The following is a 121,896-nucleotide window of genomic DNA, read 5'->3' on the forward strand; positions in this document are numbered from 1 at the left end:
GCTGACAGCGAGCATGTTCAGCGCGCTGGCTTTCTGCAGGCTGTTTTCTTCCGCTTTGCCTCGCATGAAATGTTATCTTTCAGCCTGCATTCCAAAAGAAGGGATCAAAGATTAAATTCGGGGTAGATTTGGGGAGTCGTTTGAAGAGTGAGCACACCAAAAGGAAAAGTGTGGGTTCAAAAAAGGTGAACTTTGAGGTAGAGATGCATTCAAGACATGCCTGGTAGACAGATTTCATCATTTGGCTTCAACTTTTGCAGACTTTGTTGTGATGACATGGGCATAACTTATTGCTGTCTCTGCGTTTCTCTGTCACACACATGCACATATCATGTTCCCCACCCACATACACTTTGAGACATCTTATCCCTCTCACACACACACACACATGCACACACAAACAAACACACAATCCCCCACGACTATACCTACCCATGCGCTCACACGTAGGCTTTTTGACAGAGTGAAGTTGTCAGGGAAATGGAGAGGAAATGACACAGGGCATATTTTCACAAATCTCCCCTGTTGGCATACTCCGCTCTGGCACAGGGCCTGTCAGCAGCCTGTCTCCTCAGTTTAGCCATCAGAGCACACTGGGACACGCTTGTCCTCACACAGGAGGGAAAACAGAGGGAAATGTCAACGGGGAGAGACAGAGAGGTGTGTGAATGTGTGTGCATGGAGATGTTTGAGAAAGAGACATCGAAGAAGTGACAGATGCAGAACCAGAGAAAGGAAACTGAGAAGGAGACAGAGGAAAAGAGAGGCATGGTCGAAGCATCGAGTCAGAATGAGTTAAACGTTTGGAGCGATTAAAAAATTTCACATCCATAGAAAGAGGTTAAGTCTAACTCTACCCTGCTGCCCTCACCGCTCCTCCCCCAAACAGAAATGTCAAATGCCAGGCCATTATCCCGTTTACTGGTACTGTAACATAAACCGAGGGGCTCGGGGCGCCGTGCGTCACCGCGACTTTGACGAGGTGGCAGCCGGCCAAAGCAGGCAGTCTGCACATCTACCTGCTTCACTGGAGGCACTGCATTGGCCCTGATGGCTGTCTCCCACAACCCCCTGCTCTGCTGCTGCTGCTGCTTCCCTAAACACACACACACTCCCCAGCTGTGTATGCCATCCTACAGCCGCAACAGACACTGTGCTGTTCTGCTGCACACCTCAGGGCTAACACAGCCTCCTGTCACACAGCCCAACTAATTATCTTGGCGTAAAGAGGAAAAACACTAACAGGAGATGTTGCACATATTTTAAACAAATGCTGAGACCATGTATCCTGGATGACAGGCATAGCAGAGGCCATGGAAGTTCAGGTTATTGCTCTAGTTATATTAAAGCAGGGGTCTCAAAACTACCAACCCCTGCTCAGACCACAAAACAATTTCATATGTCCCCCACATGTTTAGAATGTATTGTTTAATGTCGCCCACAAAATTCTTTTTTTTCTGTTTTTATTACACCCCAGCATTTATTTTTCTACTGTAGCAATGCTTCAAAATAGTATTGGAGCATAAAAATAGTTTTTTTGTTTCACATTTTTTAAAGCGAGTTGCATCCACACTTCGGTGCTGTTGGGTGTGATGCGGTACTCCCTGAAATATCTCTGTAAAACTAAGGTGCTGTTTAGGCCGACATTAGAGAAAAAGAAAAAAAAACATTATTCTATTAGCCATTTTGTATTTTTCGACGTTGATCGTATTTCATTGTCTCACCAGAACCTGTAGCAGCCTTGTGCACTGTTTTCATGCAGAACTGTTTTTTGTCTGAATGCCCACTAAAAAAAAGGTTAACTTAGAGCACAGACAGTTTCAAGAGACATAGACAATTGATTGTTTTGGGGTTTTTTTTGTGGAATTCAATGTGACTACTACCTGTCCCGTGCAAACTTTGGGTGATTTTTGGCATCCAGTAAATTTCACATTCACTCTCTGTATTGACAATGATAAGTGGGTTATAGTTGGAACACTTTTAAGGCTTTGATTGGCACAAAACTCTCCATGTTGAATCATCAGTACAAAAATGTAAGGAAATTTGGGAAGAACCATCTAATCACCGAGCTTAAAGTTCTGTTGCATGTGGTGCTAATAGTGAGCTCAAGCTAAAGCTGATAATACATTCACACCGCTCTATGAGCAGGGGAGGAATTATTTATATGAATTTATGTTTTTTGACATATATGTATATAAATATGTACTCATGATTTATTTTATTTTGTTCATATTTGTTGTGTGTGAAGTACACTTAGCTGACATTGTATGAAATGTGCTATATAAATACAATTGATTGATTGATTGATGAGCATCTCAGTATTTACTGCCATGTGGTTATACTAATCTGATGTTATGATTTCTCAAAAACAAAGTTGAAATAATTGAAACATGACTATAGAAGCTCCTTCCACTTTGAAACTACTGCTACTGACACTGACAGATCGAGACATTGTTACATTACAGTGATGTTTCCACACATCAAAGTTTTCAGAAGGTAGAAGCACAACAGTAGTTTGGTGACATTCATGTTGAAGGGTAAACAGCTAAAGGAGAATGGAGGTCAGCCTGCTGCTGTTGGGCTGCATGGAAGCCTCGTGGGAAAGACCCGGGGCCACAGCCACCTTTCACCAACACCCTGTCTGCAACAGGGACATTGCCAGCAGTATAAACAAGGACACGTATTTCTGCTGCTGTTTCCTGTGCATGAGTGTGTGTGTATGTGTGCTTCTACTGGCTTCTGCCAAGGGACTTTTGATTATCCTGTCCTGAGGGAGCTGCATCCCTGAGGAGCGTGGGTGATTAGCTTGTGGCTATTGCCTGTCACCGCTTCCCCCTACATCACTGCGCACATACACACACACAAAGTTACACCGCACATATTGCGTGCACTGGGAAGGGGAGATGCGGTTAACATGTACTCCCTAGGCGGTGTGAGGTCACCCAGTTCTCTATTTCAAAGGAGACAGGGTCGCCGTCGAGCCAGCCGAGGCCCTCTGGAAGCAACCAGTCATGTGTGATTTTCCAGTCCAGTGCTCTGTGATGAGCAGGTCTGGCCATGGTTCAGCCCCCAGGGCCTGGCCCGCAGAGAGACTGGCGGGCTTGGAGCTTGTCCACCTTCTGCTCCGGCCTTGTCGTATCATTGGGAATGAGGGCTCATCATCGCCTGCCAACCAGCACTGCAGTCATCATTCTCCTCCGCTCCCTCGGCCTCACTGGGGCCCCAGCTCTGGTAAATTATGCTTACCCACACCATTATTAGACTCATTATAGACCCATTTGAGTGGCTTTCAGCCTGTCACAGGCGCTCAACTATGTCTTCGGCTTGACTTGATTTCCTCTGACAGGCTTTTCTTAAACTAAAAGGCTGGGGAGGGGAGTTGGAGAGATGGGAGACTGCACAGAAAGAGGAAAATGTGTCTTGAAGGAGTCGAGCAAGGGGTTTGGAGGCTGATGTAGAACATTCATTTGCTTTTATGATGAGGCACATATTGCAGGTTTTGGCGTGGCTCACCATATCTAAAAAAATCATTTCTGCATTTCAGTTAGAGGTACACTAATGTAAATGGTTTGAGGGGCAAGAAAACTGGCAGGTTGAGTCCATCTTTCTGGTTGTTGACACATTTTTAAACACAGTTGAGAAATGACCCTCATTTCTGGAAACCTAAGGCCTTTCAATTTTACTGTGCTTGGCAAACCGATGCAGCTCACTTGGATTCCCAATTGCCTGTCAACTGCTGGGTCTGCCATCCATTCATTTCCCAAGTCCTGTCCCTGCTAAGCCCTCCGCTACATCTTTCATTCTGTCATCGCTAACATGATAGGGAATTCCCCAGGAGAAAGGGAAACTTCATTGGGAAAGGCTAGGAGAAGTGTGTACAAGCTCTCCATGGAGCTCCTCCTCCATGCTAAACGTAAACGGAGCCAAGATCTCTCAATCTGTGACGGCTCATTTGGAAATGTGGCCCTGGGCTCTTGTTCCCTCTCGCCCTTGCCAAATACAATAATTCTTTTTCATTTCTCCAGCTCAATTTTATAATTTTGTGATTTTTCAAAGTCAGCTACGGTCTTTTGAAGTATTTTATTGAATTTCCTGCTGGACTCAGCTCTAAAATTTTGCCCCAGCTTAGCTCCCTACTGCAGTTTCACTTTTCTGTCTCTGACAGTCTTTTGCAACATGGTCAGCCTCTAATGCTGGCATCAGACTACACATATTGAGCCCGACTTTGACACAATTTTGTTGTTGCTTACCAATTTCCAGCATCGGGCCCAATTATGAATGTTGGGAATAACAAACGGGCCTTATAGTGTGGCATCTGGGACATCCCCCAACACCCCAACGAAAAGTGTGGCATGTCAGAATTTTTTGTACTATCCTGCCTGGTTTGACATCACCTATGATGTGTTACTTGACGTTGACCAATAGGATGACATGAGTCTGCTCTCTGGTGCACATACGTATGTAAACACTGACACAGAAAGTCAGAGCTGTCCAGCAGCTGTCCGGCCAAGCTGAGTTGCATTTAGTGTCTCATCACCTCCACAGGAAAACCTGCCGTCAGTCATCAGTGACCATTTTCTTGATTTCAGTTATATATATCACTATATAGTTTTTCAGTTATAACTGAAATCAAGAAATCGCTGATGACTGATGGCAGTTCTTCCTGCCTAAATCAGCCTGTGGAGGAGGCAGAGATGAGCTGCTGTTCTCCCCGCTGTCTGGCACCCCGCGACTCAGTTCTGCTGGACAGCTTTGACTTTCTATATTGGTGTTTACATATGAGCACCAGAGAGCACTTCAGTTATAGTGATTGTGAAACCACCTGATATTAAAACATATCTTTGTATCTTCATTAACAGAGTATACAATTCTCAAAACCCAATCATTTTTCCTTCCAGGAGACCTTCTGTCTACATATAGTGAACCTGGTAGCTATCTACATTTATGTAATGTTCTTGACATGTTGACACATTCGTTATCTCAAGTTCTCTTTGAAGGATAGACAGCCCATACTGCCCTATTCATGACACCCAGGAAGGGTTTTTTTCTTCTTTTTTTTTTGGAACACAAGACCGCCAGTATCACACATAGCGCTTCTGTAGCCATGATTGACAATTTCTTGACCCTCCTCCCCAACGACCTATGAACTCGTGAACAATGATTGGTCAGGGTCATACTTGTAGTGTGGCCAGACACGGCAAGAACGATTGCCTAATCTGATATGGTGACCATCATGAAAGACAACAATATTGTGTAGTCTGATCACTGCATAAAACATTTCCAGTTCACCTTCCAGTCTTAAACACACTTTTTAAAAAGCCATCCTCCTACTGCATTAGTCGCAATCATTATTTCTTCATCTGGCTTTCTCATTATTTTCAGCGATATTTCTTTGCATTTCACCTCTCGACTCTGTCAAGAGTAGCTGTGGGTGATATCATTGTCATGTCACTCCTCATTTACATCACAAGGATTGACAGGAGGACCTGGGCCAGTTCTGCTTCTGATAATGGCTGATCTAATCCATACCACTGCATACTTTCTCCCACTCAGCTCCTCTGTTCTTGGCATCGATGCCTTTAAACCCAAAAAGCCTCCCTCTCTCACCCCCCTACATGTGTTTGCAATTCCCCTCCAGGGGGTTATGATTCAACAGCGGCATCATCTCAATTCGTCTCAAAGCATGAAGCATCGCAAGAGAAACTAAAGTGGGAGACAAGACGGCCCTCTCTGCCCCCCTTTTAGAGGCAAGAGCCTGAGTGTGTTTGGCGGAGTTGGACGTGAGGCTCGCTCTTTGGGATGTGGGAGTTTAAGAAGAGAGTGCCACGCTGGCCTAATCACATTACGGGTGCCATATTATGTGTCAAGCTGTCACTTTCAATTTGAGCCACCGCACTGCAGCAGCAGGCCTTGGCTTTTCTTCATATTTCTGTTTTGATTGGGGCTTGATAGTGACTAGGCTGGAACTCGGTGTACACAGCAAGCAGGGGAGACGCCATTGCACCGCACTGAAGAGTATTGGTCATATGTTTACAATTAGCATTGGTTGGGGTATGGATGGAGGGTGTGTGTGTGTGTCTATCGTTCCCAGTGACCTCTTCACACTGAATCACATGTCTAATCTTATTCTTGTCTCCTGTTTGAACTGATGTCATGTGTCTCATCGTCCAATCTGTCACACTGGTTGACGTGGAAACCGTGTCGAAAGGCTGGGGGGAGGGCACGGATTGTGCAGGAAAAGTCTGCGGAGTCGCTCAACTCCATGAGTGGGGTAAATTGAAGAGATACAGACTGACAAGAGGGAAAGAGAGGGTAGGCGGGGTTATGGGATGGTGGGAGCAGGGCGTGAGTTCAGTCAGAGCCAATTGTCCTCGAATTGAGTGGAATGACTCAGAGGAATTGGTAGAAGTTGGGTCTTTTGTGTGCAAGCGGCTGAAACGTTTGAGCGATCGAGTTGAAATCCCCCCTGTTTTTCTACTCCGGAGTCTGTTTTTATAGCTATTCAGATCCAGCCTCCACTGAGCAATCACTGTTCTCCCTTTTTCTCTCCCCCTTTCCCTCCTTTCATTTATCTATCTCTCGCTACATCTCTCCATCTGTCTATGTTCAATAGATCATCGGCTTGGTGATAAAGCCCAGCAACCTGTCAGGGCTGAGGGCTTTGAGCTGCTCTTTCAGACGAGGCTTCACTATCAGTTGACAAAAGAAGCAAAAATAAGTGGAGATGAGAAACAGAGGGAGAGGAGCAGGGGTGTGGAAGGAAGGTGAAGGAGAAAGCTGGGCCCTGGTAGCTATGCTGAAATCCTGAGACATCCAGCTGTGTATCTGTCATTTTGAATAGGTTTTCATCTCAATCTCCTCTGAATGCTAAATATCTCCCACGATCAGAGAGCTGTCTTGCTGCCAGTTGATGATCTATAGCCCAAATCCCATCTTCACCATAGCCATGTACGCATTTTTCCAAGTAGCTGGTGGCCTCAGAGGCAACAGTAGCTCCCCAGTAGAAATATAGCTCAGAACATTAGCAAGAAAGAGATGGAAATGTAAGGAATAAAGTAGAGATTATAAACTGATTCTTGTTAGCTACATGCCAGCCAACAGGTCTTTTAGTTTACCCATGTAAGCAACTAATTTAACTGGCTCCCAGTTGAGCAGGTTTCCCTCTAAAAGTAAATGATTCAAATCATTAGTTGAAGAGCCCCAGATTCGAACCTCATGTTGGCAAAGGAAGCATAATATTTTTGACCCTTCGTAAGACTGTCCAATAGTGATTCCACTTGCCATAAATTCAAGAAGGTTTATTGGCTCACTGACACTGTATCTCAGTAACTACTGCTGGTGGCTGCCAGTACATGAAAGATATAAGGGAGGTAGGTTAAAGGGGACCTATTATGCTCATTTCCAGATCTATATTTTTATTCTGGGACTACACTAGATAAGCTTTGCATGATTCACAGTTCAATAAATTCCTTATTTATTTTAAACTGGCCCTTTATGCAGCCCCTCAATTCAGCCCCATTCTCTAACAGGCAGTCTTAGTTCCTGTCTCTTTAAGGCCCCCCTCGTGATGAGCCCACTCTGTTCTGATTGGCCAGCAGTCCATAAGCCTGCTGAGGGGCAGCCATATCAGAATTATGTTAAGTTACTGCCGATGAAAACCCAACATTTCCCGCTTTACTGCTTCATATTAAAAGCTTTTAAATAACTAAATAATGAGAGACTTTTATTGTGAAGAATTTACAAGAAATGAAATGTCTTCCTCACCGAATTAGCAGAGCTTCATTAGCTGTGCTAAAAACTGGTCAAGACAACAACATATGGAGATATTTTGAGTTATTTGTACAGCGGATCAGTTAGAAAAAATGCAGGGAGGAATAGTCCAAGCAGAAACAGCCACAGTGATGTTGATGTTTCATGAAGACCAGATGAGAATGGGTGAAATTCAGGACAGGGGTGGGCGTGGTCACAGTGGGTGTGGCCTCCAGTGCTTTACATTCAGTGTCAACGAACATTAAACAGTGAAAGTCAAAACTCAACGCTAAAATTAATTATTTTTGTTCATGAAGTCAACTGTCATTAGGAAAAAGAAACACAATGACTGTGTTGTATGTAACAGTGTGTAAATCATTATCCATTACACAAAATAAATTTTATTTTATTAATTTCATCAGTGCGCTGCCTATCACATCTGTCTGCATGACGCGCATGTCAGATCATTCCTTCTCCATGGCTGCCTGCAGCTACACTCCCCTTGTCCTTGCAACTGCAACTTCTGTTTCATTTTAAAAAAGAATAAATCAGTCAATTCAGAACAGGATTACAAGTCATATATATTTCAAAAATAACTACATATTGTTTCTTGAGCAGCAATAGTAATGTTGACCTCAGAAAGTCACCATATAATCTCTGTAATACCTCACTGGAAATTAATGTAGTGTTCCTGAGTTCAGTTGACTCACTACACCTTTCTACTTACCACGGGCTGTAAGTAGAAAAAAATGTTGGAAACCAAGAGTTAAAAGTAGTCTGAAGCTGGTGCTTTTTGTTCACAGGGATTACTTCTACATATGTTTACCTCATTATTTGACACTTAAGCCACGTTTAATATGAACATCCGACACTGTATTCATATCAGTTCATATCAGTAAGTTCTCATCTGTGAACATGCTACCAGTACATAGTCTGTTCCTATCCAGACAATAAATGTCCATTATTCCTCAAAACAACGCTGAGGGGTTGCTTAACTAGGTGTACCTAGCTGAACTCAGTCCTAAGTTCTAAGTTTCACAAACCTAGTTTTGTCTCAAAATTACATATATGTAACCTAAATGTAATGGAAAAGGGTAATGGAATAGTTCATAGCAAGGAGTGCAGAGCTGTACGATGACAAAATATCTACAGTAGTAACCACCAGTAATTACACAAAATTAAGATGCTGTTTCATGTCGACATGTCGCATTAGCTCAAACTTGCGTAATAGATTCCACCTGGAAAATTCAGATTTGGGTACAGATGTAATTATTACCAGTGAAGCATAGAATGATGAGGTGTAGTTGCAGTTTAGAAAAATAATATCATGCACTTACCCAACAAGTCAAAGCAAAGTTGCTGTGACAGTTTGGTCTTAAACTACTCATTATATACACATCATAGACTTTCAATCCTATAGAGTAATGTGCTGCTCTGTATGTCAGTGCCTAGGTAAAGACACTGCAGTGCCAGAGGCAGGGCTTCCATTTTGTATGTAGCTCAGTGGTGTTAATGGAGCATAGCAGTCACATTGCAAAAGCTACGTGTTTTCTTCCTCATCTTTACCAAATGTCTCATGCTTCTGTAAGGCACTTTGAACAATTTATTTCTGTCACTTTGTTGTTAATGCAAGACTAATCCTTTGAAGGGCAATACATCCATCGGTCGTCAACATTATTCATGCTTATTTCCAGTATGATGCTGGCCAAATTACAAAGGACAAATGATACAGCACAAGGACCTGATTATCCAAATGCAGTTACCAAGACATCCATATGAGTGCAAGTAACTTGTCATGCTCTGAGTGTTTCATCTGACTTGATTTATTATGCCTCATTTACATTCCAGCTTCTCATAGAGCTAATGGTCCATAAATCCTGCGTAGATAATGTCCATAGATTAAAGTGAAATAACAGGCAGTATAAATCAATCCCAGAACAGAGTGATCTGTTGTTTCAATAATGTGCACCATTAGTTTGAATAGCAGACCCCTGACACACATGCATACACACCACTTTATTCTCTTCTCTCAGTCTCTTTTTCTCGCCATAACTCTTTTCAGACATGAAAGATGGTATATTGCTGGTTAAATGTCCATGTAAGCCAGTGGTTTTCAGCATTCACACTTTGGTCTCCCATATGGAACAATTCTATATTGACTCCTCATACATGGCATGACTGCTCTCGACAGGTTACTGTTTTTCCCTTCTCACAATGGTCACAGCACTACTGGAAAACAGGGGTGCATTGAAAAATAATGGCACCAAGGAGAAGTGTGTTCTCACTTTTCATACAGACTCTCCGTGATGAGCTAAAAATTTTATTTTGCAGTTGAATGACTGTATCCCTGTATCCCCCTGGCTTGACTGCCAATCCCCCTTTTGGTCACCCTGATAGTTGTTATTAGATTACTCTTACTCCATGTTCCAACTATTTCAAATTAAGTGCTGTCTGTGCACACCTGGTAGATAAGCCCATAGGAAAAATTTAATTATGCAAAAGACAGTTTGAATTCCCACATGCTTGATTTATTGAAAATTAAACATTTGGGCCACAGACTTTGTGCTGACAGTGTGCGAGAATTCAGACTTTCTCTTACCGTAGAGGTGTTCAGTACATGTACGAACAAATCTTTCGAATCTTTATAGTGTGCTGATGGAGAGCAGTGGAGCTCCCCTCTCTGGTGACTGAGAGCCATAACACAATACCTCCTCATTAAAAGCTTATTGAAAGACAGCAAATCCTACAGAAACATATTAGAAACATAACAGTATAATGATCATAAAATGATTTTACTATTGTAAATAAGTGGCTGCACATAACACCTTGAACTAGTAAACTGAAAATACTGCTGAACTGAAGACAACTGCAAACTCCATCCTGATAGTTCCTGGGCCTTTGGGAGGAACCACCTCTGGAGTACGGCCTTTTTTTTGGAACCAGGAACTACAGTATATCCTACAAGAACTAGTAGTTCCCGGTTACTCCGGTCAAAATGCAGGTGAAGTTCCCAAGTTTCTAAAAAGGGTCTTAGGAAAGTTCCTTTGGTGAAAACAGGAACCAGGAGAATCAGGAGCACAAGTTATAGCAGCCCGAGGTCTGTGTTACACAAATCATTCAGCAGTGCAAACTCTGCCCTTATAGTTCCTGGGCCTTTGGAAAGTACTATCCCCTGAGCAGGGACATTTTGGATGCCCAGAACTATGGCTGATGAATTAAATTTTGAACCTGCTTCCTCTGGTTGAAACACAGGTAATGCTCTGGCATTCCTGAAAAAGTTCCTATGCTCCGAGAAAAAATCCTATACATTCATGGTCACAGATGAAACAACAAACTCACTCATATAATCAAAAACACACACATACACACAAACAAGCCCACTCACAAACATATTTACTCCAGTTTCAAAATGGGGGGGCTGGGGGGTTGGAAAAACAACATGCTCGCTGCTTTATGAACACACTCAGCAGTTCCCAGCACAAGCAGGGGTTTAATATTTTACAAGGGAGCAAAAGTTATGGACTCTAATAAATATGCACACGTGCTGCTTGTGCAGAGTTATTGGCACTGGCAGGCCGCATTAATATGTCACATTAAAGTAGGCCGCCTGTTGACAAGCCCTGTGTGACCCTGTCAGTTTGCACGCTCCACACACACACACACACACATACACACACACACACACGTATTATCACATACTCAGTGCCATTCAGTGATCTGTATTTTAAAGAAATGTTATGCACTTGCATCCTAAAACTCGTAGCAGAATACATTATGTCTCCTAAGGTTCAAACCGCATAATGCAATACAGATCTTGATACATGTCAACCACCAATAAGAGGAAGCAGCAGCAGTGAGAGAAAATAAGAGTAAGAATGAAATTTAGAGAGAGAGGGAGAGAGACATCAAAGGCCAAGTGTTTTCCATACAAGAGGGCGAGCAGGGCTTTAGATCAGACAAGCTCCTCTGTAAACAGCCTCCTCAGATCCTGCCAGCAGGAGGTTCCCCTTCAGCACGCTGCTTTGTCTATCAAAGTGCTCGCATAGTATTGAAGGGGCACTGGAGCAGTACTCCTTGCCACTTCCCTCCCTCCTCATATAGAAAGCCGGGCCTCTACACCCCCCGACACTGAATCACAAAATAAAGGTGATTATCTCCTCCCACTCCCACCAGCACTTCCACTTCTTCTTCCCTTTTCCTCCCTCCAGCTCCTCACTCCTTCATGTGTTTCAAAGGTTCCTCTCTGAAAAACTTCCTCCTTCTCCTCCTCCTCTGCCACCCTTCAAACAGTTGTTTTGTTCTTGAGAAAACACTTTTTTACTAAAGGTATACTTTTACTAAATCTTGTCTTTTGACCTTGGCGTGTTTTTCAAGCAAGTACAGGAAAGCATTGGAGAGCAAGTGAAAGTCCCACAAAGGAAAAGTGTACCATGAAGGCCAAAAGAGAATAAAGTCCATGCTGCACTTATTAACGAGAACACTGTTTCTCCTCTGAGCCCGAGTGGAAAGTAATTGTGGGGCTGATTTTCTTCTTCTTCTCCACTCTTTTCAATGGGCTTCAGGAGTCAGCTTTACAAGCTCTTCCCTGCTCTCATCCTCCACTGATCAAAGCCTGCTCGCACAGATATATTTCCCCTCACAGACAATGCCTCTTCTCAAGGTGCTGTCAGGTTCCCTTCTTTGCTTTAATTTCATCTCTTAAACTTTTTTTTAATCCCCGTACCCCCTGCCTCCCTTCCCTCTCCTTCTTTTGTGAGGGCTGTCAGCCGTGACAGTTTGTTGCCAGGAGGGACTTGTGGGAAGAGAAGGTAGGTGCACTTTTACAAAGAGCCGCCGCCTGGCTGCACCTCACTCACACTGTCACTCAAAACAGCCCGACTTGCGCTCGCACACACACGTACATGAAGGCAAGGTGACATGCCCGGCTTTCATGCACAGCCACCAGTAACAATGGGACGCTCGTGCATTTACACTCAAACCCACACACTGAAACATGACAGACACCTTGACCTTGTGTTTGTTGTGTCACGGAAGGTATCAGCGCTGAAGAGAGGGGGCTGGTGGGGTGGTGAGTCGGGCTGTGAAGCCGGTTGCACTGTCTGGGTGTCTCAGATCATAAGCCAGAAGGAAACTCGGAGCGACAGAGCCGTGATGGAGCGCTGGCAGAGCCGGCGCTGACAGAGCCGGCGCTGACAGGGCTTAGATGACAGACAGAGGCTTGACGGACGCTGACATCTCCCTGTCGCCTCGGGGAGACACGCAGCCCTGAGTGAAACCTGAGGAGTCCTCCCTGCAGCCATAACTACCAGCCAGCCCTCACAAGCCTAATCCCTTAAAGTTCACACAAAGACACCCGGGTGACAGAAGGGCAGGAGCAAAAAGGAAGACAAGCAGAGAATCATTTAATTTTCTGAGAGAGAAAGATGACGAGGAGAGAGTTTGCCTTAAGGGAAAGGATTGAGTTTGTGAAACATTAATTAGACCTTTTCCCTCCCCCCTGCTCCCCTCACCCCCTGCCTATCCATCTTCATTTTGTCAGGGCTGGGGCACCTCAGAGCAGGTAAATAGTTTCATTTGTTCCTGTAAAGGCAGTTGCAGGCAAGTGTAAGAATTACTCTGATGTTTTGCCAAAAGTCAAAGTTCTGTCCTCTAGCTTCAGTCAATATCATATTACCAGAAGATGCCAATAGCCAATATTTTGTGGTAATATTCAGCATCTCAATGATGTCCTTGAATTCCAGTAAAACAGCCTCTTAATCAGTTATTGAAAGTTTGGACAACCTCCTCAAGCTAAATTCAGTAATATCTGATATCATTCTTTTTGGGTGGCCCGCAACAGCTGGGCCAGCCCTATAAACGCCAATGTCCACAACTGATTGAGTGAGTCACTGACTGAGTGATGAAGTTACACCATTGGTCAGCCAAAGGTGGCTGAAGCTTGGGACAGTCAAGTATCCCAGAATGCATTTCATCTCCAACCGGCAGTGACAGCGGAGATTTTGAGCCAGGCTAAAAGCTGTTGTAATTTTCACTGTGGGACTGTTAATATGTCACTTTATTAAGTCCATATAACGCCTATTTGTAAATTTGCTCTAATTTTTTCGGAGATGTTTTGGAGCTGCGGGATGGGTGAGACCAGCTGTCATGTCAGCTGCTGGCAGCCCGACTCCTGAGATGATCGGCCGGTCAACCTCCATCGTCATCCTGAGAACATGATCCGATGAACTGATCTGTGCAGCTCTTTGGTGATTTACCGCTGGCTCTAATGTCTCTGCAGCATTTTGATATATGATATAATTCCTTTTGGAAGATAAATGTTGGTCTCACAGATGAAATCTAACAATTGTAACTGCCACATTAGTTTGTCTGAATGTGGCAGGAGAGAACAACAGCGCTGCCTCTGGGGCTCTATATGTACAGATATCACCACATTGCAAAAACAACTGAAAATCGGCTGAATGTCCCCTGTTTCAGAGAGGCAGACAACAAGTTATTGTATTACAGGCATCATCTGGTAAAGTGTGACAGACACAGCCAAGCATGCTGCTGAGTTTAACCTTTCATTCTATGGCCTCTTCTCACTTATAATGTATTTTCAATACAGTTCTCATTGATATACTGTGTTTCTTATCTTTATGTTGTCAGAAAGCTGAAGGAGTATCAAAGATAGAGGGGCCTCATAAATGCTACTTAACCAAGGCAAAAAGCAAATCCTGCATGTCTGCACTGAGATGTCAATCAAATCTAACCTGTCTAACAACATAACAGAGTTTTCCTTTCATAAAGATATGTGTGGTGCACCGCAACAGTTTTACCACGCCCGCTACAGAATCCCCAATAATAAAACTTCCATCATGAAATGTTAAATGGATTCATAAACTTTGAGTGGAACCTGGTTTTCTTAACAGGATTTACGTTTTTTCTTTCAGGACTATGTGTCAGTTATGGGTTATTAAGACATGCGCCTGGTCAAGAACAACACTTAAGTACATTCTGAACCTGGCAACTGGCATTTAGAGGCCTTCTTGGTGCTAAGAAAACTCTCCCACACAATTATTGGGTCATTCACAGACCTATAACGAGACTAAATCACAAAATGCAGCCCCTTCATTGATTTCAATTATACTGTTATATTAGCACAGAGGATAAAATGACTTCTGCCATGAAAGTTTTCAAGGTCTAATAAACCACTGTGCAGTATTTGGCATCTGATAAGCTTTAAAAGTCATAGTTGCTCGAACTGGATTGTGTTTCATTCTCTCACCAGCACCTGAAGCAAGAGCCCTGATCAGCCCCGCTGTGTCTCTGCACAGTGCTATATTCAGTATAAAATAAAAGGACTTTAATGTAATAATCAGATCCTACTTAAGTGAGTCCATTGAGTCAAAGACAAATATACAGAGACAGCACAGTAAAAAAACGTTTTGCTTGTAAAAATAAACTATAAAAATATAGTTTCACCAATACAGTCATACATACACAATGTGCAAAGTTTGTTTATGCCCAAATGACCCTAAGAGGAGGATATATATTTCCCATATATTTGCCACCAGCCTTAGGTCATACACCCAAGGTCATTTAAGTCCCAAATAGATAATGCCTCTCAGAGATGTTCATGTGGATTTTTATATTATTTCTGAGCAGACAGATGATGAATATTAGAGGTTGGTGGCAATTTTATAGACAGTGAACAGTGAGCTGTTAGAGAAAATTGCTAGTATGGAAGGAAAACTGTCTACAGATAAATGACATTTGCAAATTTATCCGCATTAGTGAGGATGAATTTCCATTCCACATGAGGCCCCCCCATTGCTTCTTGTGGGGCTCCTCACCTCCTGGACCCCCTGTGTCAGTCCTGCTGAATAGGCAGCCAGCTGGGTGCTATAAAATCACCTCAAGCACTCAGTAACCTTCAGTGCTGAGTGTCATGGCTTAAGAGATGATTGTGCTGTCTTTGATGAGAGAAGGTGCCTCATCTCACACCTCCCTTTAAAACTTCAAGAGACAACCACTGAGCTCTCAGGAATGAGGATATTAGCTTGTCAGTGGGGTGACAAGTTTAGCACAATTGGGGCGTTTGGCTGAAGTAGATATATTGGGCGAGTCAAAGGGTCGGAGAGCACCAGTCACATGCTATTAGGCTCATGCTGGTTAATTTTACCGCAGAAAAGGAGGCGAAGATGTTCGTGTCCTCACCAAACTCACTTCTACTTTAGCCTTACTATCCGAAACGAAACAATTTGGAAACTGAAACACCACGCTGTGTCTGCACATCCAATTGGTTGTTTACAGTTCCAGTTTGAGTATTTCAAAGGCCTTGGCTTGCACACAGACAAAACTTTGACAATGAACAACAAACTGCGTCTACGTATGCGTATAGAAAGCCTGCATCAAGAGTTTTTTCAGCTTCCCGAAGGCAAGCAACACAGGTAAAAGTCGAGTTGCATTGTTTCAGATCATACGTGTGATGTTTGAGTCGTGGGAAGGCTTGTACACCCCTGCATCTATTTTGCCACCTTCAAAGTTTACTGTTTGTGATCTCAGGCGTGAATGTTGAGTGAGATCCTATAAGACATAATGTATTCTCCACAGTTATAACTCTCTCTTCTTTCCAATACCTTCATCTTTTTCCCAGTTCCTCCAGTGGCAAACAACACATTACTTTGACTGACAGCTCCAATCATTCTACTGTGTTTGCTTGGCAAGTTCAAAATGTGACTGACACTCAGCTCATTGGATAGAGGGGGTGACAGAGAGGGAGGGGAAGAGGGCAAGAAATTAAACAGAAAACAAAATCCTCCCAGCATGACAACTCCCCCCTCCCTCTGCCATCTTCAATCCCCCCGCCTATACTTCTCTTCCTCTTCTCCATCCTTTTCCATCATCTTTCCATTCCTGTCATTCCTTTTTTCCGCGAAATCCGCTTTGATAGCAGATCACCACGGGCCCGCCAAATGACAGATAATCCTTCACAGTTTTATCACTAAACCCTCTTCTTCCTATTTTGTCTCGCAGCATGTACAGTGCGTACAGCTGCCGTGTTTGCTGATACAATCTGCCAGCCAACGCGGGCCGTGGCGGATCACACAGAGGAATGGAGGAAGCTCGCCTCCACAGCCACAGATATATCATCGTAATATTCCTTATTTTTTTATTTACAAGAGAAGAAGCATTCACACATGTAAAAATTGATGTGAACATTTTTCCTGTTTTCTGCATTTATTCCACCTCCCACCTCATCCTGGTGATCCCCACTTAAATTAAATAGATACATAAATAGATTGATACAGGATATGCAAAATACTTACATTTGCATAAATTAATAAAGGTTATATAATTTTAATTGGATGCTGTAATTTGCCTCAGTATTCAAAAAATATTTCCTTCATTTTCTGTCATAAAACACTTAATTAAGAATCACAAAAATTAAGAATAATGATAATTAAAAATAAGACAGAAGGAAGTTGAACTGATTACATTCTATTCACTTTTGTGTAAGGATGTATAAATTAATATAGTATAACTGACTAGAGAACAACATACAGGATGGTTTACGAATGATGATAGTCTGTATTTTTCCTCCCTTTCTCAACAAGTCCACATAGCATTGTTGGCGATTTAAACTAGCCATCCTCTTACAGCATTCAACATCTGGGAGGACCCACTGCATAGTTAAGTTTGTGTACGACTCTGAAATTGGCTGCTAGCAAGCTAGGCTAACTAGCTTCCACTCCAAAAGTAGAAACTCCTCTCACAAAGTGGAAGCTAGTTAGCCTAGTTTGCTAACAATACCACTAAGTCCCACCAGATGTTACTTTTCTTCTGTTATTGCAACACCTGCTGAGTGCCATAGTCAAGCTCCTGCACACTGTGTTGTGTTTGTCACTCATAATAGATATATACACTTATATACTGCACTGCGTACTGCTAGTCATTGTATTGATGTGTCAATGCAGCCGCCCTATACATCAGACCGGCAATACGTCATCCAGAGTAGGCTCTAATCACCACACTCCTTTTTCGGGGAAAACAATCCGGCACCCTGCGTAGATGGCAATAACATAAACACAGGAAATTGAAACATGTCTCCAAACTTCTACTTTAAACAAACCAGTTTAAATTAATAACGCTTTGCCGAAGAGTGGCTGTGTAGTTGGTGTACCAAAAATAAATCCAAAAACGCTCTGGGACGATCTCTGATTTGTTTCCCTGCATTGTCCTAAAAATATGCATTTGCCAGTGTGTGAAATGAGTCACCTGTGTTATTTGACCCTGTAAGCTTAGCTTAGCTTATCTTAGGGGTGCAAACCTCAGAAAAAACATTTTTACTTCCATTAATTTAATAATGAATTAATTTAAATGTTAGTAGCACAGATGCTTGCCAGCCACAGCACATATTGCTAGGGCAGGACAGCTGCAGCTAGCCTGTGTGAACTCATCCGCTTTGCAGAAAAAAGGTAGCTAATAATTCTATAAAAGTTCATAGCCTCCTGTAACCTATATTATATAAAGAATAGGTTGTAATGGGGCCTGGGTTGTTCGTAGGTTAGGTCAGTTGTCAGAGCACAGTGCTATTGCTAGCTAGCATATTGTCGAGCAGGACAGAAAAGTGAAATATTTCATTGGTAATTTGCTTACCTGGAGACTCAATAAGGTAAAAATAGATGTCAGGGCAGGACACCTCTGGCCATTGAGGTTATTGTACCTGCTTGATGCTGAGAGACTGAAGGGACATGACTGAAGATCATATTTTTTGATATTCATATTTTAACACATTAGTGTTACACAACTATTAAAAATTAATGTACAAAAAAATATGTATATAGTGTAAAATGAAGATAAGCTGTGGGCCGCATGTTTGTGAGAAAGAGATGAAGAGGGTGCACTTATATCACAAATGGGACTAAGTTATTGTATTTATGAGTTGTAATTAGTGTTTACGTGAAAGCTCTGGTATGTATCTTTCTTTATGCCTTATAATATAGAAGTGCCTGAAAAATAACAACTCAGTCAGCCAAAGTCTTTCTGTATTCAATGTAGCCTAATTAAACCTGAATTTAAATGATACAGTATTGTATTGTCAATGCACAGTACTTTAAACTCTCACACAAACAACTCTGTAGTCATACAGCTGTCTTAAGTTATGCTATGACGTGAACACTTGCAAGTCATTGAGTATTTCCCATCTCTACCATCCATCCCATATGCCATGTATGAACCATAAGTGACAGCTAACAAAATTGACCCTGACTTTTTAACTGCCTATGTTTGGCAGATGGACTTGAAGTGATATTGAAAACAGTTTTTAGTGCCAGCCCAAACATATATTGTATCAGTCAGTCACATCATTGTCTGTTGAAATCAAAAATTCACACCTTCTGGACAAGACTGTAGGGAGTGCTGTCACAAGTTCAAATTTTAACTTCTTCTTTTTGGTTACTTACAATTTTGACCAAAATGGTACCCGAGAAAACAAACTCCAAGAATGTAATAAAATAATTTTGATTTCAATTAGACTTTGATTTTTCCTCAATTCAGTGAAACTTTCAAAGAAGTGAATTTCCTCCAACCTTCTTTCATGTTAAGAAAAGTAAGATTAATATACAGTATGTCTAAATAAAAGATTTAGTGACTTGTTAAAAGACGCTCTGAAATGACTCATGACAAAAACATAATAGCTACTGAGAAAACTGCCAAACAACCTCAAACAGGCACTGACAGCCGTGGCAGTATGTGAACTGCACCTACCTGTTACAAGTCAATTATCTCTATTAAAAATGAGGAACATGTTTTGTACTATATCTACATAATAACTGATCACAAGCAACTGTAATTTATTGTTGTCAGTCTCACAGCAAACGGCACGACATGTCGGCCTGGCTGGCTCATCAAAGAGAGAAATGCCTCAAAGCTACGGTGATGACAAATACGGGCGGTGAGAAAGTAAGGCGAGGATTTAAGCAGATGATTTACTCCGGAAAGGTCTGCCTTCAATAATGGGTTGGCCTGAGGGATGACTCTGATCCAGCAGAGAGAAAGAAAGAACGAGAATAAAGACAGTAGAGAGCATCGATTCCTCTTCATTGTTTAGAACATTTACCCTCCAATGTTAAAATCCTCATCTGATGAAGAGGTAAATCCTGCCAGCCTTTTATTCAGTACTCAATATAAAGGAGAGTGAGCCTGAGAAATCATTCATACACCTGCACAGGGTGTAATGCCCCCATCCTTCTCCCTTAGGGTCAAACAAGCAGTAAATCTCTTTGCAAAATAACTTCCTTTCAGCAGCCTCATAGCAGATCCATTTCTATACTTCTTATACAGATACAGATGATGTCCTCAGAGACGAGGGGGGATGTCAAGAAGCAGAAAACAATAAAGGGAGGCAAAGTGGAGGCACGGAGAGGATCGATGTGGAGAAATGAAAAGGCAGAGGAGGTTAGAAGCAAAGTTGAAAACGTGAAAAGAGGATTTTAGATATAGTTTGATGTTGGTATTACTTGGAGCGAAGTGAGAGGTTGTGTAATATGTAAAGTACATATGATGAAAAACAATTATAATGCTCTCATTTACTCGATTCTCAACATCATAGAGGAATTAAATAATGAGCTTATGGTTCTTTTCCCCCCAAACAGCGTTAGAGGGATATTTGCATGCACCTTTGTTTGATCTATGTGGCATTGTGAGCCAGTACAGTGTGTGTACCTACATTCCAGTGTGTGTGCACCACACGTGTGTGTTCATGCAGGTGTGTGCTACAGAGAGAAAGAGAGGGAGCGTTGTGTTGGATTTGCAGGGAAACCTGAGTTATGTTGTGGAACTTTGATCTTCTAAAAGGCTTTGGGATTTTACACAACAATAATTCTCCTTGGCATAATCTTAAATAAATGATGTGCTTGTGGCGGCTGTCCAGAATAGGTTTTAATAGACCAGTGTTCGACAGTGTTGGACACAGAGACAGAGGTGGGTGGTGGTGGGGGAAAAAGGCTGTGGCTACACTTGACATTTCTTCAGATTTCATGAGATCTAATCCCAAATGTTAAGAGATCATGTTACATTATGTCAAAACATGGCCTGTAAATGCAAGTTGTACTTCTCCCGAGGCTCCATTTATTGAAAGTAATAATGCATTTTTAGCACGTTTTCTACTAGAATCAACTGTTACAGTGCTTATGAAGGTTTTTACCTTCGTATAAGCAGCAACAGCCATGACCACATAGCACCAAAAATGGACAAACACATGAGGATCTATCTGTCTACGTGACCATATCCCACTGTCTCTCTTTCTCCCTCTCTTGTAATGTAATTAATGGTCAATACTCGCTGAGTAAACAAAATTAACAGTTATGAAGCCATTTTGAAAACATGGTAAAAAAGTGTTTTAAAAACTAAAATAATCTATAAATATATTGAACATAATGTACGTAATTGGTCACTGAAGGGAAATGTGTTTTTATTCTATTTGCTTGCCCCTCTATACTGATAAGGTCAGAGGTCACAGAGGCTACAGAGGCTACAGAGCAGCAGCCCTGCAGCCAGGAGAGACCTTTTGCTCAGGGGCACGTCAGCAGAACGTATGCCTGCCGACCCTGTGGCTTGACCTTGGATCTTCCTGTTGAAGGGCACATTCTCTCTGCTCACAACAGATAAACAGAAACAACACGCCGACCCACAACCATAAATCAGGAAACACAATGTGAAACCTTTTCCCTGTTGGACAAGGAAGAGTTTACAAAAAAAAATCTCAAACGGATTCCAGAGAAGTGGAGTTTGTGTTTGTGTGAAGGAACAAGTTCTGTGTTTCTCATTATGTTTTGTGTAATAAAAGCAGTGATGAAATCGTTGCTGACTGCTGTCCAGGTGTGTGTGCATGTACACACACACATACACGCACACACACTTTTACAGCTGTTTTATGGGATGAGGTCACCTAAAATGAGCAAACACTATCATAATGTACCTTATAAGGTCAAGACTACTGACAGAAAATAAAATCACTTAAAGTAAGATGACTTAAATGGAAGGGAATGAAGACATGGCATACAGGCAAAAACACAAAGACAAGGCAGACAGGTGTACTTACTTCCTGTCAAACTATACTGTTTCTCCTCCATGAGCTCTATCTCCTGTTTCACTCAATTTGTAGGCTATCATATAAAATAACACCACATTACTTTCTGGAACTATAACTATAAATCTGATCTTAAGACAGGCTGATATGTAGACACTTTAATTTTCTCCTGTCTGTCATTTTCCCCACTACTGAAGGGACAGGCAGTCCGTCAGGAGAGGAATTCCTCCCCGCAGGCCTTCTGAAATGAACGACCTTGGCTAGGCCACAGGTTTGGTTTTAATAGCAGCTTGCACAAACACTGTAAATTTACAGCTGGGAACCGCTCACTGAAAAGAACTTCAAATTTGCCAAAGCCATAAGTCCAGTCAGCAGTCTCTCACTCTCACTGTGTCTCCGTCCTGTTCTCTCACACTCCTTTACTAGACCAACGGCTCTGTCTCATTCTCTCTCTGTGTCTCTTGCTCTCTCGCAGAAGCATTCAACCTCTATATGCATACCAGATTACTGGTCTGGGGTGAGCTGAGGACCCGTGTGCATAACAAGACTCAGGAAAACTTTTTATATGGGGGTGTTTATTTGATCTCTTTATGAAATGTTCAAGCAAAAACTTGTATTCAACATTCTTGTTCCAGCAGGTTTGCGATTGAAGAGGCAGTAATTTAAAACTGTTTGAGACAAAAAAAAAACAAAACAAAAAGAGTCAAATTAGCCACTAATATCAGATAAAAGTAACAATCTTTGTGAAGCTTTAAAGGATATGGCTGGTTTCCTTATTGACAACAAATCTTATGTGCAGAGCCAAACCAACAATGATTTGACCTGCTAACAAGTATTAGTAGATTAGAATCTCATCAGAATGAATAACAAAGTCTGAGATAAATTCTCCAAATTCTTCTAAAAGCTGTGAATAAAGGCCAGGTGCCCAATAGAGTATCACAGTGTGGTATGAACAGAGTCTGTTCACGGCTGATGGAGATGGACTTAGAATAAGAGCCTCAAATGAGTTGAATTTAGTGTCAAGTTTGGAGGTTAAATTGAAAATAGATTTATATATTAAGGCAACATCTCGACCTGGTTTATTAGCCCGAGCAACACGAGCATAAGTATAGTCAGGTGGGGAAGCTTCATTTAAGGGAAGGAAAACATCTGGTTTAAGCCATGTTTCACATAACCCGATCATATCAAAACTATGCTCAAGAGTCAGATCATTTATCAGTAAGGCTTTAGACAGTGATCTGATTTTTATAAAACCAAATGTAAGAGTATTATTGCAATAATCAGTAACAGGCTAACCTGTAGAGTGACCAGTAGATGAAATATAATGGTTGCTTTTTAGTAAGTTTAGCTGTGTCGGATAATTTTCTCATTAAATTTGAAGCATCACTGGCCTATCCTGTTAATATTAGGACAGATGTATTTACCGCCCCACAATGGTCTGTCTACTGTAGCTGCACTTGTTTGGCGGTTGCCTGAGGTCTTGGCTCCTTTCACTATAGAGACAGACTCTCTTGAAAATTTCACCAACTACCAAAACTATGTGCTTAAATAGGTCTACAACCTGGTTTAGTGAAGAAACACTTGCTCTAAAGCAGGAGATGAGGAACGTAAATGGTGAAAATCAAAACTGGAAGTTTTTTACCTCTCTTGACATGAGTGTTTATTGCAATACAAGCGTGCTCTATCTGCTGCAACAGAAGCATATTTCTCTCCCTTAATAAGTAATAATAAACACAGTCCTAGATTTCTCTTTGACACTGTAGCTAAATTTACTAAAAGCTGCTCGCCTATCATGGCTCATAAATTTCTAGATTTTTTCTGCAATAAGGTTGATGAGATAAGATACAAAATTAGTTCTTTACCTTCGGCTACTCCTGCAGAGCATGTTGTTTCAAATTCACATTTATATGAAGTGTCACAGATAGTCCCTGTTCTTACAGATTTTGAGACTATCTCTCTTGAAACTCTAACCAAACTTGTGTCAGCTTCTAAATCAACTACCTGCCTACTTGATCCTTTACCAGCAAAACCGTCCAAAGACCTCTTGCCTTTTCTGGGAGCTACAATGCTAAATATTGTTAATTTATCACATGACTGGCACTGTCCCCAGAGGCTTTAAGATGGATGTGGTTAAACCTCTACTTCATCCAAGATCTCTTAATAACTTTTGACAAGTCTCTGACCTTCCATTCTTTTCTGAAGTACTAGAGAGAGTTGTGTCTCAACAACTTTCGACAAACTAGATCAAACTATTATTCATATGAACCTTTTCATTCGGCTTTCAGGGCCTGTCACTCCATTGAAACTGCTCTAACCAGAGTGGTAAATGATCTTCTACTTGCTATGGATTCAAATTCGACCCCTGTGCTTCTATTACTGGATCTTAGCCTTTGACACCAATGATCACTGTACACTATTAGAAAAAAAAACACTACTTGGACATGTTAACAAGTTTAAAATATTGATTTTCATCAGAGGGGGTCTTAAACTAAAACAAGAAAATTTGACCATATTATACCCACTCTAGCCTCCCTTCATTCGCCCCCTATCCTTGTTATATCAGACTTTAAGGTAGTACTAATGACTTATAAAATCCTAAATGGGCCTTCATACCTGTCTGATCTCATTAAGCCTTATATTCTATCTCAAACTCTCCACTCTCAAAATGCAGGGCTCCTGTGTGTCCCCAAAGTTATGTCTGTCCCTCTCCTGTGTGAAAGTTTATCTTATCTCATCTCATCTCATCTTATCTTATCTTATCTTATCTAATCTTATCTTTCTCTCTCTCCTGTGTCAGTGGTTTCTTGTCTCCCCTCCTCTGTGTATGTGAATTGTGTGATGTGAGTCTCCCCTGTGTTTGTGTAGTTTGTCCTCCTCCCAGGTCTCCATGGTGATGGAGGTTGCTATTCTGTTTTGGTGGCACCCGGAAGTTGCCTCCTGAGGCAAATTTGTGATTTGTGATACTGGGCTATACAGGTAAAATTGACTTGACTTGAATTGTTTATGTATCCAAAGTCTGATATATCTTATTCCTCTGTGCCATAGAGCTCTATTGTTGTCCAAAAAACTATTAAAAACACACCAATGAGCTACACCATTGCACTGGGTGACATGTTCCTTCACCACAAAGAGTTTGGATACGTTAGTTTGTTTAGAAATGGCTCTAAAGTGTAGTTTCGTGTAAGGAAGACACCACTGCACATGTGCTGAATGCTTTTCAGTTTGATTTAACGGCCTCTGTCAGAGCTCAGAATTTTCTTCTTATGTCTTTTTTCACTTGTTCTCCTACATTATGACCACCCATGGTAAGTAGAAAAAAACACCTAATCATTTGGAAACACTGGTTTTGTGATAACAGATTCAAATCAGATTTTTTTCCATATAAGAAACTAGCGTGTGAACCACAAAATCCTCAGTTTTACCCAGTGGAATCAGGCATCGTTGGGGGCTCCATGTGTTAAAGGAGTTTCTCTGTCTTTCCTCGTCTCTGGCAGCTGGAGGTACTCAGCTCTGACTCTAACGTGGAGCTTTGAAATAGCAATCAATGCCTTTATACTGCAGGGAGGGCTCGTAAAAGTGTCGTTGGGAGGAATATATGATGTCGTATTTCACCCTCCCCTCCCTATTTTTAAACACTGAGTTATGGCTGCAGAAATGTGTACCCATTAAAGGTGATATGATGTATTTTCTGCCTTGTTCAGAAACTCATTCATCACCATGGACCAAAAAGAAAACTGCACTTACTCTTTCACCCCCTCTCCTTCCTCTCCCGTCTTCCCTCCAGCCACCCCACCAGCCACCCCAGTTCTTGTATGTTGTCTTGAGTAATTTACGATATGCCGGTAGTGCAGCCTTCTGGCAGGAACTGCAAGAGCAGCTTGCTCTCTCTCCTGGCAACTAAGTAACCTTTTATAAAAGACCAAACTTGGCCAAGTCATCTGCTGCTGCACATTAAGAGAGGACAGAAGAGACTGGAGCAACATACAGGAAGAAGAAGAGAAGGGTGAAGATATTGTTGTTCTGACTGCATACAGTCCTCTTCTTCCTCTGTGTTACATACTGCGATATGGAAGTAAAGAAAGGCCACAATAAATTGAATTAGATACTATGCATATTTCATAACCATTTATTAAAATTCCTATATAGGTTTTCAATTGTTAATAACATGTAAAGTATTACAGCTTTTCTGAAATTTACATAAGATAAGTTTGAGTTTTGCGATTTTAAAAAACCCTTTTCACAAATTCAGATAGAAAATTCAAGTGTTTTGTTTACAGTCACTCATCTGAACTTCTCTTTCGTGGATCACATGACACACAGAACATAGAACATAACCTAATAGGACAGAGGTCTGATCAACTCATTCAGGCTTCATTGCTTACCCCTTGCTGCCCTAATGTTCATGTTAAAAGTTTTTATTTGGATTTCAGTGTATGAATTTTACCAATCCAGATAGGGCAACCAGATTTTTTTGACTTGATTTTTTAGGTCTGAAAACAACTAACTGAATTTGAATAACAAGAATACAGATTTTTCAGTAATGAACAAATTTCTGCCTGAATTGGCGAACCTCTAAAAATATCTGAAATCAGGTTTTGAAATTTCCAAATATTTCTAAAAAATATTTGATTTTAAGTATTTAAGAAACAACATAAATTCAAATGGATGGCTTTAAAGTAAATTATTTAAATGCTATAAAACTGTTCTTTATGTGTTGCTGCTGTAGTCCTGTACCATCTGCACCTTACTCATTTGGATGTGTGCACAATATTTGCTGTGTGAATGAGGTTCATAACCTTCATTGCATGCCATCTAACTCTCTTCCCACCTCTGCTGAAACTGGCACACTATCAAGTAAAGCTGAAATAAATCAACAGAAGCTGTAATTATTACTACCAGAACAGAGTTGTTGCTGGTGCTGTTGCTACTGCTATGTTTTGCAGTCACCAGAGGCAGTGTGTGTGCATGCGCATGTGTGTGTGTGTGTGTGTACGTGTGTGTGCTGCTGTTGCAGTCTGCTCCCAGTGTCTGCCGACAGAGGATTAATCTCTCCAGCTGAGGCAGTAGCTAAGGTCAGCAAGGGAAATATTTCATAAGTGTCAGCTTGGCCCATAGCCCTCAACGCAGAGTTCGAAATGAGAATGCACGGTCGCATAACAAACGGCCGTATGTGACTTTGCAAGGCTCACACGGAGCACATGGTGGAGGGGTGGGTGGGGGGTGATATATGGCAGTACTTCACTTTCATGTATTCATCCGAGCCGGTGAATTACTGCCAGGGACAAGCATGGTGCTTTGTCACCACAAGGACCCAGTTGAGAAAAATATTTTGGCCACACGAGGTCTGTGTCTGGAATGCGTTTTCCATTACTGCTGTTCTCAAAACTCCTGTTTTTCTAAAGAAGAAGAATTCATAAAAGTAAATCCCAACTTCTGCTATACCACATTTAGTTCAACTCAATGAAGCAGTATACTTTTAAAAAAATCCTCTTCATGTGTTGTTTTCCATTCAGGCTAAAAACAGTTTTGTATATTGACTGTGTCGTATTTCCTGTAGCTATTTACTAGTCTCAGTGTTGCAGGTTTTTCTGCTCCTGCGGTGACCCAAGGTTGGCAAGCACATGCAGAGAGATTAATGACATGAGCAGGCCGCTTCAATAACCGTTTGTTTGATGTGTCAAGCCTGAAAGGCGCTGATTTACTTACACATTGATAGGCTTTTAATTGAGCGATGCCATCCCTTGTCACATCAAAGTCGAGGCAGCTGACATGACTTGGTCTCACTGCGGGCTGTTGATGATTGACAAGTGCTGCTGAGCCCCACCCATCCCACCCCTCATCATCATCCCCGGTTATGTTTGGCAGGAACTCTGCAGCTACTGCAACCTCCAATAACTTAAACTGTTTGTTTATCTGGTCACAAATGTCAGAGTCATTCTCTTAAACGGTGTCCATGTTTCACAGCTGACAGATTGAGCAACTTTTTCTTTCAAAACACAACTTGATTTTACTGATGAGAAAATGTGTTGCAGTTTTGTTTTCATGATGTAAGAGAAGTGGTTTCAAGACAGAAAGAAAAACAAAATGCATGTTCCCAGCAGCCTCCTGCACAACAAAGGTTGGATGATGAAGACACAAAGGCGGTGACTCTGACCGTGAGTGGAGGAAGCAGCATTGACTTTAACAAGCGTGAGGAATGTGCTGGGGAGATTTTCTTTGCACGGCCTGTTGTTGTTCCGTCAACCAGACCTGTCATGGGTCTAGCTTGTGAATACCTTGATTGTGCTTCTATCAAAATGACCCCCCTCTGTCGTCAGACCAGTGGAAAAAAAAACATCTTTTGATGTCATCTGAAATTTCACACAACAATGTAGGACAATCTGATTTGAGGCAGACTCTGTCTGGCAGCACAGGCCGCTTCTCCCCTCGTCTCCTCCTCCTCCTCCTCTCTGTGCTCTTGATAACTTCTCCGTGTGGAGGACAATAGCGGGCTTTGTTTCCAAGTGTGGAGAGAGGACTTGAGGTTTGCACGGGTGTGGGCGGTGTGCAGCCTACGTGCCTGTCTGCGAATGCATTTCAGGTGTAGCGAGTACGACAAGGCGGAACCCTGCGCGGTGTAGGATTCGGAAATAAAAGTGCCAATCTGCGAACACAGAGGGAAGCCTATTATCCCGGTGTGATTATAATGCAGACAGATAGACGACAGGTAGGCAGAGTGGATAAGAGCGTTAGCTTGCGAGACGTGACGAGCTGACAAGAGAGACAATCTCCCTCCTAAACTGGAGAGATAAGGATGTCAGCCGCAGCTCTGGCTCTGACACACACACACACACACTATGTAGACAGTCAGATAGATGATACTGTATAAAAACTACAAAAACACACTTTTAAGATGGTATCATGCACCGTATGGCCTGTCTGTTTTTGTTTGTGTGCACAGGCTACATTTTCACGTGTGAGCTCATGCACATTCAACTGTGAAAGGATTAGTATGTGTATGTCAAAGACAGAGGGAGAGGCAACCACAGAAAGATAAACGAGGAAGTGTGAATACATTAAGTACACTGTGTAGATATTGTTTGTGGACCTTTCAGCTCAAGGAAATCCTTGTTTCAACATTCTGTCCTGGCTGGAATGTTGCCTGCGAGGCTCTTTTTAAGTGTTTGGGTCTAAATGCCATGTCTGCTACACCCCATGAAACTGTCTTAATCCACTTTTTTTCCCCCTTGGTTTTATTACTGCTGGAGAAAACACTAGGGGTAGAGCAGAGCCCCAGCCTCAGGCCTCTATTCCCATTCCACACACCCCATAAGTCAGTCACAGATAATTAAATAGGAGTTATTTACACTGGTTTTCCCTCCTCTGCCTCTCTGGCGCTTTTATCATTTCTTTCTCCTTCTCTTTGTACAGTACAACACGCAGCCAGACCTTGTCAGAGTCTGGCTGACACCAGTGAAGGCCTGTAGAAGTATAATAACTTGAAAAGAAGAAAGAAAAAAAAGAAAGAAACAAGACTCTTATGAGCTCACATCAATGTCAGCCCCTCATTAAACAATCACACCGAGCATCTACACAACGCTAATCCCCGTGTGTGCTACAAAAACGCCTCAGCACTTCTAAACACGGAGCAAAGACAAACGAGCAGATGAGGATTTGCTTGAGCCAGGTTTGAAGAATTCAGCTGCCTAATGTCAGCGTTATATATTTACTCTGGAGTCAGGCAAACAGCAGCTTTTCAACACGGGGATGAATTAGGCCCCACCACAGAGCTATGGCGTCCATTACAGGCCTCAGCGGCTCTATAAATCACAGGATCACAGGGGCATGTGGGGTCCGGCCCTCCTTACTCCTCTCCAGCCCCTTTCAGCCCCATCCTGGGGGTTTTGTTTGGCTGCTGCTCCAGCCAAACGCACTGCTTTGATACAGCCATGGAAGGGCATGGAAATGCCCTGAGGGCCGGCGGGACCTGGACATGCTGAGAAGCCTCTTTAACGGGAAAGCTGTCCCCTTAAAATATCCACAACAGGAAACAGCCATCAGTCATCAACACGCCAAAACAGCTGTTACCAGCCTACATCAAGGGGACACATGAAAGGAGTTGCTCCCTGTTGTTTGAGCCCTCCCTTGTTTCATTCTCTCGCTGCCTTTGTCTGGCTTTTCCCAATGCCCTCCTCTTTGGTCTCCTTTTAAACGCCCCGCTTTCCTTATGCAACCCCACCCACACTGCAACGACTCACCCACTCACCCTTTTAACAAGTGGGTGACTGCGTGAGTCGGAAACCTCACAATTTAACTGGCAGTCCGCGCTGTAAAAAAATGTTTGAAATCCCCTTGAAGCTCTCAGCCTTACCTTTAAATCTCACGGTGAGAAAGCAGTTGTTATGCGTCACCTGTTTATGTGTCTCGGCCCGAGGTGGCGACAGACAATTTTAAACAAACAGACGGATTTAAAAAAAAGACTGTACAACACTTATGCTTGGCATGGACGTCTGCATTCGCATATTCTTGGATCTGTGCAGGTCATTGAAGCGTGAGTGGCAGTGTGTGGGTGATGAGTGACGACTAAGCCTAATGATGACAGGTCAAACAGTGACGCTGTTGAGTGAGGCTGAAGTGACTTCATCCTCTCAAACTGCCTTTCAGATAAATGGCAGCAGCCATTATAATCAAAGAACCAGCTGATACACGGCAGTACACGTCGTGAAGGCCAGCCTGTGTTGTGAAATGTCAAACAAGTTTACCTATTAAACCTCAGAAGAAAGGTTTGCTCTAATTTAGTTTTGCCAGTAATCAATGATCCATGACACTACTTTCAACAGTCTGAATGCAGCAGTGTTGTAATATCTTGGATTATGGATTGCGTAGCTCAGGCCAAGGGATTTGATTAGTTGAAGAGGCATTCCAACCAGGATGGAAATCCCCATAAAGTTCAGCTTGTTGTTCTTTATGGAAAATGAAATTATGTTAGGCTTACTAAGTAGGTCGTCTGCTATTGTCTTTTTGTTCTTCTGTTTTATGCTTATGTAGATTCTGAAGGAAACTTTTAAAGTAGTATAGATACATCTCCTAACTTGTATTGAAAAACTGCATTTAGGTGTTTTTGAAGTGTGCAACTGTAAACACAAAAACTGAACATGTCATTCACTATCATAGCGAAAGACATGAAAATTGAATCATGTGAATTTAGTTGATGCTGGAAAAATTGAATTAAGCCCAGTAACAGTGGTAGTTTGGTTGCTATAATTCAATAAAGCCATTAACATACCAGAAATGTCCGTGGACAGTAGGTTATTATTTTGAATTAAATGCACTTATTTACAAGAACAGGCAGATACATTTCATAGAAAAGCTCACAGACACTTAATTCACCCTTGTTGACCCTTTCTGGGGATATTTGTCTCTTGTCAATCAGTGATCGTTTCTCTTCAGCTTTCCTGTTGTCATATTTGTGATGCAGTATTTATATGTTTCATGTCTAGTTTGCATGTGGCTTGTGGAGGTCACTGACAGATTTCCACCCATACATTACAGTCTGGGTATGAGGGTGAGGCCAGGAGACAAACCACGCCCCCTTCCATTGTCCCGCCCCGGTTATGAAAGCGGGCACTTGTGATTGGACGGCGGCTCACGGCTTTGAAATCCCTCCCCCCGCATCGTTAGTATGTGGAAGGAGTGAGGTACTGCGAGGCTGCTGCAGAGGGAGAGATACGCGCACCGGAGGACTGTCACATACTATCCTCTGCGGGATATTCCTTACACTTGTCCCGTATTCTGATGAGCAGTTATTATTCATGGTGCCTTGCTTTTGACTCGATTCTTCTTTTTTTCAACACTGGATAAAGGAATATTTAGGAATTAGCGGGTGATATTGAAGAGCCCGACAAAGGATGACATTTGGGCGATTTGTTCGTCTTTAGACACTGCCTGGGTCCGATACGGAGGACGCGCACTGCGCACATGCCCGTTTTGGATTACCGCACTCTCTTCTGTTGAATTTGTCACCATGAACCGTGCCAGTACATGAATTTCAACCCTCCGTCCCCTCGTTACATGCCGTCGTCCCTCCTCGCGACCCGATCCAGATGAGAGATCCCCCCGGTGGACTTGAACCGCTTTTACGCAGCCAGTCTCCGGAGCGCAGCGCCGCCGACGCCAGCGGTGATCCATACCGGATTGGAGCGAAGACACGGTCCGTTTCCACACCCACGTTTTGCTCTTCTCCCTCGGATCCTTCTCGACAGGCTAAAAGGCTACCCATCCGGATCGTAAAGATGTTGACGGCGCACAGCGGCCACTTGCTGCACCCGGAGTATCTCCAGCCCCTCACATCCGCGCCAGTCAGCATTGAAGTAAGTGTAAAAACAAAAATGACAGTATCTCAAGATTCCCACGTTGCTATCTAATGCTGCCGTTTGTCTGCCTATGTGACAATAAATCGACATACAAGGTTGCTGTTGTGTTATGCGTATTATGCGCCATTTTACGCACAGGGATTCAGTGGCAACTTTGACCCGAGTTAAAAAAAACTGGAAAATTACTGCGGATCACATACGGCTTTAAAACTAATATCGATATGTCTGATATGTTTATTTATTGTACGGATTGAAATTAGCCGTTCCATTTTATCTTTCCAGATATTTCTTGCGGCTCTTTCTTTCTTTCTTTTTTCTTTTTCTTTCTTTTTTTTTTTTTTTAACTTGGCTTCCTTTATTCATGTTAGATATATAAACACAACACAGGGCTGTTAGGTTATCTATTATACATTCAGTATATTCTACTTCCAGTAAAGTATAACAATAATGTAATTTATATTTGAGTAATTTATATTACAAATTACAATATTTATATTACAAGTATAATTTTAATAGAGTTGAATTATCTAATAATATAAAAAATAGATAAACATAAAAACATTTTGTTAACCTTCTTGCTCTCTTTTTTCCTAATCAGCTTGATGCCAAGAAGAGTCCTTTGGCTCTGCTGGCCCAGACCTGCTCTCAAATTGGCAAACCAGACCCTCCCTCCTCTTCCAAGCTGGCCTCCATATCCTCAGGCAGTCTGGGAGACAAGGAGTCCTCCAGTCGATCCTCCAAGCCTGGAGAGCAGCACCAATCCCTGGAGGACAAGTCCAGCTTCAAGCCTTACTCCAAATCATCAGGCGACTGTCGTAAGGACGTTCTAGTGACAAAGGGGCCTTCAGAGAAAGCTTTCAGAGTGCCAAATGGAAGCTCCAGCAGTGGCAGTGCTTCATGTCCTTCTTTTCCTCCCCATTCCCGGTCACCCAGCTCCAGCTCCCCTCCCCTGCACACTCAGAGCCAGCCCCACAGACAAAGCCATTCCCCCTCCACGCAGCCGCCGCCACACTCCCAGTCCCAACACATGGACAACAAACCAGCGAGCTCAGAGCAGGCCAGCTCGGACAGTAACAACAACAGTGCTGGTAAAAAAGACTCAGAGGTAGCTAAGTCAGGGATGGACGGGGCTCAGTTAGCCAACTCCAGCCACATACGGGCCAGCTCCAACTCCAGCAATGCCAGCTCTGCCAGCAGCCCACGGCCAGAGAGCAAGGCCGACCCGCAGGCCTCTTCACAGCCTGGTCTGGGCTCCGGGCACATCGCCCCCGTATCCCCTTTTAAACCAGGACATTCTGTCTTCCCCTTGCCTCCTGCTACTATGGGCTACCACGGTTCCATTGTGGGGGCCTATGCGGGCTACCCCTCTCAGTTTGTTCCTGGCTTGGACCATACCAAGTCTAGTTTGGGGTTAGGACTTGCAGGAAAGCACCCCAGTTCTAGCCCGCTCACTGGAGCCTCTCCTCCATCCCTGATGCAGGGCTTATGTCGGGACCCGTACTGTCTGACTTACCCCAATGCACCCCACCTAGGAGGTAGTAACTGCTCCACCTGTGTCCATGATCCCTCCAGCCTAAAGTCTGGTTTCCCCCTGGTTTACCCCTCACACCACCTCCACTCCCTGCACCCCAGCTCCCTGTCCTCCAGCACCACCCCCTCCCTCTCCCACCCCCTTTACACCTATGGTTTCATGCTCCCCAATGAACCGCTGCCACACGCCTGTAACTGGGTGTCTGTTGGAGGCCCGTGTGACAAGCGTTTTGCCACATCTGAGGAGCTGCTAGCTCACCTGCGTACCCACACAGCCCTTCCTGGGATGGTGGACAGTAAGCTGTTGTCAGCCTACCCATCATCGGTTTCATCAACAGCCTCTTGCCACCTCCACCTGCCCCCACCCAGCAGCCCAGGTACCCTGCCCAGCTCCTTCTCCCTAAGAGGCTCCCCTGGCTTAGGCCTGGCCCGCTACCACCCCTATGGCAAATCCCACCTGCATGGAGCCCCAGGGCTTCCCATGCCATCCTTACCCTCCTCCTCAGCCTATTACTCCCCCTACGCCCTCTACAGTCAGAGACTGGGCTCAGCCTCAGCCCTTGGATACCAGTGACATCTGAAATAGTGTTGACGCCCACAGACTGCAGGCACCAGCTTGGACTCTCCAGTGCAGCCCTGAAGATGGATTCTTCAGATTGGGGTCACCATCAGTACAGGGCATCATGCCTGCTCGCCTGCCTGCCAGGAATACCACCTGTTAGCCTCAGGATTGTGACTGGCGCTCCAAAGGCAAAAGACCCTGTGTTGGATTGTCTGCAGCACAGAACCAAGAGACTTAAAGACGCCAAGAAGCAGAGTTTGAAAATGATGAAATTGTGGGATTATTACAACAGTCTTGATTTTGTTTTTTGTTTTGTTTTTCTCTATATCTGTCTCCCAGAACTGAAAGTCTGTATTTATTTTTCACTCAAGCGCTTGGTATTCAACTCTGGGGGGAAATTTTGCTGTCCAAATAAATTGTTCTTAAGTATTCTAACTGAAAAAGAATGATTTAAGTATAGTACCATTATGCCTATCATACACTCTAAAAATAAAAATCTTGCACCACGATGAAGATGGACTATGAGGCTTTATTCTGAAGACCTCTTTTTATCTCCTTTCCTCTCTGCTGTTTTTTTGTCTTCATCTTTTACTGCTTATTCAGACTTGTTGGAGAATTGCATGTCCATGAAAATTATCTTGAACAATGCCATTATTTTTATTTGTAAATATGCAAAGATGTAATATTTTTTCAAGCTTACGTGGGTTAGCGAGTTGGGGTCACCGACGCAAATGGTACAAAGATAAGAAAAGATGACATAAATAAAAACAATTAATGATGGCTGTGCTATCCAACCAACAGGGAAATTATTATTTTGTTAAATAAATGACACATGATTGCATTTTAACTTGTTTTTTCCTCATTGATTAATATATATAGTACCATGCAGTAGTTTTTTGTCACAAGTGTCAGAAGATGAAGTAAATCTTGCCGGACTTTTGGCACTGCACTTATCTAGGTCTATCCGTCATTACGGCTGTTATAGCTGTGCTATATGTGGCTATGTGTAATATTTCATGGCTCATATCAGTTGACAGGGCTACCCAAGAAGGGCAGGCTGGGTCACATTAGCCCTGTTAGCTAGTCTCTGAGGACTTTCATACCCCTTCTCCCTCCATCACCCACATTGCTTTTGTTGTTACGAGTGCAGCTTTTAATTGCTGATTCTTGTTTGTGAGGCCAGAAAACAGCCTCCTCAGCAGAGTGGATGGCTGTGTAGAGTGGCCGCTGGGTCACTGGGACTTCAATAATGACCTTAGGGAGGTGTTGACCCAGGATCTCCTCACGGTCTGACGGATTGGCCTGCAACACAAAGGCCAGAGCTGACAATGGGAGGCGGTTAATAGAGAAATATTCATCAAAGTCCTGACACCTCCCCTGAGGAGAGCGGGTTCTCTTACAGGAACCACAAACATGGAGGCATCCGTTCTGAAGTGAAGAGTCATTTTCTTGCTGCTTACTGCTTTGCTGTGGTTTAACTGTAGTCAGCGATCTTGAGTCAGAGCTGTTAAATACTAATTTGAAGGGAAGGAGTTGGTCTATTTTATATCCGCACCACTGCCATTAGAGTGTTTCTTCCTTGATAATGTGCCTGTGTCTCCACTCTATTTGGCTGACAGGGTGTAGGTGGCACAGAGCGAAGAGGCTGTAGTCTCTGAGGCGGCTATTGACCCCGACTCCCAGACTCCTCTACTCTCTCGGTTCATTAGCACTCCAGACAAGGGAAAGGCGAGCACAGGTGTCACTTGACAGGACCATTAACAAAATGGATGACCCTCCCAAACCACATCCAGCCCCTGCCACACCAGCAAGGTCACGGCGCCCTGATCACCGCTCTGGGCAGCTCTTTGGGACGCTGCACTTATTTTTCTTCTTTAGAAACTGGAGCCATGCACTCCTGTGGAACAGGACAGTCTGTCTGCACACTTACTTTCTGGTTGCTGCCCCTTTTCTTTTTTGATTGAGTTTATAAAGTAGTCTAGACAAAATAGGTCAAGGATATTTTGCTTTTAATGTTGTACTGCACATATGCATTTAGTGCAACATATTTCTTTGTAACTTGCACAGAGTCGTGCCACTACAGATAAACTGGATTTTGTTGCCCCCTAAAGTTGTATTGATGAAGTACAGGTGCAATGTGTTTGAGTAGGGCAGGTTTTGGACATGTAGTGAAATATGCACCTACGTTATCTAGCTTTTCATATGGATTTTGCGATGCTGTTTTACAAACTGCAGATAGAGAATTGGTTACATTGGCTTGAATTTGAGGATGATTCAGAGCAGAGGTCATGCAGAGGGGAGAACTTTCAATCTTGTCGGGGAGGTGGAATTAATTTCACTGTTGCCAGTTTACACTCATTCATCAAATGCCTCACTATTCTCCCTATCCCCTCGCTCATCAATCTCCTCCATCTATCCCCCCCCCCCCCACATTCTCTCGCAGCTGAGTCAACACCCACACACTCCATTTATGTTGCCTATGTGAGACTGTGTGCATGTGTAAGTATGTGTATTCAGCCCCAATCCTTTGTCCATGGAGGGTGACAATATGTGAGGCTGAATTCTGTTAGTCTGAGTCCTGTCTAAGGAAGATTCAGGGGGGACATAAATATTAGTAAGTCCTGTTTGACACACTGCAAGAATACAAAATTTCCCATGTAATTTAATATTAAATGATTCTATTTTTTAAAATGATTCTGATGGTTTCCAGGGCTATTTCACCTTCTTAAGTGTTTTTTTTTTTTAAATGATTGACAATATCTTGAAACGCAGCAGAAAATGGTATACCACTTTAAAAAATAATACCATTTGTTTTTCTTTACTATTCAGGGAGCTACTATTAAGTACAAACACATTATTTAACCTCATAATGCTTTAAAGGAATAGTTTAACATCTTAGAAAATATGCATGTCCACTTTCTTCACAAGAGTTAGATGAAAAGCTTGATACCATTCTTGTGTTTGTCCAAAGAACATGTGTATTTCCCAAAATGTTGAACTATTCCTTTAAGGTGGCAGTAGTTGTAGAAGTGTGAATCATAGCAGTGGGGTAGAAGTCAGTTGCAGTAATGGTGGTTGCAGTAGTAACAGTAGAAGTGGTACTAGAATGATAGTAGTGATCAAAGTAGTAGTTGTAGTAGATGGTGATGGTGATGGAGGGGACTAATATTTTCCCCTCTGTGTGTCAGTGCCGAGACGGTGCAGAGTGCCACTGTGAGGTCCTGAGCAGCCAGTTGACAGGCCTGGTGATTAATGACGACAGGGTGTGGAGCTGCTCTTCAATTAGACGCCAGCTCTACCCCCGGCTCACCATCGCTGCTGACAGCTAGGACAGAGAGAGAGAAGAGAGAGAGAGGAGGGTACTCAGTCTTTCTCTCTCTCTCCCTTGCTCTCTGTGTCTCCGAAACAAAACATTAACCTCAACTCCATGACTACCACCTCTGTGTTTAACATCAGGACACAATACAGAGCTTTCGGCATCCAACAGTGACCGCAGTGTTAAAGCAACCCAGATGGCGTGAACACATCCCTCATCAGGGCCTGTCACACAATCTCTGCTTTATTTCTCCACATAAACCCTGTGACTGACTCTTTTACATGCCTGTTTCAACTCCCCTCTCATTCACGTCATGCTGTAATGCTAGTCATGAAAAACAATAACAGCCACATTAAAGACTTCCAGGTTGTTTAGCAGGTTGTGTGCTGGTTGGAGTAACTTCCCCCCATGATTCCAAGTAGAGTAATGTCCTCTTGAACAAGAAGACATCAGAACCTTACTTCCTTTTTGATAGTGTGCCAACTTGTTTCTGCAATAGTTTTTTTAAAACTTGAAAATGTTACTTATCAGAGGCAGAATTAAAGGATTGTGAACAAGAATAGCCTGGGCTGCTAGAGTGAAACTATTAGTGCCATGGTACGTAGATAAATTTCAGATTCAGTTAAAATTAATGTAGTATTTGTCTAACAAATTAACAAGACACTAGGTAGAGTTGATGTCAAACATTTTTTTCAATAGGAAACTTAATGGTTTGTTAATGTTTTGCTCTCTAGGTTTAATTGTCCTGGAAACAAACATGCAAATACAAAAACATCACACAGCCAAGTCACATCCAGATCCCAGGTTTCACATTTTCCCACCATTACCGAAATGCATCATAATAATTGAGTATGAATAACATAAACCACCTTTGAACCACATCAATTATCTTTTTGTGCTGTTGGTATTGCTGGTATTATGTGATTATGAGAAGTTACAGTAGTTTGGAGAGAGTGTTGTGGCAAGATTGGTGAGTATCCACACGCTGACAGAAACATTGATGACTATGAGCTCATAGCTTTGAGGGAAACCACAAAAGTGGAACACAGCTAATACACTGGCATGAACATCAGAGGTGTTGACATTTTTGAGTCACCTTAGCTCGATGTTAGTGGGGTTATGTTATCACTAAAAGTATAATTAACACTCACCAAATTTAATAGTCCTTTACTATAAACTGTGGGCAAGTGGGCTAGCTTAATTTTCTAGCCAGCATTATCAACATCTTCATGGCTGCATCTCTTCTAAACATACACATATAAACAATACTAAGATTCCTCCGCCAGCTAAATGCTAACAGCAACATGCTTATTTTTAGCAGGTCTAATATTTACTATGGTCACCATAGTTTAGTGTGTTAGCACGCTAACTTTTGCTAATTAACAAAAAGCACAGCTGAGGCTGGTGAGAAAGTCATTAGTTTTAGCAGGTATTTGGTCATAAAACAAAATATTTGACAAAATTCAAATTTTGACATGAATAAGATGCTAGATAATAAATTAAGGGGTCACCAAAGGTATTAAAAGTCATCATGAAGGGGACATGGTTGTTGAGACAATTCAATCAAAGCCACAAATGTCAACCTGACTGTGGTATTTCAGGAAAAGTCAGCAGACCAACAAAGGAAACGAGCACTAGCCAATCAGAGGCAGAGTAGGATGGGTCATGACTTTGCCATCCTGGGGGAAAAAAATTGACCTACTGTACCTATTGATACACCAACATTGCTAATAGTTGCTAATATGGCTAAAAGATGGTTCCAACCATGAGACATCATATTACACCAGCAGTTTTCGCTAGTTTTCATTTTCATTGTTTCCATGTCCTTCCACTTTTTTCTGAGGTTACTATTTTTTAGACCAACTTCAAATTGCTGATGTATTCATCCTCGCCTGTTGAAGTTAAGCTAATGCAAATTGTTCATACCAAAGCAGCATTGTAAACTGAGGACAGAGTAAAGGGCCGTTACATAATGTAAAATCCTGTGGACTCCTAAAACTCCTGTAGATAATTTATTGTTATTTTGTGCTGTGAATCAGTGAAAGTGTCTATAAAAATTAGTAAAAGTATCTCACACACTACACTTAAGTGCACATCTAATGTTTTAGTGTAGATGCTTGTAGTCTGAGTGATGTGATGCATTAAAACACATATCAAACACAATGTGATTAAAAATGAACTTAAACCCTAGATGCTCATATAATTCTTTGGGTTGACTCATTTATTGATTAATGACATAGAGGGCCTGTCAGCTCAGTTATTTTTTCAGACAGAGAAATAGTGCTTCTGATTTAATTTTCAGCCAGCTCTGACCTTGGCAAACCTCACTTGGCCTCAACATGGAAAGCTGCCCAGAGCTGCTGTGGTCCCTCCAAAGTTCCAGTGGTGTGAGTGAGCACCGTTAATAGACATACCCTCCCTAACCACTGGTGGAGAAATGAACGTTTCAATTACAGCACAGTGCACTGCTAATAGCGCTTGGACCGCGTGTCCAGCTGGATTCCATTTGTTGCCGTGCTGGGAGATCGCGGCGAAGATGTCACGAGCGCTTGGAAATGAACGTGCCTTGGCGGCGAACGAGTGGCAGCGCTGACGGTCGTGATTCATGCTCTGATTGACAACATCGCTTTTTCTTCCACTTTGGGACAGGCTGTGGTCATCATGTATTCACTGTAAGCATTATGGGTCTGATCTCTGTTTTATTTCTCCCCTTGATAGGCATCCAGACTCAGAGGCCGCCATAATGGTGATTACACTCATCTTATCCGTTGCACTACAGGCCAGGACACACAGTTTATACTCACTTTATATCAGCTGCTTAACATTTCTTGCAGCATCCTTGCAGCCAAGTTAATGTAGAGAAACAGAAAGATAAATGAGAAGAGAGTTGAAATGCAACAAAGGCACCCACATTAAATTAATATTTTCAGGTTGTATTATCGATCATCTACTAATGGTGGGTATATCATATGCAAACTCTGCCCAGCCGAGACTTTAAAGCAGATCTGCCTTTTGAGAAGGAATAAGCATGACACAGTTGCCTAATGGTGTCACATCAGCAGAAACTAAATTGTCCATAACTATGAATGTGAGTGTGACCGTGTAGTTGGTTATAATGTAAATTTAAGACCTTTAGCTAAGCGTTTAAAAATTACTTTATCTCTTCAGTCATTTACCACATGATGTTTGGTATGTGTATGACTTCAGCTGCCCGTGTCCCTGTATGCCTCCATCACTCAGCTGTATGCTACTCAGGAGTGGTTGTCTCACAACTGTTCAAACATATAGCCTACATTATTCCACATGTCAACACACTGTAGGAGCCCTGCCCATAAATACACACACACACACACACACACACACACACACACATTCACATTCTCTCAATAATATATGTGAACTCGCTGACAGCCTATAAGGTATGTTAAAGCTGTAATAAGGTATAATTTTATGCATTAAGTGTACATGAAAACAATAATGGTTACACTTGGGCTGCACAATGACTTGTGATTTTTTTTTTCAAATGAAACTGCTGCTAGCCGATACTTTGCACCAATGATCAGCTTGTACAAGCCAACTCCATCTCTTATAAATTATGTTCATATCCTACTAATTTGCAACAACAAATACATTGTTCTCACAGCACTTTGGGTATGGTTAAGGGAAGATAATATAATATATCAATATACTAATACACTTTTTAATGTTGAAAAGGTCAACAGTGACAAGATAGGATGTGTTTACTTTACTAACATTTAGTTAAAACCACAATCTTTCCCTAACCTTAATCAAAGTACTTTTGCCACTAACCACCAGATTGTAAAAAACAAATTAGTAGTAATTAAAATGTAATTTCTAGTAAAAAGCTAGTAAACACAAACATCTGAAACATTATCGAGACCATTATGGGCTCCTTAAACTCTCCACTAGAATCCACCATAGCTCCACATTAATATATTCCCAGAGCAAATGCAGCTAATAGGGCTTTTTCACAGCTGCTGAAAAAGCTGACAGTTTTACTTGTCATGGCAGAGAAAGCACAGATACAAATAAATAAATAAATGATGGCTCAGTTCCATGAAATGTCCCCACAAACCCTGCCAGTGAGCCAGTATGTGCAATACCAGGACCCTAGACCCTGGCTAATATATACTGTATATACAATATGTTTTCTTATCCCTTCCAAAATGGCACTCAAAGAAGAGGCTGTGTAAAATGAGCAGATTTTCAGTAGCCCCCTCTCTCTCTTTCAGCTCTACTTCGCATGTCTCCCTAAGGTGCTGCACTGACAGCTCCAGAGTCCCCGGACACTGTTGGTCCAGTGTGACACAGTGGCCTGATTCCTTCACAGTGAATGTAATTAGCTGTTCTCAGTTTCTGTCCTTCAGACAGCATAGGCAAACAGATAGGAAATCAGACAGAAGTTATTTACCCACCATGTTAAAAGTGTGTGATCTTTACAGCCTCTTCACTGAGAGTGAAGAGGTTGGAGTTGCAGTTCAGCTAGAAGTTGCTAAAATGTATCAATAAAGTATCACCAGTTGGGCAATGTCACCATTTTTAATGATTTCTTGGGAAAAAAAAAGAAAAATAAACACATTTTCTCGGAAATAGTGTTGTATCTTTGTATATATGGACGGGTTTGTTGATTGCTACATGCAGGAGCTCATGGTCAAATCAGCTATTATTCTCACATCACAAAATTGCATCACATTTTCACATCACTGGATGAGTTTATTGCGCCACATAATTCTACATTCCTGAAAACCTTTACACATTAAGACTTTGGTGGTTCATGTCAGTGATTCAGGGCCGTCCATGCGTTCTCTGTGTTTAAGTTAGCGGGACCATGAGAGTGAGAGTGTGTGCTCACATACACAAGTTTATATTAGCAGAGGCCTTGCGGTTTGTTGAGTGAGGGTGAAAAAAATTCTTTTTCCACAGGCAGCATGATTATTTTTACTTTTTCTGAGACTCTGAAAGACCCCTCCCTCACTTCTGCAGGCCCTCCTCCACCTTCTCCTCCCCTAATAGTGAGTTACCCACATGCCTATGACGGGGCTTGGGGCAAAAAAAGAAAATGGGGAGGGGAGAGGGCGGGAAGGGAAACAGAGCTGATTATCCAAATACAGTCATTAAAGGGGAAATGTGTTTTTCAAGCTGTCAAGATGATTAATGGGCGAGAGCAAATCCTCACAAATGCTCTTGTTTAGTCTAACTGGCAGACACGATCCTGCCCATTGATTTATGGCAGGCCTGCTGTGTGAGACCATAGTGAGGTTGGAGGGTGTGTGTGCGTGTTTGTGTGAGTGAGTTTGTGTGTGCATGCATTCATGCTTGATTGTATGCATGTGTAGGTGTGCATGCACGAGTGCATGTGTGTGTTCATGTTAAACGGTGGGTCTGTGTGCACACGCATGTAAGCATATGTGTGGTGGCAGGGCGGGTATGGAGGGCGGAAGGAGCGTGTTAGTGCACATGACCAGAGGAGTTGAGGAGGGATCAGGGAACAGAGGAGAGCAGTGAGTAAATTCTCCTCATCAGCTTTCACCCTGTGCTCTGACAAATCAGAAACACAAGCCAGAGAAGGTTAGCTGAGACTTTTTTTTTATTTTATGGCTCCATGATTGAACATCAACACTGGGATCGATGTTACATCCAGAATGAATCAAACAGCTGTCCAAAGGTACTTGGCTTTTCATCTGTCACTTGCCAATACCCCTCCTCACAGATGAGAATGGAACAGAAGAAACAATATTTCTTTCATTGCTCAACCATAACTGATGTTTCTCAGGCTGGCGTCATAGATTATATTACTTAACAAGACCTCTTTAAAGAACAAGGCGATAGTCAGTTATAATTTTATAAATAACACAGTGTTGTACCGTGTTTTTAATGAGCAGGAGATCTTAAAGGAATAGTTAAAACATTTTGAAAAATATGCATATTTGCTTTATTAGATACCACCCTCATGTCTGTACGCTAAATATGAACCTACAGCCAGCAGCTGCTTAGCTTAGTATAAAGACTGAAAACAGGGGGAAACAACTAGCCTAGCTCTGTACAAAGGGAATACCATCTACCAGCACGTCTAAAGCTCACTAATTAACACATTATATCCATAGACATATAAAGATGGACGTAGCAAGGTGTGACATCACACATTGGTTTGCATTGGAGCTGGTTTGAAGCCCAGAGTTGCAGCTTATGGTCTGCGCCATCTTTTCTGTTTGGAGCGAGGAGTTTCCAAATAAGGAGTGTGGGGTGTTGCCTTTCATGCTCTGGAAACGCACCCCACTTCCTTGGACCCAAGCTAACACTAGCTTACTGGGAACACCAAGCACTGCACACGCGGGCTGACATTAGCTACTTCAGCTAAATTGTGCTAACAGGGCAGGTATTGTAATTAAGTAATATTAAACTTTGTGAAAGATTACAACAATAGTCCGACTCAGTGCGAGTCCTGGAGCCGAGGAGAGCTGCAGGTGAGCTGACTGTCAAGCACAGCTATCAGTCACCGCCCACACAGCAGACATCAAAGCTACTATAAGTCTTCAAATCTTATTAACAGAGCAATAATTTCCATGGTTAATGGGTGTTAACCATGGAAATTACACAGAATTTAGTGATTGAAATCATAACGACTCACTGAAAACAATTATTGACTTGAGGCTATAATTAAAACTACCAGCATTTGATGCTGAGGCTTTTTGTATGGGAGTCAATTCCACGTTGGCTTCATTGGATCACGTGTTGGGTTAGGCTAAGGCCATTTTTAGTGTAAAGCTTTTGGGCTCAGGTTAGATTATTTTCAAATGTAATGAGAAAATTATGCCCACTAGAAAGCGGGAAGAGAGACCAAGTGTAGCCAAGCATTGCATTAGCCTGGCGAGCTAATGGACAGTAATACATGAAATAAATCAAAAACTTGCAATGCTATGGTGCTGGTAGTTGACTGCAATGTTTGTATTGTCACTAAACCTATGGCTAATTGGCTAGTATAAATTATTATTGTTTTGTGCTGGTGGGCCACCTTTCTCAATTGCCATTGTCAATTTAGTTATTTTTATTATATATATATATATATATATTATTATGTGTGAGAAAATCCTTCCTAAAGCAGGTATATAACATGAAATAACAAAAATATAGCCCCAAATTCAGAAGTACCAGGGGGGTTTAGTCAGGTCGGGCCTGAAAGACATGGGGTACAGGCCGGGTTTGTGCCTGTGCAGAATTTCCTGTAGTCCTGTCATACTGTGAGGTTGCCAGGAAGAAAATCAATTCCTTGAAATCGCAAATAACTTGCAAATGCAAACAGAAAGAAACAGGTAGTAGTTTGACATAAAAATAGCACCGTGGATGTTTGGGTGTGGAGGTGGAGGTTCCACCTCATATGAGCAAGACTGATTGAATTTTTAATTTCTGTGGAGGTTCCTGTTCTTTAATAACCACCAAACACATTCACTCTGACCTTAACAAAAGTTCTTTCATTTTCCCAAACGTGTTAGCAAACCTTTTTCATGTATCTAATTATTTCTGCTGTTACAAAATCCACTTTTCCACAACAAACTGTCTTATTGTCTTAGATGTAGTACTTGTTTTACATATCTGTGGGATGATGTTGCAGTATATCACAGACTGTTTGTTCCAGTAGATTTTTTTTTTTTTTTTGCACTGGAAGGTTCTCAGTGATTCACATACTCACATACATACTAGAATTTGTTTTTACAGTAATAATCCAGGATATTTTGATTTAAACATAAATATTTTGACACTCTTCAGCTGTGTGATTAGTCATGTCAAATATTTTACATTTACTGTTCTTAACTCTTATACATTTGCTTCTGGGAAAAATTCTTTGAAAAAAACAAATGAATACAATTCCCGTTCTTTCTTCACTTTTTGGGAAATATTAATTTAACAATGAGAACCACAGTTAAAGAAAGGAGCACCAGAAACTGAAACTCCATCAACTCTCTTTTAAAAGAACACCTTACTGGATTGCCCACACTGTTTTGTCCAACAGGTGATCTCAGAATAATGAGCACCAAAGATTGTACCACTTATAAAAAAATACTACAATGAATTAATTTTCCTGGTACTATTTTACACCATTTTATCACATAATGATGCAGAAATTGTCTAGTTGAATTCCATTTCAAATGCTCCATAGATGAAACTGATAGTTGTACATATTTACAGAACCCATATGACCTTGCTTGAAAGTTGCTGTATCCTCTTATTATTTGCTGCTGCAACAATCCAGATTCTCCACACTCATCATTGAAATTTCATATTATTGCATCTGAATAAACTGGGCCTTCAAGGGAGTTTAAAACAAACTCCATGAATTTATTGCAAATAATTCTTGACCCTGCTCTGATGGAAAGTCCCAGTGCACTCGTCCCCAGAAGGTGAATACGCTGTGGAGCGGTCCAGTCCAGCTCTCCAGGCTGGTCCAGATGGATGGCTAGCAGCTGTTGGCCCTACAACCTCTTCCCTCAGCACAACCATTAGGCCTATCTGTCTGCAATTTCCTCATTCTTCCTCAGTTCCCTCTGAAGTCCACTGTGATCGCTTTCCCACACCCCCACAGCTGAGCTCGGCACCGCACTGTACGTACACTGAAGCTTCGTTTGGCCTGAACAGTCCCGAGCACATTCACAGGACCAATTACCCTGTCCACCCACACATGCATGCACACAAAGGCATGCATGGACATAATCACACACACACGCACACACACACACAGACACATACACACAGACACATACACACACACACACACACACACGCACACGTCCTCTAATAAATTTCACTATAAAGCAAAAGCAGGCGGACACCCATGAGGAAGATGTTAAAGGGAGATTTCTGCAACCAGGAGAAGATTAATGTAGCGCTGCAGAGAGAGGACAGTTGTGTAACTTTTGTGCTGGAACCTCCTCTGGGACACGCAGCACCGTGAAGAGCAGGACATCCTAAACCCTTTAGTAATGGTAACAGATTATACTGAGAAGAGAAGACAAGAGCGGTGGATAGCAGTCAAGGCTTCCAAACATTTAAAGTGATGACCTGAGTTATTGGTGTCGTTAAATTCATCTTGGGACCCAGTAAAGTCAACAAGATGCAAGATATGATGAATTTCTCACTTTAAAGCTGCTATGATCAATATTTTTATCTGAACAATGAATCAAATGATTACTTGCAATGTGAAAGGGGTCGCTCGTAGTGACAAACCCACAGAGAATCACTCAATTCTTCTGTTAACCTTAGCTAGTTAGCCTAACCTAGCTTTTTAGCATCTTTCAGCTCATTGTTTTGGTTTGATTTGCAATTTTACTGTCTTGGGCCACTCACACCACTTTTGTAGTGGTGTTTTTGGCTGCGGCAGGCAGCTGTTTTCAGTGAAAAGTTTTATAAATACACTGTGCTCTACCTCCCCAGCACCAAATGGTAGACAGATAAAGTTAGCAACTGGCTGGTGAACATAGTGGAGCATTTAATAAGTAAATAGCCAGATATTTCCCTCAGGAGTTGATGTAGACAGACACAGAGCTAAAAGGAGAGAGAACATTGGACTTATTGGTCGACTCCAAATAAATGCTAATGTTGCTCCGTGTCTGTTGGATGTGTAACTAGGCAACTGCATGCTAACAAGTTTGCTATTTCAATTTAAAATGTGATAATATGTCAGTGTTGTATTCAAATCTTGTTTCCACTGTCCCCAAGTGGCCAAAACATCTGTTATTGTATGTTTAAATATATTGGTTTACAATTGCTTTTGGCAATTTATTAGGAATGGGGTTGGACTCATGAAAGCTTTTACCTTCCTGCTCTTTTTGGGCTAATGTTTTAATTTGTTCAGACTTTTGACCAAGAACCATAATCATGAGAAAGTTCTTTCATATTTCAGGTGTTCTCGTGGGGGGGAATACAGAATCCAACCTGAGCTGACCCCGAGTCTGTCAGATCCAGATGAGTCCTGTTGGGTTTGGGTACAAATATGCAGCTCTGGAACGGAGGAGGAAGAGTGTGGGAGCTTGGAGGGGGAGTCCTGCAAAATCCAAGGCATGTAGCCCAGCTGTGAGCTCATTCTCTCTGTATGTATATGTACACACATGCTGTATATATTCACTTTATGTGTGTATACATGTTCGGTTGGGTGTAATCCAGCTGCACGCTCAGCACCAATCCCACCCCAACCTTCATGGCTACATGTGCGTAGGGAATGTATGTGTTCATGTGTCAAAGACAAATGATTAATGACCCGCAGCCCTGCTTTCTTCAACTTCCTTCCCCTCCAGTCCAGTTGTGTCACACACATCATCATGCCTCACCATAATGGATGCTGACAGACGGCTTTAGCAGCTCCTGCTCGGCCTCATGGATACAAACAGACCATAACTTCCTCCACATGCAAATACACTCATACATTTACATTTAAAGCTGCATAGCGAGACTCTGCATGTCAGTGGCCCCTTAATGTGACATCAGTAAAGTGTTTCCCCCTCTGACCTGAAGCGGAGGTCGGCTTTGTGATGGGCCATGTTCCTCTGGAGTCACTGACTCCTGTTTAAGAAAGATCTTGATGTTCTACCTTGAAGTTTTGAGGTTAGTGTTCAACTTGTTTTGGTAACTTGTTTCATATTTCCTGTCTGTAAATTAGAAGATTTCTCTTGAAAATATACCATTATTTTACAAACTTGAGGTGGAAGAAACAAATTTAAACAAAGAGACTGAAACTACACCAGCAACTTAATGGAACAGTTTGACATTTTGTTAAATTCGCTTATTTGCTTTTATAACACCAAACTATTTTGCAATATTACTTTCAAGACAATTGTACACAGATAGCAGCAGGAATTTTATGGAACTTCATGTTATGTCTTCTTAACAGGTTAGCGGGAGCTCAACTCATTTATGATATAAGCTTATCTTCTACACTTACTTTTTTCCCTTCCTCATCAGTTCCTCAACTTGCTGCGTTATATGAGAAGTTTGATAACACACTCTGAGCACGGCATCAATCTTCTAATTCTTGATAAAAAAGTGTATAAACTTATTTCCCAAAATGTCAAACTATTCCTTTAATAAGAGAAGAAGCGGTGGTCCTCACCACTTTGATGATATGGAAAGAATATTTATGCATTCAAGATCTAAACCAGTCCAGCTTTAATAATTTAGTATTTTATTAGGCTTTTACAGTGCTGTCACCCACTGACAATTTCAATGGTTGCAACAGTAGAATACATTTTAATTCCCAGACCGCCAACATTCCAGTCCAGGAATATCAGACTGCCAGGGTTACAGCTACAGTGTCCAGACAATCAAAAATACAGTATGTCTATGCTAAAGAAATGTAAGACAAACCAAGAATAAGGAGGGAGAACAAACCAGACAAGATTTTTCTTACACACACAAGCACATGCACAGCAGTCCCACTGAACATATCTCATCCATCAAAGAATCAGACTTTCCAAACCCATCCTGTCAAACAGACTTATGTATGGGATACCAAAAAAGTGCTGCAAAAGGCAAGCGTGTGTTCGTGTGAGCACATGTGTCCGGGGCTGTCTGCTGACATGCTGCAATGTGCTATAAGTGTGTGTGAAAGAGAGACAGATAAAAAGAGATAAAGATAGGGAGTGGTACCAACAAAGAAAGAGTAGAAAGGGAGAGGGAACAGAAGATAAAGAGAGAAAAAGAAGGAGCAGTGGAAAAAGGAAAGGAGAGAAAAGAAAAGGGAACAGCAGAGAGACAGAAAGCAAGCAAGTCTTGCATGTGTGTTGGTTCCCAGCCCTGTCAGGGCCCTGTCAGCCTGTGATTTATGGCACCGAGACTGGGAGCAGTCTTCGCTGCCAGCTCAGTATTGTTACAACTGACAGCTAATGAGGCCGGACGGGCTTTCAAGCACAGCACTTAACAGAGGCCTCTATCTTCACGAGTCACGAGCTCTCCTCTTTCTTTTTTCCCCTCTCTTTCTCTCTTCCATTTATTTCTTCTTCCAGGGTGGCAGCAGTGTGGCGAGCTACCACGAGATTTCTGAGGGTGCAGGGAGAAAATAAGGCAGGCCGACAGAGATATATGGGCGACACTCTGTTACTGCCGCACTTCCACTCTCTTCCTCCTGCATGCTATTAAGCCAGAGGCTCAGCTCATATAAATGAGAGAGAGGGTGAAATACACAAAGAGAGAGATCCAGCCTCCACACTGTGCTATAGGCTACTTCTCCTCTCAAACTAAAATATTCCACTCTTTCTAGAGTTATCTGTCTGTCAGTCGCTCTCTGATTATGTGAGTGTGATCTAAAGGTACCTGAACTTCATAGCCTTGGCTGTGGTGTGCTTTACCTTCAACACCCCTGGTCCGGACTGCTTGGACCCAGCTCTATAATCACTACCAGAGTCTCTGGCAGAGCGGCCCTCCCTCCCTCCACCTCCTCCCTCGGCCCCTGGTTTCTTGTCAGTCGTGATTAATGGCACTAGGGCCCCGGCGCGGCTTACGCTGCCAGTTCCAGCGATGTTCCCTTGATACTTAATGAACTCTGACAAACTTCTTTTCCCTTGCTCTGTTGTCCCCACCCCCCAACCCTCCACCCGCCCCCCTCTGTTTAAAATGCACGGCACAGAGCTGCCACTGCAGCACCTAGGGGTTAGTTCTGGTCCTTTGTAAATTTCTCAAGAGGCCAACGTCTAAAAATAAAGCGCCACAGCCATTTTAGTGTCAAGACCTTCAGGGTTGTAGATCACTGACGATGAAATAAAATTGACATTTTGAGCTTTGCAGTGATTCCCTTTTTGATTGGTAGACTGGTCATTTTCTTTATTAAATGCAAAACTTTCTTTTTGTTGTTTTAACTAACAACCTACAGTCAGCCTTATCCACTGCAAATTATTGGAGGATTAAAATAAGCTCTTGGTGCCAGATAGCAGTGAACCCCTGGAAAAATCTGAAATGGTGAAATGATGGCAGACTGAAACAGAGGGATTCTGCAGCCACCTCCAAAAAATTCTCATGGAAATGAAGCAGCGCCTGTCATCTGGTCTCTGTCACCATCTGCTGTTCATGTCAGGAAAGTGGATGAAACACTTTTCTTTAAATCAACTTAACATCTTAACTGAAAGGTAGGAGAGATATTAATGACATTAGGGTCAAGAACATGCATGAGACTTTCCAATACAACTAAAATTAGATCATTATTATAATGAGAAAAAAGTGAAAAATGACAACATTAAGTATTCAAAAACACTTGAGACCTTTGTTGCCACAGTTATTCAGTGGTAGGTTAGGGTTAGGATTAGGGGGATTATTGATCAGATTTTTCTGGTAGGTAGAGAAACAGTTAGCAGGTATCATTAATATTACTAGTAATATAAAACCCAGTGAACCACTGTCTAGTTTTGCATTTATAACACCTGAAGTGGAGGTTGTTGATTAAAAAAAATAAAAAATCTAGCAGCGCACATGAAATATTCTACTTTAATGGCATTACTATGATTGGAAGACACTAAAGTAAATTGTTTTGCTCCAACTTCTGTTATCAAAAGTGAAGAATTCCTTTCATACCACGCAAGGCTAGACACAGGGTGATACCAGTAATGCAAATGCTATGTAGGCTCATTAACACGAGACTTGCAGCTCATTTTTTATGGGTTCCAGCTCATAAATAGCTAAAGGGAAATGATGTATATAGTCAAGGAGGTGGGCTGTGAACAGCTGCAAGGTGTGTTGGAAATCAAGAAGATATGAATCCTATCTGGGAGGGAAATTCTGGATTTTGAGTTGCTATTTGGTGAAATAAATCAATGAGCATATCCCTAACCTAGTACAAAATATGAGGCACAAAAACAGTGTAATATATTACAATATTACTTGAATAAGTACTTAAATTATGAAATAAATAAAGGTGGACAGCAGGCATTTTGGCTGTGTGGGGGACCCTTGCTGGCTGAAGGACCCCAGTCTGCTGTTTAGTTTGCCTATAACTTGGGTCAGTGCTAATGGGGTTTACAGTTTCTTGATAATTATTTTTTATTTATTTATTTATTTATTTATTTATTTATTTTTATTAGTACCCTCACAGCAAAAAGCCCCAAATTGACTGGGACCTCTTCTCTGTGTGGAGTTTGCACATCCCCCCATGTTAGTACATGTTTCCTCCAGGTACTCTGGTTTGTTCCCACACTCCAAATTGTTAGTTAGTTATTTTTATTGACACAAACAGATAACACATTTGGGTCTAAACAATATACAAAAAAAATCATATATACTATAAACCTATTAATATTAAAAGTTAATACAATTAACAACACAAAATCCCATCAGACAAACTATAGCAACTTGCTGGTGCTCCAATAGCGCAAGACAAGCATGGCACTAACTAAAATAATGACTAAATAACTAAAATTCTTTTATCAGCGTCCACAAAGAGTGAGCTCAGTTCAGTGGAGTCATGTCCATATTTCACACAGATATCTTCTGTGTGAGGGCACACAAGTATGTGTTCTTCATTTTGTATGCCAGTCTTACAGCAATACACACGTTGTGCAGGTGGTGTTCGGCTCCACCTTCCCATTTCCTCTTGCAGTCTATGAGAGGTCAGGAATAAAGTGAATGGACGGATATATCTGAGTTGATGGCTTGGTAGGTCTTTTATCTTGTTCCCTTTTTAGGTCATAATTTCTCATCTCCCTATGGTCACTCTCAATATGATCTTGTTACTCCATTATCCCAGATAAATGTGAGTTCATAACTTGGTTCTCCTTTCTTGTTATGTCAAGAACACACCACAAGGGGTCATCAAGCATGCCATGACGCTGCTTCATCTTAGTCAGAAACCTGGCTTGCTTTACTCTCACTAAGGCTTGTACTGAAGGGAGTCCTGCCTCCAATAGGCAGATTAGGTAAGATGTAGTTGACCTAACCCCAAGAAGGAATTTCACTCCAGTCATGTAGAGAGATTCAACAGACTTTAAGAGCACTTTTAACTAAGCATACCCATACAAGATAGCTGATGAAAAAGCAGCCTCAAAAATCTTTAGTTAGTTGACACAAAATGGAGCATCATAGTTAGTGGATAAGAAGACAATTAATTTGTTTAAATGTTTTGTCTTCTCTTTTACATGTAGGGTGAGTGAGGTTGGGGCACTTCCGTTGCCAGTGAAGATGGCTCCAAGATATGTATAACTGTCACAAAGCCTCACTATAAATGAACCAAGCTGAACAGGCTGCCTGTCTTCATCAGATCCCAAAATAGCCATAAACTTTGTTTTATCCTCATTAACAAACATACCATATTCATCACAGTATTCCTCAAAATATTTCAGTTTCTCAGTCAGCCTTTCTCTTCATGTTGCCAGGATAACAGTGTGGGTCAAAGACTGGGTGAATTTTAAATTAAATTGTCTCTCCTATGTTGTAAATATTGTTAAGCCTAATAGTTCATTCAAATTTAAATAAACAAATGACAAATATCTGCCTCTGGCTGTGACCCAAACAAGTATATTGTATAAAATCTGGTCAATACACTATTAACACGGTACATGTGAAAGACAGAGGCTGTTTGTTGGCCTCCAGCAGAGGGCGCTAATGCGACAATATGGTTGCCGAGTAGTAACACTGTCGGAGAAGAAGACAGCAGGTGCCTGAGGTGCCGCTGCTACTTTACTGTGTGTTGGTTTCATTTCGGACTAAATTACAGGTAAGAGCTTCCAAGCCTGACGAGCGTGTGTTGTTGTCTAACTACACGAAGTATCTGGTGTCTCCAGTCTCATTGAATACGACAGTAACATGCCAAAAGGAGATGTGACGTGCTGAGACTGTGTTGCTAACTTGTAACGTTAGCAGAGGTTAATCAGTATCTGGCCTTGTGTTGTGCTTAAACGCTGACACTAAAGTGAAGGTTGTGACATCTAACTAACTGATAGTATATCTAAACAGGTCTGCCAGTGGGAGAGGGACCTCTCTTTGAGGCAGTAATAACACAGCAGCTCACATCCTGCTATCATAGCTAGCTCCGAAGCAATCGAAACCAAATTCCGTTCAAATGTTTGCATTTTTAAAGTTGCCTTTCCAACAAGTTATACGTTCCCATCATAATCCTAGTACTTTATTACTGAGTAGAAATCTTTAGATTCATTCCTCCTATTCGGCATACACGTTCATGCTAAAGTTGCTCTTAATTTGATGAAGTCTCCTCTCCGAACTTTGATCTGCAGTAACGTTAGCTGTAACTTAGGCTATTAGCTCCGTGAAGGACAGGAAGATGTGTCCACCTCTTCGAAAACTTAAGAATTTGTTCAAATAATGATGTGCCTGGATGATTATTTACATGCCGAAATTGCCAGAGAACCTATTCGATCCGTGCAACATGAACAATGTTTTACCGGTCATGTTATTTTAAGTACCGCGACACTGTTGACAGACTTTTGAATTTCCTTCCTTCCGTTCAAGTGACGTAATAAGACAATATGCAGAAATGATCTCTAGAGCTGCACATTTTTAGGTAAAACATTAACTGTGTGGACATATAGTTCTTGTTGTATTAATGCAAGAGATTTTGTTTAGATTTCTTTTTATTTTATTCACCATTTCGTGCATACGTATATAGACAGTATGGACACACTAACAAATACAGAGGCAATAAGAAATGATATTGGTTTACAAAACATAAAAAGACACAAATGGGCAACAGGGGACAACATGTAAAGAAAAGAAAAAAAAATAACAGCAAAAAACAAAATAGGCCTAATTAAAAGAAATAAAAATAAACAAGCGGAGAGTGAGATCTGTTTGTGTTTGGTTGCATTTCAGGTGTGTTTTGCGGGATGGATTTTGTTTAGTATTATTAATTCCTTCTGTTCAGACACAGATAAATACATATTCGCACATACACATACATATTTTTGTCCTTTTCTGCTTTCTTTTTTATTTCCTTTCCCTTCTCCAGTTACATGCTTATGTTAATATTTATACTTGTGTTGTGGCATTAGCTCATCAGCAGCAGAATCTGAGAATTGTTGAAAATATTTTATTGAACTGTTTAAGTTGTCTTTTTGTTTTTGTTTTTTTTTAAAGCTGATTGTTTTTCCATTGATATCTGTCGTGTTAGGAGATCCAACCATTGTGAGATGTTGATTTTTTTGCTTCCTACTAATCCAGTTTAGTAGTATTTTTTTCTTGGTGATAGTAAGGGCTAAAAGTAGGGTTAATATGATTTGTTTTGAACATGTGTTGAGTCTTTCCAGAGTATGCATACAGAAGGGGATAATGGGATGCTACAGTCAAGGAATAGGGATAGTGTGATGGTTACTTCTTCCCAGAAATGGAGATTATGGTCAAAAGTGTGGTGGGGGTTTGTAATCCCCTTTTTGTTCCATTTAGTTCCATTACTCTTCTTGGCTTTACTCATGAAGCTTTTATTCCACTTAAAGTAACACAACAAGTTTAGGCCTAGTTGTTGTCAACTCTCCACTGCTGTCCGTCTCTCCACTGCTGTGCTGCACACACACCGAGGGCTCAGCCCTGCCCGCGCTGAGAAAGCGAAGAGAAGCACAGAGATGGCGACCATAAATGACAGGAAAATGCAGTAGAGACAGTCTTTATTTATGTGTTTTACCAAATGTATGTGCACTCGTTTAAATTCAGCTCAGTGTGAGAGTCATTGCTGCTTTTGCTCTGCTCTCTATGGTTCACCGTGAGTGAGGCTGAGACCTCGTTGTGTGTGCTGCACACACAGGAGAGACAGTGAAGCAGATGAAGTACTCGAGTTGACGACAACTACACTTGTTACGTTACTGTAAGTGCAATAAAAGCTTTGGGAGTAAAAAGCCAAGAAGAGTAATTTAATTTAATCTGCGCAAAGGATGGACAGACTGCGGGTCATGGACCAACTATTTATTCATTGGATTAAAATGTGCTATATCGGGATAGGTATCGTTATCAGGATATGAAACGACCTATATCGGGATATGAGATTTTGGTCACATCGCCCAGACCTAGACACTGAGGAAGGGCACGTCTGTGACTATGTCTTGGCATTTGGTTTGTTCCATATCAACCCATCACCACCACCCACGGGGTGATGGGTTGCGTGGATCCATTTGATAAGGTATTGTAATTAAAGTAACCCGTCTGCATATTTTATGTAGGCTATTATCTTATTGTTGCAGATGCCTGTGATGTTGTCGTTTTTGTTATATTGCTGCTGCTAATGGTTTGATAAAAAGTGCAAATAGTGAAGGTGAGAGTGGACATGCTTGTCTGGTGCCTCTGTGGAGTGTGAAGTTTTGTGAGATTAGGTTGTTAGTTATGATTGCTGCCCTTGGTTTGTCGTAGAAAGTTTTAATCCATTGTATACAAAACCTAATCTTCTCAGAGTTTTTATAAGAAATGTTCAGTTTACTTTGTCAAATCCCTTCTCAGCGTCTAATTAAAGGATTATAGTTTTAGAGTCATTTTGGTGGGATAAACTTATCAGGTTGAAAAGATGGGATGTATTACTTGATGAATGTCTGCCTTTAATAAATCCTGTTTGATCTGAGTGAATAAGGGATGAGATGACTGATTCAGTTCATGTTGCTAGTGCTTTGCCTATGATTTTAATATCAGTGTTTATTAAGGAAATGGGCCGGTAACTTTAGCAGTGAGCTGGGTCCTTATTTGTTTTAAACCATACTAAAATTAGAGCTGTGATAGGGGATGGATTTGTTTATCTCGCCTTTCATTCTGGTGAATAGTGATGGTAGTGTTTGTGAAAAGTGTTAATACAACTCAGAAGGGAATCCATCTAGTCCAGAGGCTTTATTGTTTGACATTGCTTGTAGTGCCTTTTCATGTTCTGCAGCTGTTAATGGAGCATCTAAGATGTTTGCTCAGTCTTTTGTTAGTGAGGGTAATGTAATACCATCTAGAAAATGTTCTATTTCTGCAGACTTTTTTTTCCTCGTTGTCACTGTATAAGTCACAGTAGTATTGTCTGAAGATGTTTATTTATAGTTTGTGGATCATTAATGTTCCCTGTTGAGTCTTTGATTGTTGAGATGAGTGATTTCTCCTCATATAGCTAGTTGATTAGCTATATATTTGCCGGATTTGTCATTATGTTCAAAATGATTGTATTGTAGTCTTTGTAACATGAATTGTGTCTTTTTATTGATGATACTGTCAAGTTGGAATTTAGCTTCTCTGATATCTTTTAGTGTTTGTTCTGTGGGGTTGGCTGCATATGTAGGAGCTGTGTAATGTTTGTTTTCTACTTCTTGTTCTTTCCTCTTTCATATGTTGAGTGTGAGGTGAGTTTTCCTCGTAGTACTGCTTTATCTGTTTCCCAGATGAGTGTTGGTGAGGCATCTGCTGAGTTTTTCATAAAGACTGTCCGTTCTATTTTGGAGTATGTATCTGATTCTTTATCTCTGAGAAAATAATTGGTTTAGATTTCACTTATTGTACAATTATTTCCACTAAATCTTATCACTTTCTCTGGAAAGTGATAAGATTAAATAAGAAGAAAATCTGCTCTATAAACAGTGTGACTATGAGACGAGTCCAGTGTTGAGCCAGCAGGTTCACCAGATTGTAATACTGCAAATCCCTCCTATCCAAAGCTGAGGCAGTTCCTCGCCCAGCTCGTAAAGCTTAAAATAGCTCAAATAAACTTCAATATTTATATGAAATAATGTAGATATTGTCATAGATGATATTTTCAGATTTATTTAATGACAAGAGTGGTTACAATGTTTTCGCACTTAAGCCTCAATCCTCTTTCAGTGTGACAAGGTCACAGAGTCCCAGCTGATGCCTGGCTAAGCCTGAGCTGAGAGGAGATAAACCAGTGAGCAAGAAGCCAACTCCAACCTGTTACTACAGTACTACACAAGCTGCTGAGTGAGTGCAGGTCACAGTCAGACACTTCATCAGTCACTTGCAGTTGGGAGAGTGTCTGACCATGTGATCGCTGTAGTCAAGGCGGGACACCATGTAAACACCAAACACCACCCATCTTCTCATTTTCACATGCTGTCTTTTCTTTCTGTTCGCCAGGATGGCACAGTGGGGTGCCATATTCTCAATAATTGCTGCTCTCGGAGGAGCAGGGCTTCTGGCCTCTGTGCACAAGATCGATGAGGGACACACTGGAGTTTACTACAGGTGAGACTGCACCATGCGTTGTATTCAATTTTGTGCCTGAGACCAGTGTCCGAAATTAACATTTTGACTCACCTGCCAAGGGGACTGGTAGATGAAAAAATCCACCAGCCAAGCATATTTTTACCGGCCAAAATAATGAATTGCTTTTTTGTGTCACATTCATTCGTTTCAGTACATTTAATTGAGATAATGAGTTATTATGTTGAATACAAACTTAAAGAAGAGGCCAGAGAAAAAAATCAAATCAAGTTTATTTGTAGAGCACATATAAAAACAACTGTGGTTGACCAAAGTGCTGCACAGAGTTTTCCACACATCACTACAGTCATTGTGTGTTGGGCTCTGAGCAATTCCAAAACGTGGGTGACCTATGCTCAAAACTGTACCTGAACGCCTCCTCTGTTGACACACAGACAGAGCACTCGCTGCTGCTGCTGCTCTGCTAAACGTGCTGCTCACACCGTGCTTTCTGTGTAGACACAATGTCAGACCGTCTTGAGCACTCCTACAGTTTCGCAGCACTGTTTCGATGTGTGTAAAAAACACATATGGTGCACATGATAGCCTTCTGAGATTTACTCTCCAAAAAGAAAATCTACCCTCATTTGACACTTGGCAGTTGGTGATTTCGGACCCTGCCTGAGACATGAGTGTTAAACTGTTTAGCTTAGCATAAGCAACTTAACCATTAAACAGTGAGGACTCTAAATACCCAAGCTTTAAGATTGCCAAAAAAGGCATCTGTGGTTCTGTGCCTCTGTACCTTCTTAAGTATTTAAAGTCTTTATCACATGCACAGACATGTAGTAAATATCAGACGTCATAACAGACAAGATAACAACTTTTGCCTGCTTTAGGGGAGCCAATGAGGACACTGCACAAGATTGTTCTCTTATGACTCCTGATAATTTTGTCTGAGACTAAAGACTGATTCTTTGTCATTAAGAAGAAATGCATCTGGGAAAATGATTTTATCTCCCCACTCTGATAAATCAGTTTCCTGAGAACATATCTGTAAAGATATTATATTTGTACTTGCCATCAGCAGGAGAAAATAGTGCAGCTGTCACTCACTCATTCGCTTTCTCCTAAATGAGAGCTACCTCAAGTCTTATCATTTGGACTAGTACCCAAATCTTTGACTGATCTTACCCTGAGTAATCTGAAGAGTTTTTTACTTTTATTATAAGCTAAAATTCTCTCAGGAAAGGGTTCTATTTTTATGAAGTCTCACCCAATACCATGTGTTCATGATATCACCTGTGTTTTGTGTGTGCCACACAGGGGAGGGGCTCTCCTGACCACCACCAGCGGCCCTGGTTTCCATCTTATGCTTCCATTCATCACCACATACAAGTCTGTCCAGGTGAGTCAAGTCAATTTGACTTACTTTTTGTCAGTTTTTCTTTCTTTTATTTTTAAGTAATGCAGGGTTACAGGATGACAGGCTATAAACTTTTACAAAGTCTTGTCTCTAAATTACCTAAATACATAACTGATGAAAACAGAGGACAGCAAGAGGCAGAGCAGCTCTGTTTTACGCCTTTACAAGGCGCTGGCACAATCTCCTCTACTGTCCAGTGTGACTGACTCCTCTGCTGACAGCGCTGTCAGCAGCTGGAGAGATGCTCTGTGGTGCAAACTTTTTATTTCTCTGACTGTGTGGAAATCTGACATTTTCACATCACAAATGATGAACAACAGCATTAAAACACTAGTCTTACACATAAAACATGAGACTCGTGTAGGCTGTTATAGGAGGTTAGTGTGGGAGTGGACAGAATAGTAACTGAATGGAGGCTTGAATAATATTTCTCATAATTGTAGGGGAGGTGTACCGAAGAAAGAAACACTAGTAATAATGCTGAGTAAACATAAGAATGAAAAATATGTATAGATAAGAAGCATGAAACACAAGCGCATGATAAATGAAAATACTTTGTTATCCTCCTCCTCCCTCTGAGTCGACTGTGAATATCCTTAGTCTGACATTCCTAATAGCACCAAATCACAAATGTGACTCAAAGGGCTTTACAGCCTGTACACTGGCCTTAAAGTTCTCAGGCATCATGCCTGATTTCAGGCATAGAGCAGTTTTAAATTCATATACTACTTAATTCAATAAGTTGTACTCATTTCCTCTTGGACAACTTTTCAGGCCCACAAATCTTTTCTTGCTTTAATCCCTGTGTACAACATATGGCTCCCTCTATCCTTAGAAGAAAACCTTTAACGGGGTTGTCTGTCCTGGGAGAGCCAAACATGCAGTAGAAATGTAGAAAAGTTATCGGGATATACAGAGATGCATTGACTACAGAGGTCAATCCACACAGCAACAACAAGAAATAAGCACACAAGCCCAGCAGTAGGAGCATTCCTAATGATAGACAACAAATGATAATGGATACAAAGTAATGGGCAGCATATTACATCAGTACCAGAGAGGTCACAGCTCTATGGGAGCCCTCTTTCCTGGTCCACATCATAAAAGCCTCTGAGCAGTACAGAGCCAGGACAAAAGAAATAAAAAAAATGCAACTTCTTTTAATGAGAGGTGGTCTGTAGGACACACCATATCATATGTATACAGTGTAGGAGCTTCATTTATCACGTTGACAGAAAGAGCACTTTGTGAGGGTCCAGCATTCCTAAGAAATATTCTACGTGTTGAGTACTAAGCTCTGTGTACACATTTATAATGAACATTTATTTTTGCTTTATAAAGTGATAGATCAGTAGAAAATAAGTTATGACTAAATACTGACAGACAGTATGCATACATGAACACACACATAAACACATGTACAAACACACACACAAAACACTAATTAAAAGATAAATTCAATTTTTAAAAAAAGTCCTATTTTTAAAAAGAAGATAGGTAAGATGTTCCACGCTTAAGGTGCATAAACACTGAAAGCTTTTAGACTGCCAGTTGATATCTGCTGCAGGAACCTGAACATCTTCTGTCCAATCAGTATCAAAAATGCATTATCATGTGGCTTCCAGATATTTAGAACCGGATTACATTGAGTTGTGGTGTATAGAGAGTGAGTCTGCCAGCTGAGATCATAGCTGATGAGATCATAAATCTCAGCAAATGTTTGCATCTCTCTGCTTCTCCAAGAAGGGAAATGAAAAGCGTTTTGAAGGGCTGGATGGATCCAAGGACCTGTGACATGCACTACCTTCTGTGTTGACATGTTGTCTCATAGAGATGTTTATTGGGCTTCTTAATGGTGTTGGATTGCATTTTGTGACATTTAACAGTGAGTTCCTGTTGCTACATTTGTTTCCTGTACGTCCAGGTTTCTGCATATTGAATACTTAACATATTGAATGATCTGATTTCATACTGTATCAGTGGATTTACTCCCAACTCTCTCACTATGTCTGGTATTTTTGTATTGTATTCTTGACACATGGACTGCCAGAAAATAAAAAATTAAACTTGAATCTTTGTTTTTGCCTTGTAGACGACACTGCAGACAGATGAGGTGAAGAATGTACCATGTGGCACAAGGTGGGTTTGTTGTCTTAAGTGGTCTCATATGTGCTTTCAAGACTTATTACACTAAGCATTCATTTTGTCCGCTAGACACTCCCACACAGTGTTTTTATAATGCATATCCCTGGGTGTAAAATTACATCAACATGTTTGGAGTCAGAGGTCCGTCAGCACACATTTAAACCAGTGATATCATCCAGACTGAAAATACGTTCCATTTCATCTCATGCTGGTGTTTTCAAAAATGGTTTCTGTGAAATAGTAAATGTTGTGGAACTCTTTTCTTTCTTTCAGTGGAGGAGTGATGATTTACTTTGATCGTATAGAGGTTGTAAACTACCTTGTTCCTTCAGCAGGTAACTCATGCGTTTAACAGGCCAAAAACATCAAACTATTGCTTTGTACTGTATTTATCCTGAACTCCCATCTATCGTATTTCTTTTGGATTGTGGGCAACAAGCAGAACCAAATATCTGTGTGTTTTGTGTTTGTTGTCATTTCTGGCTTGACTGAGCACTTGTGTTCCTCTCTGCAGTCTACGACATAGTGAGGAACTTCACTGCAGACTACGACAAAGCTTTGATATTCAACAAGGTTCACCATGAGCTCAACCAGTTCTGCAGTGTTCACTCACTACAGGAGGTCTACATCGGCTTGTTTGGTAAGTGCAGTGAGCTGCAGACTGGGTGTGAACTAACGGCTATCTTCATATACCTCCTCTCTGATTTTTTTTAATTGCAAATTTACAAAAACATCATATAGTCAGCTGACAGCTGAAGGTTCAAAACACCCAGAATTTATGGCTTGTCCCACCCTATAATGGGTTACTGGCAAAAGCTGTCACGCTATGTACATAGTTATATATTAGCTGTATTTTCAGTCTCTTTGCCAAAGTGAGCCCACATTTGTGAGTGCTACAACATATCTGCCAAACCGCAATCAACACTGTGTAAACACAACCATGACATAATGATGAGACACTTCATTGTCAGACGTGTAAACTCGTAGGGAAAAGGTCTATTTACAGTAAGCAAACTGAACTTTCTTTTACTTTTTCTAGTATTTTGGTTCTTATCAATCAGGATCTGTTCTCAGTACCTCCCTTCTAGGATAAACCTGAAGAAACATTTTGTGTGTTGAATGAGATCTCTCCACTTGCTTGAATGAGTTCATTTTGATATTTGTCTCAATACTGAAAACATGTTGGAGTAATTATTGCCTAATACAAGTAAGCTGCCAATATCATGTTTACTTTTATAGCTCGACTGGAGCATAATTATCATTCATAGTATTGTTTTCTGCATTGTCTCTATACAATACGTTTTCATCTGAAGGACCACATAAATTGTGTCTGTTTTGTGCTCCCGACTCCAATTTGGCACAGTCCACTCTTAGAAAGTTTGAAATCAAAGACACCATTTCTCCTGAAGTTAAATTCTCATCGGCTCACCCACCCCCCTCTCATACTTTTCCTCCCACAGACCAAATCGATGAAAACCTGAAGCTAACGTTACAAGAGGATCTAACAGGCATGGCACCTGGCCTCATCATACAGGTACAGTGAGACCACCAGAAAGGCTGCAGTCAAGTCAGAGTTAGTCCAGTCTAAGAGCTGCGATGGTTTGACATGACATTTTGTACAGACATTCATCGTTCCCAGAGGATGAATCCTAATAACTTTGGTGATCCTCTGGCTTTTCGTCTAGCGCCACCATGAAGTCAGAATTTCAATTTTCCAGAACTTTGGTTTGTGACCAAAAACCTGCAAAGCTAATGACATTTCCATCAGCCTCAGCTGTACTTTGTTTTTAGTGCAAATTACCAAATATTAGCAAGCTAACATGCTGTCACTAAGATGGTGATTGTGGAATGGATAAAGCTTACACAGGCTTAGCATCAACATGATAGCATAGTCATTGTTTGCATTTAGCTCAAAGCACCATTGTGTACAGCCTCACATGGCTATAGACTCTTACTTTTTATAACCTTGTTGACTCTTTTTTTAGGATGATACAGCACTTTAAAAACTTAAAGTCAGCGAAACGGCAGTTTGAGCATCTTTACTTTCACTAATGTAGTGAAATGTGGAGCCCTAGAGGAGTGTTGGCCTCCTCCTCACCTGCGTTAGATCAGGAGGTGGCTGACTCAGATCCAAGCACACATCTCTCATCCATGGTATTGCTCTACTCGCTACTACAAGCTACATAGTAGCTAGTAGAGCTACGAGTAGAGCTTCATCCCTGAGTTCAGGATTATTGATAAATTATGTTTTACAGGAAGAGAAAAGAGCGGGATTATGATGTAAAAAGACTCAAAAATTATTTGACAGATACAAAGGCATAACTGAACTAACACAGTGTCTTTAAAAACAATTTGTTATATCTTGTTGACCTTAAATAGTCTGTCAACTTTCACAACCTCATCAAAGCCCCATTTCATGGAGCATTTATCAGTTCTTCAGAAAAGATTAACAAAGGACAACATTATGGCACACATATATCATTCCTTATTGTTAAACTCTCCACTGGGCTTTAATGATCTGGCTTTAAGTTTCTTGTAAATCTCCATAAACAGCTGAAATAACAAATATATTTTTTTTCTGAGAAACCATTCCAATAATCTAACAGGAAAGAAGCTCTTTTGTCTCAGGGCACCTCTCCAACCGCCTTTTTTTGCCTCCGCTGGTGGTGACTTTTAAAAGCCATGTTTCTTGTTACACTCCCACTGTAAGATGAAATTTCTCTTTATTTTTGTACTTCACAGCGTTGACTGTTTTTCTTTGTCTGTTTGTCTGTCTCACTGGTTCACAGGCAGTCCGTGTCACAAAACCCAACATTCCAGAGAGCATTCGCAGGAACTACGAGCTCATGTAAGTTTTTTCTCTCTTCGTGCCAAACAAAGAATGTTCCCTGACCTCTAAAGTCTGTATTGTGTATTTATTTTCCCTCCCAAGTGGATAGAGCTGATGTTCATCCAACTCTCTGTGTCATGTCTTGTAGAGGAGAGGACACTGCTGTTTCATGTCAGTCTGTGAGCATCTTACTTTCACTTTGTGAATCAGCAGAATGTGCTTAGTGAAGGCTTGAAGTCAGACACATACATTGTCAGATAATAGACATAATTTTGGTCTTGTTTCTATGAGCTAATATTTGGATTAATATGTCAAGCTGACACGTGTTAAAACAAGTTACAGTAAATTGCTACTGCTATTGCTTTGGGAAGTAGAGCAATTTCATTTTTAGTAGTTTTTTACAGCCTAGATATTTGGCCATCCTTCCTGTGGTTTATTTTAACATTTACACACCAAAGTAACTGCTGAGATCAGTAAATGTGGTGACACCACTTACGGTAACTAAGTCAAGCTGGGCCGCAGTACAAAATGTCAAATGATCAGAGAAGTTCACAGATCAGAACAGAGCCAAAACCGACAATTATTCAGCTGTTTGATTTTGCAGAGCTACATCCTGGTTGCAATTAAGCAGAGGAAAAGTACAATTTAAATGAGCCTACTTTTGGTTTTACTTCCAAGTAAGGAACTTAGAGTACATGAGTCAGAGTTAATGGAAGTCTTAGAGGGGTTGTAACAGAATTTGAAGTTTCCTTTAAACCAGCAGTTATGTTTTTTAATTAGGAGGAGACGCCAGACAGCTCAACAATCTTCAGACAAGATGCATATGGTTATCTTAGTAATAAGACGCTGTCGCTACAGAGGCTCGCATGAAGATGCAAATCCAATTACTGTGTGGGTAGAATATTTTTTGGACAGAATGGCACAAGGTCCAGAGGCTGGATTTAGAGCTTGGAGCTGGAAAAGATTTTAGGACCAGTTTCAATGTCCAGGCTTATGGACTCAGATGTTGACGTGTGTTCCAGGTAAGACCTCAAGTGTTCAAGGCTGTATACTCTCACTTTTATATGACATAGAAACCTGTATCATTTAAAGTCTGTGAGAATGCAGATCTTGGAGCTTATAATGCATTCATGTTACTGTAAATACCAGTTTTCCACTTGTAAATAACATTTAAATAACAACAACTCTGAAACTCTGATCCAATTTGGTGCTTAAAGGCCCTGAAATCAGTTTCTTTCAATGAGCAATGGGGTAATGCATGAAAACAAAGTTTTCTGCCAAAGTTATTGTAGTTTTTGTTGTTTGACAGTTGAATTTAAATTTAATGAGTCATTGCGTTGTTTGGCCACTGTCAATTAAATCTGATCTGGCCCTGATTAGGGGTGGGGAAAAAAATCAATTAGTAGATGCATCGCGATGCAGACGGGGATGATTCTGCATCAATTTACAAATGTCAAAAATCGATTTTCTAACTGTTAGTTAATAATGTGATGTTGATGGAAGAAAAAAGGCAGAACGCAACTGTGGGGGCAGTGCAGCATCCGAGCAGTCCACAGCAAGCACATGTTAGAGTTATCTCTCAGAGCTGATCTTCAAAAAAGGCAGTGGTTGCAAACATGTGTTTATTAAATTACTAAATAATTACCTTTGCGAGACAAATGTGAAGTGTACTGTGAACTTTCTATGCCGTCACCCAGAGACTAATGTCTCAGAGCAGCAAACTCCAGCAGTAACAAATGAGACCAGCTGAACAACACACACTGCAGCATTAAACAACTTAAACCAACTCTGAGGTGAAGAAAAGAAAGTGCTCAGTCTGTTTCACCTCAAAAACCCTGCACCCGCTCAGCGTCTTGGACAGCAATGTCTTTCCCCAGAGCTAACAGTGCAGCAGAGAGACTGCTCTCCACTGCTGGAGACATGATGTTCATAACACAACGGAGCACTCCTCCTCCCCTTCATTTTGTTACTCTCATACAGGCAGGAGACTGTAAGATGCTTTCAAATGAATAAATTCATTAATTATTGCAGTTAACTTTTTAAAATAAAAATGGTCGGCAGCCAGGTTTGGCACACAGTATACTGGAGCAAGAGACTGAAAATTGTGTCCCCTTTTCTATTCATTTAATCGAGAATCGATTCTGAATCAAATTGGACACCAAAGTATCGGAATCGAATCGAATCATGAAATCCCCAAAGATTCACACCCCTAGTCCCGATGATGTACATTAGTGGAGTCTCAAAAACTTGAAGGATAGGTTCACAGTTTTTCAAGTGTGTCTTAAAACAACAGTCAGGCGTCCATATGAGCAGTGAAAGAGGTTTTCCTCGCTCTAATCATTCCTCCTGTTCATACTGGCTATTAAATCCCCTTCAAATGTGCTTTCAACGTAAGTGATGGGGACCAAAATCCACAGTGTGTCCACACAGTCATTTTGTGCAAAAATGCATTTAAAAGTTGATGTGAAGCTTATATGAGTCTTCAGCAGTCTGAGTTAGTCATATCAAGTGGATATTCCCTCTTTGTGTTTCCTCGGACAGTGTTTCCCTGTTGAGCTGCAGTGGAAGAAGGACAAAAAGAGGGATTTTGGCACTAAAAAGACTGTAACATTGAAAGATTTGACTCATTTGGGCAACTGAAGCTTAATTTTGCACAGAAGGACTTTGGATTTTGTCCCCCATCACTTACATTCAAAGTTTATTATGAAGGGATCTTCTAATGGTCAGTATGAACAGGAGGAATGATTATGGCAAGAAAAACCTGTTTAAATGTTCATTTGGGCTCCTGACTGATGTTTTAAGACAGAGTTGAAAAAACTGTGGACATGTCCTTATAATAAAAACTTAAAACGTTCTTTTTTTCCAAACTTAACTTTGTTGTTGCTTATTTAGTCATGTGTTACACATATACATGAAGGGGAACTCCAGCATTTCTACACATCGGAGGCTCCATGGGGAGCTGTGTGATGTCAGTGTTGTTTGGGGCTGAAGACTACAAGTTTGAAGATGAAAAGAATCTGAGGGTGAGGGGTTAGAGAGAAGTGAGCTTATCAGATCTCTGTAGCCTGCTCCTCATCTCTGCTTGAGGCTTATAGCTCCAGACTGTATTAACTGCTACTAGTGTAACACTCCTGAATCTCCTAAGTGAACTGCAACTGAGTGCAATGATAAATTGGTGGAGTACTCTTTCAAGTTTTTCGGGGTTAGCTTAGCTTATCTTCGCCCCATGGGATGTAAGAAGGGGAATGAAATCTGAATGGCTTGTTGAATACCAAGAGTACAGAGCAAGCCAGTCCAAACCAAAATGACCGGGTGGTCTCATTTCACAGTTGATGTGTTAGTAGGCACATCAGAGACCCAAATATATACGCACAAGCACTGAAAAAGTGAGTGTTTCATAACCTGGGCCTTTTAATGACTGGCCCTCACAATCCTGCTAAAACAATAATTAGACTACAAAGGAACCCACTGAAAATGTAAATAATGCCCACACAGTCTATTCAAGTGTGTGTTTGTCTTTGCAGGGAGAGTGAGAAGACAAAGCTTCTGATTTCACAACAGACACAGAAGGTCGTGGAGAAGGAGGCAGAGACAGAAAGGATCAAAGCTGTGATAGGTGAGAGAGTAAAAGGAAAACAGGATGGTTGTTGAGGGAGTGCATGAAACTGACCACAGCTGGAACATTTAATTCTGTGTCTTTGTCTCATAGAGGCTGAAAAAGTGGCACAAGTGGCAGAGATCAAGTTCGGACAGAAAGTCATGGAGAAGGAAACAGAGAAAAAGATCTCTGAAATTGAAGGTTTGTATCGTGCAGAGGCTCAGGCTTTGATTCAGAAACAGAAACATCCAGTAATTTTCTCCTGAATAGCAGACATTAGTCATGTCTTAGCAAGAAAAGAAAGGACGGAAAAGAGTGTGACGTGTAATAACATGTGTGATGGCTGCATGCTCCTAAGATGTGCTAATTCAACAGCCCTGATATTATTCATGATGACTCTGATAAGGATGACAAATTATAAAAACAGTTATCAGTGTAATCAGCTCAGCCTGGGACAAGTCAGAATTTGTTCATACATTCCTTTTAAAGGAGAACCGAGCATGCACTGTATTTTTGCAGGACACTAAAAATGTAAAGCTGTGAATCAGGTCATTGCAATTAAAAAGACAAATAATGATTATGTAGAAGTCACTAAATGTTTTGTTTTTTTTACCACCTGTGCTATGTACTATCAAAGCTGTTTATTTCCAAGAATATCTATTTTGAGTACTGGTTTGCTGTCCAAGTCTGTTAAGACTGCATGTTTATAGATCCCAGCGTTTAAGCCAGCTTCCTACTTTCTGAGCAATAAAGCAAAAAGAGTTGATTTTCTTATTAACTGCCCCGCCGCTGTTGATTATAACAGTGTTTGTTTCTGTTTCATAGATGGCGCTTTCCTGGCGCGACAGAAAGCCAGAGCAGATGCAGAATTCTATGCAGCTCAGAGAACTGCTGAGGCCAATAAGGTAAGAGATAGCACAGACACACACAATATTAGCCTGGACAGAAATGGACAGTCAAGTCCACTCTGCTCTTTTGTCATTTGCATTCTCTTGTCTCTCTTGCAGCTGAAGTTAACACCAGAGTACCTGCAGCTCATGAAGTACAAGGCCATCGCAACCAACAGCAAAATCTACTTTGGGAATGACATCCCCCAGATGTTTGTGGACTCTGCAGGGAGCTCTATCAAGGCCTCTGCAGCTATGGACATTGTGGGTGAGCAGATCCTGGACCTGGATTAGCAGGGAAGGTAGCGGGACCCACAGGAACACCCAGGGGTGGAGGACTAGCTGCTGGAGGGCACAGACCCACAGGCTGGCAGGTTCTCCCTCTGGCTCGGAAGAGCTCTGCTGACCAGGACCCATATTTCTCAAACATTTCAGAATCACTGCTAGAAATCAAAGTTTGACTAGGTTGTAAACTTATCCTACCTCAGAACAGGATTCTTCTTCTCTGTTCTGATAGTGAATGAGCTCATTTAGACTCAGAACTGTAAATTAGGTGGATGAGGAAGTAGATAAAATAGCATCAACTGTGGGTGTATAATAAGCTCCTTACATGCAAGTTAATATTAAATTATCATTTAGTCAAAACAATACTTGAGGCAAGGAATTGGCCTTTCTGCTGCTCACCTCTCATGGTTGGTGCAAGTCTATGCATTAGGTGCACCATTGGTGATCCATTTAGACACAACATCAAGGATCACAAATCCATTAACACTTACAGTATGTATCGATACTGTATCATCAGTTTATGTGGAGTGTGTTCGTATAGACCACGTTGAGCAGTGATATTTACAACAAACGTGTTCAGTGGTGGGTACATTATTGAATATGTATGTTGTGCAAAAAGTTGTAATCCTTAAGATTTTGGTCCTGGTTGACTGGGCGACACCAGTGGTTACTGGTGGTAACAGCAAGTATGGTTTGATACCACATGTCCCAGAATTCTGTGGGCAGGAAAAACTTGCTGAGCAGCTATTTTGTCAGAAATACAACAAAGAATCTGTTTACAGTGCAACCAAGCAAACTCGTGTTCTTTTAATAAAGAAGCCAGTCAATAATTGTCCTTTTTCCATCATCGTCATGAACGACCATGTGTTGAAGGTATGCAGCCGTTTTTTTGCAGCTCTTCATCTAACTGCTTGCTGCAGCCGCTGCCTCTTGTTCATTACTCCTTGTAATATTTAAAACTGATCCACTGTCATAAAATGCCAAAAATGAATGTAGTTTTGTTTTGTAGACACATTTTTGATGAACGATAGTGATCAGCGCTAACCACTGTGACAAATGCTTTGCATTTCCTGTTACTGCTTCACAATAAAGCTACCCCAGGCCACCTGAACACTTTTAATTTGAAGCAGCAGCAGTAGGAACTGTTTCATTTTTCATTATCAATAAATTGATATAGCTCTGATGCAGCATTAGGAGAGTGAAAGTAAACAATGAGGCTGATTTCAATGAAGTAAAATGACAAATTGTAACACTGGATTACATGTTGCATTGTTTCCTGTGAATCCCTTGTGTTAGTCAGTTATTTGGATCCAGAGCAGGAATGGCAGATCCTGCCACTAACAATGCAAACTACTATATAAAGATGTGATTACAGACTATAAATATATTGAATATATTGGTGAAAAAAATCAAACCATGATTAGTATCAAAAACAGGCTTTGATTTCATGAAAATCTTAAGGATTAGAACTTTAATGGAGCTTTTCAGGTGCAATAAATTCAATCACACAACCCAAATTATGTTTATTTAATCTGTGGTAAATATTTTTAATACTATTAACTATTCCCTAAGCTTTCCACCGAATCTCACTGTCATCTTCAGCTAATAAAGCTTGCTCAGGTGTTACCATGAGACTTAAGTACAGGACCTCAGTCGCATAATAACAGGTGGTTGCATATAGGATGGAGATCAAAACCTGTGTTATATCACCTCAGCAAGTTCAGCTTGCTGAAGAAGGCTGTAGGATGTAATCGAGAGCTCTGTAAATAGTTAAGCAAGTGGACCTTGTGTTTAGAAAATTTCCCATAGATTCTGTGTGTATCCCCAATATCGAGAGGGAATCTCCATGCTGATGGCTATTTTAGCTGTATCCCCCTTGTTAATTAAACACAAATACAACAACTAATTTCTTTGAAGTGGTCAAAGTTTTGTGAATGAGGCAGTTGCATCCCAGACAGCATCTTTTAATCTACTGAAGGAAATATCTTTGACATTATGTGTTTCCACAAGTCCACACAGGGCAGCTCTACTAGTCTAAATCTTTGAGAGGGAAAAGTGACTCCACGTGATAAAGGCAGAGTGAATAAAATATTGATTCTTCTCTGCCTGAAAGAAAGACCAAAAATGTGTCACTCTGCAAATGGTGGGCTGTGGTTCTAACTCTGAACTGCTTGGGAAAAACCAGGCCTTGACCATAAATGTCACTGTAGACAAAACACAGGGATGATGAATGTACTGTGTGGTAGGTGCTGGCTGTCACATGAAATATCCCTCTTTTTCTTTGTTTTGTTTTTGAAAAGTTTTATTTTGAGCACAGGGGACCTATTAAAATTAATTGAATTTGTGCAATTGTATGACATTGCACAATGTTTTGCTGTGTACAGTTTGTTTGTATGTAGCACTTTGTTTCTCACACTGTATGTTTAGTGAAGCTCTGTTTGTTTCAACTGTTTGCAAAGCAGTGCCCAGGAAGGATCATGTTTGGACGTGACATGAATAGCCGCTTTTGTACTCCAGTTTTCATTTCTGCAGATATATGACATCAGCTTTTACAGTTTTCAGCTGTTTTTTTTATAACTTTGTGTAATCATTTCATGTATATCTGTTTAGAAATATATTGTATTTACAAAAATGTACAGTACACTGTAGTGAATTACCTTTGAGCCTTTGGCAACAGTCCACATGCCCTGTTGTAATGGATGCATCATTGTCCCAGATGCAAATATCATTCAGAGAGTTTGGGAAGCAGCTCTGCTCTGCCTCTAGTGCTGCAATGACTCAAATTAGGTCATTTGTTTATCAGGATTATATTTTTGGTTCATGTTTCTATCCTAACAAGAAGGGACAGAGAGTAAGAGGTCTTAGCAATTACAATTTAAAGACTGATTTAAACCATAGAAAGCAGTTTTAAAGAGCACCTGATCTCTACTGAGGGACTCATTGTAGAAATATTACCAACATCTATGACAAATAACCAACCTACATTCTCTGTCTTCAGTGACTAAAGCAATCCTTCATTCAGTAGTTCAATGTTTTGATTGTTAATCAGCGTTTGGTAAATTCCTGTGTAATGGCCATGTAAAGTGTTTTCAAAAGAACTTCTGTTCATTACATCTTGACTCATCCTGTAAATCATGAGGCTTAAGGCGAAGGTAGTACCAAATGTACTGTGCGTCACGTTAAGGCATTAATTCAGGGATCTTGGCATGTTTTTATTTGACACAGTGCCACAGTGAAAAGAAAACAGATCTGTACCCCGATACAACTGCCATTTCTTGTCTTTCATTCAAACTATGATAACATTGTAATTGGCAGTGTTCTCTGATGTTGATCCAATTAGTTATGAAAGAGATTTAAAGTTGTCATTTTAATTAATTCCAAAGATTAATTTAGATTTACAATGACTTGAAAGGCAAATGTTTTTGCACTGATTTCAATTGTGAATGTGCAATCAGAAGTACTGTGGGTTGTTCTTTGAGAAATCAATGTCATTAAGATTTTGTATTTACAATGAAAATCGAACATGTATAGGATGTTTCTTCTTAATTAAAGTGTGTTTTAAAAAACACAATGAGGAGGTTTGCATTTCTTATCAAAATCAATTAACTTTAGCCTTGAATATGATTAATTCCTTCATCCAGGTTATAAAGGTGAGAGTTACAGTGTCACGACAAAGCACAGCAAGTACTCCAATTACACTCCAGGTATTAAAAAAAGTCCAAATAAAATATCACATTTTATTTATGTTTATCATGGCTGCATTAGCATGTTAGGGACACAAATCTGTGTCCCTAACATTTCAGGTCTGCTATTTCTGAATACTTTCTGTATAATGTCTTGAATGTCCTGTAAATAATTTTATTTTATAGTAATTAGAGGGAAAATGGAGACAAAGATTGTTCATTTAGTTAGTTTAGTTAGTTGATGTGTTTAAGTGCAATTGCTGATTTCTAGTGAAGTTTCCTTGAAGTTTCCTTGAAAGAACTGTTCCAGTTGAACAGGACCATTGCTAGTACCAGTACTTATGCTGGAAATTTAGTTTTCCATATGAGTTGAATAGTGTGCCTGGCTTTCCCAGTGATGTTTAGCTAAGCTGCTGTGACCTAACCAAAAGACTTGAACTTACAGTAGATTAGCAACTGATTAAATTGATTAATCTGAAGTTAACCAATTGAACACTCTCTCTATTTTACCTATAATCAATAACATATTGCATGGTTCATTGCCAGGAAATTATAATGAAAATATAAGGAAATGTTACTGTATGTTAGAGTATTACTATACACTAGTAGTACTCCAACTGGAGTACTATCAGGCTGGCGTGATAGCGTCAGATATTTGAGGCAGTTAATTACATTTTCACACATGGCCCCTCTATACGACAGGACCACAAGATTACATAATGAAGCAGAACCCACCTTAGTTGATATTATATTGTACTTTGTTGGTGTAAATTCTATCCCACACAAAAGCAGAGGTCATCAAATTGGATGCAACCAACTGACACAACAAATTTGGGACTTCTGGGGTCTTCTTACTTTGCCTGGTTGATAATGTAGGCTTAATTGAAACAATGGCTGTAGATATAGCCTGTAGAAATATTGGATAATTTACCTAAGAATACAGTGGATTTTGATTGCACAGTAATTCTGGAATAATTCAGTGATTATTCTGTGTTGCATTTTCTGTCTCATCAAATCTCGTTTTTATGGACACAAGTACAAAAAAATGAGAATCAATGACATAATTTTTTTCATTTATCTTTGAATCGTCATTTTGTTCATATTCTGTAGTTTTGTTCTGTCAATTCTGAAGCTGAACATTTTTTCTTTTTTAATGGAAAATACCTCAAATGAGAGACACACAATCCAAATGTGAGTCTTCTCTTGACTCTGCAGTCAGCACATAATCAGTCTCAGTGTGGGAATGATTGTCAGACATCTCCATCACTGACAAATGCTTTTGATATGACGGTCCCATTTCCCAGAAATCCCCTCCATTTCCAGCACACAGTTTGCGGGTCAAAGTTTGTGTGCGTAAAGCTTGAAGGTATCGTCAGGGGGAGTATACAGACTATACAGTTACACAGAAAACGAAAGAAACAGGAACACTTTTACAACACTTTTAATTATTGTCATATACTCATGTACTCCTTGTCTGAGCCCCTCCTACCACAGTTTGGAGAGAAAATTCAGCAGCAGCATGATTCAGCACAAGAAGAAGCGAGCAGCAGTCAAGGAAAAAACCTAAATTACCTTTTCTAAAAACTTGTAGAGTTGACCCAGGGAAGATCTCTGTGGAGTAGGCAACATTCACAGTGGAGGCATACAACTAGAATATCATCTATTAGGGAAAAACAGCTGCTGCATTTTTTATACATAGATTTTTTTAAATAGGCTATAAGGATCGGTTACAGGAGCCGTCAGGAAAACATTACAGTAGCCTACATGTGAGAAGATGTAGATGATCGTGCTAAAGAAGAAAAAACAATGATGAATGTAACTTCCACGGAGCATGGAGACCCATGTGCGCCTGTCCTCCAGGAGCTGTGGCAGTACGTGAAAGCTGGACAGGAGGAGATCCTTGTCTCTCCTTATTTACCTGCGTCCTGCGCCTTTCTGACGCACATGCTGCTCTGCGCACCTTTCCTGGCGTTGGACGCGCTGGGCAGCGTCTGTCAGCGGGTCAGGTGGTGGAGGATCGCTGCAGGCTCGGGGCCACCGCCGTCGCTCCGCCAATGGTTTGACTGCTTATGGAGGATACTGTTCAAATACCTGACTACCATCCTCCCCGCAACCGCGATGTTTCAGAGCCTGAGGAGCCCCATGCTGCCGGACCTGGCGCCGTCCTGCTGGCAGCTCTTTGTGGAAGTCCTCGCGTGTTCTCTGCTTTTTGACACGCTCTACTTCATATGGCACTTCTCTCTGCACAGGTGAGCAGTATGCATCTATGTGATGTTGGTCTGACGTGCATGGGCTTCACCTTTATTCCTTTTTATCATTGGATGCTGCACTGGTATTTTGAATCTACATTTAAGAATAAAAATAATTTCACTTGTAATAGGCGACTGTAACACGGTGGTATTGTTACTTTTACTTAAAGGACAGGTTCACAATCTTTCAAGTCTGTCTTAAAACAACAGTCAGGTGTCCATATGAGCCTAAATGAACATTGAAACATGTTTTTCTTGTCATAATCATTCCTTCTGTTCATACTGACCATTAGAAGATTCCTTTATAATGCACTTACAATGTAAGTGATGGGGGACAAAATCCACAGTCCTCCTTCTGTGCAAAAATGTATTTAAAAGTTTATCTGAAGCTAATATGAAGCTTCAGTCGTCCAAATGAGTCAAATCAAGTTGACATCTTTCAACATTACAGCCTTTTTAGTGCCAAAGTCCGTCTTTTTGTAACTGTTCTTCCACCACAGCTCAACAGGGAAACACTGTCTGAGGAAACACAAAGAGGGAATTTGATGGTAAAAAGGGAAAGGCTCTAGCTCAGGGAGAACAGATAATAACTGATATGATGAGCTGTTGGCTAATAACAATTCTGTTCCACCTCGTGTAGCACAGTTTTGATATTAAATGAAATGAACGTGCAGTATCTTTCAAATAAATCATAAACACATTGGATGCTTACAGCCTTTCTAGTGCATCAGGATTCACTTAATGTTTTGTCACCACATCTGACATTAATTCGTTTTTAGCTTGCATAAGAAAGACCCTTAGGGAAACTTTGACAGACTGCTAGAGCAGGTTACTTACTTGTTTGCAGTTCAAGGTGTCCTGTCAACAGTCAACAGATGTCTCTTTTATAATGGTGGTCTATGGGGAAAATGCCTCTCGAGCTGCAGGGGGATTTTTCACTGCAATAACGCAAGTAACCATTGGGAAAAATGGGCTGCAAGGCTGAGCAGCAGAGCCCTATCCAATATAATATTGGTTATACTGTTGTCAGAAATGTAGCAGTACTAGTAGAAGTAGTAAAACTAACTTTCTAATGATAGACCATACAGTCACACTGACATTATTCCATTTTTGGAACATTCCAGTGATTTTCCATCATAGTCAGGTCTGTGATCTAAGCAGAGACAGCCGTTTGTGTGTTTCTCATCAGAGTTTCCTGGCTCTACCGCAACATCCACCAGCTGCACCACCAGCACAAGGTACCCTTTGCCCTGGCAGCCCAAGATGCCAGCTCCACTGAGCTGCTCTCTCTGCTCCTGATTGCCCTGATCAGCGCCTGGGTGGTGGGCTGCCACCCCCTGAGTGAAGCCCTCTTCCACCTCATCAACAGCTGGCTGGCGGTGGAAGATCACTGCGGCTACGATCTGCCCTGGGCTCTGCACAGACTGCTGCCCTGCCTAGGAGGAGCCCCCCACCACCAAACCCACCATAGTTTGCACAGGGGGAACTACGCCCCCTACTTCACCCACTGGGACCACCTCTTTGGCACATACTGTGCATAAGTGCAGCAGAAAGCAGAAATAACTTTCTGCAATGTAAGAATGATGTAAATATGTAAGGTGAATATTCCTCTTTGAGTCAAAACTGTATATACATATACATATATACATATACATACAATTATATACACATATATATATGTATGTGTATATAAACATATATATATAAAAACATATATATATAATTGTATATATAATTTGTAAATATATTTTCTTGATGTAAAGTTTGGTCGAGAATCACCATTTTTATGTATGAGACTTTACAAATATTGGACTTGATAAACATGAGATAACACATGAAAGCAGAACATAGAGTGGGAGTTTTTTCATTTGTCTCAGATTTCTGTTTTGTTGTTTTGACTTGTGTTCTCCTGCCTCTGCCTACTTTCTCTGCAAACTGGTTCCATGGGGACTCGACTAAGAAATTGAAAGCACATGCTTTTGGAGATGAGAACCGTCTCAGTCATTGTTTCTTATTATTATACTAAATTCAACTGGAACTACTCATTTCTTATCAAATGAAATAAAAGAATACTACAGTGAGATACAGGGTCTGACACTTTATGACTTATCATGGGGAGCCAAATGCAATTCTTGTAAAGGGATAATGAAAGAGTTATATAGTGTTACTTTACTTAAGCAATTAAGATAATGACTAATAATATATTTTTGAAGGGTTTCTGGTGAGTGAAGAAGAATGGCAGTTGTATGGTTCGTGTTGTCCTGACCTGCACTGAACACATTTTTCTGAAAAATCAGTCTGAGGGTAACATTACTCAGCTTGGATTAAGCATGTCAACTTCAGTTAACATCTGTTTTTCATTACCGAGTCTTTCAATAGGCCTTTTTAGTATTTGGCAACATCAGAGTCAAATACAAATTGGTAAAAGGTGTTTGAACATTTTGAAGTACTTTTGCACATGGTCATCAAGCAATAGTTGAGCAATCTGTGGCTTGCCTGGGAAATGAAGAGGCTTGAGAAAAGAACAAGAGATGAGTACTGGGTGGTGGTGTTACCAAGAGATGGAATGATAAACATGTGACCCAAAACGGAAACAATCAGGCCCTATTACAGACCCCACGTCAGAGTCAGGGCGAGTCATGCAGCTTTGGATGACACACACCAAAACACACGTTTACCCCAGGACACACGTCTATTACCATTAGCCGACGTCATGATGGCAGTTAGTGGAGCATTACAGGGTTTTGAAGCACAACGAGCCGTCTGTACATTGGGAACTGTTCAGTTTGTTTACTTTTTGTTATGTGTGCTCCTAAATTAATCATAGGGGAGAACGAGGTAATATGAGCCACTTTTTACATTTGATGATTTTACTGCAGTATGAAAGTGTATTTGTTTCAAATAATAGTAACTATATATACCTCAGGTTGTTGTGTACCCATGGAAATGAAAACAAATTATCTAATTATTATGGTTTTAGAACAATGAGCCATCAAAAAAAGTTAGTCCCATGGCACAATTTGCCCCAGGGTAGGGGTAAAATGAGCATGGGGGTGGGGTAAATAGTGCTACCATTAAATACTGATATAAAAATCACACAAAATCAAACAAATCAATTATAAAATTAAAAATAATTTTGAACTTTATTCATGCCATCAATTTAACAAAGGCAAAAACTTGTACTTTTAAGTAAAAACATATGTTTGTGTCCTGTTGTTCAACATGTTACCTCAACATTTTCAGTAAAGATTAAACTGTGATCCTTGAGTGTGAGCTACAGAAGGAATGTGTGTGTAAATGTGCTTTTGTGTGTACAGACAGGTGACAAATTAAAGGAAAACCCGGTACAGGTCTGAATGCTTGACCCCTACAGTGAGGGGGTCTGGGGGCTCTGTTATGCTGTGGGGGGGCATTTTGCTGGCATGGTTTGGGTCCACTTGTCCCCTGAGAGGGAAGAGTCACTGTAAATCAATACAAAGTGATCAGCTTTATCCTATGATGAAACATTTCTATCCTGATGGGAGTGGCCTCCAGGATGACAATGCCTCCATCCACAGGGCACAGGGGTCACTGAATGATTTGATGAGTATCAAAATGATGTGAATGATATGCTATGGCCTTCACAGTCACCAGATCTCAACTCAGCTGAACACCTATGGGAGATTTTGGACTGATGTGTTAGACAGCGCTCTCCACCACCATCATCAAAACACCAAATGAGGGAATATCTTTTTGAAGAATGATGTTCATCCCTCCAGAAGAGTTCAGAGGCTGTAGAATCAATGCCAAGGCACACTGAAGTTATTCTGGTGGCACATGGTGGCCCAACACCTTACTTAGATACTTTATGTTGTTTTTTCTTTTAATTTGTCACCCGTCTGTATGTACAGCATGTTTGTGTGTGGCTTAAATTTAACATTAGCCAACAATTAGGTATTTATTCATCAACATTGTAGCACTTGTAACAGGGATCATACATGAACAGTGTCTCTAGTCACTAGAATATCAGAAAATCATTTTTTGGGGGGAAATTGAGCCATTGACTCAACTTGCACCAGCATCACTGGCACGTTTTACCCCACAACCTCCATTTTGACAAAACTGTTTCATACAGTGGCTCAGATCCACAGTAATGTGAAGTTTATGACCTTGTTTTGTAGCTTACACTGACTTAAATTAACATATAATAATGTCCAAAACTTATCTATTTTAATTAAGATACAAGACTGATAACTTTAGTAACATGATGAATTCACTTGGCATGACAAAAATCTTTTTATTTTGCTCTGTTTTGTTGACCACTCTCTCCATGTGCTTGAGTCCAAGATGGATTGAGTAATGTGAACTATACTTTATTAATTTATAGTCCCATGATTACTTTCGTTTATGGTTACCTAGATAAAGGGGGTGGCTCATTTTACCCACTGGCTCTATTTACCCCGTTCTCCCCTATAGGCTAAATCCTCCACAAACTCCAGCATAACAACCAGCAATGAGACTAAAATTCTTTTGTTAGATGGAGCCATGTCAAAACAAGAGAGAGAAAAAGCACAGAGCACTCCTCAGGAGTCCTTATCATCTTAGCAAATACTAAAGATTTCCCATTTCATCATATTTCCTGAAAGTTTGCCATTCAGTGACAAAGGCCAGATTCATATTTCTTCCACCATTCTGTAAATATTCAATTAGTGAGCTTTACATAGCTCAAATCGCCTGTTGTCACAGTAACTTGCTGAGTTTCTTGCCCCTTGGTCTGTAACTATTTTTAGACAACCTCTACTCTCATCTTACATGAGAGGTCAGTCAATGCCTGACTTGTTTGCTTTCTGAAACATCACAGTGCACTTGTCATTAGTGTGCTGCTGCCAAAGACTTTTTTAAGGCAACTTTACCGTAATGGGCTACTCAAACTGAAACCTCTGTTAGGACACATAATGTTTGACTGCATAACTATGAGAAATCAGTGTATGCACACCATATGCTATAGCATTAGTAGATACTGAATGGTGATCTCCAAAAGTAACCATTTAGTATATATTGGATGCAGAGATATTTCATAGGCTTTCAACCCAGTGATGTAAGTCTAACGGCATTAGAGTATGTTTTGACTACAACACCTCTCATCACCAACACCTCTATCCCTCCACAGAAAATTGACATGAAGATCAATACCACTTCAATATTTGTCCATTAAATATCAAGCTAGTTTAATATCAAGAGGAAACAGCTAGTCTGGCTCTTCACAAATGTAAAGAAGTCCTCCTACCAGCACCTCTAAAACTGAGTAATTCTCAGCTAGTTGTCTAACAACCTCACAGAGACAACAAGACTCAAGGAAGTCACTGCACCTAGCAAAGAATAGTCTAGTACATACCCCCCTTGTTGCTTTAAGACTTTGGTTTTTGATATGAAGTCTTAATTAGTGAGCTTTAGAGGTGCAAGTTGGCAGTTTTTTATACCTTTGGGCAGAGCCAGACTATCTGTTTTCTCCTGCTTCCAGTCCTTATGCAAAGCTAAGCTAACTGTTTCCAAGTTTTTGCTTAATGGACAGGTATGAGAGTGGTATTTATCTTCTAAACTAACTGTTGGTATGAAAGCAAATAAGTGGATTTCCCAAAATGTGTAATGCTTAAGCAGGTTGCAAAGTAGCCTGGCAAGCTCACTGTGGACATTCACTCTTTTTTTTTCTTTAAAATCTGCACTTGGGCACTTTAGCACATTAGCAACATCCCTCCCAAAAAGCAGATTTCATAACTATAAATATCTCTGTCTGTACCAAAGTATTTGATTTTCACCTCAGTTCTGCTGCTGGAGCAATCTTTCACATCATCTCTCACAGATCTTTAGACAAAGAAATAACAACAAGCTTTACACGTTTCAGAGCATTAATCTGATCTGTATCCTTTATTTACATCTCCAGTGTGCGTTGGTACATGGAAAGAACAACATAATGCATTTGCAGTCTGGATTTAACATTCATAAAATTCAGTGAGTACAGAAAAAGTCACCATCGCCCAGATCTTTGCGTTTTGTTCACATTTTCTCTTTCCTAACAGGTTTTCTATCACAGCTGTCAGCATCTGCTAGCTGTCAGTGTAAGCACCAGGCCATCCATTTTGTTCATTAGCGGGCCTTCCTCTCACTTTCCCATGGGCTTTTGTTTGTGTGTCATGTATGAACTATGACCTGTGAGCTGATACTGTTGGACTGAATGATCTGAATGTCAGCAATGCATTGTATCATTCGTAGCAGCTTCTTACTAAAGTAATGGAAAATGAAGCTTGACAGACTGAGATGCTTTGATTGATACTTGTAATAGAATAGATCATATACAATTAACTGTGAAAAACAGTGTCAGTTTGGCATTTTAGCTCAAAATATTTACGGTCATCTTGATATGAAATAATCCTAATGGCATTTTGAATAACATGCTGAGTTAATGCTCCGCAATGGTAAGGGTCAGTGATGAATTCATTGTAAAAGAGGCTTTTTATTTTGGATACGTTAAGGACTTGCTCTTCATTGTTTTAGAATTTGTTACAATTTCTCTTCCAAACAAAATACATTTTGAGGTGCCAACACATTGTCATGGATATCAAACCTGCTCCACACTATGTAACTTAGAAAATGTACATATATAGTTATCTACTCTGTAAAAATTAATAAATTAGAACAATAAATAGTCTTTTATTTGACACAAGCAGCAGAGGTATCAAAAGGCTTAACAAAAGAAAATAAGTATTTCCTTTGGGTATCCATAAGGGGAATGTGACAATATCCTCTTTTCTACTCTTGATTTTGGCCCATGGATGACAACCATCCCCAAAGGCTGTTTTTACCATAAAAGTGATGGATGACTCAACGGAGGAGTTAGAGATATATTAGTGGCACATGGTGCTAGGTCAGTGAGTTGAGGCAGTTAAGATTGTTTGTTGCCTAGGAATGCGGACAACCCCTGCCCCCTTGTCCTGTCCCACTCCCCCATCCCACCACCTCAAAAGCTGCCCAGAATGGCGTCCAGTTCTCCAAGTCTGAATGGTGGCATACATGTTTCTTAGCCTCCAACACCTTACTATCGCTGTAGCCTTGGGGGAGTGGAAAAGAGGCATGTGAAGTGGGAAACAGGGTTTGGGTAGATAACCCTGCCAATAGGACCCCTGCACAGCGCCTACGTATCAGGAGGCTACAGGAGGCAGGAGGTGGTCCTGGAGAGTTCATGTCTTGTCAGGTTGCCTCAGGGAGGTCATTTCACTGCAGAGGGCACATGAAGTGCTGATTAGTGTTTGCATCAAGTGAGTAGGCTAGAGATAAGTGGAGAGGAAGACAGGGGGAAGGAGAGGGAGGGGGACAACTGGCCCACCAGTTCCCACCAGGCTGCACACACTGTAGAATGTACTTGGTTGGGTCCTTTGGGAAATCTTGTGCCTTTTTAGTCTTGTCGGTATGAAGACACACCTTGGTATCACTATTGGCAACACATTGACTGTAGATCTGCTGCACATCTCCACTGTCTCTCCACTGTCTGAATGGTGGCAACTGATAATCTTGACTTTAGCCTTGTAAGATGAAGTATTCATTTCTGTCTTTCAGTACAACATACATATTTGTCCACAATCATTCATTTGGAGCACACAGATTTATAAATAGTGGTCGTGCACTTCCAGTCTCATTGAATAACCCTTCCAGAGATTCCAATAATTGTCCATTTTCTTTTTGTTGTAGACAGTCTTGGCTTATCTCCTTTTTCAGGTTATTGTTAGTTTTGTGTCTTTTCTCTTCTTGTAAGACTTCACTAAGAGTTAAGCTCTCTCAAAGCATGAACTATCTGCAGCCACATTCAGCCACCACCATGCCCTCAAACTTGTACTTGTAAGTGACCACACCTGTGTCATCCAGGTACAGGAGGGAGATGGGATCCAGCTTGGTGGGCACACAACATGCTCGTGCTGCCTTCTGAGGGCTATTGATGTTGATCAGTGTCTGGACAATGGCATGCTTGGTGGGTGTGACGTGCTTTGTCAGTGGGAAGGAACATATGCCAGTGCACTCAAAGGCATCGTAACCAGTGGGTGCCAGGATCCAACTGTCCCATCCAATATCCTTGAACTCTACATACAGAGATTGTTTCTTGCAGTGGTTTCCCTTGGCATTGCGACGAATGCGGGATGCTGTGTCGTAGATCAGGTTGGAACGCATTTGGATCAGGTCTTCTTCATCTGGCTCAGATTCTTCACCTCCCTCATCCCTGCCCCTGCCCATCTCGTCCCACAGCCCATTCAGACCCATCCCCAAGTCATTCTGAAGAACCATGTTAGAAGTTTCATGGTCAATCATCTCATTTAGCTCACGCTTGTCATCACGGTGATCACTGCTTTGGTCATCAGAGAAAACAATCAGCAGGGGTTTGTGTTTTTCCTCAGGGCTAGTGTCAATTGTCATGTCTCCTTCAGGTGGATTCCTGTCTTTGTTGTCCTCTGTCATATCTTGAACATTATCTTCATTTGCCATGCTGGCAATGTGCACTTCCAACCGATGCGTGGTGCCATGATCAGATTTGCGCCACCGTTGAGCAGCTACAGTGAGATCAAAGGCCTCCCAGCCATTATCGGTGCCATAGACCTGGCGTGAAGCCAACTCCACCAGTTCTATTTGCTCTCCTCCTCCCCCTCTAAATCCATCTCCTCTCTCTGTATTCTCATCAGTTGTGTTGTCATCCCCTTCATGCAATTCCACTTCATAGATTGTGACCTTGCGGTCGACACCAGCATAGAGGTGGCGGTCAGTCTGGACAAGGGTATAGAGGCGGAGCTCAGCTGCTGTGATGCGTTCATGATGGGGGACTGACACATTGAAGAGGAGTGGGTGGCGCCTCACTCCTCCAACCCCTACAGCACTGGGAGATGAATCTGGGGAATAGAAAAAATTGTCAAAATTAAACTTCTGCACATTCTGTCAAGTTTTGCAAAGTATCCTGAAATCCTCTATAAGGAAACATTTAACTTTTCAGAATAAGAATAGAATCTTGATGTGAATGTTGCCTGGCAAAGAGAAGTGACAAGGAATAGGTTCATTGCGATATCTTGGATTTAGTCAACTAAAATTAGGTTTGTACATACTTGGAGAGACAATCTATTTAAAAACTCTCATTCTCAGTTTCATCACTTACATTTATTCATTGGCCTTGCAGACCAAAGTGTGATGAGGAAAATATAATTAATACTTAAATGATACATTTTATGAAAATATTAAGAGAACATGACAATGACTACCAAAGAAAAAGTAGTTATCATTTTTAATCAATCAATATGATTAACAGGGACGTCATCACATGGAGCACAGGAGCCATACTGCACCTTCATTTTTGAAGCTACGGATTATGTTGGCAGTGGGCATGGCAGTGTGGTCATTAGCAAAGCGGTTGTAGAGCTCCATCATGTACTCAGGTGGCTCCTCTCGTGTGCTTCCAGGAGACAGAGCAGGAGGACCCAAGCCAGACAGGTTGAACGTCCTCAGAAACTGTTCCTTCAGGCTCTCCAGCAGGCTCTGCATGTTCATATTGCTGTCCTGCTCCAACCGTGAAGGATCCACCACTCCTCCATGCCCGTCTCCCAGCCCTGGAGCAGGTCGATGTCTCTGATGGGTGTTGGAGATGGGGCTGCTCTCTCCAGAGAAAGGCCCCTCCAGCAGCAGGATGGAAAACAGCAAGAGCAAAGTCTTGGAGCTGCAAATGGTTCCCAGTTGAGAGACCCAAATGCTCGCCATGGGAAAAACAAGCTGCAGCACTTAAGTTTATGCCCTCTGTGGATGTCTATGGATGAACCGTTGCAACAGTAAAACAAAATGATTGTGATCGCTCAACCCCTTAATCCAAAGCGCAATTTAAATTGTGCTCAGTTCATCTGTAGGCTAAGAAAGTTCTGGTTCCCCGGCAGTAGTCAGCAGTGTTGTTGACCCTTGTTCTGACCAGTGGGAGCTTCTCTGCGCTGGTGTGTATTCCGGATGCTCCCTTGCAAATCTTACAGCATTTATTCTCATGCACACCTTTTGATGTCCTTTGCGACAGGGCTGCAGTTCCGCTCACAGGGTGGCATAGGCTTGGCTTTGTCTGTCCGAGTCATCTCCGTTGCGTCCTCTCCTGTGTCAGTCTCTCTCTGGGCTCTGCTCTCTCTTCCCAGCTCTTTCTTTCTGTTCCTTATCTATGATATGGTGGGCTCTGCATTGCTCAGTGCTTATGGTCTCTTTGCTGGTGTGTGTGCGTGCGTGCGTGCCTTCAACTTTGTGTGATGCACATGAGTGTGTGTTATCTCACAACTTCCTTAATGAGGATTTTGTAAACACTGTCCTGTAGCCTCTTCCTTGTGGAAGCGCTATTTTGTTTGGGTGGGTGCTCCAGGGTTGATATTCTTCATTTGTTTATTTGGTTTGTAAATGGTGGAGTTCTGCAGGCTGCTGTCTAGGCTCCATTGACCATTTCTTTTTGACAAAATACTCAACTGGTCTGTTGATTTTGTTGAATGTAACAGGATATATCTATTAGACAACACTTGTCCAAATGAAATTGAAATGCAATGAGGTGTGAGGCCCAATGACTGAAGATGAAAGATACTGAGCTCACATTGAGCTCATGAACAGTACAAAATAATCATTCTTGTTCATTCAACAAAATAACAATCATCCCCCTCTTATGCTTGCGCAAATGTTCTGTGTACACTTCATCTTCTGGCAAGTGGACACTGTCTGAAATGGATTATCTGGACACAAGAGCATTCTTAAAAATGCAAGAACAACACATACGAATCTAAAAGAGAAATCACAAGGTTTCATGAGGGGCAGACGGAGTTGTTTCTCTTGAGACTGCAACAAGTCAAAGGTAGTGACCATGAAAACTGGGTAACACTTGGAGAAAGACTTCCACCATCTAATGAGTCATTACTGAATGTATGGGTATACACGGTGAAGCAGACAGACAGTGCTACCAACACAGAGTCAAGAGGCTGCTCAGATGTTTTCTGATGAGGTTGGTAATACCTTGCATTGGCTCCTCGACAGATTTGAATAACTGCCCAGCTCATCACCTGAACCCTCATCATACTACACAACTGTCTGTCATTCCACAGCTTCTTTGTGTGACCTGGAGATACACTCCTGATTGCAGTGCGTCACAGATGGGAAGGAATGAGCTCTTCCTGCCCCTGCCACTCATCTGCCTAACTGACAGTTGACAGACATGCTGTTATCTGTCGCTCTGTTAAACTGCTGCTGCAAAAGACTATCACAGCTTCCTGATGGCCGTAAGAGGGCCTGATAATGGCCATGTCCTTTTGCACACACACAGTCAGTGCTATCCATATGGTCTCTATTATGGACATCAGGATCTGACCAATGTGGATTTGTGAAGGCCAGTTTTCTTTTTTTTTTGGATTGAAACTTCCAACCGATAATGTTTTGTGCTAGTATCAAATATCCAAATGTTATCATCTCCAGCTGCCCTACCCCCACAGTTTTTAGGATGGAAAATGCAATGAAAGCAATGTACTACTCATCAGTTTTACATAACTCTGTATTTTTAGAGCAGAATTAATTGATATTTTAGCCACTTGGGGGCAGCAGAACAATATTTACATATATTAAGTTGTTATTATGAGCGTGTAGCAAACATATGCCTATTTACAAATCCAGCACACACAGCAACATTAACATCCATTTGTCGTTTTTCACGTCGCCAGGCCACCCATGAATGTAAGTCCAATCATCACAGTCTTGGGGGGAAATGTGTCAGTAACTGGCAACTAAAGATTGCCATGAAATGTCCTGTCCCCAAAAGATGAATCTTACTGACTTTGCTTATTAGCAAATGATGCATGCTAATGTGCTAAACTAACATAGTGAACATGGCTAATATTATACCTGTCAATGTGAGCATGTTAGCATGGTGATGTCAGCATTTAGTTCAGAGCACCGCTGTATAGCTTAAAAGAGTTGGTACCATGGCTGTAGACTTTTAGTCTTATTAATAAAGGCTTGGGGCCTCATTTATAAAACAGTGCGTAGGATTCATACCAAATGTGTAAATGCGCACAAAAGCCGAAAAAAAATCAGATTTATAAAACTGTAAAATTGTGTGCACGCACAAATGCATGCGTTTTCCCTTTATAAATCACAATCAACTTGAAAATGTGCGCACATGGACAAACCTCATATCCCACCCACTACACTGCCACAATTAACCATAAATGGTCAATGCAAAAGCCTTCATGAACATTGATGCACATGTTGTTCTGTGCAGAGTGGCAGCAGTAACAGAAAGTTTGAGAGGCAAAGTGGAACAAAGTGGTCAGACGCGGAGGTAGATGCCAAGAAGCGCATTGCTGCTCACTGTCAGTGTGGACTAGTGGGGGCATGAAGACACCGGAGCTCACCGCTTAGTATTTGTTAAACATCTACTGTGTAAAGACACATGACGGATGAGACCACACACTTAGTAGCCTATGTAAAATACAGTTAACACTGTATTTATTTATATTTACTCCAAAACCCAGCATACAGGTTTTTCTCTAATTTACACAGTCCATAAATGAGTGCAGGTGGTGAAGATGTGGCGGTGAGGTGAGAAGACAGAGTGTGTATGGCAGCCACCGCGGTGACAGTCATGTGTTCACTGCAGCGATTTTACACACAAAAACAATATGAAAACTAAAATCGTACTCGGTGATATATAGGCCTATACAGTAATAGATTATATTATAAATCTATTAGCGCTCCGTTCTGCAATTCTTTGAAGTTATTTGATGTCATCTTGGATTTCTACAACGGATTATGATAATTTCATCACTTAGTTAACGTGGTTGAGGTGAAAAGGAATCACTATCTTCACGCTTAATATTGGGGAAATGCAGGCCAGACTTTCCAGAACCCTGCAGTCATCCGGCCACATCCTGACATCACTCCTGGCATTTCAGCAGTTGCTCCACAGCTGTGTGACCATCATACAGCCTGGCCTTCTCTGCACTCTGGAGATTGGGAATGTGATGGTGAATCAGCCCAGTGAGCTCAATATTTCAATAATAATTCAATAATAAATCCCAGATGTCATTGGGTTGACTTAAATATCTTTTAAAATTGAAAGGTGCTTATGGAACAGATATGTCTCACAATCATTGCTATTATTATTACTAATCATGTCTGTATTGTTATTATCGTTGTTATTGTTATTATTGTTGTTATTATGCTTCTCTGTGTCCCTCTCTCTCCACTCTCCCCCTCCCTCCTTCTTTCTCTCTCAACCCAACCAGTCAAGGCAGATGGTGGCCCATTTACAGTCTGGTTCTGCTCCAAGTTTCTTCCTGTAAAAGGGGAGTTTTTCCTTACTGCTGTCGCCAAGTTCTGCCCATGGATGAATTGTTGGGTCTCTACAAAAAGAAATACAGTCTTAGCCTCCTCTATGTGAAAAGTGCTTTGAGATAACTTTTGTTATGATTTGGCGCTATATAAATACAAGTGAAAATTCAAAATTGAAATTGAAATTGAAATCACAAGTGACACTGCTGGCTTGAATGTTTATGGATAAATAATTAACATCTGATATTGAGTGAAATTAAATGTGTGAGATGAATCGTTATACAATCTGGCTTCAGTTCACCATCTGGTTCACCAATCTCCCCTGTGTCCGAAATGTTTGTACCTGGGTCAGAGTTTCCATACAGGTGCGCACATTCTCCCGTTTTATAGATCAAAACTTTGTTGCGGGACGTGATGTATGAATCTTTCAAGCAACGGTTATAAATGAGGCCCTTGATGTTTAACTCTGCCTGCTGTTTCTACCGTCATGCACTATGTTCACTTTATCTTTTTAAGCCTGTATCGGGAATTGTTTTCCATTTGTCTCCTATTATTTAAGTATTTTGCTTCATACTTTAGATCAGCTTCACTGGCTCCTTGTTCATCAATTGATTTATTCTACTGCTTACCTTCAAAACCCTCCATAATCCCCCCCACCCTCCCTCAGCATACCTTTCAGGCCTTCTCCATCCTCAGATGCTCTGTTGACTGTCTGACTCACTACCGCTACACATCTGTCAGCTGAACTCTATTATACAGTTCAAATCACAGCTCAAAACACATTTGTTTAAGTTAGCATACTCATTATAATTCAACTTTAATTATGATATTCTATTCATTCCATATTCACTTCAATATTAACTTTTGCTGTTTAATAATCTGATGTATTCACTTTACACTGCTCTGGTTCTTTTGCTGCATCATTCACCACTGAAATAACATCAAATGAGAGACTATTAACTCCATATATAACACACATTATTTGTATTGTCCACTGTTTATCATACTGTCCAGATTGTCCTTCGAAGGGGTGAATCAAAGCTGATGTGGTCCAGCCTTGCATTTCTGTAGGAATTCATATATTGCATTTTCAAGCTGCAAAATGATCATAACCATTTTGCAAATAATTCACTTTTCATTTGAGATGTTCTCTTCCTGCATGTCCTGTATAACAACTAAACCAAATCAAGGCAGTTCATATACAGTGACATCACTCCTACAGTGGGCAGGAATAAACCTGTGTTGTTTTAAAAGTCTTTAATGTGAACAGTGATATAAAAAAGTCTACTTTGATCTCTTCTTAACAGACTGTCCTCAAAGGCGCAAACAAACGAGCCAATAACTTATCTTCAAGACCCAACTGGGCTAACATGGGAACACCACACTGTGTAGGATGACAGTATTTTCCATAAGCAGTTCCTGTGAAATTAGCTCTGTTGAGTTTAATGGGGTCATAAATCCATATTCTATCAGCTCTGACACAGACTTTTAGGTGGGAGCTTTTGGTTCTTTGAGGAACTGCTGAATGTCTCTTTTCAGCTCGTCGTTGCGTCTCTGGGCCTCATCCCGGCTGCGCTCTGCATTTCTCAGGCAGATCTCCAGAGCAGCCACACGGCGGTGCTCTGCTTCCAGAGCAGACTGGAGCTCAGCCACTGTGGCTTTCAGCTCCATGGTCTCCTGCTGCAGACTGCAAGAGACAGCGAGAGTCAGAGAGGGTGCAGTGATACAGGATCCAAAAAAACAACTCAATCTATTCTGATGTCCTGGTGTTAATCAGTGCAAATCACAGGAATTAAGCATTTTGTTGAGTTACACTGCAAAAAACTCCCATCACATCAACTTTGACAAATATAGAGTGCTTTAATCTATTTTTCTTTAAACAAGCAAAAAGATCTTACAGTTAGGTTAGGGTGAGATTATTTCCAGTATTTCCAGTAAAAATCATCGACTTTTGAAGTGGAATTTTCTTGATTCTAATGCAGTGATTTGTCTTTTATTCTGTCTTGTACACTCCACAACTAAAAAAATAGTATTGAAGGATCAATATGAAACAAAATTGAATATAACATATTGTTGCAGTGTAGGATTTAAGTAACTTAAGGGCCTCATAAAAAGATTGAGAATATCACAATGCATTTGATTGAAAACCTTTAAAACTCTAATCCTTCATGTTTAAAACAAATGAGCATTCACCTACTCAAGTGAAATCACAAATCTTGTTACAAACTGTGGTCGTGGAGCCATTTACAAAGGAACTAATGGTGAGAGCTGCATTATGGGAGATGTAGGATCCAATGTTTTTGAGTTTGACCCATATTAGGGACCAAAAGTCAGAACATCTCAGCCTCTGCTGCATCAATTTCGACCATTCCTTTTTAATTTGTCATCTTTAAATTGATGGAGTGCATGTTTGGGTCGAAAGTTTTCTAAAGTACTTGTATTTACAAAAAACCTTTAAAGACCCTTAGGTTAAGCTGTAGTTTTGAAGATAGTAGGTTTCCATCACAAAACTGATTTTGAAATTTATTTAATGAAGGTATTACTCAAGTGGGTGAGGGCACACTTTGGGTGTGTAGTGAGTTAGAAGTGAAGTCAACAATGCGACTCCTCAGCTGAACTTACCTGTCAACAAGCTGCTGGTTGTCTGTCTTCTGTTCAGATCTGCTGTTGACCTGCTGACCTGAACTTCTCACTGGCAGGGTCTCTACACTCTTTTGATGAGACAGGACCTGATCAGGCTGGGAATAACTGTCAGGTTTTTGGGAGACAGCAGTGGAGGATCCTGTGTTGTCGCTTCCTCTTCTTGTCGTGAACCTATCTTCCCCCTTCTTGGCGCCCATCTGAGACCCTCCGAACAATGATCCTGAACTCCGGAGGTCCAGGATCTTAAAAATGTCCTCTGACAACGTCCCACTCTTCTCCTCCACACTCTCCTGCATGCAACTCCGCCGGCTGAGGGCGTCAGCCTTCGCCGCCATCCCGGTGAGGGGGCAGTTGAAGCTGGGCAGGGTCTGGGTGCGTTTGCGGGGACTTCCGAGCCAGTCGTCTGTAGAAGGTGAGCGAGGCTCCAGAGGGATGTTTGGGGTACCACAGTTTCCTCTTTCTGGACCTGGACTATCATTGTCTTCCTCCTCTTCTGGAGACTCAGACAGAGAGGCATCACCCATCTGGAACAAACAGATAACTGAAGATTAATTACAGATATAGAAGTCTTTCATGTGCAAATGTAGTTTTAGAGCCAGAGGAAAGACACTTAGGCAGAAATACTTTTCAGTAAAAGAACAACTAAACAGGCTAAAAAGCATATTATATTCAAATTAAAAATGGGAGATGTTTTACTAAATCATAAACAATCAGCAGAATTTGGGACACGACTTTCCTTTGGTTTGAAATACATTTTTCATAGACATTTTCTGCTTAATGTTTTTCAATATGTGGACTAATTTAATCAACACACTGTTGGTGAGCTACGATGCTGCTGTTTTTCAGTGGGTTATGTGCTGAACTTTTTCTTGGCCACAAGCATTTGCCAAGCAACCAGCGAGACTCTGTGAAGTCACTCCTCCTGGCCAATACACAGTCTAGAACATAAGCCCTCGTAAAATGGCAAACTGTCGGCTTTACTCTTCATTTTTTTCTGAATTAAACAAATGAGATATACTGTGACATGTTAGTAAGTGAGCTTTAGAGGTGCTGGCAGGTGGAATGTGTTACCTTCAGACAGAGCCAGGCTAGCTGTTTACTGCTGTTTCCAGTCTTTTAACAGGTTGCTGGTTGCCAGTTAGCTTCATATTTACTATACAAACATAAGTGTGGTATTGATCTTCTTATCTAACTCTCGGCAAGAAAGCAAACAGTGTTTTTCCCAAAATGTTGTACTGTGTCAAAAACTTTTTGTAGTCACTTTTAGCAACTGCTGACACTTCAAAAACTTGGCTACTTTGTCAAAAGCAACTAACTATTTCTGACTGTGGGGTGTTAATTTGGAAAATTTTGTCAGCACTGTTTGCCACATAGCTAACTCTCATACTGGATACATGGCAACTTTGTCCTACTAAACCTAATTGTTTGGTGTGTGTTCTTTTCCCCACTGACTTGTCCTGTTTTTAGGATATGTTCTGGTGCTATGCCTGTGTAACACCACAACATGTATGTCCTAAAATGGTATTAATGTTGTCAGCTGCTCGTACCTCTGCAGATTCCCAGCCCACAAAGCTTCGAGGAGCGTTCTTCTGGCTTTCAGCCTTCTTTGAGGGAGGGGAGGGAATCACATCTTTGGAGAGAGGAAACAGAGTCTCATGCTGTCTGATCATCTCTGTCATCAGCTTCTGGATCTGAGGAGTCGCTGCAAAGACAAAACAAACACAAAATGCCTTACATTTGTGTTCTTATTCTTATTTTTGATTAGATCATTAAACTTGTTTTACAACGTTCTTTTTTCTTCTTTTTCAGTCATTTTGTACAGTTCACATATATGGGCTTAGACGTGTCAGCTGCGATGTAAAAAGGAGTAGCAGCAGCATTACTAAGCTGGTTGGTAAAGTTTATAGGACACATAGCACAACATGTTTTTATTAGTTTTATTAGTACCTCATATTACAAGGGTACCTAAAAGAGACATACCATAACTTCTGAGGTTGTTTTCTGTAACTATAAGTTTGTTTGACTGCACTAAAAAAAGTCCCTAAAAATGAGGATGTCGTAATGTCACAGTATTGCCAAATGTCATTACTCAATAAGATTAGTAATCACACACTGTTGGCTTCAGGGTAATTCCTTCATACAATGAACAATGGAGAAACAAAAAAACAACCAGATGTATGTTTGCTAGCCCTCTACAAGATACACATTAGTTGTTTCTGAATACATTAGTGACATGTTCTCACCCTTCATGACAGTGATGGGGTCTTCTATCTGAGGTTTGAGCAGGTTTATCCCCATCACTGTAGCCAGGTTCTCCACATTCATTTTATTGACTTTGGAGTTCAGTTGCACCTCAAACAAGAACCTGCAGAACAAAAAGACATGATTAGCACAGTTAACAGACACAAGACAGTCTGTGTCAGGACTGAGAGCTGATCTGACAGTGTTTTGCTCATTTTACATATTGGGCATATAAGGCAAATCGGAATCTTATCTGGCATATAGAGTAAGGAGTTTTGCTCTAGGACATCATCTTTCCAGTTATGGGAAGTCCTCTCAAAGCACTAAGGCACCATTTTTTTCCCTCTGGAATATCCCATAATGCTTTGTGCTCACCGGCAGACATAACTGAGAAGGTTGTAGTTGACTCTGGGGAGAAGGGCGATCTGTTTCTCCAACAGCTCTCTACCCTGAGAGGACACAAGCCATGAGCAAGAGATTAAAGGTCACACAAAATGTCACAGGACTTCTGCATGTGCACATACACAAACACACTGTTAATACGATGTGCATGCATACATGTGGATGATCACACATGTTTTAGGCTCAGAGAAGAATTGTACCTCTGAACTGGTGTCGTCCAGCAGGTTAGTGCAGTCCAGGAAGTCTTGGTACTGAGTCCAGGGCACCACTGGCTCTGGCAGCTCCCGCAGGTACAGCTTGAGCAGTGACGCCACTGTGTGGACATCTGTGTCACTGCAGGTGATGACACAATAACCAACAAACATCCATTTACTGTACAACTGTCATTTAAACCTTCAACACACAATGTTAGACCAGTGTTTCAGGTCATCAGTGCATGAAGCCAGTTTTGGTTCTGTGTGTTTATATACAGACATGTCTTGTGTTTTTTATTTAAAACTGTTTACTTTGAGTGTCCATGTGTGAGGAGGTTTCTCAAAGGCTTTCCATCAAGCAAAGAGCTGTGTAAATATTTTATTGGACTCTTAAAAAGCATTCAGATGATGGAATGTACAGTAGTGAGAATTATTCTAGTATCCACAAATGGAGACAGTATCCTCTTGAATTTCACTGATCTTGGACTTTTTGGGTCTGTGGGCTAGTTTGTATGTTCAGCTGTTAAAGCAGGCACAGATTCAAGTTTTGCTGTTGGTCCCTGCCAAGAATACAACTTTGGGAAAAGACACTAAATCCTCCTTGTGTTTTTTTAACCTCTGTTTTGAAAATTGACATAAGGCATCTTTGAGTAGCCTTTATTGTCTGAACCATGTGCCCCTTGACTTTGGTTCACATTAGATTACAAACAAGTCAGGTTTAATGAATGTTTTAAACAACAGTGCACAGTCAGAAGAGCTTGTGATGTTGAGTAATACAGACATCCTTCTGTGTGCCTGCCAGAACAGGATGTGGTATCGCCTTCAGCTCTGAGAGAAATCTATCAGCCTTTCCGCATCTCTCTCATCTCTCCTTGCTTTCTCAGAGAGAAAAAAGCTGATGCTGCTGATTGATTGAGGTTAGGGCTATTCTCTCCTTATATAGCAATGACCGTCTTAAGTTTATGAATTTACCAATAAAGAAGTGTAAAATTATTTTAAGGGTATTTTTGGTCTTTTCAAGTGTTTATGAGATGTGTGACTGTCTTTATGTGCTGAATAAACCACTCTATAACTACTTTATACTAAGTATTGCCCTTTTATTTAAATAACCCATATATGCCATGTACTGTACATACATAAAATGCTACTACTACTGCTGCTAAAATGTGAAACAACTGCCTTCATGACTAATTTCTATTAAAAGTTTCATACTGTACAGCTCCAGTCTGTACAGAAGTTATGTGTTAATGTGTTACCTGGGGAAGGAGGGCCTCTCTCCTGCATCAAAGGCGTCTCTGAACTGTTTGACAGCATTGTCCTGACCAGGGAGGCGGAAGATGCCCTCCTCATCCAGCCCATGTTCTTTTATGTATTCTACACACTTCTGCACCAGGGTTGGCACCATGTGAGGCCCGAAGCGTTGCTCATATGTCACTGTGTCCATGAGACTCTTTCCAAACACTGCAGGGACACAGAGTCCTAACATGTTGGAGCAGCAATGTCCATACAGTATAACAGGAAGACATTTTACACTATCAAAGCAGCAACATTTTTATATCTTTTACATATTACATTACATATTCTTTATTCTGACTGGTGGTGACCAGCCTTAAACACTTGTTGGCAGGAAGATATTTTTACTTTTTTACTTTTTAAGATACTGTTGTCATGCTAACATCATGTACTGCACTATGTGATGATGTATGAGGTATAGATACAATTAAGATGCACTTTCCTGATGGTGCACTTCATGTATTGACATTTTGGGGGGAAAAGCTCCTATCTACAGTACCAGTCAAAAGTTTGAACACACTTGAAGGTGTGTCCAAACTTTTACTGGTACTGTTCTATAGATCTTCACTGAGCTTTAATTTTTAATTAGATAGTTGCAGTGTCATGCATATTTTAAGTTTCTAATAAATTATTTCTGTTTTGGGGGTCGGATGGGCATAGAAGCATTTCATGTGCCAAATTTCAAAAAGTGGGAATAAAACAAACCAATAACTTTTGTAACAGTTTAAGATTTTACTGAACCTCCACTTGTCGGCACTCCGATGACTCTGCGCAGAGTGCGGACCCACTCCTCCATGTCACTCTGGGAGTTTGCCATGAACACATAGGGACATCGCTCTCTGTCTCCAGTTGTACCTGCAAAGTTATGTGTTTTGTTGTAGAAATGGTGTCTTAGTACAAAAAACGTTTTTAGTAAGACAGTCATATGTACCTGGCACAAACATTTGCAGAGAAGTTTGTGATTTCTATCAGTACTTGGTAATTTCTACCCACCACTGAGCAGATATGCATAGTTTCGCACATGCTACCACAAGAAAGGGCCATGCAATCAATTTTTGGAACAGACCCATCATTTTAAAAGACTGGCATACTGTAGCATATGAAGAAGAAAGAATAAGACACAAGGCAATGAAAGGAGGCAGCAAGAGAGATGGAAAACTGTGCAGAAAGACAAGAAAAGAAATATCACACACTCAAAAGAATTTACATTCATATAATTGTAATGAAAATGGAGAGTCTAATTAGTATGTGGCTTGACTGGGTTGGCCGGTGTGACTGGAGTGGTTAAAGCCCTGACTTGCTCCTGTCCACATGTTGAAGTGTCTTTCAGTAAGATACTGAATCCAAAATTGCACCCAATTTACGTGCATGCCAAAAAAAAAAAAAAAACGGAAGCTTCTTTGAGCGAAAGCATCTGCTGTATGTAAAGTATTTGTGGTTATCATTGCTAGACAAGAGGGGACTACAGCTTTGTGCCCAACATACACAGTACTGATGTATCACTACACATCAAACCATCTGAAGCTAAAGAACAGCTCTGCTTGCAAAGCCCAGAGTCAGCATTGTTGGAGTAAGCTTACGTGGTATGATCTCAAAGAGGTACTTCCCAGGGTCATCTGAGTTCTGGGGGAGTTCATTGACCTTACTGAACCGCAGCTGGATGACTCCCTGGAGCACAAACACACATAGAAGGCACATTAGTATGCTGTCACCGGAGGTTCTTCATCTTACAAACCAACCACTAATATTTACAGTCAATCACAAACCACCATACATCACTGTTGTCTCTGAGTTACCAGAGAATCCACAGCGTCTGTGCTTTGTCAGGTCAGTAAAGGCCTCTGCAGGTAAAGTATCTTCATAGGAAAATCAGCTAACTCACAGTTAGCAGTTTCCTTTATTGTGGCAATTACTGGGGCTATTGCAGATGTACAACACACAGGAAGAGGCAAGAAAAAGCTCACTGCTGATCTTTTATCACTTTGGTTTATGGACTACTCATGTTCTACAAGTGCACTGTTTACATTACAGCATGTACAGTCCTGTGTATTTTCCTGTTCACCATATGTGCCGCCCACTTCCTCTCCCTCCCATTCTCCCCCCTCTCCTCCATTTCTGTTTTTAAACCAGGGTCAAAAGTGGAAATGACTCTTGGAGTATTTCTGTGCACTGTGTACTACTGTATCCATAAACCAGAGGATGTTGAGTGTTTTAATGGGATTATGGTTATCTAATGACATTTTCATCAATGCTCCTCTCCCTTCCTGTTTCACTACCACTCATTCTTAAAGGGAAGTAAATGGTAAGAAAGGAAGAAAAATGAACACACATGGGAGTATGAGGTGGCCTTAATAAACTCAGTTCATGATACAAATCATGAGCAGCGTACTGAGCAGACTGTTCATTGTCATGCTGAGGAGGAATATAGTACATTATAACATATATACACACATACAGTATATATTTACATTTGATAAACTTAAAGAAATAAAATGACCAAAAAATCAAGATCAGAGGCAAAATAACCATTTATACATACATATATATATATGTATATTAATATGGTTTACATATTTAACAATGCTCCCTGCATTGATAGTTATACTAACATTGACAGGACAGAAGTTTGTGAGGCTTCAGGCATCATTCATTTTGTTTTGTTTACAGGAAGTGTGCAAAGTTAGCCACACAGCTAGAGTGTTTGTGGTATTGATTGGAAGAGATAAATGACACATTTCTTATTAACCTATGAATTAATGTATAAGTACTCTTGCCATTTAAATACAAAAAATACTAACTTTTCTTTTTCTAAATGTTGCGAATTTAAATAGCAACAGTTTCCTTTAATTACTTCACATAACTATGTCAAAGAAGAACATCGACATCTGATAGAGACACAGCAGTTATTTTGATAACAGTCATTTTCTCACATCAAAAAATTAACAAGTTGTTCTTGCCTGTTTTATTTTTAAATATATCTGTGTTAGTGTATGAATTGCTTTGGATACAGAATAATGTGCACAAGGATTTTTCTATTGACAAAATATACATAATAAATATAATTACATTAATAAGGGGAAGAATAAACCATAATCCCAGTGTCCTACCTGGACAGTGGTCTCCTTGTCATCCTTGTGGTAGGTCAGAGTGCTTCCTCTCAACACAAAGTAGCGATGCTGCCAATTCTTGACTAAAGACCTCTGCTGTTTCTTCAGCCAGCCAGCCTTCAGCGGCCTCTCCATGGACCTGGAGGAGCGCGGTGAGCCCTGGCCTGAGCCTCCCTCTCCAGGTATCACACTCTTGGATCGCGCTGCCCAACACCAGAAGAGGTTGGAGAAAGAGGTTGGTACAAATGTAGAACAATCCCCACAGTGCTGTGTCACAGCCGGAGCTGTGAAACATTGCCAAAACATCGGCACTACTCAACTGCAGCAGTGCACTTCCTCTTTTTATTATGAATATGCATCAGCCTCTCAAAGTTGAGAGACCTATTTTTTCCCCACCTATAACGTTTCAGGGTGAAAGGAAACTGCTGGTCTGACCAGACCAGTTTCCTGTTGAGGGTGCGTGATTGTTCTACAGAAATATCACAGTGGTCTGCAAGAGACTGAAAATTAGACAATCCCCTAGAAAGTTCAGAGATTAAGTTTTGTGTAGTCTCATCTTGAATTGCAACTAACACAAAAAAGACATCCTACTCTGAAGTTTTTGTTAGAATGTCATAATTTACTGATACTTTTCTTCTAAAGCAGTTCTATGACTGTAAGAGGCCATGATGGGGAGGTTTAAGAGAGTGATGGAAGAACAGAGGCAGAGCTGTACGTGGCCCAGCAGGGACACAATCAGAGCAACACGCAGGGAGGTAGGACTGCAGAGATAGCTGGATTGAAATTGAGCCCAGTCGCTCAGTTGTTCTTTAATTCACCATGTCTTGTTAAGCAAGATGATAGAGGAGAAGAGAAGAAGAAGGGCCACACTGAAGTAAACAGGAAGCTGCCACATCATTACTAGAGGGCTGGCAACACTTTGAAGGTCCCCACCTAGAAGCTTTGGTCTAATTTTAATAGCATCATCCTCCCTTGATTAGTGGAAAATTAAAGTGCTGTTGAGATACCCTGAGCCCACACACAGAGGCTGATGTCACACCACACCCTCAGCTGACAAACACTCAGCTCTTTTAAACTGGCCTCAATTTGTGATGAGCCAAGAGTCCCATGAATGCATGAAATGCAGTAGTTTTATTGGAGATTATATGCCAGACTACATCCTAAAATGTGTTCATTAGTGAGCTTTAGAGGTGCTACTAGGTTTTCAACTTTTGGACAGAGCCAGGCTAGCTGTTTTCCTGTTTCCAGTATGCCAAGCTAACTGGTGGCTTCACATTTAATGGACAAAAATGAGACCTCTAACGCTTGCTATATTAACATGTTATAAGAAATAGTCAAGCACATATCCACCTGCAAAACAAACACAACTTTCCATTTATACACTTCCTCTTATAGGCTGTTTTTGTACCAATAACAAAAGACAAATGTTATGAGCTTTAGAGGTGCTGGTTTGTAGCCTCTGGACAGAGCCAGACCAGCTGTTTCCCCTCTCTTTCCAGTCTTTATGTCATGCTAACTGGTTACTGTAGCTTCATATTTAATTGACAAATATGAAACCTCTAAATCTAGCTAATTAATGCATTATAGAAATAGTCTAGCATATATCCACCCAAAGAAAAAAAACAACTTGTCATTTTTACACTTCAGTTTTTGTACTGATCAAACAAAGGGGCTTCAGGCTATATATTCATATTTCCAAGACAGGCATGAAAGTGAAATCAATTTTCTGATCTAACTCTTGGCAAGACAGCGAATAAGCATATCTCCCAAAATGTCAAACTATTCCTTAATCCTGTAAGAAGCAACAGTTGAATTGTGTTTGTATCAGAAGCAGTCAGTGTTATATCTAAATTAACATTCACTCTTGTACACTGTTTGTGTTTCAAATATTTATGATGGGTCAAACGCTCCATACACACACACACACACTCACATACCACACACACACTAACATGCGTTGAAACATTTACACATACAGCTAATAAAGCCAGAGCTCTGCAGAAACTGAGGTCTTGCATCAGTTTCCTGCTGAAAGCCTGCGTCACTCCAGTTCCAGGATATAAAACTTTCGTAGTCCACAAACATCTCAAGGTAAAAGAATAATGAGGGGGTTACCAGCTGTCAGGAAGAGATGCTGTCATACTTCCATGGTCATACTGAAGCAAGAACATGATAAGAAATAGTGGCTTACAGATACTCACTAAACATGAAGCAGATAAAATAAATGCACTGCAGGCAGCTACTTCCTTCGACTGTGTTCAACACTTCACTACCACTGATTGTAAAAATGATTAGCTCTGCACGATGTGAACAACAGCAGGATTGCTGTAAATGCACATGTGCAAACCTCATTTATCAGAATGTTGCAACTGTTGGGCCATCCAAGCCTGAGAGGAAACAAGGCATGTTATGCACTGATTCCACCCTATGCAAACATTGTTAAGTAGCCTTGACAGCTATACTTTAAGTAAATGAAAATGATAAAATAGATGGTTGCACATACACACACACACACACACAGCGAGGATGGTCAATCTCTCATTGTAGCCACCGGGGATAACTTTAGTGTTTAAAGAGTCAAGCTGAATCTTAATATAGTAAGTTCATTATATATTGGATAACAGTGATTTGGTGTCAAACAAAAAAACATGATCTAAAAACTACTCTGGTTACCGTCACCACGCAGCCAGCAACCACCGTCATGATAAAAAAAAACCCAAGGAGGAAAAAGGTGCAGTGTGTCTCATGTCACTAATTATCACAAGATGTACTTTCTCATAGTAAAACCATTTTAATTAGACTAATATGATGGTACTTCAATGATATAAACAAATATATATCCAAAACAACAATATTTTGAAATCTTTGAATTCTTTACAAACCCTGGTTTCATAGCAAATGAGGAATTGTAGTTGATTTTACATCCCTTTGGATGTCAACATCAGCTAAATGTCCAAACTATAAAGTATCTAAAATGTGAAGTGTTAAAGCTCTGCATCCATGCTGCTGTCAGTGAACGCAGCACGGCCATCAGCTTACCTATCCGAGCTGTCTCAGCCTTTAAGGTGCTGAAGTCCCAGTTGCGAGGTAGTTTCAGAGACATTGTCCTTAATTTATACCACAGGTCAGTGTATCATTTTACACACACTCCACCGGAGCACATACACACACACACACACACACACACACAATGTTACACACTCACACATATACACACACTGGAGGTATCGCAGATCACACTTCCTACTTCCTGTGTGTTAATCTTTCTTCTTCTTTTTTTCAGCCCTTCAGAACACGTCCTCTCATGTTGCCTTTACTTCCATGTTCAAACTTGTTCTTTTTGTATAAATGGCTTCCAGGCTGATTCACTGAGGGTGCTCCGAGGCTTGGTGTTATAGGGAGTTTTCAAGTGACTAATGATGCCTGGTGTCTCAAGAAAAAAAAAAAAACACTGCGGGTGTCTTCTCAAAGGAAATGGTTTTCACCTCTTGGTTTGACTCCTTCAGTGAGTATGTTGCTTCAGAACTAAGGCAGCAACGACACATCAGACTGCAGCAGAAAGTCAGTGATAGATGCAGAGGTGTACTGTGAGGTGAAGGGTGTCAGCAACTGACCCTAGAATACATTGGCTGCAATTGTTCATCATCCTTAAAAGCAATGAGCCACAGTTATTAAATGGGCCAGTAGGTGTATCTATTTCAAAATGGGGAAGAACATGAGGGAAGAAACCAGTCACACACAGCAAACCACATGATCTTGTTTTTTTACCCTTTTATTTTCTTTAAACCAAGGCAAAGCACATTTTAGCATCAAGGAGAACAACGTATCTCTAGACAAATGTACAACTCAACACAAACCATTGCACAGTTTAAGAAGAATATACTGAACTCATACATCTTCATAAGAGAATCTATAACCACAAAATAAAATGTGCACAAAGGGGAGCCTACAATATGTGGGGCAGTCACGTTGCACAACTCCCATACATTCCTTCAGAGGTCCTGGCTGGGCAGGATTCACAACAGCTAAGTGGCACCATGTTGATTAAAAATGGCACAGAGGTGTTTCCTGAGTGCCAAGAAACAAACAAAAAAATCATCAGGGTTCTTTTTTAGTATTCTCAAGGTGGTTTTTGTGTCTTTTTCTCAGCCTCTCTGAGAGCACATCTCAACTTTTTCAGGAATGGAATGTATCAAACAGCAGTGATGCAGCATCAGTGTCACACCTTCAGCAGACCACAGGAGCTCCAGCTCTCTCTAGTGGCCATCAGTAACAGCAGACAGAGAAGTGGCAGTATGGAGCCAAACCAAACCATGACTGGCTAGGGTGGTGAAGTCGGAGAAATACAAGATATCTACAAAACTTCCTGTCGACTCAAAAGGAGGTGATGCAACACAGCGCTACAAGTATCTGCGTCGCTTCAACTTGCACTGTGACAGAGCACAGAAGTTGACAAACAACAGCTACCAGGGAAGAGCCTAGAAAACACCCAACTGCACTACAGTCACAGCAAGAAAAGACAGACAGAAAACACTTTTCTGCTATCTCAATACTCTTTCCTATATAGTAATGATAATACTTTAAATATTCCTCTAACCAAAAATACTTAAGAACACTCAACATATTTCTAAATATCTTCTTAAAGGACCAGTGTGTAGGATTTAGTGGCATCTAGTGACGTTGCCAATTGCAACAAACTGAATAACCCTCACCCTCCCCTTCCAAGCATGTAGGAGAACCTACGGTGGCCGCAAAACTCGCAAAAAATGCTAAGGCTTTCTCTAGAGCCAGTGTTTGGTTTGTCCATTCTGGGCTACTGTAGAAACATGGTGGTGCAACATGGGGGGCTCTGTGGAAGAGGACCCACTTCATATGTAGATATAAAGGGCTCAGTCTAAGGTAATGAAAACACAATTCTTATTTCCGGGTAATTATACACTAATTAAACCATACTTATGAATATTATATTCCATTTCTGCCAAGTCCATTCTGCTAGATGCCACTAAATTCTACACGCTGCACCGTTACATGTAGCCTACATTATAGCAACTTTGAAAAGATTTCATTTGCTTACAGTAAATAAATACTTTAAGAAAGTTAAAGTTAAGTGTAAGACTGGTTGGATGTCACACAAGTGAAACCAACGACATGAATGAAATGAATGACATCATAATATATGTGGACAATCGAGTCACATTCAAATGAGAAAAAAACAAACATGGAAAGCCACGCTTGGTTTGCTGTGTAAGAGTTCTTCCATTTTACAATATATTGAAGCCGACTCATATAAACGGACTGCTTGCATGGAGAAAAACCACCTTCTAGGTTACAAAAGATATGAGTCCATTTCTTAAAAATATATATAAATGTTTGAGGACAGAATCTGAAGAGAGGAATTTGAGGTGACAAATTATTTCCAGAATGACACTGATTAAGTCAAGCAGTCATTTACTGTACTGTATGAGTGTACGTTTACAAGCTGTTTCATAGATTTCTATACAGAGACAGAATACTGACCTCCACATCCCTGCTACACTGACTACTGCATGTGTGTTCATATTGCTGTTTTCTCTGATAATACAAGTACACAAACAGTCCTGACTGGTTTACATGAACATCTACATCTCCAAAACTTCAGAGTTCATTTGGTTTTCATTGACAATACAAATTATGAATTAATTTTTTTGTCTGACTGGATAGACCAAAATAATGACCGTTCACAAACATGATGGACAGTCTGATGTGATTGGTTGATAAATGAATGTAACATGTTGAGAGCTTCATCTATATCCAACCAGAGGTGGATATACACACTGAATATGCTTTAGTGTTTTGCTCTGCCTGAGCCCCTCTCTTCTCCAAATCGACAAGATGTCATCATTTCAGACGATATTCAGAACTAACCTGGCTGCATAAGTTTTAACCTCATTTCCTTTACTTTACCTAAACAATACCAACATAATAAATATTCCTACAGTCTTAATGAAGCATTCCACTGATTTTCAAACATGGAGATTAGTTTTACTTGTACAGTGTAATGTTTTCTGGGGCTCTGCTGGAGCTTCCTTAAGTCGAGAAAATAAGCCTGATGATGTCATCAAGGTTATATCAGCTTGGGTAGAACTGTTACAAACTGAGGGGGCAGAATTTCAAAAACTTGACATTTACCAGTCAAGAAGGGTCTAAAGAAAGGTGCAACTGAGTTGCATTATGGGAAATGTAGGATGCAGTGTTTTGGGAGTTTGAGCCATACTATGGACTAAAAGTCAGGGTATCTCAGCCTTGCTTGCTAGTCCCCCAACTTTGTGCAACCAAATAGCTGAAATGCACCTTTAAAATGCATGTGAATTTATGGTCCACCTGTTGCAAACTATAAACTATCAATAGCTTCATCAGTGTGAGTTTAAAGATCCCCTCCAGACATAAACTAAGATGTATATAAAACCCTCTACTTTGAATAATAATTTGTGTCTGATACAGTTTTTCCACAAAAAAAGTTCAATTGTCTTGTTAAAATCCTTAAAATGGCTTCTCCTCGGCCATCATTAAAAATTCCAGAATCTATAAATATGCAAATATTTCTCATTTCAGAAGTTTAACTGCTGGACACAAGATGTCTTCTACTTCACTGTAAAGTTCATTCTCAATGTTTATGCACTGGAGGCTTCAAGTTTCCACATCACACTTGTGTAAGTTGAATATTAGACCAGAAAATTCTTCAAACTAGTTGTGATTACACAAATCCTGCTCGTGGGCAACAGCCCTTAAAATCTGATTTTCAGTGAGCACAGAGAAACTTTGTGAAAACTATATGAAACCAAACTCTGCACATACATCATTCTGCAGAGTGAAGCTCAAATATTTAACTGTAGGGACAAGAAGAAAAACACATTTTTGAGTAGAGAGGGACTTCAAATAGAGTCAATGGCTCAGATTCTCAATTTTAAAAAAAAATTAAACTTAATATACCCAATAAAAAATAACAAAAAAGCTTGAGTTGACAGATTTAAATTACAACATACTGCAACTGCAGACTGTAGGTGAAATTAATTCTCAAAACTTAAAACAGCAGAAATGAACCCAATAGGAAAGAAGCTTTTATATTTTACCACCAACTAAAACACATTTGCTAGTGGCATATATATATATATATAGAATATATCTGTATAACAGAACTCTGTACTGTAAAAACACTAAGGAATGAACACTGACTGCTGTGTGTACAGTAGCTGATTGTATTGGCAAACTCCAACTTGAACATAAGATGCATGAGATCAAGTTTCACTCAAATAGGTCAAGTTTACCCATGATAGTCATATATTCTGCTCTGATGTTGTGATCATGGTGAGATTTCAACAGACAGAAGCAGACAACGGCAGTGTAGAGACCATCATCAAAACGTGCCTCACTTGTACGGTTACAGATAGTCCCATCCTAACATTATAACAAATAGAAGCCCTAATGCAACAACCCCACCACTTCACTGAACTCCTGTAAAACCTCTAACAGCTCCTGACTTGTTACAGATAAAAAGTGTCGATTAAACCAAAAAAACTAAAACAAGATTGTGTTCTATCTGTGAGTGTACCGCCTGCTTTTCCTGTAAATGGCAACCAGGTGAGAGAAGATAAGAGTGTTTTATGCTAAATGGGGTGCTGGTGTCCATCGCACTGGCCTTCAGAGATTTCCTTTGACTCATAATAAAGACACAATTTTGCATGGAGTACTGCTAAACTGCTTCTACACGCACAAAACCACCAAACAGACTGGATTGGGGATTTGTAAAATGCACTGATCCTGTCAAATACTTCAGGGTAACTTAGTCCTCCATCTTATATTTCTGCATGATAATATAATATCAGTGATTTGGCAAAGTATGAGGGGCCTTGAAGTGATGAATGGCAATGGAAACATAGGAAAAACACACACACACACACATGAATGCACGTGGCAGATGGTAAAGATAAACTCTGTCTTAATAAAACAGATACGGACACGACATTAAGATAACAGAACATACCAAATATAAAAACCATCTATGTATAAATAGAAACAATCACAACCAAGGAAATTAAAACAAAGGGGGGAGGGGGTGCAGCAGGGTAACAATACAGTGAGTAACGGTGTTGAGAGCAGTGCATTAAAACAAAAACAAAAAAAGTACAATAAAATATTAACACACATTAATAGGTATATAGAGGATATCCTGTATACAGGTAGAAATGTACAGCTGACCAACATATTGTTCAACAGTGTGGATAGATACACGCTGGCTATAATGGAAATGTGTAACAGTAATTCACTAACTCAACCTGAAAACACTGATGTCAGAAACATGACTCACGCACTGTATGAACGCACACAACTCTCATACCCAAATGACATGGAATGACCCAAGGCTGTAGTTTTTTTTAGTTTTCTTTTTTTTCTTGGATGTGTTCTCGCTCACGCGAAGCACTGCAAGTCTCCCAGAGCTCCGGGGCTGCACAGAGCCCCCGGGTGGTTCCCTCCTCCTTTCCTGCCTTCGGGGTGAGCCAGTGTGGCTGCGGCTGGCTCTAGGCGGCAGCCTCCTCCAGTGCTGGTAGCAGGCCCTTCTCTATCAGGTGAGCCTTCAGGGAGTTGAAGATGTGGAGCTGCTGATCAGCACGGAGGGCAAGGAGCTGCTGGATCACCTTGCTGGGGTTGGGGCCCCTGGGAGGAATCAGACAGACAATCAAACATACATCCTCTATCCAAAATGAACTAAGGAGAACTGACTGTTCATTAAACCCCTCCTCCGACCAGTGTTTGTCTAATCATAGTTAAGCAACAAAGGCACAGCAGGTCTGCCGAGATTTGGATTTCTCCACATGATGAAGCCATGTGCATACAGCTAATAATGGTAACAATATTCAAAGCTAAGAGTTAGCAAATAATTCACTACTTACATTGTTTTGAGGGTTTACTGGTTATGTTAGAATAAGCCCTGTTCACGACCTACACATCCACTATGGAGTTGTACCACTTTATGGAAGCCACATCAACTGCTGAAAGTAGAAAGTTTCTCTGCTCACCTTAAATCTGAGTTTAAGACGTGTAACTATGAGCATGATCTGTGACATTACAAATAGTTTGGAAGCTAATCATGGTCCAGTATGCAACTTATACACATGTCATGTGGAAGCCTGCAGTGCACAAACACTGAGAATGGACTTAAGAGTGAAGAAGGAGACATCTTGTGTCGAGCAGCTTCACTTTTGAAATGAAAAATATGTACATATTAATAGATTTTGGATTTTTCAATGAGAGAGAAGGAGTAGATGTCATTTTAAGGATTTTTAACCAGTTAATTTCTGTGGAAAATCCATATCAGACACACATTATGACTCAAAGCAGAATACTGGTATATGTCTTAAAACATGTCTGGAGGGGATCTATCATTAGGGTCATTACAATCCTGTCTCTGTATTCAGTCAAAACAACTGTTGTGTAGAGCATTACAGTGCAAGCATGGTTGTTAAAATCTGACAATAGGGCAAATACTATACATGTAACATATTCAAGAGTAATGATTTCATACAGATGTTATGTTTACCTGATGAAGCTAGCAATGTAGACATTAACAAATGTGGCCATGAGGTACTGGCAGTCGAATCTGTCCATAATGCCACCGTGACCTGGGATAGTGTTGGCAAAATCCTGAAAAGACAAAGCAAAGAGTTGGACTATGCCTCTAAACATAATACACAGTAGACAGCATTATTAATGACATTAACAGATGTAAAATAATACATGAAATATGATGTATGCAATTAAGCACAATACCATTTTTTACCGCACTGCCGCTGCAAAATTATGAGCGCCGCTGCTAAAATTTCAGACGATCATTAATGATTTTCTCTTGCACACTGTGCAACACCCTACGTTATTGTGGATTTTTTAGTCATCCTCACTCTCTTCGTTCTTCAAAGGACATCTATGTGTTTTTGCAAGAGTAGCGTTGCTCCGTTAAGGAATAAGGCAGTGCGCGTGTCGGTGTATGTGTGTGTAAATGTGCGTGTGTAGTTGTGCGAGCGCAGAGGGCTGGCAGAGCAGAGGAAAAGTTTAGCAGTAAGTTGTCAATCTGGCAGTAAATGCGTGTCAGTTAGTAAATGCTGCAGCTCCTCAAGAAAATACTCATCTATCGAAGGGGGTAAGCCCCGAAGTTAGCAACAACGCGTTAGCTTAACTTGACCAGGCTCACTTAAGGTGGACAGACTTTTAAGGTGGACCAGCAATTCTCATTTCAGTGTCAATCTCAGCCGCTATTTAACAGAGAACGGAGAAGTGTGTGGCTGATGAGTCTGTCATATGCCCCCACATATGACAACAAACCCCCCCCCCCCCCCACTCTGACAGACTGACAGTGCAGATACAGATAGTCAAGACATGGTTGGTTACTGAGGTACTGAGGGCCTCCTCAAGGTCAACATTAAGGTGTGCTTCATCCCTACCTTGATCTTGAAGGCTCTCTTGAAGCCGCTGGCAAAGAAGCCACCGAAGGGTCCCACAATGGAGGCAAATGAGGACAGAGCAATGCTGTGGATCTGGAACGGATAGAGACGCACTGTGGTCTGTGGAGAGGAGAAGGAAGCGTTAGATGAGTCATATTCAGACCAGCATTAGACAGTGGGACTGCCTGACAAATGGTTCCTCCACATTTTTATCTATTTCAAAATTTTATACTTTATATACTGAAAGTACCAACTACATCCTGACATGTATGAAAATAATTATTTGCAACATAAATATTTGCATCTTACCCATCCAGTGACAGACTCCAGGACGCTGGGCAGGGCGTAGTCCTGGAGCTGGAAAAGCTCTGATGGCTCACAGTCCACCTGGAAACTGTTGGAGTCATTGTTGAACTCCACTGGACAAACAAAGTAGCGCCAGCCTGCCATCACATAGGAGAGCTGGGAGGAGAGCAAAGTTCAGTTATTCTGAAGTGTCATCACTTACAGCTGCATCCCTCACCTGCTGGACAGTGCAGACTCCATCGACTGGGAACTCACAAGTGAGACACATTCAAAGTAGCTCAATGGTGGCTGACAATGCTGTTTGTATGTTTGCCAGATGTGTCTATGAACTATGTGTTTGAATATGATAATGAATATTTTACCCAAATTTTTCAATCTTTTATACAAATATAGTGTTTAGCAACTAGCAAGATAACCTGGAAAGCTTTTCATTTACTAAATAAAGTTTATTAGTTAGTTAGTTATGCTATTAGCATAAGACATTAAAAGTGGCTGCTATGACAGAAAATGAGATAAGGAACTAATCGAGATGTTACACATGGTTCTGTTGAACGTATTTTCAAAGATTAAAAGATATTTTAGAAACTTGTGTGAGAATGTCAGCATTGTGGTATGAGGATCAGACCAGGAGAAGTTGAATTTTCTATCAGGGAGCAAGGTAAAACCACATCTTACCATGATCCCAAACACAATGGTGGAGAAGAATCCGCCGATGAATCCCTCCCATGTCTTTTTAGGCGACAGCTGTAGAGGACACAATCAAGGTGTTAAAGAAAAGTTTATGATATCACCATGTACCACAAGATACTTAAGGCCCAGACGCACTGAAATCGATAATTGATGCGTCTCATTTGGTGCTCCTATGGTGCACTGCAGGCATCAGATTTGATTGATGCCTAGATGGATTGAGCCAGATTCTCTTCGCTCAACCACCGCAGCGCTGTTTCTCTCTCTCTCTTTCTCAATTGTGCTTTCAGCTCGCTCACGCTATCTCTCTTCTTCAGCTGCAGAAAAAACAGCTTTGGTCACTGGGTCCTCATTTGAGGTTCCAAAATTGAAACGATGTTGGAGATACAGACGTCAAGGCAGTTTGACGCGCTTCATAATGCTTTTGGTGCTCATTCGGCAGTTTAAAACAATAGGTGTACTTCAAAACACTCCTGAGACGCTTTCCGTGCACTTGAGCCTTAAATGTGTCCTGTCAATAACCAAACCTCTTGGATTATGTTTGTCACTCTCTACTGATTTGCTCTGGCATTACGAACAGAAGCTTCAAGTATTGGGCAGTAATGTGTGTTCTACTGGAGAAAAATAACGTAGACATCTGGTGTTTGAGTTGAATGTTTATGCAGCTACTGTGAATGATTATGACCAACCTTGATGAGAGGCGTGCGGCCGAAGAAGAAACCAAACATGTAGGCCATAATGTCATTACAGATCACACAGGAAATGGGCACGATGAACCTATTCAGACAAAGACGAGTTTTCATCAGTCATACATATATATGAGAATAAATAAAAATATGCTTTATGAAGCAAATTTGAAAAGTTATCAATTTGACTGGATAATTATGTATAGATGCAGCATTTAGGTACAAGACCTACAAATTGATTACAAATATGTAGGTACAAATTTCCACATAATGACATTTTACGTCACAAGTAGACATTATTAGAGAGAAGAAGCCATTATTCTGCAGGCCAAGCTAAGCTGTACAGTATAAGAGGAGATGAAGGGACTGTTTACTCACCAGATCATGCCCTCAAACAGATTGTGAATGATAAGATGAGACTGAGTCACTACAATCAGCAGAGTCACATGGGTCCAACCAAACTGTGGAAAAAATGAGATTAACCAGGTATGTTTACACAATGATTAGTTTAGATTTGCTTTGTATTCAAAATGTACTACTCATGATTGAGACAGCGCCTACATTCTTAATATTTCTCTACAGACTGGACATACAGCAGCAACGTTTTCTGAGACAAATTATTTCCTGATGATGAATCTCTTTAGGAAATTGACTTTAAAAAGGACTGTTCCAGTGTTGCACCATCGGTCGAGTAAAATGAAGTGCATACAATTTACATTACTGAAGGCCATTTCCCAATTTATGCAAGTGGCACTGAGTTTTTCCTTCCTTCCAGGGGTCAGTTGGTTTCAATTCATTTCAGTAAGCAATCAAAATCAACTTGCAGAGACTTGAAACTCGTTTAGCATAGCTAATGCATCATAATGAAACACATCCGCACTGGTTTCCGTTACAGTTACTTCAGTTTTGAGTTTTGACTGTGTTAAAATTGCAGAGAGATCTGTGAATCCTTCCTGATGGTGTGTTCACATGCTGAAGTGAAGGTCAGAGAACAGAGTTTCTCCACTCAGCTGCCACATAGCGCTGCATTCATGAGCTGTGATGTTCAGAAACTCAGCAGAGAATATGAATAATCATCATACATGAACTTTGTAAAAACTTCATAATTTTGACATTTGAATAGTGTATGAAAATTATTTTGCTGACGTCAGAGTGGAAAATAGCACGACGGCTTATAAATGCACCGTTCCTCTACATCGAACTCAGATGTGTGCTCTCATTGGAGGAAATTTAGTTAATTCAGTTCAAAAAGTAATTCAAGAGCAATTTTGAAAATTTAGAGAATTCAACTAAATATTACAAATGCTCAAATATGGCTGCATTTTTGGAAAGGCATAAGCAGATAGAAGTTATTTGGCTTAAACATGCAAAACCACTGGTATGGTCCTTTAGGCTGATGTGATCAGACCCATGAGGATTGTACAATGATGGGTTTGTCAGGACAAATTTAGGGTGATAGCATCAACTAAAACATGACCAGATAACAGCTTTATCACATCCAATGACGTGGTCAGAAAATCTGTGAGACAGAAGTGAACAAACTCAATTGACAAGTCCACTGTTATTTTTAATTTTGTCCATCTGTGAGTAGCTCCCCCATTCCCTTTATGCATTGTATTGTGGGAGAGTAGTGTCCATCAACAGCACACTCAAAATCAAAGGCTTTTAGTCTGCAAACCGACAGTTTTGAGTATACTTAGTTTTCTGATTAACATAAACTAAACACAGTTAGGATGACTGTGTGCCAGACATTTCTGGTGCAATCTCTCTCTGGCCCCACTTCTCCAATAACCTGAAGGCCTGTATTCAGCTAGCCTCATCAATAACCTAGTGTCTTCGAGGCTGGAGGCCAAGGGGAGGCAGGGTGCTGCTTACCATGTAGAACTGAAGGCGATAGTGCTTCTTCACCAAACTCAGCACAAACATGCAGAAACCTGCAACAACAGGATGAGTAATGTATGAAACATTTGGGACATAATCAGAAATGTAATGTCTAATTAAGTCAGAATCCAGGTCATCTTTGGTCAAACTGATTAAATTTAGCTTGACCTATTTCAGACAAAGCCCGGTGTTAATGTGCAGTGAGCAGCTCAGATTGCTGGAGCCGTTCTATTTATACTGCAGTAATGACTGAGGTGAGGATTTGCTTTTTACTTCATGAAATAGAAAAGGTAGCTGGTTTAGACCACATTTTCGGGCACTTCAAGATATGATACCATTATCTCCGAAGCCCCTCTACATGAAGAGATGATAGTGCTGTGAGAAAGCCTTTCAGATTCACCTCGAAATCTAGTAAGCAAGAAGACGAAAAAGTCAGGGTGCTTCCTTCCTCACCACATCCTGTCATCAGCCAGCAGCACTGAATCACAAACTGACAAAGTGCACTACAGGAAATGGGACCTCTCAAGTTTAGCGCGATGACTGACTGGCACAATTACAGTTTCATATTCTGAATTTTAATATTTAACTTCTATCAGCTTTTTTCCACAGTATTGTTGTTTGAACTTTTGTTTATATTTCCATAGTGGAAATGCCTGATTAATTGATCACTGTCATCAACAGATCTTGATGCCATGTTGGTCTTTTGTTACCAATTTGACAGTCTAAACAGTAGCACTCATGACTTTTGCTGTGTGAAACGACACCCTTTGCTCTGTTCCCCTGAGGTTTAATGGTGTCACTGAATAAAATGTAAATGTATTCATTTCTTCAGCCACTGTAGAACTAACAGGAACTTTCTAGTAAAGAGCAGTCAATAGAAAACCTCTGTATGGCTGGTGTTGAGTAACTGTGTCAGTGTTACAGTTTTGTGGTATGACATCTTTTCCACTTGGCCCATAAAACTGTCTGTGCAGTTGAATGTATTGATTACTTTAAGCATACAGGGACAAAATGGAGTCCCAGTTTACCTAACAGATGAGTCAGTACTGATTTCAGTGTTTGTACCTGTGAGGTAGAGGGCAAAGGAGATAAAGCGGTGGTATTTGCTGAGGATGCGAAGCGGCTCCTCCCGCTGCACCAGCGTGAAAAAGTAATCCGTCACAGTCTCACCGTAGAAGAAGTAGTTCACACACAGAAGGAAGTACCTGTGGGGGCGGAGGGTTGGAGCAAATGTACACATCTCACAGCTTTATGACGGCAGCTTATGAGACTCCGCATTCAGTATGCCTGCAGAAAAACCAGTAATGCCCTGATGTCTGATGGAGAGACATGTTGAATTTTAAGCATCTGGCTAAATGGATCAATCGTACTGCAAAATCACTTCCTTGCAAGAAAATTTAGAAGGTCACATACTAATTTCTGACTGTACTTGACATCTAGTTTTGATTTTTCATTAGGTTTTTCAGGCTCATGGCATAGTGAATGTTGAAAATCTGTTGTCTGTCACTCTATACTGAACACCACTATTGCTAAAAATCAAACTCACTATACAACAGCACTGATGATTCACGATATTTTTGCTATTATTTGTTGATTGATTTAATACTGTAATCTACATCTACTCAGGATTTAAACAGTTCAGAAAACAAACCTCAGGAAGTCTGCAACAAAATAAAACATGAGACGACATAATAAGAGAGAAGCAAAAAAGGATATTTGCTCTGTTCATGACATCTCTATAAAATGTATAACTCTGTGTGTGTGTGTGTGCGTGTGTGTGTGTGCACCCTCACCAGCTCAACGTCCTGAACCAGGGCAGGTGGTATGAGTGGTAAACGCTGTAGCCGATCATGATGATTTCATGGAAGCACTTGATCTGAACACAGAGAACCTGCACAGAGAAACATTGCGTCACCAAAATGCAAAAGGAGTTTTGCCACAGCACTGCTAAACAAAATACCCCGATGACTGTAACTTGTGTATACGTGCTACGTATGTGTGTATGAATGTGGATGTATCCCATATGGATGTCTTTCATGTAGTTATGTTGTGGATGTGTACTGTATTTATGTATCTACGTATTTATGTGAGGCTCTGTACAGACTGTGGCAACAAATTTCCTTGAAGGACAATAAAGAATCTATCCATCCATCTATCTATCAATCTATCTATCACCAGGGACAAAGCTACTCAAGCATCAGGACTCTGTGTGTGTGTGTGTGTGTGGTTTTCCTTTGTGAGCCAAAGTTCAACTGTTTTGAACATGCTGTGTGAACCTCAATACTTTGTACAAGTCACTGTCAGACTAGTGCAGTGCCCGTTCGAAACGGGCCTGTTCGGAACGGGCCAATTGCTTGGCCTCCAGCTGCTGCTTCAATGCATAGAAAAATGAATACAGTTGATGTGAGGTGTGAATGAGTATGTACACCAACAATATGAAAGAAGCTAACATTCTCTTACACACAGATGTTATAAATAATAAGTACTCTAATAGTAAATACGTGTTCTTTTCTGATTTCAAGTAAAACAAGGGCTGCATTTAAAAATAAAATACATAACAGAGTGCTTTTGAAAAAATGTGCATAAAGTAAAGTGGATTGATCCTATTGGGCTCTTAGATCGTTTATTTTCTGTGCCTTCAGTTTGAGTGGGTATGTTTGCTCAAAAGATTTGTGCTTTGTCACATAGTGGCACTTCATAATCGCCACGGAGCATATGAGACATAGTGGTTCTGAGCTGACCGTGGGAAGAATGAACATGGAAGAGTCTGTCCATTCTTGATTAACTTTGCTCTTTTTAAAGCACGCCGTGTGATTTCTCCAACTGTATTTCTCTTGTATTATCAACCCTAAAGCCCCACCCCCACTGCTGCACAAAGCGCTGGTCGCTTGTTTATTCAAAATGTATTAATACTGAAAATGTCACGTGTCCGAATTGCACCAAATTCAACACTGCATGTCCTTGTGTCCCCAGCTATACAGCCAACAAGCGTGAAGTAAATCGGATGAACGGTTCAGGACAGACAGACAGACAGACAGACAGACAGACAGACAGACAGACAGACAGACAGACAGACAGACAGAGGGTCCTTGCTTTATAGTTAGATGAGAGGTGGGACTTTAAAATAACAGTTGTAAATATATGAGACCATGGCTGAAACATTTAAATTTAAATGAAGACTTTTTAGAACTCAGACTTGAGATTCTTAGGGACACCATTTTTCTAACAAAAAATTATTTATTGCAATTACAAATGATACAAATATACACATTTCCTGTGTTACTTTTTGTGTTACTTTTAGTTGCAAAGTAACCGTCACCATTACCTTTAAATCTGGTTCCATACAGACTGAACAACTTTTTTACAGTAAAAGCACAGCAGTTTCTCAGAACCTGGATGGACACTTTTCTTTCTCACTATCACAAGATTTTGGCGACTGACACATTTTTAAAATCTTTTCAGCACATTTTACTCTGCAGTCTCTCACACACACATATATATTTCAGTGTTTCCCCTATAACTGTTAAGGCCTGGCGTTTGGGGAGCCTCTGTGCAGCACTGTACCAAAACATGACTCAACCTGTGTGTCGTTTCCTGGGAAACTCTTGGTAGTGTAGCTCCTTTTAAGGAATAGGGCAGAGATTAATGTGTGTGCGTAGCCAGTGAGTGGTGACAGAATCATTGTCACGTTAAAATGAAATCGCACAGAGGTCTGATTTGAGATCATGACCTTATTTAGATGAATCATTATTGGAAGTTTTTAATTTTTTTGTTTCCATTTGAGTTTCACTGGATTGCAGCTACCAAGGTTCACTTGTTCTGTAGGGCAATGTCACGCAGCACCATCAGTGTTGTTTGTACTCACAATCATCATAAGCACCATTGGGCCCAGGTAGATGATGAAGAAGAAGAAGGAGATCATGGCTAGTGTGAGGATCCCTCGAACCCACCAGTTCTTCCATCTGAGGGAAACACACACGCACGCACGCACACACACACACACACACACACACACACACACACTTCTATTTAATGTACATTCAAAGTTGAAAAGAACACAGAGGCTAAAAACATAACCAACCGTTTGGCTGAATGAAATGGATCAGAAGTAGTGTAAAAAGATGAAATATGAAAAATTAGTCAACACTTCATATTACCACTCTTCTAAAGCAGAGAAGGGAAAAGGTTACAGTGTGATGAAACACTATGATGATATTTCTCCAAAAACTGGATAAGACCAAGTCTGTTATTTCTGTCGAGACACCTCGATGTATATTATTGCTTAATATAGTTTGATATTTATGATCTTCCTGCCAGGAAAACAGATCCTTAAGTTCAATGATTCATATCTGCCTGCTGTTAAAACAAAAATGTTTGTGTGGAGGGATTCCTCTGTATGAATCATGAAACCTCCATATGTGTGGCAGTGCTGAGATAAAGAAAAACATGGGTCTCTTGTTCAGGTTAATTGCTCTATATGGACCATCTGGCCATCACATCACTAGTGAGCGTACCTTGAGGAGAGTCCAGACAGGGCCTTGTTTAGAACCTCTGGGGTGTCATCAGGAGGGACTGGCACCTCTGGGACCCCTGAGTCCACCTTGGAATCACTGTCTGACACCCCATCTTTTTCTACCTTCAGCTCACTGTCTGAGCCCTGACAAACAGACAGATGGAGGAGAAATTAGACACTGACATTTAGTAAAGACATGTTGAAACCACAGAATCACCAGAGACACAAAAGTCAGTATTTTGGTGTATTTAAGAAACATTTACATTTTAGTTTGTTCCTGGTTCCTTCTCAGTATCAGTGTGAGCAGTGTAGTGTGTACAGTAGTATGATGAGATTCAGTGACCTTTTTTCATTTTGCAACCATCGAAGAACATGAACTATGACTGTATTTACATTTTTTCAAACACCACAGGGCTGGTGCAACTAAAGCAAATGAAAATGCTTAAGTAAATACTATTAACATGAAGACTGCCAGAAGGCTTCAAACTACATCACATGATACTGTGTCTGGGTAAGATGGCTCATGGTATTTTGTGAATTTTATAGCACAAACAGCCTCCACATCTTATGTGTGGCAGTGCTGAGATAAAGAAAAACATGGGTCTCTTGTTCAGGTTAATTGCTCTATACACCTTAAAATAATAGCTTACAAAGCTCAAGGTAAAAAAACGGAACATGCAGTAAACATGTCAAACACACATGTTAAACATGTCAAAAATCTGTGTACATGTGCACAGACTGTGTGCAAGCTTGCAGCACAGCATTTACACTTACAAACATAAATGTACAAGTTTACAAAACTAAGGTTACAGTTACAAAACCCTGTTTTCAAGCACACCTTTTTCAATGATATAATATTCCATATTTTGACATGTAGAGAAACCCAAAGCTTGACAGACACACTGTGCCTACAGTGGTTACTGTTGCTATGACTGAATAATCGCTGTGCAAAATGAGTGAAAACATCTGTAGACAAAAACCCCTGCTGGCAGAAACGGTTCTGTACTTAAATAATATGTACACCACTTGATTCACAATACATATATAGAGTGAACTGATATGTACTCAAACAAATATTGATAAGTCATTGAACAAAGAGATACATCATATCAGAGGTGGATATAATAAGCAAACACTAGCAGGGCTGCCAGTTCTGGGTTGTGTGTGGGCGGCTAAACACTGCACAAAAATCATCTCCATCCATATTGTTGATCTCTCAGAACCATCTGCTCACTGATGGAGCCTGTTTAAAAACACACTGATCTCTGCCTCTACATGGTGACAATAATCAAAGGATGGACGTCATCAGTTGTAGCTCATCAGGAAAAAACAGAGAGGTTTCACTTTTCACCACCCTCTGACCTCTGTGCTGCTGATGACCAAATTAGGCTCGAAGTTCTCACCTCACAGCGATGCAGCAGATGGTCGGCTTGCTGTTCTGTGACGCCCACTCAGTCTCACACTAGGGCTATACAATTATTGCACTACTACACTACTGCAGCTGGATTTTAATAATATGCCTGTGTTGCTTTTCATCCTGTTACTTTATCGTATCACTTCTATCTTGTGTTATTTTTCACTATTTGCCACACATCCACCCTCACAATAATGACAGCAAACTTACTGCACGTGCCATGTTGGGAACATTTCTGCAATTATCACCTTTTAAGACTTGATATCATTTTTCTTAGATAGGTTAAACAGGCATTATATAACACACCTCACAATTATGTTGAATATGCACGTATATCTATGGTATGACAAATTCATAAAATAAGAACCATGACACTAATTGCATCCACGTTTATAATTGTTTGTTCATTCTGGAGAGTTCCAGGAATTTCAGGGTATGAAGGTACTTTTTAATGTTTCACACACAACATATTTTACATATTCTATGTTAAAATGTGCATGAAAATACACACTTCCTACTCAGTTTTAGAGTATGATGGTGCAGTGACATTGTCCTCCTCTTTAGAAGAGTTAGCCTACATAATCTGCACTGTGTACATTGAACAGGAGACTCAGTCAAATCCACAGTGAAAACAACATTCTGCACCCAAAGATCCTAGCACTTTATGTTTGTGTAAGGCCAATTAAATACAACTGTGGATTAATTCGACAATAATATATATTGTTTCTACTGAAGTGAGTTGTTCCCATGATTGATCACAGGTGCCCAGTTCTTGTCATGATTATCCTTTAAACATTAAAACCAGATATGACATGTTTTTATTTCTTTTTTTTACCAAATTATTGTGTTTTAATGAGAAACTCTACTTGTTACATCACTAAACCTTCCGGTATTACACAAAATCAACGCATTTATTTTTTTTAAAGTCATTATAACATGAAAAATATGTTCTTTTGAAAGATTTAATATTTCACATTTTTTACAGCTGCAACAGTTAGGGGGTGTCCTTAAGCAAAACACTGTTTCCCTGATGGGCCACTCAGTTAAGTTTCTCTGGATAAAAAAACATGACTATTCATTGTCCACGATTTGCAAAATTTCACTGAATTTCTTTCAAATTATGCGGAACCCTCTTACAAAATAGTATACGCTGTCAAATAGTTGCAGAGGCGTGCACCACAACACACACATACAGCCCTGACGCATACACGCAGACCCATTCTCCGCCTGGTGGTTTCTATGGAGACAATATCCGTCATTCAGGATGCTTGAGTTAAAAATAGGCGCTCGTGTCACATAAACACTCCCCCTCTCCTCCCCTGTCTTTCTTCCTTGTAGACCAGAGGCAACACGGAGTGTCTCTGTTTTGTTTAACACATTCTCATTAGAAAAAGCTTGATCAGTCAGTATCTCTACCAGGATTTCAGAGCATTAGACCAAGACAAGACCATTAGACACCGACACCCAGAGGAGTAGGGGTGCTTCAGAGATAAAGCAAAAAAGAAATGAGGAAGTTTGTGATCCAGGTTTTCAGCCGTGTCATGCTGTGAGTTCATCAGCTGCAAATATTTTGGACCAACTGTTGTGAAATGTTTTGAATAGCAAGAGACTACACAGGCTCAGAAGGTCATTTGGAACGAGACATCCCCTGAAATAAAAAGTACCTTACATGAACTCACGTCATCCTCATTTCATTATCCAATGTCATTTTCTTTAGAGCTGTCTTTATGAAGCTGACCCAGATAAAAAGGTCATAGCAGGACCAGAGTAGATCTTATAATGATGATTTTCACAGCTTTTTTTCACAGCATTATATCCTGCTATGCAACTGCTTTTGGCCAATCTTACTCCACACCAAATAAATCCTGGTTCTGCTCTGGTATCTGTACAAGGTGGCGGGTGTATGGTCAGGCTAACCTGGTAGTCTTTTAACTGGAATGTTGTTTTTACACAGGCGTTACCTGGTTAGAGTATGCTTTATCCTGGCACTAAAACAGATTTATATTATCACTGATTTGTAATATTCATTCTAGACATTTCCCTGCATGAGCTTCACTTAACAAATCATTGATAAAATAAGAGTCAAATACAAAGGATCAGTAATGATATTCTGTAACCAGATCTTATTGAAGACAAATAAAGAAAGAATGACTTACTGATACTGTCGGTATCTGTTGTTTTAATCAAAATAATTTCATTTGGTTGTTCTCGTTGGGACACATTTTTTTTAAAAACAATTCGCACTTAACACTGAGTGAGTTTCACTGGTAGATTCAAGGCATGTCAGGGGACTGTGTTTGTTGTGGAGATAAAGCTAATGCATTGACCACTTTTCCATCTGCTGTTGACATGATTACAATTTCCTGTAATCATGTCCTCTCGTCATACATAGATCCCGACATTCAACACCACGCCCCTTTCTTGGCTCCGACTATTCACTGGAACGCAACTTTAACATCCATGTTGACAACACAGATAACTCATATATTTCCCTCCTATGTAAATACAACACGAGATTAACTATAATGTCTTGCTTGAGAGTGCTTAAAGCGTTTGTTGTTGTTGTTGCAGTCAGACCAGCCAAGCTAAGCTAATGTTGTTACTGTCAGCAGGGACGGTGCCTGTGAGACCAGGCCGTTAGCAGTCGTTCAGTAAACAAGCTGAAGTACACTGTTGTCATAAGCTAACGTTGTTGTTAAAAACTAAAAGTCAGCAGCAAAGACAGTCTTCACCAATTACTATAGGAGGAGGCAACACTTGATGCTAATTCGACCCTTATGCAGGACCTGCTGCAAAACGTCTCGCCAAACACCAAGCAGACAGTTTTCAATTTACTGTTGTTTAGCTGATCTCAAATAAAAGCGCTAGTTGAAATGTAATGTAAGGTTTTTTTTCCTACACAAGCAGAGCCATTTTATACTTCGGCATGTAACTGATACAGAAAGCAGAGCCAACTTCGATCAAATATGAACTTATGCATATTGTTTTCACGAGGAGAGCACACCCAGGAAGACCGTAACAAGCTGCAGCCAATCAAGGCTAAATTACGAGTAGTTTGGCGGATGATTTGTAACGTTACAGCAATGTCAGGCAACAATTTATAAATTGTGACTGTTATTCTGTTAAATAAGCAACCATGCTCAAAGAAAAAACTCCCCTAAAATGCCAGGTTTACATTCTGACATGAGTTTTCCTCTATAGCTACACGAGCCACAGGGTAATGCATTAGGACTATCAAACAGCTAGCTGGCTAACTAGCCTTAGCCTCGCTTCCAAACGATCCGGGCTTACCCTGTCCTCTGACGGCTGTTGTTGTAACGTGGGGTCGGTGTCTCTGGCTCCACGGTGCCTCAGCTCTGTCATCTTAGCAGATCGCAGCCTAACGACAACAGCGAAGGTGCTGTGGCTCCGAGAAACAAACTCGCCTTTGGGACTAACGGACCTCCTGCTAAGCTCCGAGCTAGATTTCGCACAGCTACACTTTCCACTCGAAGAACAAACTCGTTGTCATGCCAATGTCCGGTTTTCAAAATAAAGTCACTGTGCATAATCCTAGCAGCATAATCCAAAATTCAGTGAAAAGAAAGAATAGTTATATTACAGAACAGTCTGAATGGAAATATCTTTAAAGCTACGAGCAGATTACACTCATCTATCTACCAGTATCAGACAATGCCTTACATTCACCAGTTTTAAATCACAGTCGATAGCTGATACAGAGCCAATCATTTGATCATTAACCACATAGATAATGAAGAATGGGGTTGGTAACGGTGGTCACACTTTTTACTTTCAGTCGAATCCCTCAAAAACCGTATCCTTAATAGATTCCCTTTCAATGTCTAATGGAAGCCTAGAGTGTCTTATTCTGCTCAAAAGATGTGCACTGGCAAATACGTCTTGTGCACTTGTGACAACCATCCACAT

The 121,896-nt window shown here is 40.8% G+C and overlaps 6 protein-coding genes and 2 long non-coding RNA genes across 12 annotated transcripts; 4 read left to right on the plus strand and 4 right to left on the minus strand.

Moving 5' to 3' along the window:
- The first annotated feature begins 31,499 nt into the window (after positions 1-31,499).
- znf703 (zinc finger protein 703) lies at positions 31,500-34,777 on the plus strand. Its single transcript, XM_067602666.1, has 2 exons — positions 31,500-32,169; positions 32,771-34,777. The coding sequence occupies exons 1-2, from the start codon at positions 31,903-31,905 to the stop codon at positions 34,274-34,276; spliced, it is 1,773 nt and encodes a 590-aa protein (XP_067458767.1). The 5' UTR covers positions 31,500-31,902; the 3' UTR covers positions 34,277-34,777.
- An 18,395-nt stretch (positions 34,778-53,172) lies between these two features.
- Positions 53,173-70,254, plus strand: erlin2 (ER lipid raft associated 2). 3 transcript variants are annotated; one of them, XM_067602681.1, is made up of 13 exons: positions 53,174-53,283; positions 57,351-57,467; positions 57,624-57,731; positions 59,016-59,097; positions 61,208-61,254; positions 61,534-61,595; positions 61,775-61,900; positions 62,721-62,794; positions 64,050-64,108; positions 67,615-67,706; positions 67,800-67,889; positions 68,514-68,593; positions 68,696-70,254. In XM_067602681.1, the coding sequence occupies exons 3-13, from the start codon at positions 57,625-57,627 to the stop codon at positions 68,867-68,869; spliced, it is 993 nt and encodes a 330-aa protein (XP_067458782.1). In that variant the 5' UTR covers positions 53,174-53,283; positions 57,351-57,467; position 57,624; the 3' UTR covers positions 68,870-70,254. The 3 variants fall into 3 exon arrangements, 2 of the variants coding, with proteins under 2 accessions (XP_067458775.1, XP_067458782.1); XM_067602674.1 differs by lacking the exon at positions 57,351-57,467 and having other exon boundaries at positions 53,173-53,283; XR_010930534.1 differs by lacking the exons at positions 57,351-57,467; positions 67,800-67,889; positions 68,514-68,593; positions 68,696-70,254 and adding an exon at positions 64,239-67,113 and having other exon boundaries at positions 53,173-53,283; positions 67,615-67,697.
- Positions 70,255-73,968: 3,714 nt separating this feature from the next.
- LOC137192187 (uncharacterized) lies at positions 73,969-75,996 on the minus strand. Its single transcript, XR_010930536.1, has 2 exons — positions 75,630-75,996; positions 73,969-75,311 (listed from the first exon to the last, which is right to left on the minus strand). It is a non-coding gene; the product is annotated as an uncharacterized lncRNA (long non-coding RNA).
- Positions 73,974-76,873, plus strand: ch25hl3 (cholesterol 25-hydroxylase like 3). The gene is made up of 2 exons (XM_067602692.1): positions 73,974-74,792; positions 75,982-76,873. Exons 1-2 carry the CDS (start codon positions 74,350-74,352, stop codon positions 76,331-76,333), a joined length of 795 nt encoding a protein of 264 aa, XP_067458793.1. The 5' UTR covers positions 73,974-74,349; the 3' UTR covers positions 76,334-76,873.
- A 3,833-nt stretch (positions 76,874-80,706) lies between these two features.
- bmp10 (bone morphogenetic protein 10) lies at positions 80,707-86,241 on the minus strand. The gene is made up of 2 exons (XM_067602738.1): positions 84,146-86,241; positions 80,707-83,698 (listed from the first exon to the last, which is right to left on the minus strand). The coding sequence occupies exons 1-2, from the start codon at positions 84,552-84,554 to the stop codon at positions 82,614-82,616; spliced, it is 1,494 nt and encodes a 497-aa protein (XP_067458839.1). The 5' UTR covers positions 84,555-86,241; the 3' UTR covers positions 80,707-82,613.
- Positions 86,242-89,372: 3,131 nt separating this feature from the next.
- arhgap25 (Rho GTPase activating protein 25) lies at positions 89,373-101,547 on the minus strand. Of its 3 annotated transcripts, none has more exons than XM_067602725.1 (11): positions 101,050-101,547; positions 98,011-98,213; positions 96,484-96,571; positions 95,645-95,758; positions 94,867-95,071; positions 93,617-93,749; positions 93,390-93,463; positions 93,017-93,138; positions 92,321-92,475; positions 90,753-91,297; positions 89,373-89,817 (listed from the first exon to the last, which is right to left on the minus strand). In XM_067602725.1, the coding sequence occupies exons 1-11, from the start codon at positions 101,111-101,113 to the stop codon at positions 89,619-89,621; spliced, it is 1,902 nt and encodes a 633-aa protein (XP_067458826.1). In that variant the 5' UTR covers positions 101,114-101,547; the 3' UTR covers positions 89,373-89,618. The 3 variants fall into 3 exon arrangements, with proteins under 3 accessions (XP_067458826.1, XP_067458810.1, XP_067458817.1); XM_067602709.1 differs by lacking the exon at positions 101,050-101,547 and adding an exon at positions 100,212-100,233; XM_067602716.1 differs by lacking the exon at positions 101,050-101,547 and having other exon boundaries at positions 98,011-98,342.
- On the plus strand, positions 91,054-92,563 carry LOC137192224 (uncharacterized). Its single transcript, XR_010930541.1, has 2 exons — positions 91,054-91,185; positions 92,329-92,563. It is a non-coding gene; the product is annotated as an uncharacterized lncRNA (long non-coding RNA).
- A 217-nt stretch (positions 101,548-101,764) lies between the features above and the next one.
- On the minus strand, positions 101,765-121,472 carry cds2 (CDP-diacylglycerol synthase (phosphatidate cytidylyltransferase) 2). Its single transcript, XM_067602751.1, has 13 exons — positions 121,261-121,472; positions 116,557-116,699; positions 115,908-116,004; positions 113,836-113,933; positions 113,108-113,247; positions 112,037-112,095; positions 110,540-110,622; positions 110,165-110,252; positions 109,464-109,532; positions 108,792-108,944; positions 108,483-108,602; positions 107,585-107,688; positions 101,765-106,701 (listed from the first exon to the last, which is right to left on the minus strand). Exons 1-13 carry the CDS (start codon positions 121,330-121,332, stop codon positions 106,566-106,568), a joined length of 1,362 nt encoding a protein of 453 aa, XP_067458852.1. The 5' UTR covers positions 121,333-121,472; the 3' UTR covers positions 101,765-106,565.
- Between the last annotated feature and the right edge of the window lie 424 nt (positions 121,473-121,896).

Source organism: Thunnus thynnus, chromosome 2 (genome assembly GCF_963924715.1).
Source record: "Thunnus thynnus chromosome 2, fThuThy2.1, whole genome shotgun sequence".
NCBI classification, from domain to species: domain Eukaryota; kingdom Metazoa; phylum Chordata; class Actinopteri; order Scombriformes; family Scombridae; genus Thunnus; species Thunnus thynnus.

Coding starts and splice junctions, on each gene's coding strand:
- znf703 (XM_067602666.1), top strand. CDS start 31,903: ATGAGAGATCCCCCCGGTGGACTTGAACCGCTTTTACGCAGCCAGTCT. Junction 32,170..32,770: donor CCGCGCCAGTCAGCATTGAA/GTAAGTGTAAAA, acceptor TTTCCTAATCAG/CTTGATGCCAAGAAGAGTCC.
- erlin2 (XM_067602674.1), top strand. CDS start 57,625: ATGGCACAGTGGGGTGCCATATTCTCAATAATTGCTGCTCTCGGAGGA. Junction 57,732..59,015: donor CACACTGGAGTTTACTACAG/GTGAGACTGCAC, acceptor TGTGCCACACAG/GGGAGGGGCTCTCCTGACCA. Junction 68,594..68,695: donor GAACTGCTGAGGCCAATAAG/GTAAGAGATAGC, acceptor TCTCTCTTGCAG/CTGAAGTTAACACCAGAGTA.
- ch25hl3 (XM_067602692.1), top strand. CDS start 74,350: ATGATGAATGTAACTTCCACGGAGCATGGAGACCCATGTGCGCCTGTC. Junction 74,793..75,981: donor TGGCACTTCTCTCTGCACAG/GTGAGCAGTATG, acceptor GTTTCTCATCAG/AGTTTCCTGGCTCTACCGCA.
- bmp10 (XM_067602738.1), bottom strand. CDS start 84,554: ATGGCGAGCATTTGGGTCTCTCAACTGGGAACCATTTGCAGCTCCAAG. Junction 83,699..84,145: donor CCGTAGCTTCAAAAATGAAG/GTGCAGTATGGC, acceptor TCTATTCCCCAG/ATTCATCTCCCAGTGCTGTA.
- arhgap25 (XM_067602716.1), bottom strand. CDS start 98,316: ATGTTTTGGCAATGTTTCACAGCTCCGGCTGTGACACAGCACTGTGGG. Junction 93,464..93,616: donor TGGACGACACCAGTTCAGAG/GTACAATTCTTC, acceptor GTGTCCTCTCAG/GGTAGAGAGCTGTTGGAGAA. Junction 91,298..92,320: donor TGGGCTGGGAATCTGCAGAG/GTACGAGCAGCT, acceptor TGTTTGTTCCAG/ATGGGTGATGCCTCTCTGTC.
- cds2 (XM_067602751.1), bottom strand. CDS start 121,332: ATGACAGAGCTGAGGCACCGTGGAGCCAGAGACACCGACCCCACGTTA. Junction 116,005..116,556: donor CTGTCTGGACTCTCCTCAAG/GTACGCTCACTA, acceptor TGTTTCCCTCAG/ATGGAAGAACTGGTGGGTTC. Junction 109,533..110,164: donor GCCGCACGCCTCTCATCAAG/GTTGGTCATAAT, acceptor TGTCCTCTACAG/CTGTCGCCTAAAAAGACATG.